Here is a 141,833-nt window from a genome sequence, read left to right as displayed (position 1 = left end):
CCACTCGATGGCTTTGGCCAGGGGAAGGTGAGTGACAGTGACGTGCTGCGGGGAGCAGAAGCTTGTCCTGGGGTGACCAGGACTCTGACCACATAGCTGAGGCAGGCTCCATTGTCAAGCAAAGAGGTACATTTATTTTTTCTTTTTCTTTTTTTGACAGGCAGAGTTAGACAGTGAGAGAGAGACACAGAGAAAGGTCTTCCTTTTTCCGTTGGTTCACCCCCAAAATGGCTGCTACAGCCAGCGCGTTGCGGCCGGTGTGCTGTGCCGATCCGAAGCCAGGAGCCAGGTGCTTCTCCTGGTCTCCCATGGGGTGCAGGGCCCAAGCACTTGGGCCATCCTCCACTGCACTCCTGGGCCACAGCAGAGAGCTGGCCTGGAAGAGGAGCAACCAGGAAAGAATCCGGCGCCCCGACCGGGACTAGAACCCGGGGTGCCGGCGCCGCAGGTGGAGGATTAGTCTAAGTGAGCCGTGGCGCCGGCCACAAAGAGGTGCATTCTGTCTGCAAGCAGAGGGGGCCTTTGATGGGCAGAGTCCTGGAGTGGCCCGGGGCAGCCGCTGGCCACAGGCCGGGACTGCGGACGCCCACGTCTCCTCTGGTCTCTCTCCCCTTGTTCCAGAAAGCCACCAGCTATTGGATCCCTGGGGCTCCCCCCTGGTGGTCTCAGCTAATCCTCACTGGCCCCCATAAACATGGTTGGATTAAGTTTCCTCTTCTTCCTCCTCGTAATGAAGATTCGATTTCAACATGTGAGCCAGAGGGGGAGGGACACGGGACGGACACGCTCCAACCACATGCAAACCGGAGCCCCGGGCCACGGGGACAAGGTGCGGAGGGAAGATCCCACTCCAGGCCGGAAGCCTCTGCGTTTGGAGGGTGGACATGGTGTGGTCACTGCAGCCTGACCCCTCCTAGCTGGGGTGAGCCAGGGGTACCTCACCAGCCCATGCAGGTTTCACCTACCGCTTCCTCTTGCCCTTGACCTGCCAATGGGACCTGGCCATGCCCCGTCTGCTGTGGCAGGACCCCAGCCCCACGCACGGCCAGTTTCCGGGCCTCCAGTGGTGGGTCCTGCCGCCTTGTGCGTGGCCCTCAGCCCGCAGCCCGGCCAGCTTGGGCTCCCGTGCCCCCTCCCTGGCTGTGGGCTCATTAGATGAAAGTGCTATCACCTGTCAGACAAACTACTAGAACTGTGATAAATTAATGATCAAATGGTACAGTCGGCGCAGCTACTGTACTGCCTCGGCTAGTTACAAGCCGGCCGGGTGCTTAAAAAATGCAGCCAGCATTAAAAAAAAATCAGGCGTTAAAGGAAAATGTCACCCGGCTTTTCAAAAAGGATCGGTTTTAAAATGACCACAGACGGCTCGGGCTCTGAGTCTTTATTTGATTCCTGTTCTTTGTGTTTTGTGTTATTGCTCACAAGGAAGGAAGGGGTGGGTGGGGAGAGGGCAGCGGAAGGCTGCGGTTCCTCACTGGTCTCAGCAGTGTGCGTCCGCGCACCACACCTGACCCAGGATTCGGCCCCCTCCGGACAGAGACGGGAAAATTCTACCCAGGGCCTGGTCTGAATGAGCAGCAATCACTATACAAATACAACAGTTTCGGGGTTTTTTGCATTAAGAGCTTTGCTTTCTGATTCCATTTGTGCGCTGTGATGGCTCTGCTAGGTGGGTAGCGGCGTGAGACAGACAGGAAAGCTGCAGCTTAGTGATCGTAGCGAGCCGCCCCCCACTGCACGTCCACCTGCGGGTTCGTAGCACCACTGCAGTGGCTCAGGTGGGAGTGCTCATGCAATGGGGCAAAGGAGGATCAGAGAGGTTAAGCCACTTGCCCGCGGCCACACAGCTACAAAGTGGTAGAGCAAAGGATGGCATGGTTGTCTCTGGATCCCTGGAATCTCATCCCTAAACTTCCTAGGAAGAAAATTTCCAAACAGAATGGGGAGAAAGGCTGCCCTTGATTTAACAGCCCAAGCCGGCTCCTCGTTACACACAGGCGTGCGCTCCCTCCGAGAGCGCGCCAACCCCGCCCGGTCCTCCACCTACGGTTTTATGAGCTTAATTTATTCTTTTTAATATAAAATCTCATTACCTGAACATGGTACCACCACTTCCACTTTATCTTTGATATAAGAACAGAGAGAAACCTAAATCAAACCTTTAAATAAAGGCTATAATCATGCGGCACTCTCACTTCCTCTTCAAATTTCCAAACAAAATTAAGTGAAGTACCTGCAGGAGACAGCGGTGCGGGAGAGGGCGGGGAGGGGGTGCGTGGGGGGAGAGCTGGGGGCGGGGAGGACTCGTGGGCGCCGCCTTCCTGGGCAGGCGCAGGGGGAGCCAGGCGCGCCCGGAGCTGCACGTTTGCTGCCTGCCCGCTGCTGGCTTCCCCGGCCCAGGTTTGGGGAAGTCCGCCCCAAACCAGTGTGTGCCCAGGATTGATCTCAAAAAGCCACTTGCCTTGCCTTGATGTATTTTTTAAGACATTTCCGATCTGGTGTTAATTTTCATAAAAGGGAAATTGATGATCAGTTTAAAGAAACAAAGCCAAGGGTTTTAATCCCCAGGAGTGGGCAAGTTGAGGCCAAGGGAGAGTCTTGGCAAAAGGTGGGTGGCAGGAGATGGAGGAGGGTCCTTCTCAGTTCTCCCTTGGGGAGTGGGGGGGGCAGGGGTCCTGCCCCAGGCAAAGAGGAGCTTGCAGCCCAGCTGGGGGAAGTCATTCTGCATTTCTAGGAGGGGTTGAAGGGAAGAAGCAGGGAGCCCACAGGGTAGCCCAGAGACACTTGGGCAGGCCAGTGCAAGGGGCCTGGGGCTCCCAGCTACTTGGAGTGGGAAGAGCCAGAGGAGGCCATGGGGCAGGACGCGGTTTGGCTCTGGGACCTGCTCAGCCGTCGGCAGGCAGCCGTTGGACTGTCAGATCCTCCGCTCACCTGCAGGCAACCTCAGGCCAGGGGTGGTAGGACTCTGGGCCTCTCTCAGCTTCTCCATCTGTGACTCGGGGATGGATGCTCCCCCACCTCACGTGCACTTCAGCCCTGGCCGTGGCCGGCATCATGGCTCAGCAGACTAAGCCACCACCTGCGACCCTGGCATCCCAGTCGAGTCCTGGCTGCTCCCCTTCTGATCCAGCTCCCGGCTAATGCACCCAGCAAGGCAGCAGAAGATGGCCCAAGGGCTTGGATGCCTCCCACACACGTGGGAGACTCGGATGGGATTCCAAGGCTCCTGGTTTCAGCCCGGCCCAGCCCTGGCTGTTGCCTCCTTCTCTTTCTATAACTGTGGCTTTCAAATAGATGAAATAAATATTTAAATAAAAAAAAACCCTGTGGGGAAGCCCCTGGCCCTTTGTCCACTCCCAGCACGTGATGAGCGCATCGAGTCTGAGCACCAAGAGCTGGGCTCTGGGCCTTCCTTCAGCATGTGACTTCTCTCGGGGCCTAACCAAAGTTTCTCCTCTTCCAGGAAGACCTCCCTGTTGCCTGGGTTTCAAACCTGGCTCTGCTTCCAATTCTAGCCTCCTGTTAACAACTGCCCTTGGAGGCAGCAGGTGATGGCTCAAGTACTTGGGACACTGCCTCCTGCATGGGAAAGCTGGATTGAGTTCCCAGCTTCTGACTTTAGCCTGGCCTGGTGCCAGCTGTTACAAGCATTTGAGGGAGTAAACCAGCAGATGGAAGACCTCTCTCTGTCTGTCTTTTATCTCCCATCCTTTCAAACATATTTTTTAAAAAAAGAAATAAATATTTTAAAGATTAAAAGATAAGTTTATTTTGGTGCAGGAAATTTTTGTACTATTTTTGTACTATGCATTTCCCATGAACTTCTGAAAGCCTTCGCATTAATTGGTCATTTGCTTAAAGACATTGAGTGCCTACTCTGTGCCAGGTGCCACTCTGCACATGTGAGACACGGAAGATAGAACAGATACTCGTCCCTGTCCCCGTGAACCCTGTCATCTAATGCGAAGCCAGGGGCGTCACCGAGAGGGAATCAGGTAAGGTTCTGATTCCGGGGGCAACCCCGGCCAGGGCAGGATCTGCAGCCACCTGCCACGGTTGTCTTCTGTCTCCTGCCCCCCTTGGTCTGCAGCGTGCCAGACCGCAGGGGCTTCACAACTGATTTTCCTGAGCTCTGTTCCCTGGGGTGCGAGCATCAGTCTCCCCCTAAGGGGATGAAGGTGCCGGGAGAGGTGCTCCCAACTGCATCATTGTTTCTAATTTGTCCCAATGAGGACAAAATATTTCAGACACACAAAAGAAAGATGAAGCCTGGCAGCCACTCCCAGCTGATGGGCTGGGATGGAAGCGCCACACTTGCGAGCCGGTGTGGTCCTGCTCTCCCCTGTGTGTAGGGGGAGTGGAGGATGCTGTTCCCATGGCCCCATGCACCTGCCACTTGCCTGAGAATGGACAGTTTGCCTTAAGGGCCCCCTGCCCTCTGCCCAGAGAAAGAGCCCATCAAATGGAAGGAGGCCTTGGAGAAGGTTCTGTGCAGGATGAAAATCCAGCCATCCACCTCCTCCCCAGTCGGGTGGCAGAAAGGTCCATGCGTGACTGGGGAGGGGCAGCGATGACCTTGGGGGAGGAGGCCGTCCCCAGTGGGCTACACACTGACGACAGGAACGCCTCTTCCATCCTCCTGTGGCAGCCCCAGCTCGCCTCAGAGGACAGGAAAAAGGCAGCTGTCTCCCCAAGGGAAGCTGTTGCATGTGGGGAAGGTCGCAGGGTGCAGGGGGACTGCCAGCCGGCCTCCTGCACTCCGCAAACGGCCTTGGAAATGTGGAACGTTCCAGACGGGGAACCTCTCGTAACACCGCAACTTGTCCTTTCCCCTAGGAAATCAGAGGGTAGGGCAGCCATCGCCCCCGAGTAGGTGCTCCCCAGGGCCTGGAGCAGCATGGGGGTACCCCACCTGCCCAAGCTCCCAGCACCACTCAGAATCTATTCCTCCACCTGCAAAATGCAGCCCAGAGTAATTTCTTCTTGGAAGTGGTCACAAATGAGACTGCCCAAGCCGTTGAGAGGCAGGATGGTGAGGTGGGAGAATCAGAGCGCTGGGAATTCCTGGCTCTGCTGCTATGAAGCGTCGCGACTCTGGGTAGAGACCCCCAGTCCTCCTGGGTCTCATTTTGCTCCTCCGTACCAGGGGCATGAGCAAAAGTCCAGGCTAACAGACTGCGGTGAGGATCCTGCGGGTTAAACCCGGGCAGCGTGCTTAGCACTGTGCCGCGTGTGTGTGCTCACCACGTGTGTGTATCACATGTGCTCACCATGTACGGGTGTCTGCTGTGGTTATATGACCTGCTCCTGGTGTGCAACTAACACTCACCCTCCCACACCTGGGCAGAGCTCACGGTATCAATGTCCTTCTCCGCCCCAGGAGGGATAACTCTCTAACCGGAAAATTATGATTCAAGCTAATTTTGGTGTCGATGAACTCAAAGGCAGTAGGTCCATGGTCATTTCCACATGCATGGGGCTCTTCTGTCTACAACTGCCCCCAAAATGCTTCAGGAATCAGAAAACCCACAGTGCACCTGCTCTGACAAATCCCTTTAGCATCTCCCTAGGAAGCCCTTGGGCCATAAGCAGATAGGTAGACTATGGGACTGTAATGTCCAGGATGCAAAAAAAAAAAAAAAAAAAAGGCTTCCGTCGTGCATCTGAGGAAGCCTTAGCAGGTGCGGGACAGTCACTGAGGCTCAGCGCCACTCTCTCGCGTCCAAGCGGTGCCGTGGCAGTGGCGAGGCCCTTCGCTCCGTGCAACAAAACCAGGCTTGCTGTCTTGGCCGGAGGCGCTTAATGGCCCACCTCGGATGGGAATGAAATGGGCAGGATGACAAATGCGGGTCAGGCGGCCTCGGAACTTGCCGAGAACTGAAACCAATCAAATGGTTTCCTCCAGGATGAAAACCCGCTCGCCAATGCTCTCCGCCTCCTCCCTCACCTGCGCGGCGGGCGAGCCCGGCAGGCTGGGCTCTGGGCTCGCCAAGGCTGCTTTTGAAGTCCAGCTGCTGCCCCCCCCCCCAACCTCCCTGTGTACAGTGCTCACCGCAAACCCCGCCAGCCCGAGCAGCGTGAGCCATTAACATTTTTGCCCTGGGAGAGAAAAGCAGAGACGGAGACAGCTCTAGGAGATCCAAACAGGGAGTATTTAAAATACCAAAGACACGGAAGTGGGGGTGGAGGCAACTGGGTAATTTGCCTCGTTTGTGGCTGCAGGAGGAGGAACTGGCCGGGTGCTCTGGGCATGAGGGCCAGAGAGGCAGGGAGCATGCAGGGGGCAGCCGCGCTGCTGGGCTGCAAAGGGCGGTGGAGTGAGGGCCATTGGGAGCCGCTGTGCCCCTGCCCAAGTCAAGATCGCCGGCTCGCACGCCCTGCCGGGCTGCCTGTGCCCTGGGACTCTGGCTAACAGGCAAATGCTGGCTCTGAAGGTCTGGGGTGGGGCCCGTGCTCTGCATTCCCGGCAAGCTTCACGGTGACCCTTGTCTGGGGACCACACTTGGAAGTCAGCAAGGGTGGAGGACGTGGCCCGGTGCTGTGTTCGCTGAGCTGCCGGGGTAGCAGGTGGAGATCGCCGAGGGAAGCCACTCCTCCGGACTTAACTTTGCCATCCGAATCTAGTCCGGGGGCCAGCATCATGGTGCAATGGGTTAAGCTGCTGCCTGCTTTGCTGGCATCCCAGAAGAGTGCTGGAGTGGAGTCCTGGCTGTTCCACTTCCGATCCAGCTCCCTGCTGATATGCCTGGGAAAGCAGCAGAAGGTGGCTCAACTATTTGAGCACCTGCTACCCACATGGGAGACCCAGATGGAGTTCCTGGCTCCTAACTTCAACTTGAACCAACTGGAGTACTTATAGACATTTGGGGGAGTGAACCAGCAGACAAAATATCTCTCTCTTCTCTCTCTCTCTCTCTCTCTCTCTCTCTCTCTCTCAGTAACTGCCTTTCAAATAAATAAATAACTCTTCACAAAACAATCAGGTCTAAACTTCTCCCCAAGACTTGCAGAGCCTGTCATGTGCACGCCCCTCAAACTCCTCCCCAGCTCCCTGTCCCCGGGCCCGGGTTGTGGGCATCTCAACCCTTCAGCCCAGGCTCAGGCCCGAATCCCTGCATGGCTGACCAGCCCCACGCTCCAGCATTTCTGGATCCTTCTAGCAAGTTGTGCCGTGCACCTGGAAGCCCAGCCCCGTCTTGTCGTGTGGTGACCACCTCTGCTCCCACACAAGGCTTCTCCAGGCACCCCTCCCTGACTGTTATAGCTGATCGCTTCAACAGCTCCATCTCTAGTGCACTGTCCCTTCGGGAAGGTAGACTTCACCTCGTGTGGCTGTTGAACACGTGGCAAGGCAAACAGGACTCGAGGTGCACTGTTGCATAAAATACACCTCAGCTTTTTTTTTTTTTGACAGGCAGAGTGGACAGTGAAAGAGAGAGACAGAGAGAAAGGTCTTCCTTTGCCGTTGGTTCACCCTCCAATGGCCGCCGCGGCCGGCGCACCGAGCTGATCCGATGGCAGGAGCCAGGAGCCAGGTGCTTCTCCTGGTCTCCCATGGGGTGCAGGGCCCAAGCACTTGGGCCATCCTCCACTGCACTCCCTGGCCACAGCAGAGGGCTGGCCTGGAAGAGGGGCAACCGGGACAGAATCCGGCGCCCCAACCGGGACTAGAACCCGGTGTGCCGGCGCCGCAAGGCGGAGGATTAGCCTATTGAGCCACGGTGCCGGCCAATACACCTTAGCTTTTAAAGACTCAGTATGAAAAAGAAGGTATTGGCACAGCTGGTTAAGCTGCCACCTACAATGCTGGTGTCCTATATGGGCGAAAGTTCGAGTCCCAGCTACTCCGCTTCTGATGCAGGTCCCTGCTAATGTGCCTACGAAAGCAGCAGAAGATGACTCAAGTACTTGGGCCTCTGCCACGTCCATGGGCTCTGGGCTTCCGTCTGGCCCAGCCCCAGCTATTATGTCCATTTGGGGAGTGAACCAGCAGATGGAGGATCTGTGTGTGTGTGTGTATGTGCGCATCTATCTGCCATTCTTTCACACAAATAAATCTTTAACAAATTATTAAGTTTTGCATATGACTTTTTTAAAGATTTATTTATTTATTTGAAAGTCAGAGTTACACAGAGAAAGAAATAGAGGCAGAGAGAGAGGTTCATTCCCCAATTGGCTGCAATGGCCGGAGCTGCGCCAATCCAAAGCCAGGAGCCAGGAGCTTCTTCCAGGTCTCCTACGTGGGTGCAGGGGCCCAATGATGGCCATGCTTCACTGCTTTCCCCAGGCCACAGCAGAGAGCTGGATCAGAAGTGGAGCAGCTGGGACTCGAACTGGTGCCCATATGAGATGCTTACACTGCAGGTGGTGGCTTTACCCACTACGCCACAGCAAAGACCCCTGTCTATGACTTTTTAAAAATTTGCTTGGGCCGGCGCTGTGGCTCACTTGGTTAATCCTCCACCTGTGGTGCTGGCATCCCATATGGGCACCGGTTCTAGTCCCGGTTGCTCCTCTTCCAGTCCAGCTCTCTGCTGTGGCCCAGGAGGGCAGTGGAGGATGGCCCAAGTGCTTGGGCCCCTGTACTCACACAGGAGACCAGGAAGAAGCACCTGGCTCCCGGCTTCAGATCAGCATAGCGGCCATTTGGGGAGTGAACCCCCGGAAGGAAGGCCTTAGAAAAAATAAATAAAGATTTGTTTTATTTATTTGGAAGCCTGAGTTCTAGAGACAAAGGAGAGTCAGAGAGAGTGAGAGAGAGAGAGAGATCCCATCTCTGGTTCACTCCCCAAATGACCACAATGGCCAGGACTGGGCCAGTCCTAAGCCAGGAGTCTGGAACCATCCAGTCTCCCATATGGATGGGTTGCAGGAGCACATGCACTTGGCGGGGGCCCAGGCTGCTTTCCCAGGTGCATTAGCAGGGAGCTGTATGGGAAATGGAGCGGCTGGGACTCGAACTGGCACTCGTATGGGATGCTGGTGCTGTGGGTGGCGGCCACAACACTGGGCCCTACATTCTTTTTTTCATATTTTTAAAAGATTAATTAATTTATTTATTTGAAAGGCAGATTTAGAGAGAGGGAAAGACACAGAGAGAGAGAGAGAGATCCCTTCCATCCCATATGGCCTCAATGGCTGGGGATGGGTAAGGCTGAAACCAGGAACCCGGAACTCCACCTGGATCTCCCATAGGGCTGGCAGGGGCCCAAGGAGTTGGACCGTCGTCTGCTGCTTTCCCAGGCACATTGGCAGGGGGCTGGAGAGAAAGCAGTGTAGCTGGGACTCAAACCAATGTTCCAGCTTGGGACACCTGTGCCACCGGCAGCAGCTTAGCCCACTGCCCACAGTGCTGGCCCAGTAGTTTAGGATTATCCATGGGAATCGTAAGTCTGAGCTATTGGGCTAAATTAAATGTATTAAAATTAATTTCACCTGTTTCTTTTTTAGTTCTAATTCTTTACTGGACCATAGTAGCATAAGCATGTGAGTTGGGTTTCCATGCCTGTCAGACTGAGCTGCCCTAGAACAGGGTGTAGTTACTGCGGAACCATCCCAGCTCCAGAACTAGAATGTTCTCTACAGGGACTGGGAAGCTGTGGGCGCCGGGCCACATCCAGTCACCTGCCGCTGGGACTGTTGCTTGGAACACAGTCGTGCTCTGTCTGTGGCTGCCTCCATGCCTCAGCAGTGGAATGGAATCATTGTACCCGGGGCCATTTGTCCTGCAGAGCTTAAAACTGTGCCATCTGGCCCTGGCTAGGGCGTAAAGGTTAAGACAGCAGCTCCAGGAGGCAGAGGGGTCCGTGCCAGCATGACTGCTCAATATCTGGCAACTTCAGTTGGCCTCAGTTTCCCCATCTGTCAAGTGGGATCACTGTAATAAGTCCTTCGTGGAGTTGCTCTAAGGGTTAAGTGACTCTGAAGTGCTGGGTACTTAAATATTACTAATACTTAATATTACTTAAATATTACTAAGCCTGTTGCTTTGTTTATTTCTTGTTTGTTTTGCTGAGTTTCAGAGCCAGCCCAGTTCCTGCTTCTTGCTGGCCCCTGCAGAGCTGTCTCTCTGTAAGGCACGTGGTCTGTTCCGTGGTTTGCTCCTAACCCACACCCTGGGCTCTCTAAAGGCCCAAAGAGCGCCATCCTCCGGCTCCTGCCCCTGCAGTGCCCACCAGCGTGCTGGCACAGACCCAGCCTGGACGGAGAGGGGGGGCGGGTTCTCTTGCTTGGCACCCAGCAGAGAGGGGCCTTCTCCAAGGACACGGGGTGAGAAGGTGGGCACCCTGAGAGCTACCTTGCCCCAGAACTCCACTCAGAGGTCTCCCCATCTGCGTCTGGGGCCCTGAGGAGGCGGGCAGGCGGCTTGTCCCTTGCCATGCTTCTCTGCACCTGTTGCCCGGCGTGGCGTCCGCCCCAGCTCTGTGCAGGGCGCTCTGAGTCAGCGAGAGCCCCGGAGCCAGCATCCAGATGTGACGGAAACGTATTTTTATCCCCTCTGATCTCTCTGGGCCAGAAGCCGTCATTTCCCTGGTGTGAAAAGGCAGCTCCCCACGGCAGGAGCCTGTTGGCCTCGCTGGCTGGTGGGTACCCAGCAAATTGCTCCAAGCCACCGGCCGGGCAAACCAGAATAGCTTCCTGAGACGGCCGCTCGGGCCGGCCCTGCTGGGGCTCTGAGCATAGGGCTAACTTTGACTCTTCCTGACATTATCCTTGGCTTTTCTTGTCCCGTCTTTTTTTGAAACTGACACAGAGTTAGTCTCTAATTGATCCGTCTGCAGCACTCGCCTCTGCCTGGCAGCTGGACGGAGGTGAAGGGCCTTGGTCTGCCAGGGTCAGGCTCGCCAAGGAATTATAGGCACCCACTGCTCCCCAGGAGGGACAGGGAGGCTTTGTCCCCAGGCAGGTTAAAGCCCTCCAGCCAAACTGCCCCTCACCTGTCTGAGAGCCTGCTCTGCTGAGTGGGTCCATGAACGACGCACCTGACTCCCAGCACCACCGCGCAGGGCACATGGGACGTGCCCCCACTGTAGACCAGGGTGCAGGGAGCCCAGCTCTAACAGGGCAGTGTGGGTGCAGCCCCAGGGGAGGGAAGGAAGCCCTTTTGTATGGAGTTTGCTGGTTCCCCTGGTGTAAGCATTTCTTCCATGACCGATGTCAAGGCCAAGGTGACCGACTGAATACAGAGTTGGAGAAAGGTGGACAAGATCAGTCGGGACTCACACAAGCTCGCGCGTGCTGCTCTGTGACCTCGAACGGCTTCCTTAACTTTTCTGTGCATGTACGATGGAGATCACAATAGTCTCCATCCCTTGAGATGATTGTAGGACTTAAACACTTGGAGGCTGTTTAGTGCTGTGTTCAGGACACAGTAGGTACCCAGCAAATGTGTGTAACTGTGTCACTATAATTATGGGGGTAACCGTGACTGAGGTGGCACGCGTGTGTACCTGAACACGTTCTCACAAGGCAGTCAGGCAAGGAGAGGTCCGCTTCAGGTGGAGCAGTCCCCGCAGGCTTCCTGGAGGCGGTAGGCTATGGCTCTGCGGAGAGGGGAAGAGAGGGCATTAAAGCAGGGAGAACAGGAAGGTAAGGGCGGGAGGCGGGAATGAAGTTGAACAGAAGCCCAGGTGCTTGGGCTTCCCAGATGCAAGTTTGGGGGGCTCTGGGGGAGGTGACAGAAGAGGCCAAGGAGTGAGCAGAGGATCGGAGGCCAGGACACAGGCAGAGGGACCTGTGTGGCCCCGAGGCAGGAGCAGAGGGGATGAGAGCAGGCCACCGGCCACATGGCCATTGGACATCCATGTGGCTTGCCTGGGGCATGGGGGACGGAGCCAAACCCCCGGGCCCTTCAGGGTTCCTCTGGCCACAGTGGGCCCCACAGCAGGTTCCGTGGGCCGCCTGCCGCCCCTGCATGGCCCAGGCCGGGACTCAGTAATTGCCAGTGATAATTACTGAGTGCGCACAAAGGCCTGGCTTGTGTTCCCGTGTGGGGCGGGGGGCCGGCTGGCTTTGTTTGGGCCGGGAATTGTCTCGGGGGCTCTGTTTAGCCAGTGCTGTCTCCTCTTTGTTAACATTCCTTGCTCCCCGTGGCTCCTCTGGGGCTGGCGAGGAGGGAGCCAGGCGGCACCCAGGCCCTGCGGCCGCTGCGGCTCCCTCCCTCTCCTCCAGGCCCTGGGAACCTTGGCCTGGCTCCCTTGTGCCCAGACCCACTGGGGACAGGAACCAGCGGGGGGAGGCAGGTGCCGGCGGCTGCCGGGCCCTGAAACACCCCAGCTCACCTGGCAGGTGCAAGACCCACCTCTCAGGCAATTGCCCTAAACACGGGGCCTTTCCCGTTACCCATTCTGGGCAGAAAACAGTGATTAGGACATCACTTTCCCTGGCGGCCTTCTCTCTCTCTCGGGCAGCAGCGGGGATAATTACACACCTGAGCCTTCGCTACCTCGCTCAGCGCCCGGGACAAATGCTACCTAGGTGCTCCCGGCACTTGGAGCCCATTCCCACCCAGCACTTACACGGCCGACAAATGAATGTTTTTGCCTGTCCTCGGTTCACATAAATAGCCACAAATTCCTATAATTAACTACAGTAAGCCAGGCTGGGATTAAAACAAAGACCGGCTTGTTTACCGGGATGTTCTGAAACAAGCAATTTTCAACATTACAGTGTCAAGTGCTGTCTTCGTCTTTGTTAAGCAAGGCGGCGGCGGGGGGCGGGGGGGCAGGGGGAGGAGGGTTTGGGGGAGGCGCAGTGAGGAGGCTCTGGCCAACGCCTCTGTATCTGTGGGGTCGCCGGGTCTCTCTGTGACCCCAGGGCCCACACAGCTGCGGGGGGGCAGACAGGGGAGCTGGGCAAACATGCGCCCCAGCCCTCTTTCCAGGAGACAAGTTTAATGCCCAGAAAGACTTCCTCCCACATTCCTGGCTGAATCCCCCTCCCCCCCCAACCCACGCACCCACCAGATCCTGGCATTTCTACCGTGAGGTGGTGGAGTGCGTGCAATGCAGCTTTAGAGACCACCAGGTGCAGGCCCCTTTTCCAGAGAGGTAAGCTGAGCCCCGGAGAAGCTCAAGCGGGAGCTTTGCTCAAGGTCATTCACTCAAGCGGAACTTGAACCCAGGATATACAATGACCATAAGGGGTCAGCCCCTGAGAGCCAGGGGCCGGTCCTGCCCTCTACCTGGGTTGGGTTGTGGGTACTTTTTTTTTATTTTGTTTTTGTTTTTTTTTAAACTATTGTTTGTTTTTCTTTTTTTTTTAACAGAAGGTGAGCTAAAAAAGGGTTTTTACGTCTTTAGTGGCTGGAAAGCATAAAAAGAAGACTATTTCATGGCATGTGAAAATTGCACGAAATTGAAGTGTCCAGAAAAAGTTATTGGAACACTGCCTCTTGTATATTGTCTCATTCAAGGACACTTCAAAGAGTTCGAGGGAACAGAATTAGACGAAGAATTTATTTTGGTGGCGAAAATTTGGAATCCATGTAAGTGAGCAGTCTTCAAAAAGTCCGTGGAAAATATGTATTATGAATAAACCATACGTAGATTTCAAAAAATTCACACCAAAACTAACTGAGTTTTCTTTGGAAGATTTATTTTTATTTTATTTGAAAGGCAGAGTTACAGAGAGAGAGAGAGAGAGAAGGAGAGAGAGAGAGGTCTTCCATCCACTGGTTCATTCCCCAAATGGCTGAAAAGGCTGGGGCTGGACTAGGCCAAAGCCAGGAGCCAGGAGCTTCTTCCAGGTTGCCCATGTGGGTGCAGGGGCCCAAGGACTTGGCCGCCTTCTACTCCTTTTCCAGGTGCGTTAGTCAGGAGCTGGATCGGAAGTGGAGCACTGGGACTTGAACCAGTGCCCATGTGGGATACCGGCAGCACCACAGGCGGCAGCTTTACCCACAATGCTGGCTCCCTGTTTATTTCTTTAGAAAAAAAAATTTCAGGTAAATTTTTTATTCATTTGACTGGACCCTTTCTTCAAACAAAACCTCGGGAGCCCCTCCACGCATAAAGCAAATCCGGTAGCACCTGTTGTGCTGACATCGGTGAGAGTGGGCTCAGAACCCCGGGTGGGGGGGACTTGTGGGCTCCCTGGCAGGAATGGCTGAGTCCCCCAGGGGAAAACAGTGTCTCCTGCTGAGGCCTCCTGCCCGCAGCCAAGTGGCACAGCGTCCACGTATCCTACGACCCTTGGCAGAGGGACCCCTGGGATGGTCCCAGGGCAAACGTGCTAGGAACACAGATGGGTTCATTCAGCTCAGTTCGCAGAGCCCCTTCTCTGCCAGGCATGTGGCGTGAGGGCCTGGGGATGCAGAGGGGACCCACGAGGCCCCTGGCCTCACGAAGCCAGCATTGCAACAGGAAAAGCTGAGCGAAAAGACACTAAGTGGCTAAAGTGAAGTCATTCCGTGTTCCAAGAAGGTAGAGTAAAATAAGGCGTTGGAGAGACACAAGGGTGCTGGACGGCCCAGCGAAAGAGGGCCCGCCATGAATGAGTGAGAGGAGGAATGAACGCGTGGGAGAAGGAAAGGTAGAGAAAAATCCCGACTTTGGACAGGGTCGGGGCCGTCACAACATAAGTAGCCTCTAGGGAGATGCACACTGGTTACTTCGAGGCGACCTTGACAATGTAGAGGTTTGTGCTGGGCAGGGGAGCACAAAGCGGGGTAGTCCCTGTGCAGGCACAGCCTGAAGACCCTGTGTCCCATCCTTTGTGACCAAACTCAGGCCCCTGCGGAAGAACTCAGGAGCACCCACCCTTCTCCCCGTGAGCCAGGCCAGAGAGCCGAGGATCAAAGAAGTCAGCCGAAGGGATTCTAGAAGCCAGGACTCAGGGCTCCCAGAGCTGTGCCGCGGGCCATGAGGGCTGCCGTAATCACAGGACCCGGCGGCATCTGCAGCCTGTGCCCTTGAACGGAACTCTGCGGCATCCAACTCCCGCCACGTTTATTTGTCGGTCTCGACGGTCCCCTTCGTGTGGCCATGAAGGTGGCAGGGTGGCAGAGCTCATCACATGTCCAGAAGGCGTGGAGCTCCACTCGGGGCTGCACAGGGCTCCTGAGCACCTGCCAGCGCTGCCCCGTGGGCTAGGGGCTCCAGGAGCTGCAGAAGCAGGGGGCGGGGCGCCCATCAGAGCTGGGGAGAGGCAGGGAGGAGGAGGAAGGGAGAGCAGGGGAGGATGGTGCATGGGAAGCCAATGAAAGTCGGGAGATTCTGCACAAGTCACCTTGGGCATGCCGCTTCCCCTCTCGGGGCCTCTGCTGCCACCTCTGAGAAATGGGCGTGGCGACGTCGGCGTCTCTATGAAGAGCAAACCAGGCGACGTGCGTGAAGCCCTTTAGTGTCTGTGAGAGGCCCACGCGGGCAGTGCTGCTGAGAGCAGGCCTGGGGCAGGGCGTCGGGAGCCTGGCCTGGCCCGAGGAACCTGCAGGGTCTCCTTAGACAGCGGGCTTCTGAGGCAAGGCTGCCTGGCTTCAACCCCAGCCCTTATCTACAGGAATCGGGGTGTCTGGGCCCCACGGTTGGCTCTTGCTGTGTCCCCGGTGCACCCCTGAAGATGCAGGTGATGGTAGTCTTGGGTCTTGGGGTTTCCCCCAGATTTGCCTGTTTGCCAGTGACGGAAGCAAAGCAGTGAGCAGGTGCCTGGTTCATGGTAGACAAATAGGAGCCTTCTGTACAGCTGCGGGCTGCACCAGGGGGAGGCGGGGTCTAAATTCAGCAGGCAGTGGGGACACTGAGCAGGGAGAGTGGCTCATCCTGGGACTTGGGGGCTATGCTGGCAAGCTTGCCACTTCTAGGGGCCTTGCTTCTTGCTTGCCCATTCTCTCTCTCTCCCCCTGGCTTTTCATCGCATGGGCAACGTCAGACCTGCTGGATGCAGTAGCTTTCATCTTCAAAGTGTTGGCTAATTGAGCTCCAGGCATTCGTCTAGGTGTTGAGGACACGGCAGAACAGCAGCAGACTTGCCCCCGCCCCTGCCCCTCCACCGTGCTGGGGAGATGAGAAACAAACACACAAACAGATGATGTCACCTGGCAGGATTGGTGACCTACCTACACGGTGAAGACAAATGAAGCAGCCAGGGGCTAGTGCCTGGACGCTGCCTTGGCCAGAGCAGCCAGTGACACAGCTGGCCGAGCCCTCGCCTCCCCCAGGACCCCTCAGTGTGGCTCAGCAGGACCCAGGTGACAGGGAGACCCGGCCACTCTGCCCACCTGGCTGCTGCCTGCTGGGGGGGTCCTCTGGGCGCCCAGACCCTGAGGTGTCCCCTGCAGGCCGGGCACCTGGCTCCTCCAAGCCAGTGTAGCAGTAGGCCCCAGGACAGCTATTTTTTTATTCGGGCCAAAGGTGCAATTAACGGCCTCCGCTCGGGCCTCGCCCAGGCCCAGGGCCTCCGGCTCACGCCTGCCTGACCGGCAGGAGGGAGGGAGACCCTCCCAGCACCCCCCTGTCAAGGCTAGGGCTATTTTGGTGACTGTTATTTGGGCAAGGAGTGGGCTAGTGGCTTGTGGGAGGGAGGGAAGGAGGGAACATGCTAAAAATACTGAGGCCAGACTGAGGTAGCCAGGGCCTGGCCTCCCGCTGTGGGTGAGGAGAGCCTGACCCTCCGTCTCTCCTGGGGTCAGGCTGCCGAGGGTTCAAACCCACCCACAAGCTCTTTGCTTTTGGCTACAGGGAGCCATGGCCACCACCTGTCAGGGGGCCCCTGGGGGCTAGGTGACCTGCCGAGGGGTAGCGGTGCTGGACGTGGGGCCCAGGGCAGTCTGGTCAGAGTGACTTCCTGCTGAGAAAATGGCCAGAGGTGGACTTGCGTGATGTTGTCACCTCCCCAGGTCCCCTGCTCTAGAGGTACCCCCACTCCCGACCAGTGACCCTCCACCGCACAGCTGAGTCCCACCAGCCCCAGGCCACCTCCAGGACACCAGAAGGGAGGCCTCCCAACCCTGCTTTCTCGTCTGCTGAGCCGGAATACATGCCAGGGGTGGGCCCGGGGACCAGAGCGGCCAGGCAGCGGGGACGCTAGGAACTGTGGCTGGGCCTCAGCTTGATCTCCGGAGACCTCGATGTGTCATCCCACCTCCTGGGTCTTCGGTCCTGGCCACCTCGTGAACGGCTCTCCCTAGCTGCACAGCTTCCACCAGGCATGACCCCTCCAGCTGGACAGGGTCAGCGACTCCTCCCGCCCCAGGGTCAAGGTCTACCCCAGGAGGAAGACGGTGCACACCAGGGGAGGGGACCGCAGGGGGTGCTGGGTGGGGCTGCTGTCCTTCACGGGCTCACTCGCTCACTTGTACGGCCCTTCATTCATTCCGGAGGTATCCTTGGAGCGAGCTCCATTTTCCAGATGGCATTGTTCCAGGCATTAGGGTGCAACAAGGAGCAAATCAAAGCCCCAAGCACTCGGGGTATATGCTGTGGCTGCGAGAGCCAGACGCTCATCAATGAGTCAGCAGCTCGTGCAGAGGTGGTGGGTGAAGACGCAAAATGCAGGGCTAGGAGAATAGAGTGTGTGTGTGTTTGTGTGTGTGTGTCTGGGTGTGTGTCTCTCTGTGTGTCTGTGTGTCTGTGTGTGTCTCTCGTGTATGTGTCTGAGTGTACATGTCTGTGTCTGTCTCTGTGTATGTACGTCTGTGTATGTGTGGTGTGTCTCTATGTCTATGTGTCTGTGTATATGTCTGAGTGTACATGTCTGTGTCTGTCTCTGTGTATGTACGTCTGTGTATGTGTGGTGTGTCTCTATGTCTATGTGTCTGTGTATATGTCTGAGTGTACATGTCTGTGTATGTGTCTCTGTGTGTCTGTGTGTCTATGTGCGTATGTATGTCTGTATCTGTGTGTATGTATGTCTGTGTCTGTGTGTGTATATGTGTGTATGTCTGTGTGTGTCTCTGTGTGTCTCTCTGTACCTATGTGTCTCTGTGTGTGTCTCTTTGTGTGTGTGTGTCTCTGTATATATGTATGTCTGTGTGTCTATGTGTGTGCCTCTCTCTATGCCTGTGTGTCTGTGTGTGTCTCTTTGTATGTGTGTCTGTGTATATGTATGTCTGTGTATGTGCGTGTGTCTGTGTGTGTCTCTCTCTGTGCCTGTGTGTCTATGTGTGTCTGTGTGTGTGTATATATGTCTGTGTATGTGTGTGTGTCTGTGTGTATGTATGTCGGTGTATGTGCGTGTGTCTGTGTGTGTGTCTCTCTCTGTGCCTGTGTGTCTGTGTGTGTCTCTATGTGTGTGTCTGGTGGGGGGGGGGCTGTCAGCAGTGACCAGGAGATGTCTCCTTGGATCCCTGTCTTAAGGAAAGTGAGAGTGGGAGCTCTGGGAGCCTGGAAGGAGCATTCAGGGAGAGTCCAGAGAGCAAGGTGCGGCGGGGACGCGCACTGAGAGGCGAGGGGATACGCGGCCCCCCATCCTGCCCACCCTCCCCCAATCTGCTCCTGGTCCTGCCCGTCCTGGAGGCAGAGGCGGGCTCTGCACCTCCTCTTGCCCATCCCAACACCTGCGCCAGGTGACGCCCTTGTCTCCAGCATGTCCCCCACCCAGAGCTCACTCCACCTGCGCCTGGCCCTGGCCAAGGGGCTTGCTCAGCCCCCTCCTGCTGGACGGCCATTGCCCCCAGGGCAGTCCTGGTCCCCTCCTGCCGGTGAACCTTCACCCTGCAATTACCATCCTCTGCCCAGGGCTATTTCCTGCAGACTTGTAAATAGAACCTCTTTGGGCCGCACACACATTATGGTTTGTCTAAAACGGTGTCAAAGGAGCCAATTTTCCTGAACGGGGACCATTGACGAGAGGTAAAGTTTACGGAGGATTCCCGCAGGACCTGGGCATGCGGGGGCTGGGAACAAGGACCTAGGGGTGACGCAAGTGCCTGGAAAGGCCAGAGGGACAGGCCTGGGATTTTTCTAGGGGAGAACTTTCTTTGGGACATAAGATGGTTGGGCCATCTTACAAACTGACCGGTGTATCAGGGAGGGGCCCCAGCTCAGGCTCAGGAGGCCCCTCTTGGGAGCAAGAGTGCTCAGGTTGTAGGCTGAGCTCTGCTCTCCTCTCTCTGAGCCTCGTGGTGAGTACATGCTGGGGCGCCTGGCTGTCCCCTGTGAGAGGTGGCATCCGTCTTGCAGAAGTGTGAAAGTTTTGTTGTCAGGGAGAGAAAGGCCACAGGGAAGGTGAGGTGGTTCTGAGACCTCCAGACCAGCCACGAACAACTGCAAACAGCTGCGAGCCCACTTGGCGAGTGTGGACGGAGGAGTGACACTGCTCCAGGGAGAAGCAGCCCACAGGTGCAGAGCGGGGCTGAGTGGAAGGTAGACTGTGCTGCAGTTTCCTGTAGAGTTAGGGCCACTGCCTGTCTTCTACCAAAACAAACAAACAAACAAACACCTGAGGCTCAGAGAGACATAGAGATGTGCTCCAGGTCACTCATTTAATAGCTGACATAGGCAGGATTCGAACTCAGGCCGGCCTGATGCCCCAGGTGGTGAGTCCTGTACCGTTCCCGACGTCTCCCTTTGCTGACCCTGCTTTGGTGAGCCCTGGGCAGGGCTGTGCAACCAGGGAACCTCCTCAGGCTGTGACCGTGACCTTCCCGTGGCCCCAGCCGAGCAGCAGTCGGCCGTGCCAGCTTGGCCGCGTCTGTCCCTTTGTCTGGTCTGGCCTGGACCATGCGAAGCAGCTGTTGTCCACTTTGACCCAGGTTCCCACCTCACTTAGGCTTCTATGAATAAAGGCTCAGAGAGCATTTTAGGAACCAAAACCACCCAGCAATCTTCCCTGCCTTTAAAAAAAAAGCTAGAACAGATGTTCAAGGAACATTCTAGCTGGAAAGTGGCACTCACTTGAGTTATACGAGTGCGTCCTAGACAATGAGAGGTCCAAAGGTCAGGGTTTGAACCCAGAGTTCTCTCCAAGTCATTTAAGTTCACTGAGCTGCAGTTTCATCTTCTTCCAAATGGGGGCGCTGTTGGTAGCTACCTTGTTAATACCCGAGTTGTCTCAAGGAGTGGGAGGATTGGGAAACAGGAAAATGGTTCAGCACACAGGTTTTAGGATCCAACACAGCCAGGCTGGAATTCTCAGCTCCACCGTTTCTGTGTGGTCTCTGGTCGCTGATATTCCCCCTCCCTGTGTCTGTTTCTTTAGCTACAAAATAGAATTAGCAAGCCTTGCCCAGCCTCTCTCTCGGGAAGAGTATGAGGCTCCCAAAAGCAAGAGAATCTAACATATAATAGGTTTTCCTCCCCGCTCTGGGGATTTGAAAAATGTAAATAAAGAGTAAAATAACAACTTAAATACAAACTTGAAAAGAACTTTTGTAAGGGATTTTATTTGACTCATTCATTGATGAGGTAACTACTAAGATGTTACAGGCTTTCAAAGCAGAATTCAAAGAACACAATTATATAGACCATCAAGAAAACTAAAGTGAATTTACAAATGGATGCAAAAAGTGTTGATCCACAGGGCATTCATTACTTGCACCCCAGTCCAACAGTTTATTTGTATTTTTATGAAAAAGAACCATCTGGGTTATTATCCATGACTGTGAGTAATACTCAAAGACTGAGAAATGTGGAGGACACATCAGGTGTTTGTTGTTCACCCATTTCGAAGCCTCTCACAGCTTTTTCGGACACAGTTTTGGTGCCCGCTGCTCCCTCCCCCAAATAGAGCAGGGAAGAAGTGTCTGTTGCTTCAGTCACTCAGAGCAGGTGGCAGAGAACCTCCCCGTTAGCTGCGGATGCTGTCAGGAAGAAGAGGCTACCTACAGCCATCGGGAAGATGCTGAGGCTGGGATAGAGTGAGCCTGGACTTCGCAGGGAGAGGGGCCCACGGCCCTGCCTGAACTCTTCCCCCATGCGACCCCCGAGGCTCTTTCCCTTTCCGACTGGCTGGGCTGGAAAGGACCCACTGGGAATCTGGTCCTGCCTAGGACACAGCCACAAGAGGGAAGGTAGGTGAGTCCCTGGATTGAAAGGCAGAGAGAGAGACAGAAAGAGATCTTCCATTCATTGGTTCAGTCCCCAAACACCCTCATCAGCAGAGACGGGGCCAGGCCGCAGCCAAGAGCTGAGAACTCAGTCCAGGCCTCGCACTTGGGTGGCAGGGACCCAGGTACTCGCGCCATCACCTGCTGCTTCCCAGAGTGACATTAGTAGGTCACTGGACTCAGACACGTTGCTGGGATTTGAATCCAGGTACTCTGCTATGGGGTGCAGGTGCCTCAAGTGGCATCGTAACCACTATGCTAAATGCACATGTTTTTAATTTCGCTTTCCATGAACTTTTTGAAGCTCCTTTGTTTACATGTAATTTTATGTTTTGACATATATCTTATATATACATGCAATTTAAATATTCTACGCCAAAATAAACGTACCTGTTTTCTACTCATTTTTTAATATTCCCTTTTCAATTCCACTGATATTTATTTGGTTTTCTCTATTTTTCTTAATCCATTTCACTACGGGTTTAACAATTTTATTCATCTTTTATTTTCATTTTAAAATTAGTATTTTCTGGCCAGCGCCACAGCTCAACAGGCTAATCCTCCGCCTAGCAGCGCCGGCACACCGGGTTCTAGTCCCGGTCAGGGCACCGGATTCTGTCCCAGTTGCCCCTCTTGCAGTCCAGCTCTCTGCTATGGCCCGGGAAGGCAGTGGAGGATGGCCCAAGTGCTTGGGCCCTGCACCCCATGGGAGACCAGGAGAAGCACCTGGCTCCTGCCTTTGGATCAGCGCAGTGCGCCGGCCGCGGCAGCCATTGGAGGGTGAACCAACGGCAAAGGAAGACCTTTCTCTCTGTCTTTCTCACTGTCCACTCTGCCTGTCAAAAAAATTAGTATTTTCTTCTTTTTTATTTTTATTTTTGACAGGCAGAGTTAGACAGTGAGAGAGACAGACAGACAGAAAGGTCTTCTGTTGGTTCACCCCCAAATGGCCACTACGGCCAGTGTGCTGAGCTGATCCAAAGCCAGGAGCCAGGTGCTTCCTCCTGGTCTCCCATGCGGGTGCAGGGGCCAAGCACTTGGGCCATCCTCCACTGCCTTCCCGGGCCACAGCAGAGAGCTGGACTGGAAGAAGAGCAACTGGGACAGAACCCGGAGCCCACATGGGATGCCAGCGCCACAGGTGGAGGATTAGCCAAGTGAGCCATGGCGCCGGCCCCCTACTCTTTTTAATAGCTATGCACGCGCGCGCGCGCGCGCGCGTGTGTGTGTGTGTGTGTGTGTGTGTAACAGAAGCCAGATACATGCAGATCTGGAGCAGATCTAGGGAGCCCTGGCTGCTGCACCTGATCTCACCCGGATGGCGTCAGTGAAGCCCGAGTTGGATACGCTCAGGAACCCGCAGGAAGCACTTGATTTTCAAAGTGTGGACCCAGAACTCAGCTCTGAGCACCCAGTAAGTGCTGCCTCCTTTGGAGACAATATTGGTTAAAACACAACTTCTGCCTCCTTCCCCCTAAGCTGCACCCGCAGCAGATGCCTTGGGGCATGGCAACGAGCCCTGTGTTTTCCTGAGCGCCCGCTCGCGGACCATAGGATCTGCCTGCACAGGAGACACTTGTCTCTCAAGGCGAGGCCGGTGGAGCCTCAGGGCTGAAAGCAGAGCCTGCCATGGTGAAGTGCCTGGGTTCAAGTCTCAGCTGCATTCCTGATCCCAGCTTCCTACTAACGCCCATCCCGGGAGGCAGCAGGTGAGGGCTCAAGTACTTGGGTTCCTGCCACCCACGGGGGAGACCTGGACGGAGGTCCCAGCTCCTGGCTCGAGTCTAGTCCGGCCCTAGCTGTTGTGGGCATTTAGGGAGTGAACCAGCGGATTTCTCTGTCTCTCTCTCTCTGCCTCTGAAATAAATAAAACTAATACACATTTAAGAAAAACAATAGCATTAACTCTGAAATGTCCCCACCCCTAATGACACACACATTGTCTGGATAAGTCACAAAATTGCATCTAACTTTTTTTTAAAGATAGATTTATTTATTTATTTATTTGAAAAAGTTACACAGAGAGAGAAGGAGAGGAAGAGAGAGAGAGAGAGAGAGGTCTTCCATCTGCTGATTCACTCCCCAGATGGCCACAAAGGCCAGAGCTGTGTGGATCGAAGCCAGGAGCTAGGAGCTGCTCTGGGCCTCCCACGTGGGTGCAGGGGCCCAAGGACTTGGGCCATCTTCTACTGCTTTCCCAGGCCATAGCAGAGAGCTGGATCAGAAGAGGGGCAGCCAGGACTCGAACTGGCGCCCCTATAGGATGCTGGCACTGCTGGCGGGAGCTTTACTCACTACACCACAGCACTAGCCCCGATTGCATCTAACTTTAAGGAAAAAAGGAAATGATTTCTCTGGTGTGAGGGGACAGGGAGCGGGACTGGAAATACAGTGCAACGGGACAAATGGCCACCGTGTCCGAGACTGGGGGAGAAGCTGGGAGAACATCTGTAGCACAGACGCCTTTGGAGATTGTAAAGCGTCTCCGTGCATCGCCGTCCTCAGAGCGCACAGGCCGCTGGGGGACCATCTGAGAACGAGAAGAGAAGGGCCACGCTTCCACGGTCACGCAGCCTCTCCCCCGGTTACCGGCAGACCACTGTCAAGAAGTCCACGTGTGGGGGCGGGCGTTTGGCTCAGCAGTTCAGAAGCCACTGGGACCCCTGCAGCCCGTATGTCTGGGTTGTGTCTGGGTTGTGTCTGGCTGCACTTTTGAGTCCAGCTCCGTGCTAATGCCAGAGCACCTATGTGGCAGTCAGCACCCTGTTCTTATTCAAGTGGTGACTCGGTTTCAGAAAAACAGTATTGTTTATCTTAAATAAATATTATTTAAAATTGAATATCACTACTTTTTAAACTGAATTTCTATTTAATTCATCAACGTGTTTGCATTTTACAGCTTTGTAAGGTTTGATATTTTAAGTTATAGGGAATACTTTCTGATCTTTTGTCACCCAGTGATTGAGCCCCATTTTTTTAATATTTTTAATATTTAATATTTAATATTTTTTAATATTTGTTTATTTATTTGAAAGGCAGAGTTAGAAAGAGGGAGAGACACAGAGAGAGAAAGTCATCTCCCATCTGCTGGTTCACTCCCCAAATGTTCACAATAGCCAGGGCCGAGCCAGGCCAAAGCCAGGAGCCAGGAACAACATCCTGGTTTCCCATGTGGGTAGTAGGGACCCAATCATTTGGGCCATCGTTTACCATTTTCCCAGGTGCATTAGCAGGGAGCTGGATCGGAAGTGGGCAGCCAGGACTTGAACCCGCGTCCACATGGGATGCCAGTGTTGCGGACAGCTGCTTAGCCGGCTGTGCCACTGTGCCGGCCGCTGAACCCCATTTCTATGACTATTGAATCCCCATCTGATTCCTAAGAGGGACACTGAAATGCCTGGAATTTGCTTTCCCAGCCTCCCTTTCAGCCAGAAAATACTCACCATTACCTGGGTCCGCCAAGCAGGTGTACTCGTGAGCGTTGATGGGAAGCTGTGAGAGAGAAAAGCAGACTCTGGGCCCATCTGCAGGGCATTTGGTGGCTACCCCTGGCTAGGCAGCAGTGCCTGGGGTGCAGTGTTGGGGGGGCATCTCTCGCAGCAGCAGCCCCACGCCGGGCTCTGTGGGACCAGCCCTGCCATTTGGCTTGAGGCGCTGGGTCTCCCACATCCCTGTTCTCTGGGTGTTCTGGGGCCCCATAAGCCACTCTGCATTCTGGCATTCCTTTGTCTCCTGCAGGAAGTGGCTGGTGCCACTTGCTATTCGTTGCATCCTACAGATAAATATGAAGTAATGTTAAAACGAAAAGCACCTGTGTCAGACCTTGGCCTCCACCAGAAACGCACGCATACACACACCTGCATAAGAGTGGGACACATGGTCTCAACTTGAGAAATGCTAACCTGGCGGAAGTCTTGTTTTAAAGCAGGAAGACTGGGGATGTGACGGGGACAGGATCCGGCCAGGGACCCTCTGCACGTGGGCAGTGGAGTTCAAAGCAGGACACGGCCTTCTTAACTCCAGGCCTCAAGGGCTTTCCAACAGCCCAGCCAAGCTGGATTCCTCTGGGCTGGCGGCAGCTGGGAAAGACTTGAGGCAAGAATGGGAGCTGATGGTGGCGCCTAATTAGCTCTCTGCACCCCAACAGCCAGGATCGGGCACCAGGAATGAGGGTCTGGCTCGGGCCCAAGAGCAAGCAGGGGTTAAGGAGAGCCGTCCCTGCCCCTGGAGCCACCAGACAATCCCCCTGCAGTCCCCAGTGCTGCTGTAAACAAGCTGTTGTGCCTGAGAGAACATGTTAATAGCAGGCCCTGCCATCCTGCCCTCTCTGTGTCGGGGAAGGTCTGCAATTATTGTCTTAACCGACTCAGATACGACTCGCAAAGGGTATGCATTTCCCGAAGCTGTATACAATTCCTGCAAACTTTCTCTGCCACTCCCTCTCCTAGGGCCAGGGGCTCAAGTTCCCTGCCGGCAGCCCTACCCCTCCAACCGCTCCCAGACCTCGGGGTCCCCAAGGCCCGCGCTCCAGAGGCCACCACTACAGAAGCTTCCTCCCCAACAGCTGACATGGGGGGCGTGAACCTAGCCAGGCCTTGGGGGAGGTGGGCGCAGAAAGAGCCCTTTCAAACGTGGCTTCCTGTCCGGGCTTCCCTGAGCCTGAATTCTTCCAGCTAAGAACCAGTAAAGGCCGGCACCACAGCTCAATAGGCTAATCCTCCGCCTGCGGCGCCAGCACCCCGGGTTCTAGTCCCAATCGGGGCTCCGGATTCTGTCCCGGTTGCTCCTCTTCCAGGCCAGCTCTCTGCTGTGGCCCGGGAGTGCAGTGGAGGATGGCCCAGGTGCTTGGGCCCTGCACCCCATGGGAGACCAGGAGAAGCACCTGGCTCCTGCCATCGGATCAGCGCGGTGCGCCGGCTGCAGCACACCGGCCCCAGTGGCCATTGGAGGGTGAACCAACGGCAAAGGAAGACCTTTCTCTCTCTCTCTCTCTCTCTCACCATCCACTCTGCCTGTCAAAAAATAAAATAAAATAAATTAAAAAAAGAACCAGTAAAACATGGGTCTCCTCCAGAGATGCTGGGCCATGCTCAGCCCCCAGGACGCCGAAGGGGATTCCTTTCCGGAATGGCGGGGGCTCAGATGCCTACAGGGCAGGCTGTTACCAAGCAAGGAGCTGACTGGTCTGAACAGGTCTGACCCGAGTCTCTCGGCCCCCAGTACACACCCAGGCCCTGGCAGGCCCAAGGAGACAGCTGGGCTGTGGCGAGAGGCAATGCCTTTTGTGAGTGTGACCTGGCTCCAGCCACTTAGCCTCTGCGTGTTTCCGCTTCCTCTTCTATAACATGGGGCGGTAACCCCATCAGGACAAGCGGGGTTGTGCTCGAGGGGTTGTGCTCCAATAGCAAACAACCCCCCAGGATCTCAGAGTCCTCCGGCAGCGCAGGCTTGCTTTTCTCTTGTGCACCCCATCCTCTGAGGGTCAGCGAGGGGGCGTCTGCTCACTGTAGTCATAACAGCCACGGACTCCAAGGTGGCCAGGCCGTGAACCACAAGAAAGCAGAGCGACAGAGATCTTGAGCCAACAAGGGACACTCTGGCTTGTAACGAGCACGCACCTGCTCTGTTCACAGCTCGTCAGCTGGAGCTAGTCACCTGGCCAGGCAACCTGGGGGCCAGCATGTGCAGTCCTACTGTGTGTCCTGGAGAGGGAGAGCCAGAGCTATTGGGCCAACGGCATCAATGACCCCCACAATAATCACAGAGCCTGCTTGTAGGGAGACCGAGAGAATTAAATGAGGTCTACTAATTCCTGCTAGGTAGGCTTAGGCTTTCAGCATCATAGCGATGACAGTGACCGTGATGTTCATATTACCAAGAAGAGTAAAATGGGACCCAGGGTAGGCACCTGGCCTAGCAGTTAAGACACCAGGTCCCCGTGTTCAACACCCAGCTGCTGTCCTGACCCTGGGAAGAACAGCGATGGCTCAAGTAAGTGGGTTCCTGCCACTCCCATAAGAGACCTGGACTGGGTTCCTGGCTCCTAGTTGTCAGCTTTTGGGGAATGAACCAGCAGATGGGATTCTCTCTCTCTCTTTTTCTCTCTCTCTCTTTTTCTCCCTCTGACTCTCAAATTAATACAAATAAATAAGACCCAGGTAAACTATCAATGAACAAATGCTCATAGCCCTAAATTGCTGTTAAAGTGACATCAGGAAACCTGGTGTGATCTCGGGAAGGTCAAGTCCTAGCTCTGCCATAGTTTGCTGTGTGATCTTGGGAAAGGCACTCTCTGCCTCTGAGCCTCCAGTTGCTCTTTAGTACAACAGGATCTTGGCCTCAATATCCAAGAATGAGCACGGAGAGGCAGTCGGGCCTGAAGGATGGGACTCCAGGAGCTGGCTTATCCCGGGTGGCAGCTCCTTCTCGGCCCTGAGCTTAGGGAAATGCTTGACATTGGGGCTGTCTGCCTCCGGCTTATGAATCTCAATCCCTAAATTATAGGTGACAGTGACTTCTTAAAGAGGAAATGAATTGTTGCAACACAATCCAGCCATGTTGTATCGATATGATTAGCTAGTTATCCATGGAGTGCAGTAATTTGCTTTGATTTTTAAGTATCCGTTAGCAGCTAAGTCCTAACGAGGCAGCTCTAAATTGATTAGATTCTCCAAGATATAGCACGGTTCACAGATTGTTTCAGAAAACTGTCAAGATCCTGAGACTGGCATTTCATTGGATTTAATGATTGCTGGAGAAGGTGTGCATCCCAGCCAGATACAATCACATTTGTCAGCATGATCCTTTTAAGCACAATTCAATCAAAGTGTTATTCTCTAATTTTATTAGAACTGGAGCCCAGAGCTAATGCAAGCTTCCAATATTGCGTCAGGAGGGGAGTGAGCACAATTTAATTTCCCTAATTGGAGTTTAGTGATCTAACACGCTTTTCATATCTTAATTCTTGGGATAATCTCCGGTTTTTGCACCTGCTACAATTCCTTTAATGGAAATGAGCAATCAGACGCAGCGGTTATGCCTGGCGTGGAATCACTGGGTCACATCTGCCTCATTGAAGAGAATTTGCACATCTGGATCCCTTGCTTCTACCTGATCCTTTCCCACTGATCTTGGCCTTGACTTTGATAAGGAGCCTCTCTCGTCCAGATGTAATCTGATTTTCCAACCAGGCTGGCAGTCTTGGAATAGGGCGTGGTAGAAAGCTCGTGAATGTTTGTCATCTGGGTTTAGACTTCAGCTGCACTGTGCGTCTATGTATCCATCCTCTCAGTGGGTGATTACCGTGTGCCAGGCACTGTGTTGGGCACTGGGGATACCACTATGAGTAAATCAGACGTGGCCTCTGATGTCATGGTGCTTACAGCCTGCTACGAGACAGGCTCATAAAACAGTAACCGCACCAAGAACCAAACAGCCACCTTTGTCATGGGACAAGGAGCTGGACTACCTGAGAGGGACTTCCTCCTGCAGCAGGCTGAGGTTTAGGGAGGCCTCCCTGAGTCGCTGCTACTTTAGCCAAGACCCGGAACACTCAGGATGAGAACAAGGAGAGCACTGGCTACCCTGGACCTGGGCCTCCCTCTGGCTGCAGTGTGCAGCCTCCTGCCCTGGACAAGCTCATCCCGCAGGGCTTGGGCAGAGCCCCAGCGTAGAGAAGTGTGGAGTGCTTGTGAAGCCAGGAGCGGACCTTTTAGTCTGAATGAGGTAGAAGCCGTCGAGGTCTGAGGCTGGAGGAGTGGGGAGGGACCAAAGCACACAGGGCACTACAGACGGGGCCTTGGAGAAGCCAGCTTCCACCTGCACTTACTGCGATGCCCTTTCCAGCCTCCACAGTGTCCCAAGATGTGTGATAAATCCTCCGACCACCCACCCGCAGGCAAGCAGGGAGGGGTCTTTTGTTACTGACCTCCTCTGGAAGTGCAGGTGCATATTGGCGATAAAAATAAACTCCTGGTTGCCTTCAATATTGCTTTTGTATTTTCTGCAGACAATGAGCCTCTTATTGATTGCTCTTCAGGCCGAGCCTTCTCACTTGGTGTTTTGAATTTTCTCCTTGTGAGCAACCGGAAGCCAGAAAAACCTAAGCAGAGTTTGCACGGCTGTATCCCCAGCACAGGGGACGCTGCTGCTCCCACGAGGAGTGATGCTTCTGGGCTTTGATAAAGATCGCTCCGGCTTCTCTGTGGGCAGTGGATGGGAGGAAAGCAGGGGTGCAAGCCAGGAGGCCAGAAAGGAGGTGGTTGCTGTCTTCCAGGGAGAGATGGAGGCGGCTCTGGGTCGGGGGAAGCAGTGGCGATACTGAGAAGAGGATAGAGTTGAGATCCAGACACACATTAGAATGCGCGTGAAATGAGCAATCATTTAAGGCGGAGATCCAGTTTCCTCACCTGTGAAATGCAAGGATCTATTTCAAAGGGTTGTGGGGAAGTCCTTTTGCAGCACACTGGGGACCTAGTATGCCCTGGGAGCCGGGTTGTATGTGGTTGGAGAGGGGCTGGGTGAAGTCACAGAAACTGTTCCAGGCCAAGGGAACCACCATTTGGTCCGGACCTGTTTTCTTCCCAGTTGGGTACCGAAGGCTTCAGGCTCAGACGCCTGGGAGCATAGGAGACCAAAGCCACAGACAGTCCCCTGTTCAACCTTGAGCCTCAAGGACTGAGCGACTTTCACACAGTTCAGGACAAACTCGGTCCCTCTGTAGGGTAGGGTAGAGGGGGCGGGCAGAGGCGAGCTTCAGAATGCCAGGGTGGGGGTCCCCCAGAGTCAAGGCACAGCAGGTGAAGCTGCCATTTGCAACACGGGCATTGCTGCATATTGGGGCACTGGTTTGAGTCCTGGCTACTCCACACTTCCTTCCGATACAGCTCCCTGCTAATGTACCTGGGACAGCCCAGGCAGGCAGATGGAGTTTCTGGCTCCTGGCAGCTTCAGCCTGGGCTGGATTTGGCCATTACAGTCATTTGGGGGAGTGAAACAGCTAATGGAAGACCCTATCTCTGCCTTTTTTAATAAATAAATAAATCGTAAAGAAAAGATCAGTGGGGAAGGACCAAACAGGCCACCATGTGCACTTCACCCTGGGGAGCCAGAGGCCGCCTTACGTTGGGGCAGAGACAGCTATTTCAGACAGTGATGCTGCTTATAATAGAGCGCTCGGCTAAGACAAAGAGGCACCCAGGAGCCCCACCTCCACCTGCTTCCTCAAAGCCACACTCCAGAGAGCCTGCTCTTGACAACACTCACAAGGATAAGAACGATCAACAGAATGTGTTGAGTTCTACGTGTGTAGCTCTTCCACGCATTATCTCATTTAATTGCCTCACTAGCCATAGAGTGGAATATAATGGTAGCCTTTAAAAAATTATCTATTTATTTATTTGAAAGGCAGAGTTAGAGGGAGAGGGAGAGACAGAGACACAGAGATCCTCCAAGCACTAGTTCACTCCCAGATGGCCACAACAGCCAGATCTGGGCCAGACCGAAGTCAGGAGCCCGGACTGATGGGGGCCTTTGCACAGACAGGACAGTTCAAGGCTCCTGGCTTCAATCTGGCCCATCCCTGGCTGTTGTAGCCATTTGGGAAGGGAATTCAGTTGAAATATCTCTCCCTCTCTGTTTCTCCCTTTCTCTCTCTCTCTCTCTCTCTCTCTCTCTCTCTCTCTCTTTCTCTTTCTCTGTGTGTGTGTGTGTGTGTGTGTGTGTCTGTCTGTCTGACACTCTGTATTTCAATAAACAAATACTTAAATAGATTTAAAAAAAGAAAGAAAGATGTACACTACCATGCCCACATAGCCCTCTCCAGCCCTGCACTGGCTGTAGCAGTCTAGCTCCAGTCAGCTAGGACAGGATGCCCAGAGCCCCCCCGATCCAGTCTCACACCTGGGACATGACCGGACTCGGCTGCTTATGGTTCCCGTGGGGACCCGGCACCCCAGGACTGGCCCCAGCTAGGTGACAAGGCAGGGCGCTCCCTACATACTCAGAATCAAACCTTCCCAGGGCGCACGGCACTCTGGGAGATCTGAGCCCTGCGATGTCTCCAGCTCCACCTTCTGTCACTCTCACTCTCCATCCGACTCCATCCGATGGTTCACTCCCCAATTGGCTGCAACAGCCGGAGCTGCATCAATCTGCAGCCAGGAGCCAGGAGCTTCTTCAGGGTCTCCCACGTGGGTACAGGGCCCAAGGACTTGGGCCATCTTCTACTGCTTTCCCAGGCCATAGCAGAGAGCTGGATTGGAAATGGAGCAGCCGAGTCTTAAACCGGCACACATATGGGATGTCGGCGCTTCAGGCCAGGGCATTAACCCATTGAGCCACAGTGCCAGCTCCTAGACCCACTTTCAAAACCAAAGGCAAATGCCTCTCCTACTCAGGCTTCCTCTGACCACCCACAGTAACAACAGGGAGAGAACTGCCTTGGCTTTTCCCTCTTGGGTCCCTCCCACCACCCCCACCACTTCCAGCTGGCACCTGCTATTGGCTGAACTGAGTTGGAAGCCAGTTGGTAAGGGAGCATGGGAAATGTAGTTTGCAGAGCCTGCTCCCAGCAATGCAGAGCCAGGAACCAGCAAGGGGAGGGACCTGGGAGCCAACAGCTGGATGACCAGCCACCCTTTGGTGGGCACGAGTGCTATCCGCTTTGCTGTCACTGGACCCATTATGCTAGCTGCTCTGGCCCACGGACAGGTGAGCTGGTGACCTTGGGTGTGGACAGGAGCCCCAGGAGCAAGCCAAGGCCATCTGCAAGTAGATGCTTCAAGGGATCAAAACTTTGAGAAAGTGGCAGGTGCTGGGGTTGAGGAACAAGAGCCTCCGGGGGGCTGGAGAAGCAGCCCCCAGGTGCTGAGCCCATGTACATGGGGGATTCACACGCTCTCGCCTTGGGCTAGGCCACCTTCGACTCCTGACCGAGCCAGGAGAGGCAGGCTGGCCTTCTTTCTTGGGTCCTGCCAGGTGCCTCCCCTTCCAGAGGTTGTTGGGATGAAGCTGTTTCTTGTCCCCTCGTGAAACCCAAACACAACAGGCAGCGCTGGCTGTTGTGGTTCTTTGCCCACCTCAGGCCCTCTTCCTGTGCATCCTGAGTGTCGTGGCCGAATGGTTCACGCTGAATGTGTACCAGAATGCTGCAACCACAGGTGCAAGTGCTTTATGACCGCCGAGACCCGCGATCCTCATGTGACTTCTGTGCAGCACCTATGATGTACCACCACGCTCCAGATGTGAAAGCCAAGGCCCAGAGGGTCACGTGGTTTGCCCACACTCACACAGCTGCCAAGTGGTGCTGTCCCAGTCCAGAGCTCTATACTTTCTGCCCTGTCTGCCTCCTTTGGGGCATGGAACACGTTGCAAAGGGTATGGGGGAAGGGGCTGGAGGGGTCTGCTCCCCGGCCGCTGCTCCCTGAAGCCACCCAGGCACCCTCAGCTGGGACAGCAGGGACGTTCCCGCAGACAGGGACCATGCAGATACCACCCTGGAGAAGCGGGTGAGTTGTTGCTGATGGAAATTCACAGGCTGTGTTGACACTGGTGATGACCAGAAAGTGAGGACCCTGGCCTGCCCAGGGGTGACCCCACCACCGGAATCTATGAGGGCACAGGTGCACCATTCAGCAGATTGGGGCCCAAGTCAGAGTGTGTGGGCAGAGGAGGTGGCCGTCCATGGAGGCGGAGACACTGACCCGGGAGGGTGAGGAGCTGGAGAAGGAGCCAGGCTGGGGAGAAGGGGAAGAGAAGAGAGAAACACTGAGGGCAGCACTGTGGGACAGTGGGTAAGGCCGCCATCTGCAGTGCTGACATCCCATACGAGTGCCGGTTCGAGTCCCGGCTGTTCCACTTCCGATCCAGCTCCCTGCCAATGTGCCTAGGAAAGTAGCAGAAGATGCATCCACGTGGGAAACGCGGAAGAAGCTCCCAGCTCTTGACTCCAGGCTTCAGATAAATAAAATAGAAAGAGAGAGAGAGAAGCAATCGAAGGAAAGTCAATGCAGACAGAGTGATCTGGAGCAAGGCCTTGGTAACCTCACCGCCCCCCAGCCCTGGTCTCCTCTCCCCACCGTGGTGGGGATTCCGTGATCCTCCAAGGAACAAATCAAAGGAGACTGGCTTGAAAAGTGATTTAGAGAAATAATCCAACAATGTTCTTCTCGAACACTGGCCAAATATAAGGATTTTGACCCCTTTTGTTTCCAAGTCAGGACAGGAATGGTGGGGGAAGGAGTGGGGCCTGTCACAAGCCTACTGGTGGAATCCTCTCTCTCTCTCTCTCTCTCTCTCTCTCTCTCTCTCTCTCTCACACACACACACACACACACACACTGCATGATGTCATCAGGTGCATGTCTGAGACAGTACACAGCAGTGTATGGCTCCAGGCAGGGCACCAGGGAAATACAGCAGGCCTGCAGCCCCACCCCAAGCCCTAGCCCAGCCCAGCCCAGCCCAGCCCCAGCCCCAGCCCCAGCCCAGCCCCAGCCCAGCCCCAGCCCCAGCCCAGCCCAGCCCAGCCCCAGCCCCAGCCCCAGCCCAGCCCCAGCCCAGCCCCAGCCCCAGCCCAGTCCCAGCCCAGCCCAACCCAGCCCAGCCCAGCCCAGCCCAGCCCCAGCCCCAGCCCCAGCCCAGCCCCAGCCCAGCCCAGCCCAGCCCCAGCCCCAGCCCCAGCCCAGCCCCAGCCCAGCCCCAGCCCCAGCCCAGTCCCAGCCCAGCCCCAGCCCCAGCCCAGCCCAGCCCCAGCCCCAGCCCAGCCCCAGCCCCAGCCCAGCCCAGCCCCAGCCCAGCCCAACCCAGCCCAGCCCCAGCCCAACCCCAGCCCCAGCCCAGCCCAGCCCCTGCCCAGCCCCAGCCCAGCCCAGCCCCAGCCCCAGCCCCAGCCCCAGCCCCAGCCCCAGCCCAGCCCAGCCCCAGCCCAGCCCCAGCCCCAGCCCAGTCCCAGCGAGCCCAGGACCCTTCCTCCTCTCAGAACAAACCTACAGCAACACTTCCAGATACGCAGCAGTGTCTGCAGTCCCTCGCCCCTCCCCCCAGCTTGAGGAGGACAGGGCTCCCCATAATGGCAAAGCCTACCCCAGGGGAGCTGGTGGGGGGCGGGAGCCTCACATGACTCCAGCAGCAAGATGGCTGCGTCCCCTCCCGAGAGAGCAAGTCCAGGAAACACGCTCTCCTGGATGACTGCGGGTTCTGTGTTTGGAGCTCTGGGTTAGAATTCCCAGCTAAGGACACAGCTCGCCGTGGGTCCACTTGTTTTGATTTATAGCAACGGTGCTGATGGTAGCTTCACATGTGCTGATGTCTCCTCCCTGCCTCCTTGCCTGCTCTCTTCCCTGTCTCCGCCCCTCTTCCTTCCCATCCTTCTCCCCCCCTCCTTCCACCCTTCCATAGATGTTAACTGAGCACCTACACTGTGCCAAATCCTGTTCTCAAGTTTGGGAATCCAGCAGGGAACTAGACAAAGTCCCTGCCCTGGAAAGAAACCACAGACATAAACAAACAAACCCACAAACAGTAAGACAAATAGTGGGAAGTGCTGTAGGGGGTGGGGGGAGCACCCGGGGTCTTGGGGTGGGTGGGGAGGGGGAGTCCTAGGTTGGGCACCTGGAGGGGGACACCCAAGGGGGCCTGCGAGCAGGCAGAAGAGTGGGAGGTGATGAGTCAGGACCCAGCCCGTGGGATCAGATCCTGCAGGCCCCGCCGGTTTTACCCCCAAGGACTCGGGAGCCCTGGGGCGGCTGCAGCCATGAGCCGGGCCAGCCTGGAAGCGGTGCAGCTGGCCGGGCTGGGGGAGTCCCAGGTGTGGGGGGGGCGGGTGCTTGGATGGTGCAGCTGGCGGGGTTTGCTTAGGAACAGGACAGAGGCGAGTCAACCTTGGTGACCAGGAGGTGAGCCCTGGATGAGGGACGTGCAGTTCTGCACCTGTGAATGGGAGCGGGAAGCCTCCCCTGGAGGAGGGAAGAGCCAGAGGCACCCACCTTGACCTTCTTCTCAGAGCTCTCTGGCAGCCGGCGGGATGACAGGACATCCTCATGGAGCATTTATGGCTGCCACCGGGCCGGGTGTCTCTCTGCAAAGGGTTATTACCCCCTTTTTGCACAGGGAAGAAAAAAAAAAACATGCCTCGATTTCCATTGATCCATCCTGAATCAATGCTTTTAAAAAATCTCACGCACATTTGGCTTAAGAGCCAAAGCATGCATTTTATGTTTTGACACGGTGTCATCGATCGGAGGCCCGCGTGTGCACCCCACCTGCCGGAGCCCCCTGGCGGTTGGCCCGGTCGCCCTGCGTCCTTAATGGCCTTGCCCCTGCCTGCACCTCCGACGCCTCCCCTGGCCCTCAGCACGGGGCCCTTTCTCGGGGTTTCGGAAAGGATCGATAAGGTGCCGAGGCCTCCTGCTGCCGCCTGTCACTCACTCTGCACCATTCCATAAATTATGAATCTGCCTCTCTTTCCTCTTTCCTCTCTCTCTCTCTCTCTCTCTCTCTCTCTCTCTGCCCCTAATTTCTATCACGTTTGTTGATGGCTCTGTGATGGTTGACTTTCCTCAGCCTCAGAGCCAGGGGTGCAGTTGAACTTCAGGGAGGATGTGGGGCAGGGGCAGTGGACTGAGACAGAGGGGCTGCTGGAGGCAGGGAGAGGAGCAGGGGCCACAGCTGCTGGCTGTGAATGGCCAAGAGGGGTGGGCTTGGGCTCTGGACAGCCTGTGGTCCTGGAACCTTCTGGCTGGACAGGGGTGGAGCAGAACTCACGGCTGCAGCCTAGGAACAAGGCACATATTTGGGGGAAGAAGGGAGTGGCTGAAGGTGGCATCCAGGCCATCGGCTTTTGGGTGTCTGCTGACAGGGGACCTCCCGGAGGCTGGGTCAGAGCATGGGTGTGGAGGCCAGTGACAGCGTTGGTGTGCGAGGAGTGGGGTTCCGGAGCACCCACGCTAAGTGGCATGTGGAAATGGCAGTGAGCTGGAAGGCATCCGCTTCGAGGCCGGGACCAGGCTGTCCCACCCCTCCAGTGTGCAGCCAGGACATCCCGGCACGTTGAGCACTCACTGTGTGCCGCATCAGGCCAGCGGCACCACAGCCCGAGCAGGTGCAGGCACACATGCTCCCCATTGACAGATCAGAGAGGGGAAGTCAGCGGTTGCCAGGTCACCCGGCCAGAGTGAGGGCGACTGGAACCCAGGCCTATCTGGACACAGAGGCTGTACTCCTGGTGGCCCCGCCCTGCTGGCTCCTGTGGCCCCCAAATCCCCTGCCTGCACTCTGCCTCCTCCACGCTGTCAGCACCTGTGCCTGTGGCCTTTGCCCTCTTGGACCCCTGCTACCACCAAGTCTTCTCAGGGGGGCTCTTCCCCAGCTACACTCGGCCAAGCGTCTTCTCGCCCTCTCCCTCCATCACTCTTGGTGCACCTGGCCACTGTGCCATCCTCTTCGTGGGTATCCCAGTGGTGACCAACGGATCGGGATCATTTCCCTACCTAAGTCAATTTGTCCAACAAAACATCCAAAAATAGCTGAGCCAGAAGCCCTGTCTTGCAGTGTGACCCGGAGCAAATCCTTTCCTCCGTTTTGACCTCAGTTTCCTCATCTATAAAATGGGTATAAGTTAGTACATCTCATGATGGACAGGGGTCATGCTTCAAGATCAAAGTAGATAATGAATGAAGAAACACTTTGTAGCTCTCATATGTCACAAACATGGAATAGATTGGTGCAAATATTTGTGCTGACATAGAATTCCTACTCAGCCCAGGACTGAGGTCTGGGTGACACGGGAGGATTAGGGGGAGGCAAGGGAACAGCACAGCTGGTAGCTATGACCTCCGTCTGCTGGTCTGTGTGTCCCTCTGAGTTCAGGGACAGCTCTCAGAGACAATCACCGTGTCCCCCTCCCCATCCCGCTGAGGTGCACAGATCCTGTTGAGCCCCAAGCCTGGCACTCAAAGCGCCCAGGTCAACAGGAACTCAGAATTGCTCGTGCCCGTCCATCTCCCAGCGAGGCGAGGTCAGCAGCCCGTGGCCGACAGCCGGGTGGAGGGACCCGCTCACTCAATATTCCTTCTTCTCACAGACATCGTTTTACAAACAGGCTGATGTGGCTCCAGCACGTGGCGTGGCGCCCGGCATGTGGAAGGTGCTAGGGGTGCACACCAGCATCGTCCGGTCACCCACGCCCCGCCCGCTCGCACAGCTGGTGGCACCTCAGCACAGGCACCGCCCCCATGTGCGCAGGGCCCTGTTCCCTCCCTCTCCACGGCCGGACTCCGGGCCGCATGCTTTGGCCTTTGCAAAGAGAAGAATCTGTTCCCCAGGGCCTCATGGCGTGCTAAGAAAGGTGGACACAAGTTCTTCCTACACAGGCAGAAACGGGGAATAGTACCCACCCCCAAAAAAGGAGTAAGAGGGCAAGGTGGGGCAGGAGGAGGGAGGGGATCTCAGATGTCTGCAGGCAGAGGTGGAGAAATCTGGGCAGGCCTGCCCCGCCTGCAGGGGGCAGCAGTCAGCCATCTCCTGACAATAGTCCGGGAATGTGAGGCCAGGATTGCCAGGTCTCCCGATCTGGACATGAAAAAGCGTTTGTATTCTTTTTCTAACTTTTAAAAGCACAGTGCAGGCCAAGCAAAAGGCCCACCAGTTGACAACTCTGGTTTGAACCGGTTTATTAGAAGCAGTTAATCTCTTCCCAGGGAAGGCTCCACGGGGGCTCAGAGCCTGATCGCAAAGGAAGGCCTGGCGAGATGGCCACGTGGAGATGACAAGCGGCACGTTCTAGGCAGAGGGGACTGCGCGGGGCTCCCCGAGGCCGGGCGAAGCAGGAGCGCTCGGGACCTGGGGGAGAATCCAGCTGAGTCAGAGCGTTTCGCGGACGCAGAGGCCGAGGGTCTGCTTGCTGCAGGCTAACGGGGTGTGGGCAGAGAGCAAGAGTCTGGAGCAGTAGGTCACACACGGATTGTTGAGGGCCTTGAATGCCAGGCTTGGGAATTTCAGTCGCCGGCGTTGTGGCACCACGGGCTAAGCTGCCAATGACAACACTGGCGCCCCACACTGGAGCGCTGCTTCCTGCTGCCCATCCAGTTCTCTGTCAATGTGCCTGGGAAAGCAACAGATGATGGCCCAAGTTCTGTGGCCCCTGCCCCCCACGTGGGAGATCTAGTTGAAGTGCCTGGCTCCCAGTTTTGGCCTGGTCCAACCTTGGCAGTTGTGTCCACTTGGAGAGTAAAGCAGTGAATGGAAGATCGATCTCTCTCTCTCTACCTCTGCCTTTCAAATAAATCAATCTTAAAGAAAAAAAATCTCGGGGCCGGCACCGTGGCTCACTTGGTTAATCCTCCACCTGCGGCGCCGGCATCCCATATGGGTGCCGGGTTCTAGTCCCGGTTGTCCTCTTCCAATCCAGCTCTCTGCTGTGGCCCGGGAGGGCAGCAGAGGATGGCCTAGGTGCTTGTGCCCCTGCACCTGCATGGGAGACCAGGAGGAAGCACCTGGCTCCTGGCTTCGGATCTGCGCAGCGCCATTTGGGGAGTGAACCAATGGAAGGAAGACCTTTCTCTGTCTCTCTCACTGTCTAACTCCGCATGTCAAATAAAAAAAAAAAAGAAAGAAAGAAAGAAAAAAAATCTTGGGGCCAGTGCTGTGGCACAATGGTTAGGCTGCCATTTGCAGTGCTGGCATCCCATATGGATACTGGTTCGAGTCCTGGCTGCTCTGCTTCCAATCTAGCTCCCTGCTGGTGGCCTGGAGAAGTAGCAGGAGGATGACCCAAGTCCTTGGGCCCCAGTACCCACATGGGAGACCTGGAAAAAGCTCCTGACTCCTGGCTTTGGATTGGCCAGCTCCGCTGTTGCAGCCACTTGGAGAGTGAATCAGCACATGGAAGATCTCTCTGTAACTCTTCCAAATAAAATAAATAAATCTTTTTTTTAAAAAAAAAAAAAAGGAAAAAAATCTGTGGGCCTATGGGCTGACAATATTTGAGAGGTTTCTATGAGCCAGGTCCTTGGCCACACCTCCTTTAATCTTCACAGTCCATTGGAGACTAGCATGCCCATTTAACAGATGAGAAAACGGAGGCATAGAGTGTTTAAATTCATGCAGAAATCCTCGCACGGAGTAAGAGACAGAGCAAGTCCTCAGAGCTAGTCCTTTCTGATCCAGTAGTGTGATGCCTTGGCTGCTATGTCACACCACAGTGATGGGCTTTGGAGCACTGCTGCCCCTCCCCGCCCCCCCCCCCCACAATGTCTGTGCTTCCTGAGACTTGAAGACTGGGTTTCCACATTTCTGAAGAAGTCTCGCCCTGCCCCTTTTTAAACACAGCTGTCTCTGAGAGTGGGGAGGCGGGGTGTTTAAAACAGGAGTTGTTGAACTAATTGCCAATTATCTCTGAATAGGGTGTGGTTTCCATCAGCTGTGGGGGATTTTGGTCCCTGGCCATTGCCTACCACTGCTGGTACTTGGAGTGCATTGAGATATTCTTGGCCTCCCCCTTCAAAGACACACACCACTGCCTCACCCTCCGCCATTCCTGCACACTTCCAGGCCCACTTCTGCGCCGACTGACTGGCTTAGGAGGGTGCAGATCTTCTGATTATACCCAGTTGGGTCAAGACTCTGGTCTCTCGGCCTCGCTCTCCCTCTGCGTGCCAGTGCACAGTCGCCGTGGGGATAAAATCCTCCCCCAGGCCTCTGCACCGTGCTGCCGTGTGCAGTGCATTCTGACGTCTCCCTTGAACGTGGAAGGTTCTGGCTCCAACACGAGCCCGAATCCAGCAGAAAGCTCAGAAGAAAACCGTCTAATGTGAGATGCCGAGATGCCAAGGAGACCCCGGCGCGGCTGGGCGATGTTAATTGTCCCTTCTGGCTCTGTCTGCCGGATTCCGGGGACGAGGCCGAGGGGCGATGCTTTGTAAATGTTAATCTGCTTCTGCTTAAGATAGCACGCTGTCTTTGATGTTCCCAAACATGTTGACTCCCATCTTGGTGCGAGTGTGTGGCCCAGACAGGCCGATCGCTTGTTTTGTCTGTTGTCTTCCTCCAGGAGAGCTCGTCGCTGATATGCCCACGTCCACCTGAAACACGAGCAAGCCCCTCTGTGAAGCCAGGCCGCGGAGGTGTGGGCAAAGGTGCATTGACATTGGGCCGCTCGGGGCCCCCAAGCCCAGTGCCGGTCACTTTCTCATCCAGGACCCATTGGATTCCTGTCCATCACAAACTCCTCTGCCATTAGAGAAGAGGAAAAGGTAACATGTTTTTAAAAAATCCATTCATATTTTTATTGGTTAAGGTAACGTTCATTGCTGTAACCAACAAAACCAAAACTGCCTGTTGGCGCCAACGTGCTGGAAACATACGTGTTCCTGGATGTCAAGCCCCAGGATGGTGGCTGCTCCTCTGCAGGGTGATTGAAGAGCCCGTCTCCTGGTCCTTCGGTGGTGAACACGTGTTCGCTGTGCATCTGTTGCAAGCAGTGGGAGGCGGGAGACGGGCTGGGGAAGGCACACTCACGTCTTGACTGCTGTTGGCTGGAAATGACACAAAATCGCTGCCTATCCAATTCCGGCGGCACGAGCTGGCCACACAGCTTTATGTGCAAGAGTGGCCGCTTGTAGCTGCTCCCCACCAACGCCCTACAGCATGGCAATGGGGGCGTGAGTTTTCGGGCTAGCAGGAGCGGCTCCGTTGGCAGGTTGACGTATGAGCAGACAGCTGTGCACCGCCAGCGGCAGAGAGCAGTCGGCTGGGGGTGAGAGGCACAGACTCGAGTTTCAGAATCTGGCTCTGTCCATTTGGAGGAACCACTATTTTAGGAAAAATTTGATCTAGTTGATGATTTCTATGGATTTCAAGTGTGTCTGGAAGAAAATTAGGAGAACAGGCGAGAGGGGGCCTGTGTTCCTCTAATTCCACAATTAGCTGAGGTCAGCGTCCAGGAGGCACCATAGGAAGCCCTTGCGGTGGCCAGCACCGCCACCAGGCCCCCCTCGGCAGGTGAGTATGCGGCCCCTGATCTGTGCGCGTGTGGATGTCCGTGACGATGGTTTGTGCCCAAGCTTCAGGAAATGCCAAACGCCTCTACTCCTCCATGTTCCAACATCATTTCCAAACCTCCACCCCAGCCACGGATTCCTGTGCACTGGCTTCATCACCCACGGAATCCGAGTGAAGAATGTTCTATCCAGACGTGGAGCATTATGCTGTGAACAACGGGCCCCAGACTGCGGGATCTCGTGCATTTCCATAAGATAATGAGCAGCAATTTCTGGGGGCAGGCTTTGTTTCCCGAGCGCAGAGCCCTGTGCGCGCAGTAATATGATTAGGAAGTTGGCCTGCTGAGGCCAACGCGGGGAAGGATGGATGACGGACAGCTGTAATTGATTGGCACAGGTGGGGATGCCAGGGGCAGGCTGGGTATCTCCTGCCAATGTCCACTTGGACATCGCTGAGAAGGCAGGAGACCAGCAATCACGGATGCCTTTTAATGGTCTGTTGACAGAAGATAAGGTAAGAAATAGACTTTTAAGACTGCTGGGCAGAACAAGGTGGTAGGGAGCAGTGGGGGAGGATTAAGAAGAAAGAGGAGGTGGGAGAAGAGGCAGAGAGGGGGAGGAGGAAGAGAGGAGGAGGGGGAGATGAAGCGTTCTGCAGGGATCAGTCAGGATAAGCTAAGGACTGATGCTGTAACAAACAACCCGACGTCTCGATGGCTTAACACAACAGAGGTTTATTTCTCGCTCATGGTAACATGTCCATCGAGGGTCAGCAGAGGTCTCTGCTCCACGCTGTCCTCAGTCTGGGACCCAGGCCCCTGGAGCCTCCACCATCTGGAACTTCATGGCGGCAAGGAAAGAGAAAGGGGTGAATCACACACTGGGTTTGCAGTGTCACTTCTAATCAGTTGCTGGCAAGCAAAGTCACGTGCTGTGCCTCATGGAGAAAGAGTGGGCGCATGCAATCCCACCATGTACCAGGCAGCAGAAAAACCAGAATTCTGTGACCAGCCCTGCTGTCTATTTCTCTGGGGATACCAGGATCCTAGAGCTGCAAGGGATCCGTTCAAGTTGAAACACTTTGGACTTCAAATAACATGGATGAGACTCAAGCTACTTAAAGGGACTTTGACTCACAAAACCGCCTGACCGCGGGGTCCACGGACTCCACAGTGTCCAGCTCAGCAGCAGCCTCACGAGCGGGTAACGTGGCAGGGGCCCCAGCCTTTGAGCCCTTGACGGACAGGTGGGTCTTTTTTTTTTTTTTTTTTTTTTTTGACAGACAGAGTTAGACAGTGAGAGAGAGAGACAGAGTGAAAGGTCTTCCTTTTCCATTGGTTCACCCCCCAAATGGCCACTACGGCCAGTGCGCTGCACCGATCCAAAGCCAGGAGCCAGGTGCTTCCTCCTGGTCTCCCATGCGGGTGCAGGGCCCAAGCACTTGGGCCATCCTCCACTGCACTCCTGGGCCACAGCAGAGAGCCGGACTGGAAGAGGAGCAACCAGGACAGAATCTGGCACCCCGACCAGGACTAGAACCCGGGGTGCTAGTGCTGCAGACAGAGGATTAGCCAAGTGAGCCGTGGCGCTGGCCCCAGGTGGATCTTGACAGGTGATTGGGCTGGCGCCTGGGAGAGGGACTTGAGAAGTGACTTTTCAGCCAGTGTGATGACCACAGCTCAGGATGCGCGGGGGCAGGCTGGTGACACCAGAGAGTGGACTCAGAGTGCTGAGGGGCTGTGTGTGACAAAGTCGGAGGGATTGGGTCTTCGATCTCCTGCAAGTACAAGCTCTGACTGGGTCACTCTCTTGCTCTACAACCTTCCACAGCTCCCCTGCCCCCAACCCATAAGGTAAGGACATGCATGCAGCCAGGACGATGAAGGGGGAGGAGTGGCAGATCTTAGGAGGCTGGCGTCACAGGCCAGCAGAGAGAACAAGGGCCTGGAGGGGAGGACGGATGACAGTACGCCTCGGGACAGGGCTTTGTGAGAGGCCACCCCTGGCATCCTCCTGCCCCTCTCGCCAGATAACACGCCAAGCCAAGCAAACAGCCAGTCCCTTGCTCTACTCACATGGGAACTGAACCGCGGACAGCGAGAAACACGGCTCATATGCCAAGCAGCAAAAGCAGCCACCAACTCTCTCCTGGCCCCTTCTAGGCAGGGAAATGAGAGTCAGACATTCCTAGGCTCATCTCTCACTTCGACACCTACTTGGGCAAGTGAACCTCCTGGGGCCTCAGCTTTTTCATCTCTAAAATGGAGTCATAACAGCACCCACGCCATAGGGTTTGATGAGGCTGTAGGAGAGCACGTGTATAAAGCCTTTGGTACAACAACTGGCAGATACTAAGGGCTTAAGGAGGTAGCTATTACTGCTGACAATGAGATAATTGTTGAGGTGACCTGGGAACTCGACAGTGATGCGATTAGCAGCTTTTAGCCGAGAAGCAGGGGTTGGCTTCCTCGAGTATCATTTATTCCACCCTGGAGGCAGAGACTGGGCTCGCACGACTGAGAAATGTCAGATGAAACAAACTCAGTTCAACTCAAGAAGGTACGAATTGTCATTTTCTCTTGCTATGAAGATCGCTAATTATAGATAGAAAGCCAGATACCACATCTTGAAAAGTAAACACATTTGCCTGTAGGAAAGACTGAACACTATTTAAAAAAAAAAAGGGGGGGGGGGAGAAAAACCCGTTCTTTCTCCACAAGTCCCTGCTTGTGTGACAGAAGTCCATGGTGTCACCTCTAGGAGTTTCCATTATTCAGCAGTTTTAGAAATGAGTGATTGATGTAATTAAAGTTATTGGTAAAGAAAGACTCACTTACCGGGGGACAGATGAGTCAGCAGCAAGTTTAAGTAATGAAATAATGTTCCAAGGAGCGATTCTTAAAATAAGGCTTTTATTTTCCACTCTACACTTCTTAAACATTGCCGGTCAGCAAAAAGATGTGAAGAAGTTAAGAACGGGGGGACACATTGTATGATTTCTTCCATTTTTCTTTATTTTAAAATTTTATTTCAAAGGCAAAGAGACAGAGACAGAGATCTTCCATTGACTGGTTCACTCCCCAAGTACCTGCAGCAGCCCAGGCTGAGCCAGGCTGAAGCCAAGAGCCTAGACCCCAATCTCTGCCTCCCACTGGGTGGCAGGGATCCAGCTACCCGCGCCATCGCCTGCTGCCTCCCAAGGAATGCCATAGCAAGAAGCTGCAATCAGAAGCCGGACCAGGTCTAAGACCCAGGCACTCTGACATGGGATGAAGGCACCCAATCACCACGCCAAACATCGCCCCTGCACAGCACAACTGAAAACTTTTATAAACGTATTTGACAGGCAGAGGCGAAGGGACATAAAGATGGAGACAGCGAGCTCCATTCACTGGTTTACTGCCATAGGTTTCAACGACCAGGACAGGGTTGGACCAACGCCAGGAGCCAGCAACTCAATCCATGTTTCCCAAGCGGTAGCAGAAACCCAGCTACTGAAGCCATCACTGTTGCCTTGCCAGGGTGTGTGTGTGAGCAGGAGGCTGGAGCAAGGAGCCGAAGCTGAACATTAACACCTGGTTCTCCTGTAAGAGACATGGGCAGCTTAAATAAGTCCTAAACACTAGGCTAAATGCTAGCCTGCACACAAGTTTTGGAAATTCTCAAATAGGGGCCGTTGCTGGTGTAGTGGGTAAAGCCGTTGCCTGCAGCACCGGCATCCTATATAGACACTGGTTCAAGTCCTGGCTGCTCCACTTCTGATCCAGCTCCCTACTGAGGGCTTGAGAAAGCAGCAGAAGGTGGCCCAAGTGCTTGGGCCCCTGCACCCCTGTGGGAGACCTGGAAGAAGCTCCTGGCTCCTGGCTCCCAGCTTCAGATTGGCCCAGCTCTGGCTGCTGCAGCCATTTGGGGAGTGAACCAGCAGATAAAAGACCTCTCCCTTTCTCTCTCACTCTCTGTAACTCTGCCCTTCAAATAAATAAATACATCTTTTTTAAAAAAGAAACAAAGGAATTCTCAGATGCAGTCATTTTCCAATGATACGACACAGTCCTCACTGAGTAGGGAAGGTTAGAGCTTACATTTATCAAGGGTCAGACTTGTGTCTTGCACACAGCTCTCGCTGTGTGTGATACTATCATTATGCCCATTTCACAGGCAAGGACATGGCCAGTTGCAGAGGGGAAGGGACTTGCTCAGGGCTCCAGAGCCCACAGTGGCCCAGATGGAGATGGCGGCTGTGCAGGTGGTCCACCTTCTCTTCCCCACGGCTCCTGCGCCTCTCGCCTCCCAGCCTCCCAGCCAGTCACCTTTCTTGCTACACTCAGGGTAACAGAGGGGGCTCAGGATTTGAACCTCCATCTTTTGACCCCAGAGCTCATCCTAAAGTTATGGGCAAAGTCTTTGGGAATGCACAAGTGGCTGAGGGTCGTTGATTTCTCTTCATTTTCTCCAGCATCTGCTAACCACCCAGGACACACCAGACTCTGGCCTTCCTGGCACTACACAGAGGATGGGGGCAGGAAGGGAGGGGATTGGAGGAGATCCCTCAGAAGGATCCATGAGACTCAGGGAGGGAGGTATGGGGCAGGGAGGTGTGGAAGTCCCTCTCCTGGGTCCTGGGTGAAGGAGGGCAGGGCCAGCTGACCTGAGGCTGGGGTAAGGAAGGAATACAGGGGGTGGCTGCAGTTTGGGGCACTGTGAGTTTGAGCTGCACATGGTCCTTCCAGCTGCAAGTGCACAGTCAGGTGGTTAGACACGTGGCTTAGAGCACAGGGGAGAGCCAGAGTGGGTGTCTTGTCAGGTGTGCCACAGCACTGCCGAGGGGGCATAGCCGAACTTCCAGGCAGAAAAGAGAGGACAAGGGGCGATATGGGAGGGCCTTGATTTTGAGTGACATTTCAGCTGGGAACCCAACAGCCCCCATTTGTCCACACCACACAGTTGCCCTGAGTCATTGAACCTGGCTTCAGGAAGGAGCAGGCTGGAGCCCCCCACTTGTGAGCAAGGGAGAAAGGGGATGTAAGAGGCTCCTACAGTGGAAGTTCCTCAGAGGCCAATGGATCCCTCTCTGAAGCCCACTGTGGCGTCTCCCTAAACACCAGCTCCCCCACAACCCACTCCCCTTCCCCTGCAGAAAGACAGAAGGGCCACTCGGTTGTTACTCTTGGCCTCTGACCTCAGAGTGATCACAGACGGGCACTGCACAACCAGATAGATGGGCTGTGCAAGTAAGCACCGCCCCCTACTGCCCCCAGGTGCAGGAGATTTATTAAGAGTCCCCCGAGGCCACGGGGTGGGGGGCGGGTAGTGGGGCAGCAGGTGGGAGAGGGGAGGCAGCCATCCTCAGCTCTGCCAGCACTCAGCTGTGCGACCTGGAGCAGGTTGCTTGATCTCTCTGGACCTCAGTTCCATGCCTGTAAAACAAGCAGTTGCTATTTCCCACAGTGTGGTGGGGACATGGCAGCAGGGACGAGATGATCTGAAGGGACACTCATGTGGCCTGCGGGACTCGGGGAGCCTGCAGAGCAGAAAGAAAGGGGTTAGAGGGGCAGGCGCGGTGACACAGAGGTTGAGCCACTGCCTGCAGTGAAATCCCAGATGAGTGCTGGGTGGAGTACCAGGCGCTCCACCTCCGATCCAGCTCTCTGCTGTGGCCTGGGAAAGCCGTGGAAGATGGCCCACGTGTGGGAGACCTGGAAGCAGCTTCTGGCTCCCGGCTTTGGCCTGACCTAGCCCTGGCCATTGTGGCCATTTGGGGGAGTGCATTCAGTAGATGGAGGATCTCTCTCTCTCTCCCCACCCCCCTTCTCTTTCTGTATCTCTATGTTTCAGGTAAATAAATAAATATTAAAAAAAAACAAAAACAAAAAAAACAAAAACAAAAAAAAACAAAGAAGTGGGTTGAGGAAGCCTCTGGGAGAAGCCAGAGACACTGAGATGCGCCAGCTGCCTTCCGAATCCAGGGGCCTGGAACATCAAGGAGTTCATCATCTTAACGATGGTCTCCTGTTTCCGTCCCTGTAGCAGGACAAGTGTTCCTCTCAAATTAAGCCAATGGTGACAACCTTTGAAGAAAAGTATTCTGTAAATAGGAGCTCACCTGGTCAGACTACGACAAGGACCGGGAGGATGGGGCTGGTGTAAGTTTAGAGGAGCACTGAGGGCAACGTCCACACTAGCTCCTCCCACTCTTGGGCTAGCTCCTCCTCTTGAATCAATCCTACGGAACTTTCTGGAACAACCCATCTGTGTGCTCTAGGACTTGTCAGGATTTCACCAGGTGGAAAGGGTTTTAAAAAAAATTGTTAAGTGAGAAAGAAAAGCCAAAATCTGGAGAGAAAAACAACTCCACCAACCAAAATAAACCAGGCCAACGATTTTTCCACCACCCTCTTTGCGGGTGCAAGGAAGTGCCGGTTATTGCAAACAAGCCCTTCTCGCCAAGTTGCCACTAATCAGCTCTTCTGTGCTCGAGGAACACTGGCCCTCAGCTACCAATGAACGCCTCTGCACATATGAGTACTTGGGGGGAGGGAGAAAGAGCCACCCATGACCACAGGGTCTGGATTTAGATCCTGGATACAAATAGAGGGCAAACAAAATGAACAGCAAACAAACAAAAAAAAAAAACCCTTGTGGTCCAGCCCCTAGAACAGTCCCAGGAACAATGTGTGGTGAGCCTGACGTCCAGCCATGTGAGCAGTGAGGACATCCGGAACATGCTGGAACATACTGGAAGGTACTCAGCATCTAGCGGCTTTCAGAAGTGAGTACTTGCTCAAAAGATGTTGAAAAGCTGTTCCTCAGGGCCTTTGGGCTCCCTTGGAGACAAAGCCACTGATAGTTTGCAGGGGAAAAGGATACCCAAGCTGACGCCTAAGATACACAACACAAAAAGTCAGGAAAAGGATGGAGAAAAAAGAAAGGCAAACAAACAGAAGACACAACAGCCAAGGCTGAGATGTGGAAATGAAAAATTCAGAATCAATGCACAGACGATCCAAGACGTGGGGTCTGTTCCTGACTGAGACTTTTATTTGATGGGAGCTGCCCTGTGAAAGGAGCGCCGGTGCTTGCCCACGGGACGCAAGCTAAGTGTAGGTGGGTGGAAGTCACAGGCAGCAGGAGAGACGGCAAGTGTTGGGGTGGGCACCCGCTCCGGCAGGGGATGGCAGGGGACGGCAGGCGGCCCCACGTCCTCCTCCTCCTCCCCGCCGGCTCTTCTCTCATCTGTACTTCACACATGGAGTCCTGAGGAGGCCGCCTTTCCCCCAGCAGTGTTCCAGAAGGGCTAAGATGTTTCCCGGCCCAGCCTAAAAATATCTCCCTTGACAGCCTGTCACAGCGTCTGAGATTCCACCATTATAAATTCATTCCTCTGTGTTGAGGCGTTTTGTTTCCAGGAGTTCTCGATTCAGATACAGGCATCCAGAGAAATTGTAGAGGTGGAGGAGGAAGAGGAGGAGGGGGAGGAAGGGAGGAAGGGGAGGAGGCAGTGGCACAGGCCTTGCAGGGAGGGGGACCCCGGGGTTGGGGAGTGGGCTCCCGGTGAGGGCAGGGGCAAGTCACCTGTGCTGCCTGTACCTCGGCTTCTCCACCAGGAGAGACTGGGAGCAGGAAGACACCCCCCAAGAATGCTTGACGTGTGTGCCTCCCGGGGCCAGGACGGCTCCACTTCCGACCCAGACATCAGCCCTGGCCCCCAAACACCCATCCTGTCCACCGGGAATAGCCCTTTGGGGTAGAAGGGCTGGGGGGCGGGTTATGGGGTACCTGACTTCCCTCCTCTGTCCCTCCTTCAGCGCCCCCCACTTCAGCAAAGGGCCCCCCTCTGTTTCCTTGGGTGCGAGGACTCCCCTCCTGCCCGGCATCCAATCCCGCACCAAAGCCTCCTGATTCTTCCTGCAAAGCCCAGTGCACTTCTCCCCACCTCTCCGGCTCCTACCTGGGCCGAGGGGGCACGTGTGCTCTCTGGATCCTCCAGCAGCCTCCCAGCAAGGCCCGGCTTCTGCTCCCTCTGTCCCTGGATCTTGGCTCCTTGCACCCAGGGAAGTCTTTTTCAAGACATCAATTAAATCCTCTCACTCCCCTCCAGACCCTCCCATGCTTGCCATTTTCTCCCTCTCATCCTAAATCCCAAAGATCAGGATCCACAAAGCCCCCTATAACCTGACCCTGGCTCTGCCTCAGCCCCGAGGTGTCCTTGTTGTTGCTCATGCAGGCTCCTACCTCGGGGTCTCTGCACTGCCTCTTTAGGGCTCCCTTCCCCCACTATTCCTTAACTCTCTTAGGTCTCAGCTCAGACAACACCTCCTCCGAAGGCCTCCCCGATTGTCCTCACTTGAAGGGGCACACTCCTTCACCTGCTTCATTGGTCTCAGAACTGTCATCAGCCGGACATCGTGACGTCATTGTCACACTCCCTGGTTGACTTCCTGTCCTCTCTAAAGTGCAAGGCTTCGGAGGGCAGAGATCTTGTGCATAGCTGTGTCACCAGCGCCAAGAGCAGTGCACCTGCCATTTCGTAGTTGCTCAATTAACAGGAGTCAGAGGAAGGCAAGGGAACAGTTTAAGCAGAGCTGCACTAGCACGAGGCCAGCATAGGCCCTCCCTTGGAGGGTCCAGGCCAAGGCTTCAGCAAGCCAAGGCGGAGTTCACTGCTGGGGATCTCTAAGAGGCAACATCACAGGGTACAAGGCAGGCACCGAAGGAGGGTGCTGCCTGCAGAGAGAAGAATGCAAACTGAACTGGAGATTCTGGGCTGCGGGGTCTTGCCTGAGACCAGTGGAAGAAGCCCAGTGCTGCTTGTGGGTGAAATTCTGAAGAACAGGGACCTGCAGACCAAGAGCTTGGGAAGAGCTGGGGGAGCTCTGGACCACTCTGGGCCTAGGCAGAAATCCCAGTCAGTGGCTCACAGCTCAGCTCTGGGTAGGTCCCTCTTGGTCTGCCCACCTTCCGCATCGGGTTCCCCTCAAGTCCTGGGGAGGGATCTACAACCCAGGGAAGTGGGGAGGGTGCCGGCAGTGCTAAAAATAGACCCACTGTGGAAAGGACTCTCCTCCTGACTCAGAACCCAACGTGGTTGTCTCCCACCCTCTACCTTGACCCCCAGGCCAGGCCAGTGTCCCTAAAGAAATCTTAAGAGAGCATGAGTGTAATAACCATATTCAAGGGTAAGTGTGTGCCATGCACTCTACTCTGATCCTCACAAAACCCCAAGTGGCACAGGCCCATTTCACAAGTGTGAACACTGAGGCTCCATGAGTTACTGGATCTATTCAAGGGTGCACGGTTATTAAGTGGCAGAGACAAGGCAGAGGCACCAAAGCCCAAGCACCCACCCAATCAGCTACAGTTTCTCTGGACAGCAGCCGACCCCCTCAGCTCCAGGGTGGCCTTTGGGGGTGGAAGCTATGGACTGCCCCAGCCTGCCTCCCCTAGGCGTGGGCAGCCGGCACACGGAGAGCGATGGCGATGGCAGGGCGGCTACAGCCTGCAGCCCCCGGATCTGGGTACCGTCAGCAGGCAGCAGCCCGGGTTGGAGGAAGGGAAAGGGCCCAGGGCCGGGCACTTGGGGACGTGGGGCATTCTTGAGGCGCTTGCCTGTAGTTGTGTTGAGCGCCGCCGCCAGGCCACGGGTGCGGACGCGAGCTCTGCGGCCCTTGTTTGATGAGCAGCGGCCAATAAATTCATTAATCATCATTTTATGCCTCATCAAACCCCCTCCAAGCCCCTCCATGGGAGTTACACAAATTAGCCCCTGAAAAGACAGTAATTTCAGTTTAGCGAGGTAAGTGCTTTCTGATGGGCTTGGCGCACGGAGCTCTCCTGACAAGGCCATCCATCAGCGCGTGGGGACAGGCGCGCTGCCTCCCACCCGGCCTGCCCGGCCTCGCCACGCCCAGTCTGGGGGACGGCGGCGCGATCCGGCAGGGGCTCGAAACCAAGGCCCTGCTCTCCCCTCCCCGCTCCTCCGCACCATCCTCCGCCGGTCCCTCTCTCTCCCGCCCACCCCCCAGCCCCACCCCAGAGCAGCTGAGCAGAAGAGAAACTTCATGGGAAAAACGGAGACCCAGGGCAGGGAATCGAACCTGTAGACGGGCAGGTTCTGGACTCCGGCCTGCAGCAGGCAGGAGCTAGACAGCCCTTTCTCCTCCGGGGTGCGTGGCTGTGTGCGACCCCCTGAAATGACCGGAGTGGGGGGTGGGGAGTGCCCACGGCATTTAGTGTAGTGGCGGGGGCGAGTCCATGGCTTGCAGCCCATTAAGGAGGAATCAAGTGCGCCCTCCGGGGACAGGGTAGGGTGTCCTCCCGTGTTGAGGGAGCCCCGCCGGACCCTGGTGGCTGCAGGGACGCCGGCGCCAGATCCTGTTCGTGGCCATTGCTTCCTTCTTTCGGAAACCGCCACCTGGGGTGGAGGGGACATGGGTGTGTGTGTCGGGGGGAGCCGGGAGGAAGACAGGATTTTCTATGGAATTGGACAGTGTGACCCAGGCATAGAAAGGTGGGTAAGAACGGTGACGAGGACAGGCGACAAAAAAAGAGGGCTGCGGCGAGGGACGGGTATATGCCAGCGCGGTGCCCACGCCGCACCTTCTCCCTCTCGCGGCCTGGCAGCCACGGAACAGCCCACGAGGACCCTACCCGGCATGAGGGGCCGGGGCCCAGCAGGTCAACGTCCGGCCGCAGCCCAGGCGGAGCCCGCGGGCCGGCGCGCCGCGGCTGTCGAGAGCCAGAGGAGCGCGAGGGACGCACGGCTCCGTCATTAGCTTTCCCTCCACGCGGCGCTGCATGCCTCGGAAAATAAGTTAGCAAACGGGGAGCCGTTTATCTCTTTTATCTTGGGGCCTGATCCAATTAAATAAGTGCACATTTACATTTGCATCCATCAGGCGGGAGCGCAGAGGGCCCGGGGTTTGCTCGGAGCAAATAAAAGCAGATTTCACTGGGAAAGTGGCGTTCGGGCGCGCTGGGCTCGTCCGGGCGCCGGGAACCAGCGGCTGCCCGGCGGGAGGCCTTGGGGGACACGGGGCTGGGGGCTGCGGCCGACGGGAGCCGCCCCTCGAAAGGCCGGCCAGCGTCAGGAGTGCACCTAGAGCTACAGCCCCGCCCCGAAGACCACAACCTGGGCTCGCCCTAATACCCGGGACCCAAACCGCATTTAATTGGGGGAAAACGAAATGGAGACCGGCCCTGGCCTGGTGACAAGGCGGGACTCGCGGGGTGGGTTTAAGGATAGTCCCGGAGCGCTGGCCGTTTTGGGGGGAGAGTGGGAGCAAGACTCCAGCCGGGCCCGATTTCCCTCCGGCGATCGGTTGGGTGGCGAGGGATGCGGGGAGTCGGAGGAGGGCGGGCCCCGCTTCTCCCCGGTATCCCGCACGCGGGCTGGAGCGGCAGATAGGACCCCTCAGAGCTTCTGGCGGGGTGGTGGGACGCTGGCATGGGCCCCGCACACTTTGACACTCCGACCTCATCCAAGCTGCTTTCGAAACAGGAAGTTTCGAAGCCATGAGAGGGTTAGTGTTTCTATAGATGTCCACCCCACAAGCCACACGGTATTTGGGGGCACGGTGGCGTGGTAGGCTGTCGATGCACCGCACTGTAAATCAAGCCCCACAGCGCGGGGCCCCGGGCCTGGGCGTCCCAAGACCGGCCTCAGGCGAGGTGCGCGCACCTGGGCGCAGCGGGAGCACGCGCGCACTGCCCGAGCTGCGCACCGCCGAGGTCCGCGGGACGCACGTCGCAGAGTTGACAGCGCTTTTCTAAAACTGCCTTCTGCATGCCTAGGTTGCTTGAAACAGCGCCGGAGCCGGGGGAGAAGCCGCGGTTAAAACTGTTTCAGCCATTTGCGCAGCCCCCCTCATCCCCATTGCTAACTGGGTCCTGGGCCCAGGATCGTGGCTAGTTGGGGAGGCGAAGGAGCCCAAGTTCGACCGGCTCTGGATTCAGAGCCAAGGCCCGGCTGCAGGTGGGGGCCCAGCCGCGTTGGCCCTCACTCCCCCTCCCTGCGAGCCGCGTGGCGCCGGGGGACCGGTAGGCGGCGCCCTTCCCAAACTGCGTCCGCGACGGCTCTCTGGGGAGCGCACCCGCATTCCTTTCGCTTTGGGCGCCCTGCACTGCGCTGCTCCGCGCCTCTGCCAGCGTGGGCAGCTACTTGTGCGCGACAGGTGGGCTGGGACGCAGGACTTGGGCCAGAACCGCACTTGCGACCCTCGCTCCCTGCCAACCTTCCGGGCCCCGAGAGACGCGCAGCTCACGCAGAATGAGGGGGTTGCAAAGCAGGAGGCCTCGTGGCAGGCCCAGCACCCGAGCTGTGGGAACCTTTCGGGCTCCGGTACCCGCAGCCCTGGAGCAGGCAAGGGAATGGCTCCTCCCGCAGTTTCTCAAAACCTGCGTCAGCGCCCTGGGGAATGTTCTGGGCTGTTCCCTCCTCCATCCCAAATCTGATGAGGAATTGACTGGGCCCGGGCACAGAAGGGGAAGGGAAGGGTCTGAGTCCAATCCCGGGCGCTACCGCAGGGGATTGCTTGAGTAGACCCCATGAAGGGAACCCACGACCTCTGTTGCTGTGTATCGGCGCCTCCTCTAGCCCTTCGTGGGGTCCGGAACTGGTCGGGCCAGGCGCAGGTGGCAAACGTCCGCGCAGCACCAGGTGTCTTTTGCGCTGTTCCCCGCAACTCCAGCGCCTCAAAGCCAGGCTGAGAGCAAGCCCTGGTCCTGGCACTCGCTGGCGTCCCCTCGCCCTCCAGAAGGGATCTCCTCCCGGACTCAGGGACCACACTGACACGCACCGATTTCTGGGGTCAAACGTTTTCTAAACGCTTGCAACCCCGACTTGCCCCGCAGGCAACCTCCAGACTGGACAGTCGACACCAGGACACACTGTGTGCTCCGAAATCCCAGGGGGCCAAGAAGAAAATTCCAGGTTTCCTCGTCGGGGGCTTGCCCGCCAACGCCCGAAGAGAACAGCGAAGCCCCAGCAGAGGCCAGCGGCGGGATGCGCGCGGGCAGGGGACGCTTCGCGGGCCCGCCCAGTGGCGCGCCGCTCCTCGATGCTGAGAAGTGCCGCGTGCGGCTGGTGCGGGGCTCGCGTTCCCAGGCGGCCCCGCGGGCGTCCGGCTCCCGGCCCCGAGCCTCAGCGGGCCGACACGGGAGACCCGCGCCGCGGTATTTGCATATTCCCAGGACCGCAAGGAGGCCTGCAATTTTCTTTTTAAAATCGCTGGGCAGGGTTTAGGGCGAAGGCTTGCAAAACCCCGCCGAGCTGACGTCTCCCGTGAGAAAGGGCCTGGCCTTTTCTTCTGACTTTTTGAGAAGAGAAGGTGACTCCTGGGGCTGCATTCAACTTGGGGGGTGGGGGGACCGGGAGCAAGGGCAAGTCATCTTCGGAATTCAATTGTTTTTTTTTTTTAAATCATCTATAATTAAAGGGACAAAATAAAATACGATCGTCTCATGCATATTTAATCATTCGCACTTCCAGCTTTGAAACCATTTTCCCTGCGTGAATTTGCTCGCTAACCTAAAACCCCAAAGTCCACGGCTGCTCCTTACAACATTGGACAAGACAACTTTCAAAGTTGTGCAAAATTCAAGACACTGAAAGCAGCCCCGTTGCAGGTTCTTAACAACAACAACAACATCAAAGCCAAGCATCAACTCTGGGGAAACTTTTGGGGTGTGTTAAAAAAAAAAAACAGTGGGGTTTTAATACATCCTGAGCAGAACTACAAATATGTGCGTTTTGATGAAGCCTAATTAAACCGGTGTTGTGTGCAAACACATTCTCTACACTGGGGCTCCAGTGTAACAGGGCAGATTAATTCCTCTCGCCGGGGTCTCTCTGGGCTGTGACAGCTCCCCCTCCCCCACCGTCAGGCCCCCGAAAAATTTCCCACGGAGCGAAGCGGGTCGGCGGCTCCGCATCTCGGGCGCAAGACTGAGACGCCAGCACCGCGGCCAAGCCCGCGTCTGCGGCCGCTCTGCCCCGTGGCGCAGGGCGGTCCCTCTCGGACCTCATCTAGGACAGACACGCGTCGGGACTGGGTCTGGGGACGAAACACGCGGGCTCACAACGCAAATCATCAGGCTGATGCCGACGCTGCGGAAAAGTACTTCGGGTAGCTGCGTGAACTCAGGAGTCCGCGCCGGGCCAAGCGCTCGAGCGACGACACGCCCGATCGTGTCCACAGCGGCCTCGTTTTCCAGGCCAACGGCCTGCGGCTCCCGAAGGCCACGCGTCCGAAACGAGGCCGGAGGTCAGCGCCAGCGGCCCCGGGGTCCCTGCGGGGGCCGCATCGCGTTCCCGCCGCGGCCGCGGCGCCGCCCCCGCCTCCCCGCCCCCTCCCCGCCCCCTCCGCCGGCTCCGGCTCCGCGCGCCGGGCTGGAAACCCAGGACAAGTGTGACACCTACCTGTGAAAGGGGGGAACCGTCCCCTCGCTCGTGCCGCGGCCCCGCGGGCGTCTGTCCACGGACGTGACCGCATGCGGGGAGGAAGGGGTCGGTGCCCCGAGTGCGGGGGAGCAGAGGAGCCGGCGACGCGGGCAAGCCCTCCCCCTGGCACCCCCTGACGCTCCCCGCCCGGCATTAGCCCGCAGCACCTTTGAAATAGTAATAAGGGCTAAATCCGGCATAAAATCGAACTCATTAGCAGAGTTCACCAGCTGATTGCTTTGCATAAAACACGACACTGATTGGGAGTAATTAGGTTAAGCGCCGGCGCTGGGGTGGCGCGCGTCTCTGGCTGGCTCTGCCATCTTGGGTCCCTTCTGGGCGCGCGCTCGGGTCTCTCGGGTTCCTCCGGGGTCCGGTGCGCCCCAGGCCGCCCGCGCCGGTGGTGAGCCCGACGTGCATTGGGGCAGGGCTCACGGCCCGGTGGCGGTTTTTCCCCTGGCTCCCTGATGCTCCGTGGGACCCTTCACTCCCCGCTTCGCAAAAAAAAGTTGCCAAGTTTGCACCTTTTGACCAAGGCAAAGGACAGTTTATTGAGGCTTCTAAAAAGTAATGAGTGGCTCTGAATATGTTAAAATCTCTTTTAATTAAATAGTTTGCGTTTTACAAAGGCGGCTGCAGTTTATTTTACTTTTTTAAATCTAAGAGTATAACCTGTTTCCTTTCTGTAATAATACTTTAGCTCATACCCAGAAAAATTGATAGGTGTAAAAAATTAAATTAAACTTGTATTTTTTTAAACTATGAAACAGTTTTTTTGGGGGGGCGAGGGCAGAAACACAAATGTATATATTTATATTACAAAAAAAACATTAAATGCCTGTACAGGTGTCTTGTTTTCATAATTTACTTCAAAGATATGGAATTATCAATTTAAATACAAAAATGCTACATTAAATATACAGAATAGATTTAATACAAATCCTTTTTTTTTTTTAGTTTTTCGGTTGGGTAAGACGTGTGTGTGTGTGTGTGTGTGTGTGTGGAGATTGCGTTTTTATGCCAGCCATCTCCATAGACTATAAACTTTTGATAGGAGGGGTAGTTTATCTCTCTCTCTCTCTCTCTTTTTCGGTGATGGAAAAATAACTGCCAAGGCCATGTTTTTAATAAATTAGAGGAGTCCAGGCCCAGAGCAGCCCGCGTTAAATGTCCGACATACCTTTCTTCAGTTCATAGGCAGAGTCTTTGCACAGGTCTAGCTGCGACGCGCTCCGCAACACTTTCGGGTCCTTAGCCAAAGCGTCCGCTCGGTTCAACACCGTCTGGTTTAATCCATTGAAATGCGAGCCCGGGCCGGTGGCGGGGCCTGGCCCAGGCCCCGGGTGGCCATGGAGGTGTCCGAAGGAGCCATAGTTCGTGTAGCCGGGATAGAAGGGCGCGGTGTAGTAGAGGGGCCGGGACAGCACCGCGCCGCCCGGGAACGGACACTGCGCCGAGGGCGAGCGCGGCGGCGGCGCCGGGGCCGGCGATGCGCGGCTGCCTCCCAGGCCTTGCCCGGCTACGGGCCCGGGGCACGGCGGGCACGGCGAGCCCTCGCCCCCGCCGCCCCCGTCCTTGACCTTGTCCGAGGATGTGGCGATCTCGGCCAGAGACCACAGTTTGGGCTTGGCGAGCACGGCGGGCGGCGGCGGCGGCGGTGGCGGCGGCGGCGAGTGGATGACCGAGGGCCCGCCGGGACCCGGGGGCAACTCTCCCGCGGCCGGGTGCGGGCCGGGTGCCGGCGCGCCCGCCGGGTAGTGAGGGGCCGGGTCCTCCGCCAGCCGCGCGGCCGCCGGCCCAGCCGGGGAGGGCCCGCCGACGCGGGGGGGCCCGGGCAGGGTGTCGTGGCGGCCCTCGCAGGGCTGCTCCTTAAAATCCGAGTCGCTGAGGCTGCCCTCGGTCTCCTTGCCGGCGGGGGTGGGCGGCCCCTGCAGCCGCTCACAGCCCGAAGCCGCCTTCTGCTCTGCTCCTCCTGCGGGCGAAATCCGGCTGTCAGAGGCGCTGAGGCCGCGCCGCCCGGGGCCCTGGGGTCCTGCCCGAGGACGCAGAGACCGCCCCCGGCCTCCCCCAGTCCCCAGCCCCGGGGCCCCGCGTGCGCCCCCTCCAGGACCCCCTTGTCCTTCTCACACCCGCTCCCCGTCCTCTCTCCCCTGCGCACCAACCTGCTTCGGGGCCCTCGGGGTCGCCCTTGTCCTCGGCTTTCTGGGGCTCGTCCTCGTCGTTCTTCTCCAGGTCGATGTTCTCCTCCTCCTCCTCGTCCTCGCTGCGGTTCCGCGGCGTCCACGTCATCTTGTTCTCCTTCTTGAGGCGCCGGCGTGCGTTGGCGAACCAGGTGGACACCTGGGTGAGGGTCATCTTGGTGATGATGGCCAGCATGATCTTCTCGCCCTTGGTGGGGTAGGGGTTCTTGCGGTGCTCGTTGAGCCAGGCCTTGAGCGTGGCGGTGGCGTCCCGCGTGGCGTTCTTCCGGTACGCGGGATCCCCGTACGGGTATGAGCCCAGGGGCGCGGCGTACGGGTGGTAGCCCAAGGAGCCCGCCATGCCGGGAGTGTGGTCGTAGGGAGAGCCCTGCGGGGTACGGGCAGAGAGGAGGTGAGTGTCCCCGCGCAATGACGGACTCGCACTTGTGCGGCGCCCCAGGGGTCTCGCGGGCAGCGCGAGGCCGGAGCTCTGGCTACCTCCCCCCCACGGGGTCAGGGCTCGCCGGGTCCCACACGGGAGAGACCCCTCCCCCTCGCAGGAAGGTCGCAGGGAACCCCTATTCCGTAGTCCAGCCCTTGCCGGGCCCCTGAAGCTGAGCGGGCCTCGGCGCCCCACCCTGCGGGCCCCCGCGTGCCAGGACACGTCCGTAGCCCGGTGCGCAGAGGTGGCCACCGCGGCCCGGTCCTCCGTGCGGACAGAGGCCTGGCCAGCGGCGGAGAATGCGCGGCGCGCCCGGGGAGGCCGCACGTTGGGCGCAGGAGGGGAAGAACAAGGGCAGTCAAGGCATTTTATTATTAATAATTATTCTTTTTAATCGGTAAAAAAAAACCCTCAAAACCCTCAAACAGAAAACTGAGCTCTATCCCCGCACTCCCACCTCCAAAACGGCTAACCCCACACGCCACAGCCACCGCGCTTTTCCAGAAAGTGCAGCCGGCCGAAAAATCCCGGATGCACCGCAGCTCGGCCGACTTTTCAGAAATTTAATACCTCCAAATCGGATTGCGAAGATAGGATTACGGATTTGCAACATTTTGGAGGATTAATTAAAGGCGAGGCCAACCACATTTACATAGACTCAGCACGCTCCTGCTCGGGTTTCGGGTCCATTTCTTTGGAGTAACTTTTCCCAAATGGCAAAAAAAAAAAAAACACCCAAAATTAATTAATTAATTCCATAAAATTGCAGGGCGGCCTGGAGCTCACGTTAGACCCGAACGCGGCCCTTTAATTGCAAAGACCTCTGCTCCCACCCCACCCCCACCCCCACCCCCAAACACCCGCGATCCGGGCGAGACGCGGCTTCTCTTCCTAGCAAGTCCTGAGCCCGAGGCCCGGGCGAGGCCGAGCGAGACAATCGCCCAAGTTTGCTGGGGCCGCGAGGCTCGGCGGGGCAGTTCGGCGGCGGCGCCCAGGCCCGTGTCCCCCCGCGTCCCCGCCGCCCGGCCGCCCTCGTCCGCCCCTGGCCGTCCTCTGCGCCCCGGCGCGGCTCCCCGCTCACTCACCACGTACGAGGAGAAGGCGGCGGCGGCTGCAGCCGCGGGGTCGGCGCCGTACTGGAGGTGCGAGTTGTAGCCCGGCGAGGGCGCCGTGAAGGCAGTGGAGCCGGCGTAGGGCGAGAACGCGGAGCCCGAAGACGAGCGGCCGAGCTCATCCGTGCGGGGCCCCGAGATGACGCTGGTGCTGTACGCCGGGCACGAGTAGAGCGCCAGCGAGGCGGACGGCTGGTACAAGTAGCCCTGCGGATAGGACATGGCCACACACGGGCATGGGGCGCGCCGCGCCGCGGCCGCCAACCAGCCGGGCGGCGCCCTGCGAGGGCGAGCGGGAGGGCACCTGGCCTCTGGCCGCCCCGGGCCGCCGCTCCTCGGGCCCCGGCTCTTGGGCCCGCGGCGCCTTCCTCGCTGGCTTCCCGCGCGCCTTCGGCTGCCACCGCCGCGCCCGCTCCTCTGCGCGCCTCGCTCGCCCCGGCTGGGCTTTTTCCCCCTCCCCTCCCTTGCTGCTTTCTCTCTTTTTTTTTTTTTCCTCCCCCCCCCCCCTCGCTCTTTGCACCGGGGGGCTCTGCTTTTGGCTTCGCAAAGGTCCTGCCAAGATGCTAAGTTGGAAATTGAGGATTCTGACGCCTTGTGCGCGCCCGAAGCTCCTCCTTCCCGGGGTGTAGTCGGTGGGAGGACTGGCAGGAGCCTCGGGGCGGCCGCAGCCAACCCGGCCGCCAGGCGCGCCTCGCCCTCTCCCTCTTCCTCCCCGGCTCGGTCTCCCGCTCGCTGGCGCGCCCCTCGCCCCTCCCTCGCGCCCGCCTCCCCTCCGCGGCCCCCCTCTCCCCTCCCCCCGGCCTCTCCCCCCCCCCTCCTTTCCCCTCCCCGCTCTCTCCCTCTCTTTTCTCTCAGACTCTCGAGCGCCGGCCCCAGGATGACAATCGCATCCCGGGAGCGCCGAGCCCTTCCAACTTTCCTCCCCTGCTAACTCGGGGCGGAGCGGCGGTCCTGACGCGCGGCCGCGGCTCCCCGAGAACGGCCCGGGCCGCCCCGGAGCACAAAGGCGCCGCCGAGGCCGCTCGGCGCCCTCCTCGCCTCCGCCAGTCGCCGACTTCGCGGACTGCCGGTTCCCGGGGAGGACGGGTTCCCGGGAGGTTCGTCGCCCGCCCCTCCCCGGCTTCTCCCCAAACTGCGGGGCTCGAGGGCGAGCCGGAGACCCGGCAGGCAGGACCCTGGGAGAGACGGATGGATGCCCGCGCCCGGGGCGCAGGGAATCCGCAACGCTTTGCCCTCTGCTCAGCAGCAGCAGCAGGTGGGCGAGAGCCAGGCCTCGGACGTGGGCACGTCCTCGGCGCGGTCTCCCAGCCCCCGACCCCCACCGGCCGGCCAAGGAGGAGACGCTGGAGGCCCGGGACGGCGGGGTCGCCCGTCTCCGGCGCAGCGGTGGTGGGAACAGGGGCGCTACAGCCGAGAGATCTCCGGCCGCCCGCGCCCCGACCCGCGCCCCGCAGCCTTTCTTTCTTTCTCTCGGGGCCTGCCTTCGGCGGCTCGCCCCGCCAGGTCCGTGGTGGTGCAGGGTGCGGGCCCCCCGCCCCTTTTGTTCCACGAAGTCGCCTTCCCCTTCGCACGCACCCGCGCACCCGCCCAAGCGCCACGGCAAACACTCGGCCGAGCAGTGCCCAACCCAGCCACTGTTTGCTCAGCGAGGCGCTGGCGAGGCGGAGGCACACACAGCCGAGGCGCAGGCACGGCCCCTGCCCACCACAGAGCCTGGCCCACAAGTCGCCGACGCGCCGGGGTGGGCAGGGGCGCAGGGGACCCGGCCCCGCGTCGGGCACGCCGCCAGAGCTTCTGGGACCAAGCACTTCGTGGCCTTTTACAGCTGGGGCCGCTCGTAACCCAAGCCAAACTGTACCCGAAGTTCCTCGCAATGACTTCGACGTGCGAGATTCACTTTATTCGCGGAGCTCCAGCCCCCACGCACCCACCCAGCCCACTGCCACCCGCTCGGGGCCGCGCCTCCACGCACGCGCGCTGGCCCCTCCCCTCCGCCCGCTCCCGGCTCCCAGGCTCCGCCCCTCACCTCCCCCCGCCCCCCAGCGGACCGAGCCTGGCCGCCTGCATTCCCCAAGAACCTCTCGGGCCGCCCAGCCCCTTTCCTTACACTGCCTCCACCTGTGATTGGACGCTGGCTCCCCTTGGCTCCGCCCCCCCAGCGGCCGGGCCCGCTTCCCTCCCTGTCCCAGCGCCCAAGGGGCGGGGCTGGGCGGGGCTTCGGTGGCGCTATTGTCATGGAGACGGGAAGCCGGCCTCACCGGCGGCTGGGACCTCGCGGGCCGAGGGGGGCTGCTAGCGGGCCGGGACTGAGGAGAGGCGGAGCGGCCCGGACCGCGGGAACGTGCGGGAACGCGGAGCCGGCTGGTGGCGGCCTCCACGGCGGCACCGTCGCGGGCCCAGTGTGGGCCCCCGCCCTGCTCCTCGCGGCCCCACCGCCCCTCAGTGCCCGCCCTCGGCTCCGCCCGCGGCCGCCGCCAGCGCCGCCGCAGCCCCTCGCGCTAACGGTCGGCAACGGCCCGCGTGCGCCGCCCGCCGGGGGCTCGCGCCTGCCACGAGGGAGCGTCCGCGGCCCGCGCGTCCGCGTCCGCGTCGCGGAGCAGAGGTGAGCCCCCCGACCCGAGCCAGGTGCCCCGGGCGGCGCGGGCGCGGAGCGGGTGGACGCCGCGCGATGGGCCCGCGTGGGTGTTGTTGGCCGGGGCCCTCGCGGGCGGGCGCGCGCGCGTGGGTAGCTCCCCTGCTCCCGTCCCCCTGGGCTCTGGTGCGGGCCGACCGCTTCCGAAAGGCGGTTTGTGCCGCGGGGACGCGGGGTCTGTCCCGCAGACAGCCTCATTCCCTCTTCCGCCACTGTGGGCCGCGGGCGAGCCCCGCCGGGCTCCCCCGGCCCGCCCGCCTTGCCGGCGTCAGGACTGGAGAGACTCCCGCAAGATAGCGAAGCGTTTCCAGTGGACGCTTCTGTCGCCGTGGTTGTCACCTCCGCTCTGCGTCAAATTTAGGGCTCATTTCTTAAGGATGTCTCTATTTTCTGCTTTATTTGCACATTGATGGCCGTGCTGCTCGGCTGGCCGCGGCCGCCCGCAGGCTGCGACGGGACGGGGCCAGGAGGGGCTGGGCGCGGGGACAGCGCCCGCCGGTGCGGTGGGGGCTCCTCTTTTTTTTTTTTTTTTTTTTTTTTTTTTTGGCCCCTGAACACGAGGTCCTAACTTTCTGTATTTTGGCGATGGTGACGTCGCGCCCCCTTTCCCCTGCAGCGTTTCCGTTTGGAAGAGGCGGCCTCGCTGCCCACGCTCGCTCTCCACCAGCAGAGGTGGCATCCCAGGGTGCCCAGGGAGCTTTTCTCCTCTTTCTTATCTTTCTCAGTATTTTCACTTACACCAGGGGATAGGCTTGCTCTGATCGTTGTTGGTGTAAAAAAAAAAAAAAAAACCAAACCACAGGACTATTAAAAATTCATTTGCAAACGACCTAAGGGGTTTATTGGTTTGTTTGCCCAGATCCGGGGATGCCTACCTGTTAAAATGCAAAGCTCTCAAAAGTGAGACCCGCAGCTGTGCTGCCCGCACGCGGCCAGAGAGCTGGCTGTGCCAGGTTCGGCTGCACAGCTGGCATTGTTTCAGTGCGGAAGAGAGGCCGTTCCTGTCGGTTCCGTGTTAAGAGCTGTTTCCAGGCGAAACTTTAAAGACTCATAAAAGTGGCTGTGCTGTATTTTAAAGATCTCATCATTCTTGTGGGAGAGACACAACACCCACCCCGGGAAAGGCAACAGATTGCTCCTGTCATATCGCCGGGGCTGTGTTGGAGTGTACTTAAAGGATTATGATTGATAAGGCTGTCTTGCCAGAGAATGTTGACACAGGTGTGCATCGTTATCTTAATTAAGATCCCGAGAAAACGTTGTCTGTAAATGGTGACATAAGAAGGGCGGCATATTTTTTTTTGTACAGTTTTGTTTTTGGAGATTTTTAATAGCACTTGAAGCCTGTCTTTGAGCTCCCAGGGTCTGTGAGCGCTCTGGCAACAGAAGTTTTCGAGAGGAATGATAGTTTAGCGTTAAGTGTTCTGGCGTGCACCGAGACTACTTGTGGCTTCTTGGCAGTGCCTCGTGCCGGCTTTCTTTGTGCCCTACCTTTGTGGAATCATGGTGTCCAATTACGAAAGAAAAGCATAAAACAGAGCAGTGCATTAGTAAGTAAACATTTTATTAGTGTTCAGAATGAATCTGTAGAGAAAGGCGAGCTTAATGCGCAGAAACAGGGATAGAATAAAAAGGTCAACACAAGGCAAATTTATGTCACTTCATTTTTTTGAAAAAGAGAAACCGTCTCCTGGAATGTCTTAAAGATCTAAAATCACTTGTTTTTCACCTCATCAGGTACTTAGCTACAGTGTTTACAGAATGCCTTGTTTTTATTTCTAAAAATAGAGGGACATTTTTTATTTCTCCCAAAAGCATTGTTGTGTAAATTGCAGTGGATGAGCCAAGTGAAGATGGTACATTTAGCCCCTTGATGACTCAAGGGTCTGAGTCACAACCTGGGTGACCTGGGACTATCACCGTCCTCTACCCCAGCTTTTTGGATGCACAAACAGTGACAAGACAGATGCTGTTGATTATTGTACTCTCGGCTTATCCAGGCCCTGATGCCCTTCAACATAGTCTTATATTAGAATTCCCACCCCCACCTCGCAGCTTACGATTTCCTGGAAGCTGGGTGTCGATCATCAGAGTGTGGGTAAGATGTGTGGTTTTCCCCAATGGTAAAACTCGGCGCAGAGAGAGGAAATGAAAGTGGAGGAGCCGCACAGGCAGCTGATGCCAGAAGCCAGGTGTGGAGTCACAGTTCATTCTTGACTCCAAGGATAATTAGCTGGTTAGAATTACACGGTAAAGGGAAATCAAAGAAAGACTTATTTAGATTTGTTTGCTGACACTAAAACAAGAGCATTAATTTGGAGATCATCGCTGTGCCTCCAGTTCTGTCTCTGGCATCTGTGATCTCCATCCTCAAGCTATTATCCATGTGTATTTTCATTTTTGATATGTTGTGTTAAAAGACATGAACTAAGTACCTATCATTTATTTTAGTGAACAAAAACAAATCATTATTAATATATGAGTACTTACACAATCTAGAAATCTTGGAGCAAATTTAAATGTCCTTTGGTTGAGAACATGGAAAGAAACGAGTGATAGAATCCTGAGTGCGTTAAACACACGGCCGTGCTTCGGAACAGCCATTTAACTCTACAGAGGCACATCCCTTTTCCGTGGTAGTGGCTCAGTCTGCATGTTCGCTTCAATTTCTGCATTGTGTTACCTGCTGTATTTTTTTAAATATCTTTTTTGTTATATTTGTCAGCTGTTTTGTAGAGAACAATTTTCCTTAATAGAATAGCAGCAGGTGCAGCTCTAAGGACATGTAAAATCTGTAATTTTTTTTCCTTATTCAGTACTGACTCTGGGTTGGGTTCACAGCACTGCTCTGAAGTGTGCAAAAGAGGACTTACTTCTGAATAAATATGCATAGCGGCAGTATAACTAAGCACCAATTTGGCTTGGTATATTAACTTAGATGCTCCAAAATTGAAAACCAGTATATTCTAATGCAGTTCAAGTTTAAGTCTTGATTAGTAAGGATGCACTTAACATTTGTTCAGGAGAAGGGAATATAATTTTCCCCTGCAGTTGTCATTTATGTAATCCATTTTTCTAGCCTCTTCTCAGGCTAATGATATCCCTTATCTTGATACAGCTTTGACTTGTTTATTTGCCATAATATGGAATGATACCTTGGAGAAAATTAGATTAGATATTCACATCTGATATCCCAAAAGTATTATTATTCATCTGTGTTTCTTTAAACAGAATCATTTCCATTCTCTGTGCAGGTGATAAATATGATGCGTCCATAATACACATGGAGGTGCTCAGCTAAGTTCACTTCTGAACTGTGGGGTTGCTCCAGATGTTGGTGAAATCTGTCCTTACACATCCCAAGTCCCATCTGCAAGTGAGTGTCTGCCCGCAGTGGGTGTGTCGGCGGGTGGAGTAACCCTGACACAGGCTTCTGGCCAGAGGGCGAAGTGCAGAGTGTAGAGGATGTCACTCAAGGTCTTTGATTATTAAAATGGTAATATTCGCTTTAAAGAAAGCTGCAGTAAATAGGGACACTTGATTTATGGATGACACAGAATAAGTTATTTATTTTTAGTTATCATTTATCCTGGAGTTACATTAAGTGATTTACCTTTTAACAATATCGATGGATAGTAAAATTTATAAACTTTGTGCTTTTCATAAAAATCAAAACTAAGGTTATGCTATTTCATAGAAATAGACTTTTTTAGGGAAATAATTCAATTATACTAAGTCACAGCTTTAAATTCTTTTAATTCCCTTGCTCTTTTGAGAATGAATTCAGGGAGGGAGGGAGATTAGGGTAGGTAGTATCACTATGCTTTTAAAATTATATATATGAAATTTGCTCCCCTTATTTAAATAAAAAAAATTTTAAAAGGAATTTTGAACTTAGTGGGGGTATCAGCTCCAGTCTTGGGTGACAAGCTCTGTTAGTGACAAAGAGTATACAGGCCTATGCAAAACTTGTCATTTCTCATCAGATAGAGGCTGGTGAGTACAGGTGGATAGGAAAGCCACGGGAGAAACTCTTGCAGAATGTTGGCGTTGTCTCGTGGGCAGGTCCTGGCAGACCAAGGACCCAGACTGTGCACAGACATTTTGTTGAGTAAAAATGATGGTTGCGTGGCCAGAAAAGCAGCCGATTTTACAGAAGGCCACTGTGGGCAGCACGGCCTCCGGTAGAAGCGGTGCTCCGTGCGGGTGCCTTGAGCCCCCCAGGGATGGTGCGCAGCGTGACTGGGTGTGCGGGCGTCTGAAGGCCTGGCCCTGCCTTCCTGTGCCCGTGGTCGGAACCGCGGGAAGACAGCCTCAGCTCCCACCGCTCTGCAGCATCCCGAGAGCTGGAAGACACAGGAGAGAGGGCCAGAAACCCGGACATGGACGGGGAGCAGCCTGCTTTCCCTTTGTTTGCCTTTAAGCTTAGTTTGTTGTTTTGTTTTTAAATCATGTGGAGAGTTGTTGAATTTGAAGTGGAAGAAGATCTGGGTTTTTGTTTTATTTTATTTGTTGGCCTGCTTAAGGATAAGTACAAGAAAAAGCTAAACGTCTATGCAGATGGGTTGACGTTTCCATCTGCTGTCAGCCAAATTGATTATTAAGGTTCGTATTTCATACATGTTGAAAATATTCCAATGGATTACAGCACAGGTGCTCCTTTTATGTAAAAGTAGATGTTTGTGGGAGAGGCCCCGCTCTTGAAAATGTGAAGAAAAGATGTCCTTTTAGCAGTAATGGCTTATGGCTGATTAATTGAGAAGGTTGTACTGAATGTTCTCTGGTGGAAATAGCTGGAGTGTGCCATTTTGAGAAATGCATTTGAGAAATCCAGGAATAAAATCAATGGAAGTGTTGATAATTAAATTGGGATTCCATGCAGGAAGGACATGGGGGGAAGCTGAAGCTAACCAGTGTTGTTTTCTCTTTAAGAGCCTGCAGTCGCTAGCAAAGCCGCTGGGCCGGCTGTTGGAGCAGAAGGTTCTGGAGACAGCAGGTAACACTGTCTCTGCCGAGACCGCGCTCCGCTCCTCGTGGGCCTGAGCCTTGTGGCAAACCCCGCTTTGTCCTGCACACAGCGACTTCTTCAACTTGAGATCTGGAAAGGCCCTTATTTTCCTCTGCTAAGTTTTTGAGCCTGTTTGTCCCAGGGCTCGGGCCTGCTTTTGGAGAGCTGAGAGATGTCATGTGGGTGTACTCAGCACCCTTAAAATAGCCTCTCTCTGAGAACGAGGGCCGAGCTGCCGTCCTGCACAGCCCCGGCGGCTGTCGTGCAGTGTGTGGTGGCCGGGCATGCAGTGTGCACGCTGTGGAACTGTCCTCGTTCACCTCGCTTCCTTGTCGCCTTCCGCCACCCCCACCCCCCAGGGGGCATGTGCTCTCTGCCACAGCCACAGCCACCAGCCACAGGGAAGCCTGGGCTGGCAGCGGGTTCCAGAGCTCGGCCAGGCGGTCGCTGGGCCCAGCTTGGGGAATTCTGGTGAGCCGGACCGAGAGTGCTCTTGCTGGTTCAGAGCTTTCAGTCCCTTTGCCTTTTCCACGTGGTCCTTTCCCTACCGGAGGTCGGCTTGCTCCTCGCCCTGCAGCTGTCGCAGGCGTTCACGTGGAGTGGAGGACTGGGTGTTCTTCTGGATGACACATCTATAATGTCCCTGGGAACTCTTTCATTTCCCAAAACCTAGTGCTCATGGTAGTGATGAATCGGTCTGATGTTCTTGAAGAACAAGCTGGGTTCCATTTGTGTCTGTCAGGGAGAATTCTGTCTTCTCATGGTGTAATGGCACATTGAATATGCAGGTAAAATTAACGACAGCCAAAACTCCTTTGTAAAAGAGTAATTACGATGTCTATGAATGCTTGTGCAGACTTAAGTTGTGTGATGAGATTTCTGTGTTCCTCTTTAAAAAAAAAAATGTACTTTTCTAGTCATTAAGAATATCTGCCCCCTGAATTATATCTGGGGAGGAATAGTAATACAAGAATGGAGGGCTGCATGATGTTTAATTACATAATTAGGAAATTGATAAAAATGTGGTAACAAAACTCAGTTTCTCCCATTAAAGGAACCAGCATACATTTGAAAACAAAAACCATCAGGCAGAGCACTCTGTTAGTCCAACAGTGTTTTGGAAATATACTAATTCCAGGGTCTTGTGCTCATGCCTGTATACCTTTGGGGAGGTTATAAGCGGCAGAGGAAGCCACTACAATGTAGAGTAGAAGAAGAGGGTGACAGCAGAGTGGCAGACAGAGTTTACACTTGCAGGAACAATTCAGTGTTGTGACTGTGACCAACTTTCACCTCTGTGTACTTGACTTACCACTCTGGCTTTATAAATATCAGCGTATGTGGTCTTGACCTCTGTGATACCATGTTTTGTCTTTGTTACATAGAACTATGGATTGTCTGTGAGCCAAATGTCTTATTTATTTATTTTTTGTAATTTTTATTCTCTGTAGGGCACTTTTAAAATAAAAGGTTGATGTGACTTAGAGAGTAAAATTTCAATCATGCCTCCGAACATAGACATGCGGCCTTGACTAATTTAGAACTGTGGAAGGGGGCAGGTAAAACCGTTTTCGGCTGAAACGCACTAATACGGCAGCCGTGGAGATTCCGTGTTTGTTAACATAATAGCGACGGCGTTTCTCCTCCTCCTCCTTGTGGTTTTGTCCAGCGCGATGTTCCGGTGGCAGTTGCGCCGACTGTTAAGTGTTTAAATGATGACACCATTATGTGAAGTGGTTTTGAAATGAGAGACTCCAGCCAAGAATTACATCTGCTCCCATCTCCTTCAAATCATACTCTCTGGCAGTACAGATGATGATTGATTTGTTTGTGACAGATTGCAGGAAACAGTCATTGATTTTTCAATATTTTACCTTAAAATTATTTACAGTTGCAACCATGGGGAGGTATTTCCATGGGCTGTCAGCCCTGAAAGACTAGGATAATATTCCCTGCTCTCTGACAAGACAAATTACCTGTAATGAGTGCAGTAGCTGAAGGGTATACTTTTATTTTAAAATATGTCAATAACCCCAGTGACTAAACGAATATTGATTTAGCATAATGAAGCCTGAGTAATGTGAAAATGAGCTTTTTCAAGGGGCACGGTGGAGACTCTCTTTTCAGCTGGTTGTAAGAAGCTTCCCACTCTCCTCCTCTGGAGCCGGCAGGAACGCAGTTTCCTAAGCAAGCCATCAGGAGCCACAGTGGTGTTTGTGATCACCAGAGTCTAAATATTTTGCCCTTGCTGTGAGCGGTTCTTTTCACGGCTTAGGAGGAGCCTCAGAACATTCGTGGGAAATGCATACGGTGAATAAAACCACGCACAGGTTTCAAAAATCTTTTTGCACCAAAATGAGCTTACCTTTTCATTCCATTTTTCCCTGAACTTTTTGAAGTACCTTCCAATTTGGAATCTTAATTTTAACCAGAATAGCTACTACTTTGTCTGGTGTTAGTTTTAACCAACTGAATATTTTTACAATTTCAGTACAGGTGTTTTTCATTGGGACCTCTGGTAATGAATATGAAAATGTTGTTAGCTGTGTGTACAGTTATTTGTGGATGAAGTCATAATCATATTAAGACATTTCACATGGGTTATTGTTGTAGTTAATGTGTCCCATTTTATGGTAGAATAACTCTATTTCTGCACTTCAGATTGCTTTTAGTGGGAATGAAGATTAATTTTCTGACATCCTAATTTTTGAAACAGGGCATGTTTTCAGCTTTGTCAGACACTCTCCCCTCTTTGTATGTATTCATTTTTTGATGAATTAAGATCACAGTATATAAGATCCTTCACAAAAGCATGACGTGTAACAAACAGTATATACCTTTATGTTTATGGTCTATGAGGTGACTGAAGATTTTATGCCTCAGTTAGCATTTCCATACCTAATTTAATAAGGAGCAAATAGGGTAAACAGTACGGACTATATATAGCAGAAAAGTAAGTATTTGAACAAGATGTCAAATTGACATGTCATGGGAACCTAACTCATTTTATGGTAACTAGTAGAAATAAAAACATTAAAATCAATAGGTAAAACCCCTTTAGAAATTAAAAGTGAGTTCTGATATGCAGGAAATTCAGCTGCTCTCTGTGGGTGCTAGTTCTCTTGTAGCACGGCACTGGAGATTTTGAATGAAATGGAAAATCTGAGTACATTTCAAGGGAAAAATAGGGTAGGCTGTAGGATGCAGAATAATCTTTTTGTTTTCCCCCAGGAATTTTCCTAAGGGTGTGACACCGAGGATTTCTTGTCATTTGTCTTAATTGTGTCCTGAAGTAAACTCGGCGCTTTGCAAAATACTGGACCTGTGCTTTGATAGGCCTTAGATTTCATTTCTATATCCACCTCCTCCCCCCAGTTCTTGCCCTTTTTCTATGAAAGGACTTTCGAAATGCAGAACTATAAGGCATATGCCATCACCATAAAGAAACCAGGAGCCCAAAGTCTTCAATCATTAATTCAGATGATAAAATGATTCCAGTATGATCAGTAGTGATCACAAAATATTTTTAAATGTGTAATTAATAATTATATGTATTTGTGGTAGGGTGTAACATGCAGTGTATACACACAGTGTATACTGATCAAAATAGGGTAATCAGCACTTCCCCTTCTATGACTTGACTTTGTGTTTAGAGACTTGGAGCTTCGTTCTTCTGTTTCTTCATAAATATATGCTAGTTGATTGTGTACTATAGGCTCCCCATGTGCAATGTAACATATAGTTGTGTTTTTTTAAGTTGATGTAATATCCTTAGAATATTTATGTTTCAGTCAAAAAAAGATGCGAATTTTTTTCCTCGATAATTTTTTAAAATCATATTTTCTTCAGACAAACCTTGCTTAAGAAAATCCTATGTTGTTGGTTACTTTATTTTGGAGTAAACAAAATATATAGTTAATACCTCATGACTCCATCATTTAGTTTGAACCTATGTGTTCATTTTACGGTATGTGTGGAAAACTATTTATATGGATTAAATTTAAAAAATCCGTAGATAAAGCTTTTTCTGGTGAAGTTCTCTTTTGGATACTACACCTTTCTCCAGTGCTTCTGTTCTCCTTGGGGAGAAACCACGGAAAGTCTTTTTAAATAACGCAAGTCATTGCCTGGGCTGGTTAAAACATTTGTTTCTGAAAAGGCTAAATACTCCCACTTTAAAAATCTTTCTTGTATTTGTGTCTTTTAAGATAAACAGTTCACTTTGATACGGTACTTACCAGTCTACTTAATTTTTTTCCAGAATTCACTTGACTGTATTTTGTCTGACCTTCTATAATAACTTAATGAAAGAACAAATCAGCATATAATTCTATTTTCCCTCTGACCTCAGCTGGCTGTAGAATTGCACCACTACTTTTGGGGTGCAATTTGATAGTTTGTGGGGACTGCAGTTTACAAATGTTCAGTGAGTCGTGGCAAATGGGAGATCAAAAATGTTTTGAAGTAAGCAGTTAGAAGAAACACTTCACCCTTATTACTAAGTTATTAAAATGCCTCCTAAGGTAGCATTTTTAATTAGTGTACATAATTGATTAGTGATTTGTCTTCTCCCAAGCATGAAGCAGCATGGCAATGGTGAGTGTGATCAATGAAGTATAAGATAGCAGGGCTGATGGGGACAGTGGTTGTGAATGCTCATGACAACTGAATGCTGTTTGTTTGTTTTTTCTTTTAGATTCAGCTGTCCATCTCTGAGGTTTCCTGTGATCTGTTTCAATCTAACTGCAAAGGACGTGGAAGGATCAAGTACCCATGTGGTTTAAACATGTTTTGAAGGTTTCTGTCCATAAACTATTCACTTTTTCCAATTAAAATCCTCAGTTGCCCTGCAGAAGAGGGTTAATCTCTTGTTGATCAGCAGTTTCTTGAAAATGCTTAATAGTGTAAAGTTATTACCAAGTATTTCCTGTTTTAATCAAGGTATAAGAAAAATAAAACAATTTATATGTTGACTTTTTCCCTAAAATGTCTTTATTAGATTGAATGTTTATAGCTAACAAAGAGGATTAAAAAAACTATTTTCTCCATCATAGTAATTCTGGCAATCACATATCATTAGAGTAGGTTTAAAACCACTTTCTACTATGGCTTTATTATATTTATGGGAGAAGAAAGACTAGGAGATTATCTGGATGTATATTTTAATTCTCTATATTAATCTTGTTGGAACAGACCATTTCTCCCTTAAACAGATCTGTTAGCTCAGTTCAGTTACAAGGAAAAGTCACCTTAACTTGGAAGAGCATTTGTTACGTGACTGAACATTTGCTGTATGTAAAGAAGGCTGACATGCAGTTCTGTCACCAAGTTCCAACATTTGGGTAGACTGAGTAATGACAGATGGGCTTGCAGTTAGGAATTCCTTCTTGTGGCCTTTGTAGCAGCTGTGGGGAGCCGGAAGGACTCCCTTGTGCAGGCAGGCCGGGGGCGGGGTGGGGGGCTCTGGTGTGAACACCGGGGAGGCATGTGTCTGACCCCCGTAGCCCCTCAGGAGGGAATCGGGGAGCTACCTGCATGCTGAGGACACTTGTAGAAATTGCAAGAACATTTATTAGGCTAGAATATTTCCTTTTCCATTTTGACTTTTGATTAAACTGTGTTTTTGGATAACTGTAGATTCACATCCAGCCGTACACAGTAAGGCAGGTGCTCTCCTGACCCTTTACCCAGTTTCCTCCAGTAATGACATCTTCCCTGGCCACTGACGCTGATGCAGTCAAGGGAGGAAGCATTTGTCCCTTTATAGCCACACCTACTGCCGTCCTCACCCCCACTCCGGGTAACCTCAGCTTCTCTGATCAATGGAATCACAGAGTGCAACCTTCTGGCCTGGCTTTTTCCACTCGGCGTCATTTCCCGGCATCCCTCTGGCGTGTGTCAGTGACCCCTTCTTGTGGGGAGCCTCCATGGCCTGGCCATTCCACAGTTTGTTTACCCATTTGCCACTCGAGATTTAAGGCTTCTTTTAGCTTTTTGTTTTTTAAATTATTATTGTGACCAAAACTCTTAGAAACATTTATGTAGAGGGTTTTGTGTGTGAATTGTGGGTCATGTGCTAATTATATAGAATATTTCTTTGGAAAACAAGAATTGGTGCCGGGGAGGGCGGGGAGTGGGAGGCAAGGGAGGACATCTACATTTTTGTAGTATTTTTGCTTTAGATTTGCTTATGATTTTAAAATATACACTATTTTAAATAATTTGTAGCCAGACATAAGAATATCTTCTTTTAAATAAGGATTTTTCTGTTTGCTTTTTTATTTGTTTTCATTTCATTTGAAAGGCAGAAAGAAACAGAGATACAGAGAGAGAACTTCAGCCTGCTGGTTCACTCCCCAAATACATCAGCAAGCACAAGGCCAGGTGAAGCCCAGGTACCCGGAACTCAATCCAGGTCTCCCACCGGGGTGAAAGGGACCCTAATACTTGAGCTGTCACCTGTTACCTCCCAGTGTGCACATTAACAGGGAGCTGGAGGCCTCCATGTGGGCATCCGAGGCGGCATTATAACTGCTGCGCCAAAAGCCTACCCCTAGATCCTGTTCTTATTTTAGAGAAACAACATCGGAAAAATCAGCTTTTTTTTTTTTTAGCAAAAAATTTCTATGGAAAGGAATAAAGATACATATATGAAGAGGGGCCTTCAATATATGTGATATGGGGAAAGACATCAGATACAAAAAGAGGCAAATTTACAGTTTGTTTTTTTTTGGAATTGGGGTGGAATCTGGTCTGACTAGAATTCTGTGGGGGATCAAAGGGGCATGTCACTGCCCGAAAGTATATTTAACATCTTCCTCATCAGAAATGGGGCATAGAGTTTTAAAAGAGTAATTTTTGAATTTAATATGGTGGTTTGAATGAAAAACAAGTGGGCACGCTTCCTCGTGAAACTCGGAAGAGTCCCATTTATGCATGTGTGTGTATGTGTGTGTGTAAAATGTGTTTTCACCTTTTATATTTGATAAGAAGGAATAAGATATTCTATGCTTTGCTGTTGTCTTGAATGTGAATCTATAATGCTTTTTTAAAAATTTGTTTTTGGTTTAAAGTAACAACAACTTTTGAAAGGACTTCCAGATTAAAATGATACAATCACATATAGATTAAAAAGTTAAATGAGAATACATTTGTAAAGTTACGCAGAGTTAATAGCTTTATTAAGAAGCTATTTTGAGCAAACTAAAAAAAATACAAATATGCCTGTGAGTTCTGTTAAAAGCTCCAAGGTCGTAAGCGAGATCGGAGAGCAACTGTGGGCAGCGAGCATAGGAAGCTCTGACACTGCCGAGGCCCCTTCCACTCGGAGAACAGAGCCGTGAGTTCCTGTCAGGTTCTTTGCGTTAGAGGGGTTATAAAAGACAAAAAAAATACTCATGATTTTGTATGGAATAATATTTTATTGCAATATCCCAGCTATCTGGTGTTGCCAATGACAGGACCAAAATGTGTTTTATAAAAGGGCTGTTTAAGGCCAGGAACTTCAAAGCTGTGCATATACACAATGACAAAGCATTCTGCCATCATCTTGTAATGCTGTTTAGGTAGCAGTTAAAAAATTTAAAAAAAAAAAAGGTATCATTTTAGACACTTTAAAATTTTACAAATACAATCTATCATAGTTGGTCACCTCTAGACTTCCTGACTGTGGTGGTGGCTGTGATGTCTGGGTATTATTTTAAAATACCAGGCACTTTATAATTTTGTCTATAATTGTTGACATATTCTTCACAAAATGGTTTTGGAGCAATTTAGTGCTAAGTTATTTTAACCATGTGCCATCTTTAAATTTGACGTCATAGATGTTCTCAAGTGTGAGTGGTGAGACACACTGCCAGACAGCTTTGTTTTTTTTCCAGGAGCCTCTTTATTCCAGCTTCTTCCGTACTCAGTGCCTAAAACAGCAGAGTGGGAGAAGATGTTCTGCTGCTGGGGAGCCAGTCCCGGGAAGCTGAGCCAGCTTGGTAGTAAGTGAGCGTGAGTGTTTAGGCTTCCCTTCCGACCCCAGAGCAAGTGCCGCCGTCTCAGAGGCGCTGGCCCAACTTGTGGAAGTTCACTTTGCAGGTGCTTGTATCACAGCCCTATTCTTAGTAATATTTTATTCTCTACGTGTCAGAAGCAGATGTCTACTTGCCATTTGCCCGTGTCATGCAAACACTGTGGCACCAAATATGGACACAAGGAGCAAGCCTCGGCGTGTTAGTCTCAGAACTGGATTTTAGCCAAGACAATGTCCCACGTAGTCGTGGTTACTCTCGTGTCCCTGCTATGTTTTGTCATTGTAATAAATCCATAAATAAATTCCCTGATTCAGCAAAGCAGTTTTGGGCTCTAGCCAGGAGGTAACATGGTAAGCAGCATGCTGCCTTTCCCCGTGGGGCGTGGGGCTTAGCATGACCGAGGAGACAGAGCCATGAACAGAGCATGTCACCCCATGTGATGATGACAGGGAGAGGCCCGGTGCTGTGGCAGTCACTCACTGAGCCTGATGGAGGAGAGGTCAGGTCCAGGGACGCTTCTCGGAAGGACGGTCGCGGGGTCGAGGCCTGGCGGGCAGAGGGAGCCCAGAGCAGGAACAGTGTCGCCCTGGGAGCCTGGGAGCGGCCCAGCCTGCGAGGAGCAGCAGCGGGTCCGCAGAGACAGGGAAGAGCTTTTCCTGTGCCTGGTGGGGGCACTTGAGGTCCGCGTGCACCTGAGCGGCTCTGCTTTTGCAGATAGCAGCGCGGCCATGGTCACGGGGTTTGGAGGGGGTGCCCGGGAGAAGCTGGGCTGGAGAGGACTGTCCCTGCTGTGTGTGCGCCGAGCACTTGGTCTTCAGGTGGCTCGTGGGACGACCGCGGGGTTTGGAAGTTGCCGCGTGCTCTTTGACGCTGGCGGACTTTCTCAGGACATGCGTTCTCCTTCATTTCTTCCACGCGGCGTCACGGCCTGTGGAAGGCAAGGCTGGAGCCAGGCCGTTGGCTGTTACTGGGCAGAGTTTGTTCTGAAACAAGTGAAAAGGAAGGCAGGGGAAAGGCGGCTCCTGGCTCTAGCTGTCCCCAGTTGAGGGTAGGACACGTCAGCTGTGCCCAGAGGCGGAAAGATACAAGGGGGAAGCGTCGCCGAGCGCAGGAGATGTTCGTTTTCAGGAGCTCCGTGCACTCAGAGCGCAGCGTGGGCTCAGTGACTCGTTCGTCTTCAGGTTTTCACGTCCGTGGCTTCATCTCGGTCTCACCTCCACACGCGGCCGTTCCAGAAACACTTGGTACTTCCTGGGTGCTGGAGCAGAGCCACGGGCCTTCCCTCACACAGGTTACAGTCTGGCTGGGGGACAGTACAGCCCTGAGGGAGCTTTTGAATTTTGTTCCTGTCTGTGTATGCTTAATATGATTAAGCTGTCCTGAGGACGACTTGTGTCAAGTCTTAGAATAATGAGCGTTTGTCCTCCAGAGGGCACTGCCATGTTCCCAGGTGTGGGAGAAGCAGGAAGCAGGGAGGACTGTGCTGCCGGGGCTTCTGCCTGTCAGAGCTGCTGCAAAGCCAGCTGGGGATGGGGAACAGCGACTGCTGAGCGCAGCCAGACTAAGGCCCCAGGGCTCTGCTCAGCAGGGTGAGGGTGGGAAAGGTACGGACTGCGCAGGCAGGTCTTAGAGTTAGGACGGGGCGGGGGGCAGGTGGGGGACCTGGGACTCTTTTGAAATGTTTACTTCGACTGCCTTGAAATCCACTGAGAAGCTGAACTAAAAGAAGCGTTTAACTGTAAAAACCAAAGGAGACAGTTTGTAAGCACACCACAGAGCGTTGTCCCTGTGTCTGTTGTGTGCCCAGGCGTACCTCTGTCCTGGTTTTTCAGAGAAATGGCGATCCTGTCTCCTGTCCAGCTAAGCACCTTTTCCCCATTTCCTCCTGATTTCTTACCTCTGTTCTATACCTGAGCATTCTCCCCCTTCACGGACTTTCTTCTCCTCGGTGGCTTCCATCCTACAATCTCCCCTCTAGACCCCTTCTCTCCTGTTCTGCCCCACTCAGAACTCTGCCTGCCTCGCTGAGCTTGTGGAAGCTGCGTTTGCAGCGATGCATTTCCACATCAGATCTCACCACTGGTTCTCCTTCGTCCCCAGGCCCCTGGGAGTCCTGGTTATCTGAAGGCCCCATTGCCGACGGGTGATTTGCAGTTGTGTGCGTGGCAGAGTGTCCCAGCTTCTGAGATGCCACTGTGCCTGGGCTCCACCTGGGCCCTTATTGTCGCTTATGCTGGCCACGCCCTTGTGTGCCCCTGGACATGCTCTCCAGGTACCGCCCTCACCTCCCCGAATCCCTGCAGAGCCTCGCTCCTTTCTCTGCCCTCCTCCAACTCTGATCTTGGTTCGTGGCATTGCTTCTGCCTCAGTTTCCCAGTCGGTCAGTTTGGGTCAATTGTACCTCCTAAAGCCTTTCGAAGCTTACTCATACCTTGGTCTGTTTCCACTATCACAGACACTTGGACAGATAGTCGGGGGGACACAGAGCTGTGGACTCAAGGCCTCCACCCTCAGTGGCTCTTCAGTGGGGTCCGTGGACTGACAGCCTGCAGACTTTTCTTCTGAGTGGACTCTGTAAAGCAGCTGTAGTCTGCAGCAAAACCGAGCAGAGGTGCAGAAATTTCCCAGAATACCCCAACTCCCCTGCATGCAAAGCCTCTCCCCTTATCAGCCTCCCCACTGGAGTGGCACATTTGTCACAAGTGATGAACCTGCAGTGACGCGTCACTATCACCCCAAGTCCACGGTGTGCACTGGGGTCACTCCTGTTGTGCACATGCTCTGTGGGGCTAGACAAACGGGCAGTGACGTGAACCTACCATTATAGTGTCATGCAGAGTCATTTCACTGCCCTAAAAATCTTCTCTGGTCTGCCTGTTCTTCCCTCCCACTCCCTCACGCCTGGCAACTACTGATCTTTGCATTCCGTAGTTCCTCTTCCAGAACGTCATCGAGTGGGAATCTCGTGCTGCACGCAGCCTTTTCAGATTGGCTTCTTCACTTAGTGACATGCATTTGTTTGCTCTGTGTCCTTCTATGACTTGATAAACTAACTTCCTCCCAGTGCTGGATAAGGTTCCATCTCTGGATGTACCATAAGTTTTCTGTTCATTCCCCTGCTGAAGGACGTCTTGATTGTTTCCGCATTTTGGCATTGATGATTAAAGCTATAAGAAACATCTGTCTATGGGGCCAGCGCTGTGGCATAATAGGTTTGGCCTCTGCCTGTGGCGCCAGCATCCCATATGGGCACCAGTCCATGTCCAACTGCCCCTCTTCCAATCCAGCTTTCTGCTAATGCACCTGGGAAAGCAGCAGAGAATGGCTCAAGTGCTTGGGCCCCTGCACCTACATGGGAGACCCAGAAGAAGCTACTGGCTCCCAGCTTTGGATCAGCTCAGCTCTGGCTGTTGCGGCCATTTGGGGAGTGAGCCAACAGATGGAAGCCCTCTCTGTCTGTAACTCTTCCTCTCAAATAAATAAATAAATAAATATTTTTAAGAATCTGTCTACAGGTTTCTTTTTTTTTTTTTAAGATTTATTTTTCTTTTTATTTGAAAGGCAGAGTTACAGAGAAAGAGAGAGGGAGAGACAGATAGAAAGGGATCTTCCATCTGCTGGTTTACTCCCCAGATGGCTGCAACAGCCAGGGCTTGGCAAGGCCAAAGACAGGAGCTAGGAGCTTCTTCTGGGTCTCCCACGTCAGTGCAGGGGCCCAAGCACTTGGGCCATTCTCTACTGCTTTCCCAGTTGCATTAGCAGCGAGCTGGGTTGGAAGTGGAGCAGCTGGGACTGGATGAACCGGTACCCATAGGGGATACTTGGCCTGCACTGGCTTCCATATGGGATGCTGGCGTTGCAGGCCACAGCTTAATCCACTGCATCACAACATCGGCCCCTGTCTGCAGATTTCTGTGTGGATGTAACTTTTCAGCCCCTTTGGGTAAATACTAGCGTATGAGTGGAAGTCAGACATTGAATGGATATGTAGTTTTGTTAGGGGCTACTGAACTCTCCATGGCTGCACCATTTTGTGTTTGCAGCAGCAATGAAGGAGAGTTCCTGTTGCTCCACATCCTTTTCAGCATTTGATGTTGTCAAGTGTTCTGGCTTGTGACTGTTTTTAAGAGTGGCATCTCTTGTTTTAATTGGCATTGCCCTAAAGACCTGTAATATCTTTTAATATACTATTTGCCTATTCTCTCCAAAATAAATTATTTTTTTAGCCAGGAAATTTTCTTTATTTTTTAAGATTTATTTATTTATTTGAAAGAATTACAGAGAGAGAGAGACAGAGAGTAATCTTCTATCCACTGCTTCACTCTCCAAATGGCCACAATGACTAGAGCTGGGCTGGTCCGAATCCAGTAGCCAGGAACTTCTTCTGGATCTCCTTTGTGGGTACAGGAGCCCAAGAAATTGGGCCATCTTCTGCTGCTTTCTCAGGCCATTATCAGGGAGCTAGATCGGAAGTGGAACAGCCGTGACCTGAACCCGCACCCATATGGAATGCTAGCACTGCAGGTGGTGGCTTAACCTGTTATACCACAATGCTGCCCCCCCCCCAATTTTATTTTATGATGAGCACTTAACATGAGCTCTGAACTCTTAAATTTTAAAATGCACAACATGGCATTGTTAACAGTAGAGACAATGTTGTATAACAAATCTCTAGAACTTGGTCATCTTGGGTAATTGAGACTTCATGCTCAGTGGTTAGCAATTCCTCATTCTCCCTCCCTCTAGCACTGGCCACCACAATTCTCTCTGAGTCTGTGATTTTGAGTATTTTAGGAACCTCACATAATTGGGATCATACAGTACTTGTCCTTCTGTGACTACCTTACTTCACTTAGCATAATGTCCTCCAGGTTCATGCAGGGTTTAGCATGTGCCAGAATTTCCTATTTAGGTTCAGTGATATGCCACTGTATGTGTATATCCCATTTTAATCCATTCAGCTGTATGTGACACATCTTGACTATTGTGAATTGTGCTGCGTTAAAGTGCTGTTATCCCTTGGAAATCTTGGTTTCAATTCTTTAGGATAAATACCCAGAAGTGGAATTGCTGTGTCAGTTTTTAAGGAATCTCCATACTTTTTTCCATACCATTTTGCATTCCCATCAACAATGTACAAGGTTTCAAACTGTTTTTCTTTTTTAAGATTTTTATTTATTTACTTGAGAGACAGAGTTCCATATAGAGAAAGGGAAATACAGAGAGAAAGGTCTTCCGTCTGCTGGTTCATTCCCCCAAATGGCTGCAAGGGCTGGAACGGCGCCAATCTGAAGCCAGGAACTTCCTCCAGGTCTCCCACATGGGTGTAGAGGCCCAAGCATTTGGGCCATCTTCCACTGCTTTCCCAAGCCATAGCAGAGAACAGGATTGGAAGAGGAGCAGCCAGGACTAGAACCGGCACCCATATAGAATGCCGGCGCTACAGGTGAAGGTTTAGCCCACTACGCCACAGCGTCGGCCCCCCAATTGTTTTATTAAAGATTTGTTTATTTATTTATTTGAAAGAGAGAGGAGAGGTAGAGACAGATCTTTCATCTGCTGGTTCACTCCCCAATGACTGCAATGGGCAGGGCAGGACCAAGCCTAAACCAGGAGCCAGGAGCTTCATCCAGTTTTTCTTTTTCCTTCCTTCCTTCCTTCCTTCCTCCCTTCCTCCCTTCCTCCCTTCCTCCCTTCCTCCCTTCCTCCCTTCCTCCCTTCCTCCCTTCCTTCCTTCCGACAGTGAGAGAGAGAGAGACAGAGAGAAAGGTCTTCCTTTTGCCGTTGGTTCACCCTCCAATGGCCGCCACAGCCTGCGCACCATGCTGATCCGAAGGCAGGTGCCAGGTGCTTCCCCTGGTCTCCCATGCGGGTGCAGGGCCCAAGCACTTGGCCCATCCTCCACTGCCTTCCCGGGCCACAGCAGAGAGCTGACCTGGAAGAGGGGCAACCGGGAAAGAATCCAGCGCCCCGACTGGGACTAGAACCTGGTGTGCCGGCGCCGCTAGGTGGAAGATTAGCCTATTGAGCCGCGGCACCGGCCCATCCAGTTTTTCATGTGAGTACAGAGGCCCAAACACTTAGGCCATCTTCTGATGCTTTTCTAAGTGCATTAGCAGGGAACTGGATTGGAAGTGGAGCATCTGGACTTGAACTATGTCCATAGAGGATGCTGGCACTGCAGGCCGGGGCTTAACCTGCTGTGCCACAGCGTCGGCCCCCGAGGTTTTCAGTTTCTTCTTTTCCTCACCAGCACTTGTCATTTAGGTATTTTTGAAATAGCTTTCCTAACAGATATGAGGTGATATCTCTTTGTGGTTTAGAGTTTTGTTTCTTTGATGGTTACTGGTATTGAACATCGTTTCAAATACATGTTGGCCATTTGTTGTTTTCTTTGGAAAAATGTCTGTTCAATTCTGCAGCCAGTTTCTAAAAGTGGTTATTTTAATTTTTGAGAGACAGACAGCTCCCATCCACTGGCTCACTCCCTGAATGCCCATGATGGCTGAGGATGAACCAAGCCAAAGCTGAGATCCAAGAACCGAATCCAGGTCACCTGCTGCCTCCCCAGTGTGTGCACTAGCAGGAAGCTGCCGTCAGGAGCAGAGCTGGGACTTGACCCTGGCGCTCTGGTTGGGGATTCTGGGTGTCCTGAGCGGTGTCTTAGGTGCCACCACTCCTAGTCTACTTTTTTACCACCTAATTTGTTCTTGTTTTTGTTTCTGTTTGCTATATTGCTGTAGGAGTTCCTTACATATTTCTGAAGTTCACCTCTATGTAACATACGGCATATAAATATCTCCTCCCACTTTCTGTGCTGTTTTTTTCACTCTTGATTATTATAAAGAACGCTTTTCAGTTTAATGTAGTCTCATTGTCTATTTTTGCTATTGCTGCCTTTTGGTGTCTTCTGTGGAACTGTTGCTGAGACCAGTGTCACACAGCTTTCCCCCACGTTTTCTCCTAGGAGCTTTAGAGGTTCAGGTCTTATATTTAAGTCTCTACTCCTTTTGAGTTAATTTTTGTTTATGGTGTCATCTTAAGGCCCATATTTTATCCTTTTTCACGTGGATATCCAACACCATTTGTCGAAGAGACTATCCTTTACTCATTGTGTGTTCCTGGCATCTTGTTAAATATTAGAATATTAGTTGACTCTCTATTGGGATGATTTGTGTCTGTGTATTTTCTTTGATAAAGTGTCTGTTAATATCTTTGACCCTTTTTTTAAATTGGAGTGCTTATTTTTGTTGCATTTCAGGACTTCTTTGTTTATTTTAGTTAATAGTCCTTTATTGTTTGCTCTTCTGGGCCTTTTGGTCTCGTATAAAGACCAAATTTGTCATTATTAACAAAATAACCTACTGGGATTTTCATTGAGATTATGTTGAATCTCTCAGTCAAGTTAGGAACAGCTGACATCTTGATGATATTACATCTTCCTATCCATGGTCATGGAATATCTCTCCATTTCTTTCATCAGGTTTTATATCTTCCCTCATATAGATCTTGTATATAGTTTGTATATCTTTGTATATAGAGATTATACCTAAGTATTTTATTTTGGGGGGAAATTGTGTTTTCAATTCCAAATTTTACTTGTTTATTATTGGTATATAGGAAAGCAATTGCGTTTTTTGTATTAACCTTATATCCCACTACCTACCTTGCTATAATTTGTGTTATTTTTATACTTATTCTTTTTTATGCTTACTTTGGATTTAATTTGCTCTTCTTTTTCTAGTTTCTTAAGGTAGAAATTTGGGTTATTTCTTTTAAATATATATTTTCCAATATATGTATTCAATGCTGTACATTTTTCTCTAAGCACTGCTTTCTTTGCAGTCTACATTTTTTAAAAGATTTATTTATTTATTTGAAAGGCAGAATTACAGACACAGAAAGGGAGAGACAGAGAGAGGTCTTCCTTCCGTTGGTTCACTCCTCAAATGGCTGTGACAGCCTGAGCTGGGCCGACCCAGAACCAGGAGCCAGGAGCTTCTTCTGGGTCTCCCATGGGGTTGCAGGGGCCCAGGGACTTGGGCCATCTTCCACTGCTTTCCCAGGCCATAAGAAGAGAGCTGGATCAGAAGAGGAGCATCCAGGCACAAACTGGCACCCATGTGGGATGCCGCCCCACAGGTGAAAGCTTAGCCTACTACACCACAGCGCTGACCCCTTGCTTTCTACAATTTTTATAAGCTATGTTTTCATTTTCATTTAGTTCAAAATATTTTAAAGTTTTCCTTATATTTCTTCTTTGACCCATGTTTTATCTAGAAATGCATTGTTTAATGTCCAAGTATTTGAGAAGTTTCTAGATATGTTTCTGTTAATGATTTCTAGTTTAAGCCATTGTGTTCTGAGAGCAGATTCTGTATTATTAAGGTGTGTGTTATGGCCCAGAGTGTTTCTGTCCTGATGAATGTTCCATGGCAGCGTGAGAAAGACGTATGTTCTGCTAGTGTTAGGTAGTCTATAGATACCTGTATTCTATTAATGGTGGTGTTGAGTTCAACTTTGTCCTAACTAATTTTATGCCTGCTGGATCCATATATTTGTGAGAGCGAGCTGTTGAAGTCTGTAAGAGACTTCATATCAGCTGTGAGAGTAGATTCCTCTATTTCTCCTTGCAGTCTGTCAGTTTTCACCTCACATTTTTTTAAAAGATTTATTTATTTATTTATTTGAAAGGCAGAGTAACAAAGAAGCAAAGGCAGAGAGAGAGAGAGAGAGAGAGGTCTTCCACCCACGGATTCATTCCCCAAATGGCTGCAACAGCCAGAGCTAGGCTGATCTGGAGCCAGGAGCCAGGAGCGTCTTCCAGGTCTCCCAGGCGGGTGCAGGGGCCTAAGGACTTGAGCCATCTACTGCTTTCCAAGGCCATGGCAGAGAACTGGCTTGGAAGTGGAGCAGCTGGGACTTAAACCAGTGCCTATATGGGATGCCAGCGCTACAGGCAGTAGCTTTACCTGCTACGCCACAGCACCAGCCCCCAGCTCACATAGTTTTGATACTGTTTGTTAAACACATACATGTTAAAGTTTATTATGTCTTCTTGGAGAACTGACTCCTTTGTGTAATGTTTCTCTCTATAACTTTCTCTAAAATCTACATCTGAAACTAATGCAGCTACATCTGCTTTCTTTTGATTAGTGTTAGCATGGTATATTTTTATCTATCCATTTATTTTATTGAAGAGACAGAACTTCTATCCACTGATTCACCCCCAAATACCCACAGTGGCTACCAGCTGGGCCAAAGCCATTAGCTAGCCAGCCTGGAAACTGAAGTCCACAGACAGTGTCTGGCAGCCCATGACAAACTGAATGTGGAAAACACGAGATGCTTTTAGAGACTTGGAGAGCAATTTCACATTCTCGTTACCCACGTGTATCTTCTGTATTTCCTAAGACAACACACCACACCAGCAACACATGGCCGGTCTTCCACTGCAGATAGGAGAAGCATGGAATTACTGGTCAACAAAATGAGGATTTGGGGTGGAGACTATACCAAGCTGGGTGGGGGAAACAGGGAAAAGGCTACTGATGGCGGAGGGGTACAGGGGAGTAGCTTTCCAAGGGTTCCTAACCCCACGGAGAGAACATCTACAGCAAGGGTCAGCCAACTTTTTCTGCCAAGAACCAGAGAGTATTTGGGCTTTGTGAGCCAGAGATCTCTGTCACAGCTGCTTTGTCATCGCAGTACAAAATCAGTCATAGACAAATGGGCACAACTGCATTCCTGTGAATCTTTCAAGGAAGTGTTCCAGTAGCTGTCAGGAAACAGGCTTAGGCTGCCTTCACGTCACTGACACACACTCGCAAGGAGAGAGAATGTCCTTCCCTTCGTTCTCTAATCAGGCTCTTGGGGGCCTTGCTAGGTTTACCTGTAGACTTTCTAAACCCAAATTCTCTTCTCCCCCAGAAGTATAAAGTGAATAATTTGCCTGCTGATCAGTTGGTGCAACTTGAAATAGCCTTCCCCAGTGGAGTGCAAGGTGTGTAGCCCATCCCAAGCACACTTTAAATGTTCATCAAATCTTCAACCCTGACCTATATGAAACAGCGCGGAAGTTTCTTGCTAGTAAACTCTGTCGTAATGTTACTTTGTAATGTCAGTGTGGCCCTACATGTGTTTTGATGGGCCGAGGGTGTCTAGAGCCTGGAGAGGAGAGGTTGGCTGGTCCCAAACTGGCAGAAGTCCTGAGGCTTACAAGATGTGCGTGTCCATGCTGTCCAAGCTCCACGATTCAGAGACCATCGGGGGACATGCAGACTTTGATACCTAACCGAACAGCACATCAGCTAAGCCGGTAGGCACTGAGGCAGACATACATGCCTGTTTCTGTGGTGATATCATCTATTAGAATGGCCATGTACATTTATCAACGTAAAACAGTGGTGTCACTAAAACCCTGCCATAGCCAGTATCAGGTGAAGAAAGTCTGCTAACAATATGTATAGCCCTTTGTCATCGCTCTCTGTCCCCAGGGGGCTCATCCTCCACTTTTTCCCCAAGGCCACAAATCAGGATAGCCTTTGTTGGCCTGGCTGATTGTGGTCACCTAGTAGAAAAGCTGTGACTCTGACGTGCTGGTGCTGCTCTGAGTGTCTTCCCAGTAGCCAATCTTGTGTTCTGAAAGGCAACCTGAACAGGACAACGTCCACCCAGCAGCCCGTGCTCAGGGGCAGGGGCAGAGCGCGCGTTACAGCATTCGGCAGGTTGCTTTCCTTAAAATTCCCAATTCTTCTCTTTGACTTTGTTATATTTTGTCTCTAATTACCCCCAAGAAAAGTTGATGTGATTCTTGAAATCTCTCATTTCTCATTTGTCTGACAGCCAAACAACTTGTAAATTGTGTTTCAGTTCAACCCGCTATGTCTTTATGATGCACAGTTGAAAACTGGAGGTGTGGAATATTGCTGGCTCCCGCAGTTGTGTGCCTCAGGTTTGTTCCCCTGCACTCAGTTCTCATGAGTGCAGTGTGTGTAAGTTAGCACTTTTATGTCTCTTTTCTCAGCCCTTATCTTTGGACATTGAGTTTTTCATTTTGAAAGTCCATTTTGAATAAATTTATTTTCAATTTTGAAGAGCATGAGTTTATCTTAGTTCAATCGAATGTTATGTACTTTTTTGCTGAATTGTTTACTACGGGTTTGGTTATTGGCCTATTTTATTTGTCATTTTATGGAATACATATTTTCAGTGGAGACGCTTAGGCTAAGCTATATTTATTTATACCACAGTACATTAACCATAAAACTATCTAACTACAGTAAAACCACAATAATCTGGAACCCTTAGGGAGTGGGTTATTGAGGATAGCCAAGTTTTAAGAAGTAACATTAACTCTTTGTGATGGCAGTTTTTCCAACATGTGTCGTATCTTTCCTTTTTATCCCGCATACAATATGCTGAGTCTCATTCAGTTGTGATAGGAAGAAGTACTCATCAGTACGTTTAACTCAGTTCTCGTCGAAGGACTCAGGCTTTTTGTTTTGCTTTGCCTTGTTTTAGTTTAGGTTTGGCTTTCGTGTGCTTTGTGTTCAGTTCTAGTTCACGGTGGCATTTCCTAACATTTCTGTTTCTTCCGTTGTTGTCAGCTGTATTTCTCACTGGCCCTACCTGTAGGGCTCCCTCTACCCTTCAAATTGCTGCCTTTACGTGTCTGTGGACTTGGAGACCAGGTACAGGAGTTTGTTAGAGGACAGCCAGCGTGAGAAAGGGCTTCCAGAGCCTTCTGGGGGCCAGATGTGCAGCTGTGCACCAACTTGCCAGCCGTTCTTGTCTCTGAGAAACCTTCCTCACCAGCATGTCAGTTCTCTGTGGGCGTTAGCCAGCTGGGTGCTGAGATGGGGAGATCTGCTCTGCCTCTTCCCCTCTTCCCCTTAACATTCCTCTCCACTGCTTGGCACTTCAGAGGGCTAATTGTAGCCATGCTGGGGTAGCCGAGGGCCTTGAAGGTGAGGCCTAAGGGAGCTAGTTGCACACACCTTAGAATAGAGAATCGGGTAGAAAGCAGGCCTCATTTTAAGTTAACTGTTACAGAATGCCCATATTATGATAACATCTTGCTAATGCCCCTTCTCTTCTTTATCCTACTAATTCTTTTTCCTTTTTAAATTAATAAGCCCTAAACACATGTTCATTTGGCTTATAATTTACTAGAATTAAAACTAACGCTTAATTTGAAAAGGGCATCTCTAGTCAAAACCCAGCACCCTCAGTGATTCATTTTTTTGTTGTGCATGTAATTAGGGCTGCATTGCATACTTTCTTTACCCAAGGTGCTTTGCACACTACTGATGACAGGTGCTTGGGTAAAGGTGCTGGCAGCGGACCGTTGGGCTGCAAGCTCTGGGAGGCTGATGTTTGCGAGCTGCTTCAGCTTCTCCAGCGTTTCCATGGTCGTTTTGCCTTGGATCTCCAGAGCAACCTGGGCATTACGGGGCCCCTCATGTCACAGCCAGGACCCCAGAGGTGCAGAGTTGTGGAGTGACTCACCCAAGTCCCACTGCTGTCAGCAAGCTCGAGTTTGGGCCCAGATCCTCTGCTTCCAAGGCCAGTGGAGTTTCCCACTCGTCCTCAGAACTCGTGCTGGTGGGGTAGTGAGTGAATCCTAGCGCTGGCTGTCCAGATTGGGGCTGCCAGCCCCTAGAGGACATGGTGAGCCAGGCCACCCAGAAAGAAGAGGAGCTCGATGACAGGGCATGTGACCCCAAGGGGACGACGCCTCATCATCCCCAACAACTTGGCATCCTGCTGCTGCCGCCGCCATCACAGGTAGAGGGTGGACACTGCCACAGGGATCTGACGACCAGCTCCACCTGGGCAACAAGGTGCACCGATTGGGGGCTCTGGGGCTGCATGCAATGCTCTGTCACTATGGGGAGTGCTCGGTGTCCAGGGAGCTCGGTGTGCTTTCGTTTACTGTGTTTGAGAAGCACATTAGTCGCCAATGAAGTTACTGTTTTTCAAAACTGTACAGAAATGGGAATAACTTCTGATCATTTCTTAATACAAACAATATCTGTTTAGATTTTAAAATATAACACTTTTTGTTTTGGCCTGGATGAAGTCATTGGCAAAACGAGTCTAACTGGATTTAATTTGTGATTTATAAATTCTGAGTTACTGTTTTAAGAATTGTTGATTATAGTGGGTTGTATAAAGCCAGTGTTTTTGAAGAGCCATTAAGCCCTTACATGCCATATAGATTAATAAATACATTTTAAGCAAATTCATGTTTTCCTTTTCATTTCTGTGTGTGTCTGTATATTTGGTAGTGGACTAGAGATTGCTTCCTGAGAAGTCAGCCCAACCCAGAGTTCTAAAATACCCTCATTATCCAGTTTAGTTTAAAAAATCAGAATTTTAGGCTGATCTATTTATATTAACTGACTACTGCTATCAAGTTAATCCTCTAATAATATTCATTTCTCAAAGATGTTACTAAAATCTCAGAAAACATTAAAGATTTAAACCCTAAAGATTGGTAGGAGATGATTAAATTTTCCCTATTATTTTCCCCCTGTCTCCCAGAGTGATTAGTTTCACTTTCTGTGTCTCACTCCATGGCCGCAATGGTGCTGCTGAGATGGCCTAATTCACTGAAACCTGTTTCGGGGATCATCTCTGTGAGACAGACAGCTGCCGCGAAGGCATTCTCTCTCCGAGCATGGATTTTAGATTATGGCCAATCAAGACGCGGCGCTGGAAGAACACCTGTCAGAGGCGTTTTTCTACAGGAGATGGTCTCTTTAATCGGATTTCATTGTGCTTCAGAAAAAGGTTCCTTGTAAAATGTGGCATCTGCTTTTATGATTCATCCTTTTCAGCTGAAACTCCAATTTGGAGCTTATTTATGACATTGTTCTATGGTGAAACGAGAAACCGCAACAAAGTGTTTAGAAAGGAAGGACTTTCCCAGACTTGGAGTTCCTAACTTTCCCTTGTGAAAAGAAAATCCAAAACTTACTTTTGAACTTTTCTACGTGACCATAATTAACAATAAGAATGATCCTGAACAAGGATTTAAGAAGGAGCAAACTTTCAAACTGTTTAAGCTTAATTGCGAAAACACAGAAGGCAACCCCGGGGAACTTCGCTGTGTTGGAATTTGTTGCATTTATCTGTGAACAGTGCCAAGTATTATTGGTGCTGACTGGTGTTTAGAGAAACTGCACTTGACTTTGAACTCGGCTCTAATTAGAGGCACTGTTAAGTACATAAAACGCAGGTACCTTCTCACATCTGCAGACTATATTGAGTGTAACTATTAGAAGACAAACTTCATTTTGCAAACTGTAATTTAATGGTATAACAGTGTGCAGACCAGAATATCAGTTAATTTTCAAAACATTTTATTCTACACCAATTAGCTCAGGTCCTGGAGGGCAGAATGACAAGAGGTTACTCGTTCACTATGTATTTAATTAATTGAAAAATGCTCAAATTGCTTTTACAGTTGTTATTAAAAAGTAGAATCAGTGTTGCCAGTGCTCAACCATAATTGGAACCCCAGGGAATTAAATATTTAGCATTAGTAATGTAACAGCACTTAGGACACAAATTTCTATTTTCGTAATGAAAGCTATACACTGTGAGTGCAAGCGGCTGAAACGACAGCTGTGACAAGTGAAACGGCCTGGGATATTTCAATAAGACACCTCATTGGACAGCAAGTCTTACCACATTACTCGTTTGTAAAGGATCTGCAAGTTGAATTCCCAGTAGAAACCCGTTACCCAAGTATTTAGATTTCTAATTGCATGCAGGATGAACAGTTGGGCAAATGTCTTGCCATAAGTGGCTGAAACATATAGCGCTTTCTAAATAATCCTATATAAGTTCAGGCCTTTGTCAGTTTAAAAATAGAGGGGCTGTCAGGGAATAAAGATCTTGTTTGTTTTAAGTTTAATTACATTTTAAGCATAAATGCTTCCAGTGCCACAATGAGAAAAGTTGGAGATGGGGCTCATTAGCGCTGCAGTGGTAGACGGCCAGAGGCCTCAGGGATTCACTCTGTAAATTAACTGGATAAAAGTACTTGGTTAGGATATGGTTGATGGCTGAGCTGTTCTTAAAACCCAGTTATAGAGCTGTCTCTCACTCCTGTTTTCATTCTAAACAGGCCCTGTAGAGACTTTAACAGCGCCTGTTACAACTGTTCAACTTGTCAAAATGTATTATATTACTCCACTAATAAATAGTATTAAAGGGTATTTGACTTCATTTCTCGTTTTCAGAGGGGATCAGGTTGGTAAACACGACTGGCTTAGGTTGGCCTTATTTTAATTTGTTTATGTCATCTAAGGAATATGGAAGGTCTGTGGTTGGAATCTACAAACACTGCCTTCCTGGAGATGTAAAAACGTAAACATTGTATACAATGGAAACAGCTGATGGAGATGGTTGTAGAATTTTTGTCCTTGAAACAGGTATGACTTTGGCATTTTTATCCCACGTTCAAAGTGTTTGAAAACCCCAAAGCTAAACATGTTCTTTGAAGCATGACTAGACTAATTCCTTTGCCAGTCATTCCATCTTTCCCTGAACAACAACAACAAAAGGTATAGGATAAACTGATTTCATAACATCTCTTGTTCACCTTTGTGCCTATGTCAATTTCTGGTGGAATTCTGATTGTGAATTATTTTTTGTAGTTTTTAAGAATACACACATGCTCCCTTTAAAAGAAAAGAGAGAAAAGAAAAACGTAGTTTCTTTGGTAAACACTCCCTTTGGTCCTCTCCTCCCATCATTTCCCTGCCATCGTGGTCACCTTTGCTGACACTCTGAAGAAATCCTGTCGTAACATTTTCTGAGCATACTGTATATGTGCACATAGGACTGTATTTACACACATGTCTCACACTTGGCATATCTGAAGCACATGACTCAGATCATTACCTAGAAGTCTGTGTTGCTTTTTTTTCTCACTTTGTTATTTTCCTATTTTGGTGCCTCAGATCATTCTCACCCTTTTAAACAGCTGTTGTTATCCCACATCATGAAAGTACAAAATTCATTTGTCTGCTGCCTATTGATGTCACTAAAGTCACATCCAGCTTTTGCTATGGCACATGTTATAGTGAACTTCTGAATGTGTGCTGAGTGTGTGAATTTGTAGTGTGTGAGTGGGTGCACCTTTGTGTGTCTTAGTAAGGTGTTGACCTACCTTTTGTTGAGTGATTGCTCCATGTCATACACTATTCAGAACACTATACGAATATTAACTCATTACTCACCAATAATAAAGAGTTAGGATGTATTATTATCTTTACTTTCCATATAGATAAGAAGCAGGCACAGAGAGGTTAACGTGCCCAAGGCCACACAGTGAGTAGTCGGCAGAGCCAGGCTTCAATCACAGCAGAGTTTGAGTTCTTGGCCAGGAGAGTGTGTCTACGGAAAGCCCTTTGTTTTTTATTTGCCTTTCCTTACTAGTGCCTTTGGGGGTGGGTTTACATGTTTATTACATTTCTTCCTTTGAGGATGGATCTGTTCCTGTTTTTTGCTCATTTTCCTGTAGGGCTGCCTTGTCAAGTTACCAAAGGTCTCAATTACTATGGTCATTGATTCTTCGTTATACTGTATCGGATACTTTTCCTCAGCCTGATTCTCATTTTGTTTGACTTTAATATTACCATGTTTTGCTTTGTGGATTAGATTTTAGGCAGCCTTTCACCACCCCTAGATTGCAGGTATGTTTTCCTACATCTTTTGTTCTACCACTTTTAATTTTTTTTTAAAGTTTTGTTCTTTAACACACATGGGACTTATTTGGTTATGTGACAGGACATAAATATCTCAAAAACATCCACAGCTTTCTCTTGTAAACAATCCATTCTTTTTCCTCCATGGCTTGAAACATGACTTTTGTCTAGCACTATATCCCACCTATCTGTGTCTTCAGAGTGCCAGTTGTTTTAGAATATTGTATTTATGGGCTATTTAGGTCTAATCCTGCAACCTCACATGACAACATTAAAGAAGTTTAAATCTTAACTTTTTAAAAACGTTCTTTATCAGGGATTCTTAAATTGCAAAAGTAATACATGTTTATAAATTAACAAATACAAATAAATGAAAATAACAAATAGTTTAGAAAGCTAGAAGGTTGTAGCAGCCAGAGTATGTAGTTTTGTCCCTTTACAATCCCTACTACTTCTACTTTATTCCTCTAATAGAATTTTTGGGTCATGAGGATTAAGGATAATTTGGTTCACAGTATTAAGATTATTATTAGGGGCCAGTGATGTGACATAGTGGGTAAAGCTGCCTGTGCTGACGACATCTCATATGGGCACCAGTTCGAGACCTGGCTACTCCACTTTTGATCCAGCTCTCTGCTATGACTTGGGAATGTAGTAGAAGATGGCCCAAGTCCTTGAGCCCCTGCACCCACATGAGAGACCCAGAAGAAGCTCCTGGCTTCTGGCTTCGGATCAGCCCAGCTCCGGCCATTGTGGCCATTTGGGGAGTGAACCAACGGAAGGAAGATCCTTCTGCCTCTTCTTCTCTGTAGCTCTGACTTTCAAATAAGTAAATAATTCTTTTAAAAAAAGATTATTATTATACCTGTTAATGTATTGCTAGGAAAAAATAGTAGGTAAACTTGTACTTCATTAATGCTTTAAAAAATTTAAAGCTAACAGAAGCCCAGTTTTCATATTTGGTTATTCTGTATGCTCCACCAGATCCATTTCAGACTCAATGTTTTCTAAACAATTATATTGGGGCTCCTCAAAAAGTTAGTAGGAAATGTGCATCATGAAAAACATACATGTATTTCAAAAATTTTCTGCATCAAAATTTCTTTTAATTCTTTCTTCCATGAACTCTGAAGTATCTTTGTATATATCAGATAATAATAATTCTCCTTTGGTTATTTGGTTTTTCTTTTCCAAAAAACTCTCTCCAGGAAACTTTTCCTCTTCTCTAGTTTGGATTTACTGATTTCTTGCTTTATCACCAGGCCATCATCCTGAAACTTACCTTTGTGTTTTCCTATGTTGGACTCCCTCTCTTCTTAGTTTTACCTCTTTTTTTCTTTCTTTTCATGGAGCACATCCTCTCATAGCTTTTTCTGAAGAATTAGACGTGAAGTACTGTTGGTACCACACTTCAAGAGCTGTCTCTTGCACTCTGATTGTTCCTGATCTGCAATAGCCTGTTCTTATAGATATGGCATCTCCTTTTACTTCTCTGAGGTTATTAATAATCTGACTTTACACACTATTTTCTTTCTCAGTTTCATCCAGCTCCCCATTTTCCCTCTTTAGGTCTTACTCTTTCATATTGGAAGATGTTCTCAAATGTCTTACGGTCATTATAGTAAGTTAAAGTAGTTAGGGGAAGAGAGTACCAAAAAGCCAAGTGGAAGCTCTGTGTCCCTGTGGAGTTGCTGGCAGATGAGTTCCACTGCAGGATGACCAGGTGGCAAGGCAATCTGGCCACAGGGGACTCTCAGTTTTTAGGGTGTGGAAGTCTGTCTAGGGTTTGCTCTCAAGAGAGGAACTATACAATCTCCTATTTAAGAGGCATCACTTAGTTGCCCTGTTCTGGAAGCAAGGAAGAAGAGAATCAGTGACCTCACCCTCTGGTGTGCCTTCTAATTGCTGTCTTGCTCCAGCCCTTTTCTATGCCTTCTCTCTCTCTCTCTCTCTCTCTCTCTCTCTCTCTCTCTCTCTCTATCTCTCTCTCTCTCTCCTTGGTTTCTTTATTTGAAAGAGTTACAGAGAGAGATGGAGAGACAGAGATCTTCCATCCACTGGTTCACTCGTTCACTCCCCAGATGGCCAGGAGCCGGGAGCTTCTTCCAGGTCTCCCATGTGGGTGCAGGGGCCCAAGCACTTGGACCATCTTCCGCTGATTTCCCTCGCGCACCAGCAGGGAGTTAGACCAGAAGTGGAGCAGCCATATGGGATGCGGGTGCTGCAGATGGGGGCTTAACTTGCTCTGCACCACAGTGCCGGCCCCAGCGCCTGGTATCTCTGAATCTGGATCCTCTCGTTTTCTCTCTCCTGTCCAGATAGTTGCCTGGATGTGTGAGAGGGGCTATCTGGGAGTCTGATAGCCGCATAGGCTGACCTTCATCTGATGTGTGTTGGCCCTCAGTCCCTGCTCGGCACCGGGCTGACGCCTCCAGTCCCTGCACCTTCTTCAGGTACCATGGTTCACTGTCACTGCTGCCCTCTGCTGAAATTCGATTTACTCTTTAAAGCTATTTTATTGTTTCTCTACCCACTTTGGCCTGCTAGGGTGGTTTTGATTTCCTTTTTTAAAATATATTTTTAAATAAGATTTATTTATTTATTTGAAAGGGCGTCACAGAGAGGCAGAGAGAGAGGGAGGTCTTCCATCTACAGGTCCACTCCCCAGATGTCCACAACGGCCAGAGCTGGGCAGATCCGAAGCCAGGAGCCTGGAGCTTCCTCCGGGTTTCCCATGTGGGTGCAAGGGCCAAAGGAATTGAGCCATCTTCCACTGCTTTCCCAGGCCACAGCACAGAGCTGGATTGGAAGTAGAGCAGTCAGGAATTGAACCAGCACCCATATGGGATGCCGGCACTGCAGGCAGCGGCTTTACATGCTATATCACAGCATCAGCCCCTTAATTTCCTTTAAAAGTACTTTGATGGCCCGGCACTATGGTGTCATGGGTAAAGCCGCCACCTGCAGCGCTGACATCCCATATGGGCCCTGGTTCTAGTCCCATCTGCTCCACTTTCCATCTAGCTCTCTGCTATGGCCTGGGAAAGCAGTGGAAGATGGCCCAAGTCCTTGGGCCCCTGCACCCATGTGGGAGACCCGGAAGAAGCTCCTGGCTCCTGGCTTCGGATCGGTGCAGTTCCAGCCATTGTGGCCAACTGGGGAATGAACCAGTGGATGGAAAATTTCTCTCTCTCTCTTCCTCTCTCTCTCCCTCCCTTCCTCCCTCTTTCTCCCTCCTTCTCTCTCTCTGCCTTTCCATCTCTGTGTAACTTTCAAATAAATAAATAAATCTAAAAAAAAAGTACTTTGATATATAGGCAATCTCTTCACCCATCTCTTTTTCTTTGTGCGCTCGTAGCCTTCATATTTCTGCATGCCATAGTTTGGACTTGGCTCCCAAAGTTAAGTAGAACTTTAAGCCCCAAGTCGTAAGTTAGTGGTCCTAACAGGGCGTGAACTTAATCTGTGCGGAGGTGGGGGTTGGTGGGAGTGCTCAGGTCTTTGGGGTCATGCCTTGGGCGGTAGGTGGTCCTCGTAAGAGGGCTGGTTATAAAAATCAAACTGGACCATTATTCAGCCTGCTCCCTGCCTCACCCTGAGATTCTTCCTCTGCGTGCACTTCACTCATCAGGTGCCAGATCAACAGGGCCATCTGAGCTTGGACCTGAACTTCCAAAACTTAGCGAAATGAACCTTTTCTCTTTATACAGTTGTCTCAGATATTTCATGGTGGTAACCCAAAGCTGATGAATATGCTGCATGATAACTGTAGGGGGATTTAGGAAAGAGGAGGTTCAGTGTATACAGTGCATTCTCCGTGGGTAATTTTCAATTAGACACCCTCCATCTGCTCTCCACCTTCCAGAATGCCCTCAGTGTCTGATTTATCGAGGCTTCCTTCCTTCCTTCCTTCCTTCCTTCCTTCCTTCCTTCCTTCCTTCCTTCCTTCCTTCCTTCCTTCCTTCCTTTCTTTCTTTCTTTCTTTCTTTTTGACAGGCAGAGTGGACAATGAGAGAAAGACAGAGAGAAAGGTCTTCCTTTTCTGTTGGTTCACCCGCAATGGCCGCCATGGCTGGCGCGCTGCAGCCGGCGCACCGCGCTGATCCGATGGCAGGAGCCAGGTGCTTCTCCTGGTCTCCCATGTGGTGCAGGGCCCAAGCACTTGGGCCATCCTCCACTGTACTCCCTGGCCACAGCAGAGAGCTGGCCTGGAAGAGGGGCAACCGGGACAGAATCCAGCGCCCCTACCGGGACTAGAACCCGGGGTGCCAGCGCCGCAGGCGGAGGATTAGCCTATTGAGCTGCGGTGCCAGCCAAGGCTTCCTTTCTTGCACTGCAGTGCCGCCATGAAAGTGTGTGTTTATTTCATCCTTCGGTTTGTTTGTTTCATTCACCATCTGGAATGAAAGTCTGCCACGCTTTCTCACGCCTCTCAGAATAGTGTGTTGACTCAAACAGTAGAGAAACATTTCAAAAAACCTTTTGTTTTTAAAATTTTTTATTTATGGAAAATTTGCTAGGATAGCTGAGTTCTTTTGTAGTTTTCACTTTAACTACATATTTTGTTATATCTGGTTTCTCCCACTCTGTCTCATAGATCTCGTGACCTTCCACCCCTGAAAACATTAAAAGTACAACTATCAAATTCAGGAAACGTGAGATTGATGCACCACTGTTGTCCATTCAACTGCTAATGCAGATTTCACTGTTTGTGCAACACTTTGTTTTGGTATTATTTATTCCAGTGCCTGAGCCAGTGAGGCTCACTCTTTTTACTTGCTGGAGCAGTCCTGTTATTGTTGCTGTTGTTAATTTTCCATGACACCTACATTTATGATGGATCCAGGCCAGCTGTATTTTTTTAAGATTTATTTATTTATTTGGAAATCAGAGTTACACACAGAGAGAAGGAGAGGCAGAGAAAGAGAGAGAGGTCTTTCATCAGCTGGTTCACTTCCTAGTTGGCCACAATGGCCAGAGCTGCGCTGATCCGAAGCCAGGAGCCAGGAGCTTTTTCCGGGTCTTCCACATGGGTGCAGGGGCCCAAGGACTTGGGCCATCCTCCACTGCTTTCTCAGGCCATAGCAGAGAGCTGGATTGGAAGTGGAGCAGCTGGGACTTGAACCAGTGTCCACATAGGATGCCGGTACTGCAGGCAGCGGCTTTACCCACCATGCCACAGCACTGGCCCCTGGGCTAGCTGTTTTGTGGAACCTCCTTCCATATGTGTTTATCTGATGCTTCCTCAGGATTAGATGCAGGAAAACCCCAGAAGTGACTCTTGAGTTTTTCTCTCAAAAGCAGATAATGCGCCTGTGTTTCAATATTGATGAGTTTAGTGTCCACCCCTTCCTTAAGGTGGCTCCTATTAGGTTTCTGTACTGCAAAGTTTTCTCTTTGTAACGAGTGATAAATCTGTGGATGCATACTTTGAGTCTATGAATATCCATCGTAAAACAAGTCAGCTTTAGAGACACAGCATATTTAATGAGCACGGAGTCTCAGATTATGTTGGCAGTAGTTAACATGATTGTAGGGGTAGGAGTTCGGCTCAGTGGTTAAAGTGCTACTTGGGACACCCACATCCCCTATCAGAGTGTGTGGGTTCAAGTCCCAGCTCCGCTTCTGGTCCAGCTCCCCACCAACGTGCACCCTGGAAGGGAGCAGATAATGGTTTCATTCATTGGTCCCTGCCATGCACATTACAGTTTGGTTCTGCTGGAGAAATGATGACTCAAACAGGTGCTTTATAGCCAACTGTGTACTACTACCTACATGGTTCCATGCCTTGAGGATGGGCCTTCCCGTTACCTGGAGTAAGGAGCCCCTTTCTCGGGCAACAGCACAACGTAGGGTTCTTCAGTGTGTTTTATTTACTGTGGACAGGGTAGACTATAAGCTCGTCTCTGTTTTTCAGCAAGTGGAAACAACGCATCTTGAGAAAATAGTCTTTCTAATTTCCACAAAGTACCCATTGACTTTAGCTGTAGGAAGTGGATTATAATCATTTCTTTCTCTCAATAAAGTGAATGACAATGTTAAGGCAACAGCTGAGAAAAGTCAGTAATGTTAGAGCTACGTGACTAAGACCATTAAACAGAAGGGATTTCTCATAGGAATGTGCTGACGGAGGAGGTAAGAAATTAAAAGATTCTCAGTCCAGGATTTAACTAGCGTCATCTAGGACCAGTTAGAGAAGAGAAAGAGCGGACATGTGTGTCGGCAAAGCAATCTCCTTTAGAAATATTTGGAAAATCATGAAGTTGTCTGATGGTTATGGGTGTAATAAGTTTACAGGGAACAAAATTAAGCAGGGAAAAAAGAACAGATTAGTACCAGAGTCAGTGAAATTCCTATGGCTAAAGCATCACAGGAAGTGGCACTGGGGTGCATGAGAAGTGCAGGATAATGAATGGGTCCAGGAGAAAGGATATGGGGACTGTCTGTAGACACAGCAAGTCGATTTGTGATTTTAATAACAGCTCACGGTTATTGCACGTTTGCTGTTGGCTAGACACCATGCAGTATCATGTACTTCCCATCAAGGGGTAGGTTAGTGTTACAGGTGAGAAAGCCGAGGCTTAGAGAAGATGAGTTGTCAATGGCGTTCATGGAATTTGTGAATGGGGCACCAAGGGCTTGGACCCACCTCTCTCTGATGCCAACGCTCCCGCCAGAACAGCCATTCAGAACTGGTTTACTGTTTTCTTCCTGTACATTTCAGCCTCACAAAATCATCGTCAGGGCTGGTTGTGGCATGTCAGAGAGAGACGGGCTCCTAAAGCCCCCTGGTTCAAGCTGTGCCGACACAGAGCAGAACGTGTAAGCCCAGCGCTTCCAGACACCCGTCACTTGTGCTGTGAGTTGTCGTCTTGCCGGGAACCCTGACAGGAAACAGTAGGACTAGAATCTGCAGCTTACAAAGGCAAAGCAAGCACAAAAGCTGACCCCAAATCACTTTTGGCAAATGCGCACAGCCCTCTGTCCCCAGGGTAAAGGAAGCTGTGTGTTGGAATAACTTAAACACGTCCAGTGCTCAGCCTGAGAACGAGACCTAGGGAGGCCTCCTGACATGCGCTTCCTTCTGAGTTACAATTAACTCAAGTCAGCTCCTATTCCAGCGGTCAGCTTCCCAAATCCCCTGTGCTCTGCGTTAAATACAACACTCTGGTTGCCCAAGGTTGCCGACTCGCAGAACCACACGGAGTAAAAACAGCAGAACGTGGCTCCAAGACATTTCCAACTAATGTCACGAGGCACTTCTTCCCACACCTTCTCTCCCAGTTCATCTGCTGCCTCCCACAGTTCCTTGGGTTTGACAAGATCTGAGGATGGGGGTGGGGATGGGTATCCCTGACTTCACATCCTGGTGATGTTTTTGTAGCTGCCCCATGTGGCTCCGGGTTAAGTAGCTGAACATTCCTGCTTGCTGGCAGCCCAAGCCAGCCCTCCCTCCTACAGGGCACCTTCGGACTTCAAAGAGCCTTCCTCGGGGCTGCAGGGAGAGGACACGGCACATGGGACAGGGCTGCCACAAAGGCTGCTCAATTCGTTTGCTGTGTTTGTGCTTTCTGGTCGTTGGAACCACGCGGGAGACTGCGAGGCAGAGCAATCTGAGAGCTTCCTCCAGAAAAGTTGCTACAAACCCCAAGATTCAAGTGAGAGATTGCGTTCTTCTCAAAGCCACGTTTTTCAAAGCATAACTTGACACCATTTCAGATGGGAGTGGCCCTGGATCAGACGCGCTAGGTGTGCTGAATTGGTGGAAGGAAGTCCTACATAGAAAAGCTTGTCTCTTTGCAGCCTTTTCCATGGTCTGGCAGCTCTAGTGGCGGTGGGCAAGGCCAGCCAGAGGAGGCGCAGAAATGTGCCGTTTACAAACCCTCACCGTGCACAGCTGGAGATCATGAGCGAGGCTGCGCTGGCTGTGAGTGGCTGAACGGGGGCAGCCTGGCGACTTCAGAATTTTTTCCCGAGTTTCCAGAACCGGAAAGAGCCTTTCAGGACTTCTAGATAGATTCCTATATTGAAAACGAGAGCCACAGAATCCTATTTTGTTTTGTGCAACTTGGATGAAAACAAAGTAATATTATGATTGACTTTTGTTCAACTTGCAAACTTTCACCAGAATTTTTAGCTCAGAACAATAGTTTACCGCATGAGCCAGCTTACTAGGGTTGTTAGCAAAGTTTGTTAGGCTGAATGAACAGTAATGGCCTGATTTGTGCTTTAAAATGCAGTCAGTCATGTGGGGATCTGAGCTCGAGACCCTGGGCATCACGTGTTGGGGCATGGAGGACCCTCCTCCTCCAAGTTCCGTCTGCAGTGGTACATGCTGTGTCTCCCTCTTTTTCGTAAATATTTATGTATTTACTTATTTGAAAGGCAGAGTTACAGAGAGAGAGGGAGAGACAGAGCTCTTCCATCTGCAGGTTCACTCCCCAAATGGCTGCAACGACCAGGAGCCAGGAGCTTCTTCTGGGTCTCCCATGTGGGTGCAGGGGCCCAAGCACTTGAGCCATTTCCGCTGCTTTCCCAGGCGCTGTGGCAAGGAGCTGGATCAGAAGTGGAGCACCCAGAGCTCCGCCTGGCACCCACGCGGGGTGCTGGCGGCTTCACGCACTGTCCCCATACCGAGTCTTGGCTGTGACTCACTGTGGCCGTCTCGAGGAGGAACGGGTTAGGGCCTCTCAAGCAGCTGCTGCCCTTCGAGTGTTTCTGGAGGGCCTGCTGAGCGGGCTGTGAGTCTGTCTCAGTCACTGTCCCTGTCTCTCTCCCACTTCTAACCGTGGGCTGGACTGCAGCCCAAGCTGAAAGCCGGAGGTTTCTCTGGGTGATGTTGTTCGGTCCACTTAGGGCCAAAGCCAGATTCTCAGACTTCTCCACACCCTTCCTTAGACAACTGCGCAGGACACATTGGAAGCAAATGCACCCCAGTGGTCATCTGCAAGGGCCTTCTCCAGGGGGTCCCCCGGGGGTGGGAGCCAGCTGCTGCCGCAGTGTCGGCACAGAGGAGAACTGAATCGGGGCATTACAGGGCCAGCGTGTTCCCCCGATGTTCCTGGATACCACGCGGTGGGCCGCACACCCATGGCCTACTCCGCTCTGCCGTAATGTGGGTTTTTGAGGGCTGAGTGGTCCCTGCCGGTTACAAAACCACTGGTGCAGCAGAGGTGCGGGCCACAGATCTGTTGTATGGTGGCGAGCGAGAGGCGGCCCCAGCGGCTTTTTGGGGAAAGGCGGGTTTGCCTCTGAGAACCTTTGAGAGCAATCTGGCAAGTGATTCGGCGGATGGCTTCTGTTACCTCAAAACACGGGGTCTCCTGTGTCCTTAAGTAACACAGCTTAAAGCACAAGAACTACACGTATGAGGAGAAGCATTTACTTCCAGGGGATGCACAGCTGTTAGCAGAGAACTGGAATACACCAGCAGGCGCAGCTGTCTGACTCTCGGACAGGCTTTGAGATTAGCCGAGGGTCGGCGGGGCCCGTAGCCCTTATGCAGATCCAGAATGGTAAGGATGCAGCCTGCTGCTGTCCTCCTCCTGTGTCCAAACAGCCGTGCCCTGCAGACAGGGCCTTGGACCTTCTCCACACCTGATTCCAAGTGACTGAAATTGGCCCTGGAGATGAAGCTCACCCGCCAGCTCTGATGTGGGGAGCTCCGTTCAAGAACATTTCAGTGCAGTACTGACTTTCCTGTCTACCCCGATTTTGTTGGTAGACTCCCATGCTCTCTCATCACGACCTCGTGTGCTGCTGTCGAATCCGTGTCAATCCGCAGCCCACACTCACTACGTACACTCTGATAGCTACAAGGAAGGAAAGCAGTTTCCAAAAGACACACGTGGCTCCGGCTTCTCGGTATGACGCACTGCTATAGTTGACTTCTAGCCAGCGATAACTACACTTGGTTAGTTATAACGCTGACCCCCAGTCAGGCTTTTAAGTCCAGGTTCGTAAAAGGCCTAGTGGGTAGAAAGGAAGCACTTGCTTTCCATCGTGTTTCAACACTTTCGGACGTGTTTCCTTTAAACCCAGAGAGCGTGAGTCTGCATCCACAGCTGAACTGGTGGTTACGTCCACTCTCTGGGCCCTCAGTACTTCCCGGCAGCACGATGGTCACAGCAAGTGTGTGCGTGCTGTCTGTCCACCGCGAGGCGGGTGGCGGCTGTGTGTTCCCTCACAGTCTTGCAGGCCAGAACCCACGCCTGTGGGGGTCAGGTGGTCCGGTTTCCTGTGAGGCCTCTTGCCATGGCTTGCAGATGACCACACTCTTGCTGTGTCCTCTGGGCACACGTGTCCCTGGGTCCCTCCCTAGACTTAAGGTGTCTTCTTCCTAGGGCACAGCCATCCTATCGGTTTAGAGCCCACCCAAAGGGCCCGGTCTTAGTTTCCTTGTCTCAGTAAAGGCCCTAGAGGTTAGAATTTCAGCATACGGAAGCGGGTAATGGTGTGAGGGGGCTGGTGGGGGGCCGTGATTCAGGCCACAACAGTGCTGACACCTCACAACAATTTTTGTAATAAAGAGATCATCACCACTTAAAATGTATTTTTAATATTTTATATTTAAAATATATTTAATATTTATATTTTATATACATAATTTTAATATTAAATTTTGTGATATTGTTTATTTTTATTTGAAAAGCAGAGTGACATAGAAATCGAAAAGAGAGAAAGAGAAAGAGAGAGATACCTTCCATCCCCTGGCTCACTCCCCAAGTGCCCACAGCAGCCAGAATGGGGCCAGGCTGCACAACTGGGTCTCCCAGCTGGGTGGCAGGCACCCAAGTGCTCCAGCTGTTATTTGAAGCCTTGCAGTAGGAAGCTGGCTGGGAAGCGGAGGTGAGACTGACAGAGTTTGCAGGATCCCAGGCGGCAGCTTCACCCGCCCATCAGCAGTTTAGAGACAGAGCAACAGGTTCCGAGGGGCCAAGAGACGTTCCGAAGGGCCAAGAGACGTTCCGAGGGGCCAAGAGACGTGCCCACTGGCCGCTATTAAGCAAGGCTCGCCTGCCTTTCCCACGCTGTGTGTCTCAGACTCGGCTCTGAATGTCAGCTAACGCTGAGGGCAGGGACTGAGTTTTTGTAAAAGTTCTCAATTTCCTCCAAGGGCGGCGTGCGTGGTAAAGGTGGCGGTGGAGCCCCTGTCCTTTAACCCTCTGTGTTACCCGCCTCCCCCCCCCCCCCCCGCCACCCCCGGCCAGGATCCGGCAGCTCTCTGGCCCCTGGTTTTCTCATTTATAAAATTTCACAACGGAACAGAGTCTTTGTTACTGCTCCATTTTAGCCTTCGCAAGTATAATTAAATGCTGTATTTCAATCTATATATTGTCACAGTTTTAAATAATCATTTTTGTTGCATTGGCAGGAGACCAGAGGCCCGTGTCGTGTGTCAGAAGGGATTTAATTCATCTGCTGTGTGTCATGAATGTCACATGGCACCGAGAGTCAGCCCCGCAGAACTCGATTTTATCACGTTGGGCACGCCAGGTTTTTTTCTTGAAGTTGGGTAACCTGCTAGCCAAATAATTTTCTGGCAAGTCCTAAGGGACCATAAGAGATGGGAATTATTCCCTAAAAACCAGTTTTCAGATGTTCCTACCACTTAAGGGCTCTGCAAACACTTTGCTCTGCGGAGGCCTAAAGTGGACGCATGGCGTCCTGCCAGCTGCTGCCCACCGAGCCGGGCTGCGTGGCAGGAGACAGCTGGCCAGCCCAGACAAGCCCTCTGCTGCACCTGGGCTTCTGTTGCTAAAAACAAGTAGAAGTGAAGTCAAATTCATCCCATCCAGGAACATGAGAAATGCTTTATGTGTCCAAAGGGTTGGGCAGACAACTACAGAATCTTTGTATTCTGTTATTAATTCTGTAAATGTTGCCTTTTTATTTGCAGAAAATTGTGAGTTAACTTGAGTAAATTATTTTGATAAAGACATGAAGCAAATTCTCTTTCTCCTTATCACCAATGATTCCTATTAGATCACAATTACCATTAGAGAACTCTTCAGAAGGTGCATTTTGCTCATTAATGAGACTCTTAAGGAAGACTTAAAATTAACCTCCAGGAGTTTGGATTTCATGCCGCTGCTGTGCAGTCTCTGTGACGTGTGTGGCGGGCAGTGAGAGTTGCTGAGTTTTCGGAGCGTCAGATTCTGGAAGGCGGCATGTGACTGCCTCTGCGGGGCTCAAGGGGGCAAATGCAACTGACTGTCAGGGAAGGGAGCACCCCGTCCCCGGGGTCTGTGCGTAAAATGACGCTGAGAGAGCAGCCAGGAAAGCAGGAGCAAATGAGTGGCATGTGTATCTTTCCTCCTTCCAGGTTGCCACAGAATAGTCCTACTTCCTCGTCTTGTCTTCCTTCCCTCCAGGAGTTACAGGCTAAGTACATCATGCTTAAACAATATCATCCCACTCTCACATTACACATGGTTGAACAGATGTAACCGAATTAAGGGTGACTTTATCACAGGATTGTCATTAAAATGATAGCAAGATCCATTAGAGGGCTATCCTATTTTTAAAAATACATACTTAAATTGTCAGCAAAAAAACTTCTGTTCAGTTTATTGCTCATATGGCGTGCTGGCGGAAGTCTCTAGTTTTCCTTGGCTGCTGGGGTAAGTGTAGGGAAGTGGAAGAGGCCTCTGTCCAGGCAGCTCCCTGGGATGGGGCTGCTTGGGAATGAAGGTTAGGCTCTTGGAGGTTGGTTCCCACAGCCCAGGGACACCCTAGGGCTCTCCTGAGTGTTCAGAGCGGAGGGTGTGCCCCCTGATAAACAGACACCCTGATTTGCACACTAGCTAGCTCCCTGCAAATGCGGCGCCCCTGTAGTTTAGTAAGCCTTGCTAATGGCTCAACAAGTGAAAAGTTGTTGGCTTCGGTTAAAATCGCCGAACAGCTTGTTGAGTGTCTACCGGGCATTGTACGCTCATGGGTGTATTCTTATTTAATCCTCGCAGCAATACCGCAAAGTAGGCGTTATCCTTATTTTATAGACGAGGACGTGGTGAGTGGCAAAGACACTTGTATGTGCTGGGCCAGCCCCATTCTGTTTTCTCCTTTGGCAGCAACAAGACTGCACTACCCAGTGTCCTTACCTTACGGGTAAATAAGATGTAAGCACGCCTTCCAGGCTGAGCACGGCCCAGCGGGCCATGTGCATGCTCCACACTCCCCCCGCCCCAACCCTGCTGTGTGATGGGCTGCCAGGGTCCCCAGTTCCAGGCGTCCTGGGTGGCCAAGGCATTACAGCCGCCCTGGTGAGTGACCCAATCCATAGGGGCCTCCAGGTGAGCAGATCAAGCCTTTTATATATATCACCACCAATATTTCGAGGTTTCTTTGTTACTGAAGCGTAACCAAGCCTATCTTGACTAATACATTGAATCCCAGAGAGAATGAGACGCGTCCCGATTTCGTGGATACTGGCCTGGAACTGTCACTCAAACCTGTGCTTGCAAATCCTTCATTGTCCTTTCTTCTGTTACCTCTTTAGTCAGGACACGGAGCAGAGCTGAAGTACGCCATGCACGTGTTCATGTCCCTAGAGAAAGCCGACGTGGGCCATGACAGCGCGGTTTCCTGGGGTTTCTTCCTCCTCACCAGTCTGCAAGTGAAGAGAGAGGGAGCTCATGGAGGGATGGGGGAACGAATGTCCGAATGATGTTTATTCCCCTACCCCCCCTTTTTTTTTAAAAAAAAGAACGACTTAATTGTGAGTGACTTGGGAAACCAAAGTGCTGCCCTGTTTAGACCCAGATGGTCCACACTTCGTTTCCAAGGGGCACGTGGCTTGCTTGGAGGCACACAGCCACACCACCTGGCTGGATGCATTTTATGACCAGGGAATTCACAGATAGCAAAGGAAGGGCAGAACTCTAAGGTCCCTGCGGGCCTGTGCTTCTAAAAGTATAATTCCCTGGAGTTTCAACCCAAGTCCAAAGGCATCGCAATGCTTACCCGAAAGCTGGTGCCACCCGGACTGAGTCTCCCCAGACTTGCATGTGGTTATTCAAAGTTCTGGTGATTTATTGGTCGTATTTAATGTTTCCGGGTGTTGAAAAAAGGAAGATCTGTGAAAGAAGTGGCCCTACCCTGCAGGAGCTAACCAGCTAACAGTGAGTCAGACGAGTGCACTATCGCAATGCAGCACAACACAGTCTACATGTTCCAGATACAAGCACAGGAGGCGATTAGAAGGAAGAAGCAGGCCCCCTTACTAAGTTGGGGTACATGTGGGAGAGTAGGGTTCCCACAGGAGTAGCCCCTAGGCAGGGTCTTGGAGCCCCACTAGGTCCTGCTGCATATGAAATTGTAAAGTTGGGGGACTGGTGCTGTGGTGTAGTTGATAAAGCCATCCACCACCTGCAGGGCCTACATCCCATATGGGCACCAGTTCGAGTCCCTGCTGCTCCACTTCTGATCCAGCTCTCTGCTATGGCCTTTCTCTCTCTCTCTCTCTCTCTCTCTCTCTCTCTCTCTATCTCTGCCTTTGCCTCTCTGTAACTCTGACTTTCATATAAATAAATAAATCTTTAAAAAAAAGAAATTATGAAGTTGGCGTCATTTGGGATTTTCTAGGGCAAACATCCTTACCCGCGAGGCCTTGTACCCACGCAGTCCATGGATGTATCACAAATTCGGCAAAACTCCCCAGACCGGACTCAGAATGTTGTGTGTAGCTAAGTTGCTGCGGTCATACTTGCACTCGATTTTCCAAGGCTCCCGTGACCTCCAAGAATGTTCCCAGCCTTGCTCCAGAGGACACAGGGGTTCTTGAAGGAGTCCAGCCACATTGTGGGTTGAGAAGTCTGCCTGCAGTGACACAGTGGTGAGATGAACTCACACAGCACAATTTCACTCCCAAGAGCTTTCCCGGGACTTAATAAGACAAAATTGCTAACAGTCTCAATGCCAAGGCATTGCTTGCCCACATCATATCTACCTCCTCTCATAATCACTTTTCCAGAAAATTCAAAAGATAGACACACAATGAAAAGGCTTTTTTCCACCCCTCACCCTTACCACTCTGTCTTTGTCTCTCTAAAGGTAACCACTATTAACTGGTTCTTGCATTTCCAGGGGAAAATATCAGTCACATAATAATATGTACATGTTTATTTAATCCGAAGGGACAAGTTGTATACAGCAGTCCGTCCCTTTCTTTCCTTCTTGGTGTTTCTGAATGACTGGCACATCTGAGATCACTGGGTATCAGTACATGCTGACCTAGTTGATTCTCCATATGCCAACAAGGTGGTCTTCCCTTTTTGGGTTGCGCTGCCATGGGGTGCCCCGGCCCCTGGGCCCCTGGCGTGATGTGTGCTGATGCTGCTTCAAGGATGTCTATTTACAAACAATGCTGCATTGCATATGCCTAGCCATCTAGGTGTTTCCTAGAGGAAATCCCAACAAGGGACTTGCTGGGTAATTGGTAAGCACATTCACAATTTTGATAGATGCTACCAAACTGCCCTTCAAAAGAGCTGAACTAGTTATCACCCATGGAAGATGAGAATGCCTATTTCCACACGTATTTACCATTATTCAGTATGTTAATGTATGCCAACATGATAGGTAAGAATTATTCCATCATAGTCACTTGGAGCATCATTCCATACACCTATTCAGCGTGTTTCTGACATCTGTGTGTGGATATCCTGTGCCCATTTTCCCACAGAATGTGTCCTTTTCCAACTGAATTCTATATATGCCCTTTGTCAATCAAAGGAATGAGTCCTTCTAAGACATGTGTGTTGCCACTAATTCGCTTGGTTGAATCTTTGTCTCTTGTCTTGGGTTGCGGCATTTGGTGCCATGTTCAAATCTTCAGTTTGTATGTGTTTAAATTGATCAGCACCAGGTGGTTTGCTGGGAGATGCACAGGCTCTCAGGTTTACAGAGGACTCTGTGAAGACTGACAGCCCCAGAGCCCAGGCACGGCACTTTGCTGTCTCTGGTGGCTGTGTGGCGCCCACCTCTGGGTCTGGGTCTTTCCCTGAAATCCCGCTGTATATTGTAGCAGTTAGATATCTGATGCTCTGATCCATCTTTGTTACTGTTACAGGCGTTCCTACACAGTTGGCCACGGTGACGGAATCTTTTAAATCCAGGCTCTAGCACTCAGCGATATGCAGCAAGAATCCAGGAAAGTCTGGGGTCTAAGAAGGGGGTTGAGGTGAACCCCCTTAAAGATGGGGGGAGCTCAAGGTCACCCTTATTAAAGTTTCTCCAGAGGAAGACAAGAAATTTGAACAGAGACTGATCAAATTACTTTGAGGTAACTTGAAATAATATATGATATAGGTTAAAACTTTGTAAAACCCGGATCACCATAACCTGTCCATTTCTACAGCTATAAACCTGAGACTATGAAGGAGCAGTGGTCATCTAAACGACAGAGCTGCCCAGCACCTGGATATGCATGTGAATCACCCGGGGATCTTGTTAAAATGCAAATTCTGATTTGGTTGGGGTTTGGGGAGGGCTGAACTTTGCATTCCAACAAGCTGCTGGACCCCAGGAGCCCGGCTCCAAAATACACAGCCCCTGACTGTTTCCCGCCTGCCTCCCCTCTCCCTTCCCTTCCTTCTCTTTCCCTGGGCACTGCACTGGATTGTGTTTATGTGTGCGTGTAACACATGCTTTCTATATGCCTTTACAGTTCTGCTTTCTAACACATTAATTAAGAAATAGGCCATTGTTACAGAGACCACAAGGTACTTCAGGAAAAACCATTGGGTACAAAGGCAAAACACTGACAAATTGATACTTTCTTGCTTCGTCACGCCTGATTTAAGGAAATGAACCCAAAATAAACTATGTGAATTGGAAATTGACTTCAACTACATTTAAATTGTTCTCCTTTAAAATATTAGCAGTTGAGTGTGTAAACCAATATTTATTTTCTAATCAAAGGTTTGCAGCAAATGGTTTTATAAATGAAAGAAATGAAGGAAGAATGCTTTGAAATGTTTCTAGTAATGGAAATGGAAATCGGTTATTTGATTTCTTTAAATGGCAAGCGCAGGCCTCCACTAACAGCCAGGCTGCTAGGGAAGAGGAAATTGTATGGAAAGCTGACCACGGTCTAAGGCCAAGGCCAGCACCTCTCTGCCAGACAGCATCATAAATATTTTTTTCCTATGGGAAGACGTTGAAGATCCAGCTACATTAAGGGAGAATCTATTAACAGAATAATTGTATGGAGAGGACCTCTTAAGAAAGGCTTCCAAAATTCCATTATCTTAACTGTCACTCGCCACTCGGAGTTGTCTTGGTGCTGTGTGTTTTCATGAATTACCCGAGCTGTTTGTTTTCCCTTTATCAGTCATCACCCTGTCAGCTGGGCCATTCATAACAACTTTTGGCAGCTCATCAGGGGAGTGCAGAGCTGGAATAGGACCCTATCAACTCTCACACCTCATTGTGTGAAACTGTTTACCAGCATTGCTTTTTCTCTGTAAATACTGCGCGGGAGCCCTGAAAGGAGAGATGTGTGAAAACAAAATGGCCTAAGCTTGTCACAGTTGGCAGGGATGGCAGAACTGGGTTGACAGAGAATTTACAAGTGCCCCGTGTTTCATTCCTTCAGCTGAATAATACCTACCGGCTGGTCTTGAAGGTTTGTGTATGCTAGTTAATTAGACAATATTTAATTTGCCTTCACACTTGTGTCAGTTGGGGGAAGTGAGACTTTGTAATTAGGGAGTACAGATCGAGTTTCTGTCACCATTCTACTCCCTCACTCTAATTTAATGCACACTTTTCCTGCGTTTTCCTCCTCTGTCTTTTATGCTTGGCTGCTAACAAGGTGGCCCACATTACACAACTCTAGCGAGCCAGCGGACTCCGTCCCCCGGCCCGAGTCTCCGCCAGACTCACCCATCAGAAATAATTTTCTGTTTGAAATGGGTGTCAACAATCTCCTCTCGAAGCGGGTATCCACAGCCTGCCAATGGTATGATTCTCTTTCCGTCTTTATTTTCCTTGAAGTTACATACGCACAGATTTTTAAGTGCAAAATTGTTCTTTTTTTTTTTTTTTTCAGAAAAACAGTGATCTCCCCAGTTTCCCCTCCCTAGAGGCAACCACTTTCAGCTCTTGTGGCAGAAAATAATTCCAAGGTGAGAAGTGTGTTGATCCACTTTGCCTATTTTTGAGTGGTGTATTAATGGAAGCGTGCCATTGGGACTTGCCTCTTTCACTTACTGCTAAGATTTTTTTTTTGCTTTTTGTAAAATCAAACTATAATTTACATTCAGTGAAATGCATAGTACTTTATTTTTTACGATTTAGTTATTTATCTGACAGGCAGCGTGAGAGAGAGAGAGAAGGAGAGACGGAGAGATTTTCCATCTGCTGGCTCTCGGGTGCAGCCCCCAAAAGACCACAAAACCCAGGGCTGAGCCAGGCCAAGGCCAGGAGCCTGGAACTCTGTCTGGGTCGCCTATATGGGTGGCAGAGACCTAAATACTTAGACAATAATATACTGCTCCCCAGGCACAGAAGCAGGAAGCTGGATCAGAGGCAGAGCAGCGGGGACTCAGTCCCCAGCATCTGGGTATGAAATGCCAGCATTGCCAGTGGCGTTTACCCGGCTACAGCACAAAGCTGGCTCAAAATGCATGCATTTTCAAGTTGCAGTTCAGTGAATTTTATTATAATAGTGCCGTCTCATTTGCTCTGCAAATTTCAGTACCTGTGGTCGGTCACAGTCTGAAAATATTCAATACTGATGAAATAGAACAATATCTTGAATAAAATACACATTATTTAAAACTTCCTAATTGTTTATTCCTGGAATTTTCCATTTTTGTTACTCTCTGACTCAATCCACAAATTAAACTTCATTAGAAATATATATAGGAGAACATATAGCACAGACTCCTGTATGGTGCAGTGCTGTGCACAGTCCCAGGCATCCAGGGGGGATCTCGCGCCATGCCACCCCGGGGCCACAGGGCTGTGCTGTGGGAACACATCCATTCCACTGCTCCTCGGCCACCCTGGAAGGCGCCTCCCAGTCTTCACCCAGACCCCTCCACAGGCCATCGCTTTTCTTTCTTTCTTTTTTTTTTTTTTAAGATTTATTTTATGTATTTGAAAGTCAGAGTTACCCAGAGAGAGAGAGAGAGAGAGAGAGAGAGAGAGAGAGAGGGAGAGAGGTCTTCCATCCACTGGTTCACTCCCCAGTTGGCCACAATGTCCAGAGCTGTGCCGATCCAAAGCCAGGAGCCAGGAGCTTCAGACTTGGGCCATCTTCCACTGCTCTCCCAGGCCACAGCAGAGAGCTGGATCAGAGGTGGAGCAGCCGTGACTCAAGCTGGCACTCCTGTGAGATGCCGCACTGCAGGCAGCGGCTTTACCAGCTACACCACAGCACCGACTCCATCCCATCGCTTTTCTTATTCTATCATCCTAGGTTTGATTTACCACCTGTGGAATATCCTGTATGAGGAATCCTACAGGATTTTTGTGTCCAGCTTCTTTCGCCCCAAATGGTATCTTTGAGAATCACGCAGAAGTGTGTCCTTTTGATTTCCAAGCAACGCTGCATCAGATAAGCACACTGTCCACTCACTGAGCGTCCATTCACTAGCTGATCACATAGTTTCCAGTTTTCAGCCTCTGGGTCATCTTTTTATTACTGATTTGCTGGAGTTCTGGTATATTCTAGATAACAAATCCTTTCTTAGGAACAGATTCGGAAATGTCTCTCCCAGTCTATGACTTGTCTTTTTGTTTTCTTCGTGGTATTGTTTGGTGAAGAGAAATTTCAAATTCTGCTTCTGCCCCATTTATGATTTTTTATGACTAGTAGTTTTGTGTCCTGTTAGAGAAACTTCGGTGAGCCACAGATCATGCACACCTTCCATGTTCCGCTCTTTTTCTTTTTAGAAAACATTGAAGCACCAGAGTTTCAGACCCCTTAGCTCATCTAACTTTTGTGTAAGAGATGAGGTAGACATTGAGCTACTTTACCATGTTTCTGCTTTTGCGGTGGCTCTCAGGTTGTTCTAGGATCACTTGCCCTTTCACCATCGAGTGTGTGTGTGTGTGTAAGTGCATGTGTGTGCATGTGCACGCGCCTGTGTGCCTGTGTGCATGTGTGTGGGTGCATGTGTGTGCACGCGCACACCTGTCCATGTGCTGCAGGTGGACTACACAAGTGTGGGTCTATTTCAGGACCCTGTTCTGTGTCATTGAGCTGTTTGTCTATATTTGTGCAAATAACAATACCTTAATTATTGTTATAGTACATCTTGATGTCTTCCCAATGTGTTCTTTTTAAGGTTCTTTTGATTACTCTTTTTACCTTTTGGATTTTCATATACATTTTACAATCAGCGCTTAGTAATTTCTACTAAAAATCTTCCTGGAATTTTGAATTTATAGATCAATTTGGGGAGAATTGACTCTTTAGCAATATAAATTCTTCCAATGTATAGGCATGTTACATGATTTAATTTTTTATTTAATATCTGCAATATGTAGCAGTTTTAAGAATAGCAGCCTTACATATCTTTTGTTAAATATACTTTTAGAGTTTACATTTTTGTTACTATTGTAAATGGAATTACTTTTCAATTTCATTTTCTAATGTTTTCATGGTTAAAGAAATGAAATGTAATTAATTTTCTTCCTTGATTCCTGTGACTTTGCTAAATTTACTTTGTTTTAGTAGTTGATTTTTCCCCTAGATTTTTTAGAATTTTTTTATATAAAATCATGTCATCTATTTAAAAAAGTTCTGCTGCTTTCTTTTTAATTTATAGGCCTTATTTTTTTTCTTGTGTTGCATTCTCTAGTACTTCCGGCATAACGCTGAATAGAGAGGGAGTAGACATGTTATTTCTGAACTCAGAAAGCATTCAATGTTTCATTAAGCACAACATTCACTGTTAAAACTTTAAACAAGAAAAGACCCAGTTGTCAATAATATTTATTAGAAGGACAGAGCGACAGTGACAAGGCAGAGACCCTTCACCTGCTGACTCACTCCACAACCAGGCTGACGCCAGGAGCCCAGACATCCATCTTAGTCTCCCTCACGGTGGCAGGTGCCCAAGTGCTTCCGTCATCAACCCCTGCCTTCTTAGGCTCATTAGCAGGGAGCTGGATTGAAAGTGGAGTAGGGGAGACTCGAACTGGTACTCAGACCTGGGATGCTGGCCTGGCAAGGGTGGTGGCTGAACCTGCCGTGCCTCGACACTGCCGCCCCCAGTGTTTTTGTGTGCCTGTTAGCAGATTCTGTTAGTGTATTGCATTACAACTGCTGGCTTTCTAACATGGAACCAAAGTTGTAACCCTGGCCTAAGTTCTACTTACTAATAGCATTTATCCTTACATAACGCTGAATTTGGTTTTCTAATATTTCATTGAGGAGTTTGCGTCTTTACTCAGGATTTGTGATTGTCTTTTTTTCTTGTGCCAGTCTCCTGAAGCAACCCGAACAGTGTGTCCTCTTTTCCTGAAGAGTATATGAGACTGGGGTTACATTTTTCCAGAAGCCTTTGATATAACTTATATGTGAAGCTAGGACTTTTCCTCACTGAGAGGTTTTAAATTAGGAATTCAATTTTGAAAAAGGATCTAAGGCTATTTGAATTTTTGTATCGTCCTTGTTAATTTTGGTAAGATTTACTTTTAATTTTTTTATAAACTGTTGAATTTATAGGCACAAAATCATTAATTGTCATATCATCTTGGAGAACTGAATCCTTTGTCATTATGGGATGGCTGTCTTTATCAGTGGTAATGTTTCTCATCTGAAGCCTCCTTTGATAAAGCTCTTTTAGCTTTCCTTAGATTCCTGTCTGCACAGTGTGTTGTTTTCCACCCTTTTTCTCTTTATCTATGTCTCTAGATTAAACTGGCAATTTTGCAGGTAAGGCATTGTTGGGTCTTGCTTTTCATCTGACCTGACAAATGTCTATCTTTCTATTAGTGTTATTTGCATTTAATATGGTTATTGATGTGATCGAGTTAAAATTTACCATTTAACCAGTTGTTTTCTATTTGTTCCATCTGTTCTCTTTCTTTTTGCCCTTTTTCTGTTTAATTGGGTGTTTTTGATGTTTCACTGTTGTTTCCATTGTTGAGTTATCATTTACGACTCTTGATAACATTTAGCAGTTGGCTTAGTCTGTATTGTGCATGTCTACTTTGAGATAACAGCACCCTGTTTCACGTCTTGCATGAGGACGTGATATCCCCGATGCCTGCCTCCCAGTCTCCTTCTGCCATTGCCACGGATTCATCCTCACATACGCTTCTAATATCCGACGCTACCATCTGTGCCTCACATAGCTGTCTTCCTACTTGTTCCATTCCCAGTGCTCTCAATTTCCTGGTGTGGATTCAAGTTTCTGTCTGCCACTGTGTTCCTTCTTCCTGAAGAACTCTCTTGAACACTCCTGAGAACCTGAGTCCACAGGCAATGAGTTCCCTCAGATTTCGTGTTGCTGCTTTCGATTTCTGAAGGTCTTTTTCTTTCCTTTGTGGAAGACATCTTTTCTGGGTATAAAATGCTGACTCGACGAGTTTAGATGTTGTCCCGCAGCAGCATTTGCTTATCTTTTGGCTTGCACAGTTTCTGGGGAGAACTGTACTGGAGCTCTCAGCTTCAGGTTTCAGTTTCCCTGTGTGGACTGTGTCTCTTTTTCGCCGTCTACCTTAATAATGTCCCTTTGTTCCCTGATTTTCAGTGCTGTGGATTTTTCATGGCTGTGGTGTGGGCGTTCTTGGGGGAGAGGGGCATTTTGTCTCCTTGGTGTTCTCTTGTGTGTCTTGAAGCTGTAGTCTTGACGTTTGTCACACACTGTTTTTCCTGGAATGCCAGTTACACCTGGATTAGATCTCTTACCCTTGCCCCAAAGCTCTTGGATGTGTTTATGTCTTTTTCTGCCAGCACTCCATCCTTGTGACTGTTCTGCCATCAGTGCTGGAACTGCCATGAGTCCACGACAGTCTCCCTAAGGAAATGTCGCTGCTGTCTCCTTATCCCCAAACCCTTGTGGACTTATCTCTTTCAAACACTGTTCTATGCCCTCTTAGAAGCATCTGATGACTGGCAGCTACTGAAAGTAGATGCTTGGGTGGTAACTGTCATCTTTACCTGTAGGTCAAATTTGAATTTCACTAGTAAAAGTAAACTTAATGGTAATAAGGACTAAATTTTCCATATCTATGAAACCAGTCAACTTACTTTCCCTTATTTTCTCATTTTAAATGATTTTAGCATTTTCATAAATAGAAAAACCAAAATAGTTTAATGTTTATTACAGACTTAGTGTGTGCTAGTGTTATAAATCTGTTTTTGAATCAACTAATTGAATTAATTAATTTAATTTTCACCAAAATATGTTAATGTGGCCACTGTTATTTTCTTCATTTTTTACAGATAAAGATAAACTGTGACACAAAGGGATTAATTTGTCCAAAGTTGCAGAAAGAGAAAATGAAAGAATCAGGCTTCTGACCCCCTCTGCTGTAGCTGCCTTCAACACACAGAAACGTGAGGTTTCTCCCGTAATATCCTTGCTTTTGGTCTCTGCAAGCCTTCATGTACTCTGGTCCCTCTTAGTCTATTAGTCAGCAAGTTCACATTCAGCATTCACACGTGCGCAGAATTGCTGTGTTCACTGTGGAGGCCTGAAGATTCCTTCCAGGAGTGTAGACTCTACAAACAGAAGGCTCTGCCAATCTGGAAATGAGCATTTCGGTACAGAATGCTGTCTTCATTAGAACAGGAAAAGCACAGTGAGATCTGGGCGCTCAGAAGTCACGGACAGCACATCTGAGCAGTGATGGCTATCCAGGGGTGTGCTTAGTCTCTGTGTCCCCCAGGTGGATCTGTCACTTCTCTCCCACCTCTCTCTTTTTTTTTTTTGCACCCTGATTTTTAGCTGCTGTGCTGTTTTTAAACTCTTCTCCCCCCACCCCAAGATAAACAAGGGCATTGTTTTAGGCTCCAAAGGTCTTTGTGAAAGTTTAAAGAGAGAACAAATTCTCGCCCCTGGTGTGCATGTTTGCCCTCATGCACAAACATGGGCACGTGTTCCTGAGCAGCAGGGCACCATCTGAGAGAGGCACCAGTAGGCGGGCCACTGTGCTGATGTGTGCACATCACAGAGTGTACTTACACAGACCCCAATGATGCCTGCTACACACCTGCCTGCACATTCATCGCAGGGGACCACATCTGGTATGTCGCCTGTTGTTAACCAAAAGCCAATATGTGGCTCGTGGCCTACAACTTATATTCCTCTTATCCCAGTTATTTCCTTTCCCCACCAAAATAGATAACTGAAAATGAACATGGATTAACATGAGTTGTTCCCTAGTATTCCTCAAATAGCTGTGATAAATAAAGAGGTTATAAATGCAGTCTTTTTTTTTTTTTTTTTTTTTTTTGACAGGCAGAGTGGACAGTGAGAGAGAGAGACAGAGAGAAACGTCTTCCTTTGCCGTTGGTTCACCCTCCAATGGCCGCCACGGCTGGCACGCTGCGGCCGGCACACTGCGCTGATCTGAAGCCAGGAGCCAGGTACTTATCCTGGTCTCCCATGGGGTGCAGGGCCCAAGCACTTGGGCCATCCTCCACTGCATTCCCTGGCCACAGCAGAGAGCTGGCCTGGAAGAGGGGCAACCGGGACAGAATCCGGTGCCCCGACCGGGACTAGAACCCCGTGTGCCGGCGCCGCAAGGCGGAGGATTAGCCTATTGAGCCACGGCGCCAGCTATAAATGCAGTCTTATCATCAGTATCTGACTCCTCTAGACACCTAACAAATAATTAACATATCACTGATTGAATTAAAGGAACCCTACAGTGAATCATTTTGGAATCAATGAGAAAATCCTCATTCATTTGTATTTTAATTTGAAGAGCAGATTTCCTAATGCAGTGCATATCAATGTATCCTAGAGAGAAGTTGTAGCTGATCCCTTATTCCTGCCTGGAAGCCCTAAAGGAGGAAGGCACTAGATTCCTTCATAACTGATGGCCACCCCCTCCCTACTGCAATAGGTAGTAGCTGGTAGGTACATAATAAATAGCTCCTGTTGGAAATGATGAACCCCAGCAACATCAAGATTGACGCAGAAAAACTTCTAGATGCTACTGTAACAGACTTTCTCAAAGAGAGAGTCTAGCCAAAACTAACAGTAAGCATAGAGCCATCTTTTAGGAAAAGCTTGGTAATGTGGTTGCCAGGCCACATGTTGGAGTCATGGAGACCTGGGATCCAGTCCCATCCCTGTCACTTACTGGCATTGTAACCGCAGAGCTGTGGGACCGAAGTCTCAGTTCCCCAGTCTTCAAATCTGGAGCAGTGATATAATTTCCTATCTTTGTTGTGTGGATTAAATAAAGTACCCCAAGTCAAGAGCTTAGCTTGGGGCTGGCTTTGTGGCGTTAACAGGTAAAGCCACCTCCTGCGACCCCAGCACCCCATGTAGGCGCCAGTTTAAGTCCTGGCTGCTCCATTTCTGATCCTGTTCCCTGGTAATGGGCTCGCAAAACAGCAGATATCCCAAGCATTTGGGAGACCCGGATGAATCTCCTGGTTCCTGGCTTCAGCCTGGCCCAGCACCAGCAAATGTGGACATCTGGGGAGTGAACCAGTGGATGGAAGATCTCTCTCTCTGTGTCTCTGTCTCTTTAACTCTGACTTCCATATAAATAAATTTTTAAAAAAATCTTTTTTTTTCTTTTTTTTTCTTTTTTTTTTAAAAGAGCTTGGGGCCGGTGCTGTGGCACAGCAGGTTAATGCCCTGGCCTGAAGTGCCGGCATCCTATATGGGCACCGGTTCAAGACACGGCTGCTCCGCTTCCCATCCAACTCTCTGCTGTGGATTGGAACAGCAGTAGAAGATGGCGCAAGTCCTTGGGCCCCTGCACTCACGTGGGAGACTCAAAAGAAGCTTCTGGCTCCTGGCTTCGGATCAGCGCAGCTCCAGCCATTGTGGCCAATTGGGGAATAAACCATCGGATAGAAGACCTCTCTCTCTCTCTCCCTCTCTCTGCCTCTCCTCTCTCTGCCTCTCCTCTCTCTGTGTAACTCTGACTTTCAAGTAAAATAAATAAATCTTAAAAAAAAGAGAAAGAGGCCGGTGCCGCGGCTCACTAGGCTAATCCTCCGCCTAGCGGCGCCGGCACACCGGGTTCTAGTCCCGGTTGGGGCGCCGGATTCTGTCCCGGCTGCCCCTCTTCCAGGCCAGCTCTCTGCTGTGGCCAGGGAGTGCAGTGGAGGATGGCCCAGGAGCTTGGGCCCTGCACCCCATGGGAGACCAGGAGAAGCACCTGGCTCCTGGCTCCTGCCATCGGATCAGCGCGGTGCGCCGGCCACAGCACGCTGGCCGCGGCGGCCATTGGAGGGTGAACCAACGGCAAAGGAAGACCTTTCTCTCTGTCTCTCTCTCTCACTGTCCACTCTGCCTGTCAAAAAAAAAAAAAAAAAGAAAGAAAGAAAGAAAAAAGAGAAGAGCTTATCTCATGACCAACTACAGAAAGTGCTTAACAAGTAATAAAATGCTGTTGTTAAACAGAGATTTCAGGGGGCCAGTTCTGTGGTATAGTAGGTTAAACATCCGCCTGCAGCACGAGCATCCCATATGGGCTCTGGTTCGAGTCCCGGCTGCTCCACTTCCAATCCAGCTCTCTGCTGTGGCCTGGGAAAGCAGTGGAAAATGGCCCAAGTGCTTGGGCCCCTGCACCCATGTGGGAGACCTGGAACAAGCTCCTGCCTCCAGGTTTTGGATCTGTGCAGCTCCGGCAGTTGCAGCCAGTTGGGGAGTGAATCAGTGGATAGAAGTCCTCTCTCTCTGTTTCTCTCTCTGTGTAACTCTGACTTTCAAATAAATAGATAAATCTTTTTAAAATGATTTATTTACTTGAGAGGCAGAGTTACAAAGAGAGGGAGAGACAGAGAAAGAGATTTCCATCCACTGGTTCACTCCCCAGATGTCCACAATGGTTGGAGCTGGGCTGATCCAGAGTCAGGAGCCAGGAGCCAGGAGCTTCTTCCAGGTCTTCCACGTGGGTGCAGGGGCCCAAGGACTTGGGCCATCTTCTACTGCCTTCCCAGGCCACAGCAGAGAGCTGGATTAGGAGTGGAGCAGCCAGGTCTAGAAAATGGCACTCACATGGGATGCCGGCACTGCAGGCGGTGGCTTTACCTGCTCCATCACAGGGCAGGCCCCAGAAATAAATCTTAAAAAAAAAAATGAAACAAACAAAAAAACCAGAGATTTCAGGAATTGAGGCGGTGACCATCTGGGTGTGTAAGGAATGTTGACAAAAGTGGGCAAACCTGGAACAGAGGTGTCTATGGGCTTCCTGTATTTCGCTCTTCTTGCTTTGGGAATGTTGAGTGACACCTGGCTGTCCATGTGGGCAGGCAGAAAGAGCCAGGATGGGAAGAGAGTGGGAAATGCCCGCCGTGGTTAGAGGAATGCCCTCGGGCCCACCTATCAGCTGAGGATGAGCGCAGCCGGAGGCAGTGCGCAAGGGCACAGTGATGAGCTCTCATTTGTCACGTGTTAGCTCGCGGAGGGGGCCTCAGGATCTGGTGTCTAACAAGTCCTAGAAACCAGGAAGAACAATCCGGCTCCCCCAACAGCGCCTCTTGCCCTTTTGCACGGGGACTCTGTTTCAATTTTCCCCGCGGAGCTGTGACAAGCCAACAGTCAGCATCATCGATCCCATTTTATCCATGAGGAGGCCCGATTTGAGAAATGAAATGACCAGGCCCAAGGTCACTGAGCTGCTCAGTAACCGACCTGGGGCTTGAGTTCAACTCTTCCCTTTGGGTTCTGTACGTTATCCCCAGTGAACTAAGCAGGCCGTATGTTCTGCAGAACCCATTTATTTCTGTTCTCCAGTGTGTGTGCATGCGTGCTAGACGCTTAAACATTTGTGTTTATGAGATAATTTCATATTCAGCTGCAGAAGCTAAAAGTGGCAGCCTTATGTCTCTTTCTGGCCCGCTGGGGCGCCAGGTTTGTCAGGCTGATATGCTAGATCTTGGGTGGTGTCAGGGGAAGACACCCACAGCCTTTGGTTAAAAGACTCTGAGACTTCAAGGACTGCGGCTGTCTGCGAGAGGCTGCCGTGCTCCGTGGGATGTGAGGCTGTAGACATTTCAATCAGGCGCTCCACGGAGGGTCCAGGGCTGCAGAACACAGTGTATCTCGGGACAGACGACGCAAGGACCCAAGTAGATGGACCCTCACCAGCACGTGAGCTCCTGGTGGATGACTCCTGGGTAAGGGTGCCTTTTCATCTCTCGTAATTTACATTCTGAGCTCTTACCTAGAATAAATCGTACTCTATCTAATTAGCCTGATAATCCACTTTGTTTAGAATGGAGAGGGGGAAATATGTTGATCTCCCTGTTAGCAGGATATGAAATGTGCCCAAAGCAGAATATTTTTTCTATCGTGCATAACATTAATCGCTACCGTTCTTAAAAATGAATAACTATTATTCTGTGGCTTAGTGTTACCCTTTATGGGTTTTCAGGTGACAATTTATTTCAGGAAGAATTCTCACCAGAAAATATTCTTTTTTTTAAGATTTATTTATTTGAGAGGCAGAGTTACAGAGAGAGGGAGAGAGGGGGAGGGTGGGGAAAGGGAAGGGAGATGGGAGAGAAAGAGAGAGAGAGAGAGAGAGAGAGAGAGAGAGGTCTTCCATCCGCTGGTTCACTCCCCAAATGGCCGCAATAGCCGTAGTTGAGCTGATCCAAAGCCAGGAGCCAGGAGCTTCTTCCAGGTCTCCCACATGGGTGCAGGGGCCCAAGGACTTGGGCCATCTTCCACTGCTTTCCCAGGCCATAACAGAGAAGTGGATTGGAAGTAGAGCGGCTGGGACTTGAACTGGCACCCATATGGGATGCTGGCCCCGCAGGTGGTGGCTTTACCCACTAAGCCACAGAGCTGGCCCCCAGAAAAAAAAAAAGATTTTTAATTATTTATTTGGAAGTCGGAGTTACAGAGACAGAGACACAGAGAGATCTTCCATCCACTGGTTCACTCCTGGAAGCTGGGGTGTTGTGGTGGAGCAAGTAAAGCCACCACCTGACGGCCTCCCATATGGAGCACAAGTTCCAATCGTGGCTGCTCCTCTTCTGATCCATTTCCCTGCTAACATGCCTGGGAGGCAGTGGAAGATGGCCCAAGTGCCTGGGCCCCTACCACCCACATGGGAGACCCAGATGGAGCTTCTGACTCATAGCTTCAGCCTGGCCCAGCCCCCGCCATAGTGGCCATCTGGGGAGTGAACCAGTGAACAGAAGATCTCTCTCTCTCTCTCTCTCTCTCTTCCTCCCTCTGTTGCTCTGCTTTTCAAAACAAACAAGGAAGAGAACAGAAAAAAAGAATTGGAAGTCCAATCTGCTCTGCTCAATGCTAAGAAACCTCCCCGGGACAGACTGATCTCCAGCTGCTGAATTCATGACTGCTCTCAAGGTTGAGTGATGCTTCCAGTGGGTTGTTGTCCACGCCAAGTCTTCGCTGCCATGCCATAGTCTTATTCTCCCCTTGACTGGCTTGGGCATCTCCATGTGGACAAGTGCACAAGCCGACAGCCACCTGTGCCCTCTGTCCAGGGAGACTGCGGCCTCCTTGAGATAACTTGGGAGGCTAGGAAACATGAGCCTGACAGAGCTCTTACATAGGAAATGATTATTCTTTGCCTACTGAGATTCTTACTTTAAAAAACCCAGAGGAAATTGTATTTTTAAATTTATTTAACATTGATGTGCAATATTTACAATTACAAAATGATTCACAGTATAACAGAATGGAAAGAAATTTTTACTTGGGTATATAATTGTCTTTTCTTTCATATTAATTTATTCCTTTGATTAATATAATGTGTTCTCCACTTGGTCTTCTGAGATCATGTACAATAGTAACACATTTAGAATAATATTAATAAAAGATTATTTTGTATCACTCATAGGGAAAATCAAGCAGCATTTCTGTTCTTTATAAATGTTATGCAAGAGAGCATAATATAGTCCCCAGAATACTGTCTGTAATACCAGCTGTGTGTGTTCCTGGGGCTTGCAAAATATTCTTAGTGCCTGGTCCTTATTTGTGTGTGTATGTGTGTGTGTGCATGTGTGTGTTGGGTCACTCTCCTCTTGTCCTGTATGTGCATGTGTGTGTGTGTTGGGTCACTCTCCGCTTGTCCTTGTGTGTGTGTGTGTGCGTGTGTGTGTTGGGTCACTCTCCTCTTGTCCTGTGTGTGCATGTGTGTGTATGTTGGGTCACTCTCCGCTCATCCTTGTGTGTGTGTGTGTGTGTGTGTGTTGGGTCACTCTCCACTTGTCCTTGTGTGTGTGTGTGTGTGTGTGTGTGTGTATGCGTGCGTGTGTGTGTTGGGTCACTCTCCTCTTGTCCTGTATGTGCATGTGTGTGTGTGTTGGGTCACTCTCCGCTTGTCCTTGTGTGTGTGTGTGTGCGTGCGTGCGCACACGTGTGTTGGGTCACTCTCCTCTTGTCCTGTGTGTGCGTGTGTGTGTGTGTTGTGTCACTCTCCTCTCATCCTTGTGTGTGTGTGTGTGCATGCGTGTGTGTGTTGGGTCACTCTCCTCTTGTCCTGTGTGTGCATGTGTGTGTATGTTGGGTCACTCTCCGCTCATCCTTGTGTGTGTGTGTGTGTGTGTGTGTGTGTTGGGTCACTCTCCACTCATCCTTGTGTGTGTGTGTGTGTGTGTGTGTGCACGCGCGCGCGTGTGTTGTGTCCTTCTCCTCTCTTTGGGAGGTTGGGGCCATCATCTGGGAGAATGCATTGGTTGGTGTGACCACCCCACAACGTAACCACGAAAGGCATCCAGCATGAATCTTTCACAGGAGTTCACACCGATGGCTCCCTCTCCTGGAAAACTTTTTTTTAAGAAATTAATTTATTTGAAAGTCAAAGAAAGACAGAGATTTTCCATCTGTGGGTTTGGTCCCCAGATGCTCATACTACCTGCCCAAATCCAGGACCCAGGAATTCCATCCCAATCTCCCACGGGTGCAAGGGCTCAAGTCCATGAGCCGCCAGCCCCTGCCTGCTGTGGTGTGCACCAGAAGGAAGCTGGGATTGACAGAGGAGGTGGGACGGAAACCCAGGCACTCCGGTGCGGGATGTGGGTGTCCAAAGGGACGCCTTGCCTGCAGTGCCAGGGCCTGGCCCTCGCCTCCTCAACCTCCTCCAGACGTCCACACAGCGGGCTCCTCCTCTTCATGCAGGCTGAAACCAATGCGCACCTTCCCTGGGAGGCTTCCCCTAACCCCAGCTACAAGAGCACCCCTGTCGTGATGTATGGCAGCCTTCTCTTGTTATTTTCCACAGCTTGTAATATTCTGTGTAAGAACCCTGGAGCTCCCGGATTCGGTGAGACGAGGTTTAAAAATAACACCGATAAACGAGTATTTCTAAGTTGCTGTGATAGACACTAAAGTGTATCATTTAAGGAATGTTTTTAGTGTAAAGTTCTCCCAAGGTTTATAATGCTCTGCCTTTCTTAAAGAATCCCATTGTGAATGACGGAGGGCATGCAAAATATGGCTAGGAGCAATGGCCTGTGTCTGTCACCTTGCAGAGGTGGGGAACCCTTTTCCTGCCAAGGGCCATGGGGTCATACAGAATTGTCTGCCTAAAAGTCAACCTGCTGTAGATTCCCTGACTCTCCAGTCCTGCCTGGGCTGCCTGGCAGGGCCGGGCCCAGTGACTCCGTGGGCGTGACACAGCCCCTGGGCCAGCTGCGCCCCACTCCTACAAGGGAGCTAAACAGCAGGGGACATAACCGGTTACTAAGGTCATTGTGCTTTTTACTTGTGAACTCTTTATTTAGTGGAACATGGTGCCTTTGACTATAATGTAAATTAAAAAGATATTATCTCAGAAATTAAGAAGAAAGAGAGAAAGGAAGGAAGGAGGGAAGGAGGGAAGAAGGGAGGGAAGGAGGGAGGAAGGGGAAAGGAAAAAAGAAATGTCATTATATTCCTAGAATTGCATCTATGAACTACATTGAATCTATTCTCTTTGTACTAAGAGAATTGCTCTTTGTACATGAGAATTGCTAAGAAGTATGTTGTAGTAATTATCATGCATCTGCTGTGACCCTGAGAATCTAATGTGTTAATAAATTCCGTTTAAAAAAATTATTCTCAAAAAAACTATCATCCTCATTTTTTACTTTAAAAATTGCAGGTAGGATGCTTAACTAAACTATGGTTTAGAAAGATAAGTGTGGGGGGCCAGCATTGTGGGGGAGCAGGTTAAGCTGTTGCCTGCAGTGCTGGCATGTCATAGGATGCTGGTTTGAGTTCCAGCTCCCTGTTAATGGCCTGGGAAAGCAGCAGAAGATGGTCCAAGTCCTTGGGCCCCTGCACCCACGTGGGAGACCTGGAGGAAGCTCCTGGCTCCTGGCTTTGGCCTGGCCCAGTCCTAGTCGATGTGGCCATTTGGGAAGTGAACCAGCAGATGGAAGACTGCTCTCTCTCTCTCTCTTAACTCTGCCTTTTGAATAAATAAATCTCTTTTTTAAAGGAAACCTGTGTGTGTGTGTGTGTGTGTGTGTGTGTGTGTGTGTGTTTAAAGCAAGATAACAGTGTGCGGGGCAGGTGTTTGGCAGGGCATTTAAATCATCTGCATCCCCCATTGGGGTACCTGGGTTTGAGTCCTGGCTCCACTTCTGATCCATCATTCCTACACACCCTGGGAGACAGCAAGTAATGGCTCAAGTACTTGAGTCCCTGCCACCTGTACGGGAGACCTAGATGGAATTCTGGATAGAATTCAAACTCCTGGTTTCCGCCTGGCCCAGTCCCAGTTGTTGCAGGAATTTGGGGAGTGAACCCGTGGGTAGAGGATCTCTTGCTATTTGTCTCTAAATCTCTTCCTTTCAAATGAAATGAAAGTAAATAACAACTTTGAAAAAGAAAGACCAGCAGGGAGGCCTGTGCCTGGAGGAAGGCTGGGGTGCAGGCAGACACCTTATGAATAATAAAGGGACCATGGGGGCGGGCGCAGTGGGTTAATCCTCCGCCTGCGGCGCCAGCATCCCATATGGGTGCCGGTTCTAGTCCCGGTCGCTCCTCTTCCAGTGCAGCTCTCTGCTGTGGCCTGGGAAGGCAGTGGAGGATGGCCCAAGTCCTTGGGCCCCTGCACCCGCATGGGAGACCAGGAGAAGCACCTGGCTCCTGGCTTCGGATTGGCGCAGCTCAAGCCGTTGCAGCCATTTGGGGAGTGAACCAACAGAAAGAAGACCTTTCTCTCTGTCTCTCCCTCTCACTGTCTGTAACTCTACCCCTCAAATAAATAAATAAAATCTTTAAAAAATAATAATAAATGGGCCTAGCAAATTGGGGGTGGGGCCCACGCACTAGTGTGTCCAGATGTGTAGCCAGCAATCAAAACCCCTGGCCCACCAACGCTCCAGGCTGCCCACTCCTGAGAACTGTGAGTGACCAGGGTGGCAGTCGGCAGCCCCTGCTGTCCCCAGGCTGCCAGGCGGGCGGCACCAGAGTCTCCCTCAGCTCAGACCCGATGGGGGAGAGCTCAGGATCCTCCACCCTACGGTGGTTTCTGGAACTAGTCTAGCCAACGTCACCACAGTGTCCAATGAGCCCGAGGGTGCCACAGGGTACCTTCAGAACTCCCAGGCTTGCTGGGCTCCTGTCTCATTTCCGGGTGGTTCTTCAGCCGCCCCCTGGATCCGGGATCCTGGATCCAGACCCTAGGCCCCTCTTGTTTAGCTCCTGCTCTCTCTTCTTCATACACTCAAGGCCTTGCTCCCCACATCCCAGGCCACCAACTGGGTGCTGCTCCAAACTGGCTGAGCCACTCAGAAGCACCGCAGAGGCTCCCTCTGCTGGGTCCCCCACAGGTCGCTCTCTCCCAACGCGGGTCCCTCCAGGACGTGTTTGGCTGTTTCTTTGATTCATGGTGAAATAAACTCTACCTCTTTGGCAAGAGGCCATGCAAACTCATTTGGCAAGGGGCCTGAATGCAGCGGGGTTGGGGGAGGAGGTGAAGAAGGGAGCCGTTCACGCACTCCATCAGCCCAGATGGGAAGCGAGTAAAGGAAATACTGATGAAGCATTTCTGGGAAAGAAGCAGGAACTGGGGGAACCTGGGCTTTGGAGGGGGTAGAACTTGCTGCGCAGTGAACTGAAGGCAGGTCTGTAGCAGGCTGCCGGGGAGCGTCCGGAAGTTCAGCGATTCAGACGCAACTTGATGAAGGCGTGTGCGTTCCTGAGCAAGGTTAGTAACCGAAACCCCAGAGTTGCGCTCCCGCGCCTGGATCAGGGCCGAGAGTGGGCTCAGCGAAGATGACGGCCAAGCTTGGCGATGCCCCCTTGCAGAGTTGCATTCTCCCAGGAAGCGAGGCAGAGGGCCTGCGGCTGGAGGACCTGAGGCCAGCTGTCCTGGAGTCTCTCTGGGCTTGGGTGCACTGGGGACCTGCTAGTCACCGTGGAGCCTGTGGCACGGGAGCCTCGAGCCCCAGATTCTCCTCTTCTCTGGGGTGCAAGTGGATTGGGACCCCTGCCCTTGGACACATCACTAAGAGGCTCCCGCAGCACCTGCTCTATCCGCATGATCAGCTTCCCTCCCACAGTGAGCCGTGAGCCTCCTGGTGAGACGGCAGCATCAAAGGATGGTGTGGAAGGGCTGGCGCTGTGGTGTAGCAGGTAAAGCCGCTGCCTGCAGTGCCAGCATCCCATATGTGCATCGGTTCAAGTCCCAGCTGCTCCTCTTCTGATCCAACTCTCTGCTGTGGACTGGGAAAGCAGTAGAAGATGGCCCAAGTCCTTGGACCCCTGCACTCGCGTGGGAGACCTGGAGGAAGCTCCTGGCTCCTGGCTTTGGATCAGCCCAGCCCCGACCATTGCAGTTATTTGAGGAGTGAACCAGTGGATGGAAGATACCTCTCTCTGTCTCTCTCTACCTTCCAAACATAAATAAATAAATTTTAAAAATTAAAAAATTTAAAAAAGGGGAATGATGTGGAGTCTTGAGATCTTAGTAACTCAATGGACCACAGCCCCTGGCTGACCCGCACGGGACACGCAACCTCAATGAGACATTAACCGCTCAGCACTAGGACTGGTTTCTGTATTAGAGCAGAACCTGGCCCATGGTAACTTCTCCAAGGACTTTCCCCATGAATGCACCCCTGTGAATTCTCAAGAGACTATTTTTTCATCACTGAGAGAGGGAGAGCGTTTCTGGCCTGACCTCCCTCTGCTCACGGAAGGGACTGGGCAGACTCCAGGGGCCAGAGAAGAGGGCCCCGGGTCTCGGCCTCCTGCTCGGGAGCAGGCGCTGTGTGGGACGCCATACCCGCCATCCATCTTCAGCACCGTGCGGCCCATGTCACTTCGTGTTCATACGGCAGATGAGGAAGAAGAGTTTAAAAAGCTTAAATCACCTGCCCGAGTATCACACCACTGGTGAACGTCACAGCGAGGCCCAGAAGTCTCCGTGGCTTCAAAACCTACGCTGTTTCCCTGTAGCATAAACAGACAAGGAAGGAGCTCTTAACTCCTTGTCACTTGTTAGTACTTTCCTCCTGCCCATAATCCCTTAGGATAATTTTGAGTGAGATCAGTCTACTACGCAAGGCTATTATTCCTAGAATTATTTTACTCTTTCATTTCACCCACATTTGTTGCTGCTGACCTTTTGACACCGAGGTGCTACAAATCCGAGTGTTTGTTTAAACTCCAACCAAACACGCTTAACGTTTATTTTAAGTCACCGTATCCTCACCAGGGTCTCTGGACATCCACACCTCCACAATGGCGGCAGGTTTTTAGAAGTGCGGCAGAGACGGAGAACGAGATGCAGAGGTAACGGGTTTGTCTGTGCAGAAGGGGGCCGTGAAAGCTGGCGTGGGTGCACAGAGGCAACCTGGGATGCAGGCTGTCCCCAGCGGCCGTCTCCACGACCCTTCGCCAGGGACCACGCGTCTACGGCACGGAGAGCCCAGTGGGTACCCCCCCAAGCCTCCACCCTGGCCTCACGAAGTCACTGTGCAAATCAACGACTCCTCCTCTGCGGGCAGACAGGCCGGTGCCCCCGGCTGTGCGGGCCAGGCCGGCCACTCCACTGCCCGCCTTTTCCGACTCGGGACGTGACTTCCCGATGGAGAGCCAGGGTTTTTCTCAAGTGTAACAATATTAATTATCAAGTCACTTTAAAACACGTGTGATGTATGTGTGCATTTATTTCACAGGAATGGTATAAAGATTAAATACTTAATGAATCCATTTTTCATATCAAGGATATATTTGCTCTACGCCTAAATATATCTCTCCCTTCTGTTTCTCGTGAGAAATATAGCTATCTTTATTATGTAATCAGTAATATATCATTCCTTCTAAGCAGGATCTAATTTTAGCCACATGATGAATGGCCCAGGAATGTATTCCACTGCCCTCTGCAGAAAGGAATATATATCAGACCTGCTCAGGTGTGTGTCATTGCTTTCTACCGGGAGCTTTCGGCTCCCCAAGTGGCAGCCTGGCTTCAACGGGCGGAGAGCCCCGAGCGCCGGCTCTGCTTTGGCTTGTACAGACACGGGGAGGAAATGGACATGTGTGAACAATCACCGGGTCCACTCGCGCGGCCAATGGGCTCCGGGGCTCCTCGGCACCTGACTTTGCTGCACCAGCTCGTAAAGGACCGATTGGGTTTTTGCTTCCATTCATTTATGTGCAGGCTCTCTTTGTATAGGATCACACTCAAGCCCCCCCCCCCCCCCCGGCCCTGCTGCCTGCTCCTATTTTCCCCCCATTTTGTCTTTAAACAAAGATATCTCCTTAAAATGCAGGCATCATTTCAGTTTGACTAGCACCACCAGGAGTGAGCAACTCTGTCTCCTAAGCTTGCAAGGAGAAAGCATGCCTTTTTTCTCATGCTGAGAGTGTTGGAGCTACCTCCCCGCCTTCACAGCACCTTACATCTCGATAACCTTTTAATGTTAAAACTATCTGGAATTTGTTCGGAATGATCTGCCGGAGAGTCAAAGCTACGCTTTGTTCCTGTCTTGCAGAGGTGAAAATTGAGACTCAGAGAGACGAAATGACCACGCAAGTTCTAGAATGTGGCCTGGTGAGGGTCAGAACTGAAGTCTCAGTATCGGATTACTGCCCATGGTTAATTTATCATGACATCTTTATGAAATGGAAGATAAAAATGAGAGGTGTTTGTTTCTGCAACAATTTTGTATGTGAAACTGGAGCAGCTCCCAACAAATGAGCCAGTCTCTTGCCCTCCACCTTGACCATGGTTGGCTTTGTCTGTATTTATTACTGTAGAGGATGCTGTTGTGCCTGTCTCCTTCCCCATCACCCTCACCTCTTTAGCCTGCCTGACTTCAAATGCCCCTGTGTGTCTTTGCCCGAGGGCGGCTGTCTCTGGCTGCCAAGGCCTGATTTGCCGGCTGTGATAGCTTTAAAATATGTTCACAAATTCCCCGACACTCCCCTTCCCCTCCTCTCCAATGTGGGCCAGGCTTCATGACTTGACTTGCTTCTAGCAAATGGAATGTGCTGGAAATGACAGCGTGACTAGCCAGAGTAGGCCATAAAGGGCCCTTTGGACTCTCTCTCTCTCTCTCTCTCCCTCTCCCCCCCCCCCCCCCCTTGGATCACTCACTATGGTGCGGGCCATACGCCTTGTTCTAAGGATGCTCAAGCAGTCAAGTGGAGAGGGTGATCAGGTGAAGAGTTGAGGCCTCCAACCAATAGGAGCCCTGACTGTCCACCTGCACGAGCAGATCTTCTTAGAAGCAAATCCTCCAACCCCCATCAAGTCCTCAGACAGCTGAAACCACACTGATCTCTCCGTGGTAAGCCTGCAAGGAAGCCCAAGCCAGAACCAACCAGCTCTCTCTCCTGACTCTCACAAACTGCATGAGAAAATATTTATTGTTGAATTAATCACTAAATGTTGAGACAAGAGGTTGCACGGGAAGATATGAAGTCATCCACGTGACAGGGCTACCAGCGCTGATAGATTATCTCAGGGGAGCACCCCTCAACCAAAAGCATAGAGAAGTTTGCAGAAATACAGCAGCTCCCTCAGTCAGGGGGGAGAGCTGGACTCCCAGGGCCTCCCTGAATGGTTTGGGTTCCAGTTTCCCAGAACAGTCACTGGATTGATAACACCCTTTGCTGGCCACCTTCCAACCCCTAACTTCTTCACATCCTTACTGGGGTTTTCTTCACCTCCCATACTAGCTACTTGCTCTCAAGTCCTTGTCTCAAAATTTCCTTTTTTACAGGAGACAAAATTCAAGCTAAATGAATTCCAGGTGATCATTGGCAGCTACCAAGCAGTTCAACACCATTAACCTGAGCTTATGCAGAAACAAATAAGCAACAAACTCCACACATACACAAATTTTAGTACAAATACCTGGCTTTCTCATTCTAATACAACTTCAAATTACAAGTTCAAAACCAAGAAAGGAGAATCCAGCCGATGAAAGAAGACCCTCAAGGCGACAGTGCTAAGTGTGAGGTGAACTGAAAATGTCCACATGAGAGTGCGAATGGGAGAGAGGCCTGGACAGCAGAAGGTTCCAGGGGCCTGGGAGATGCCCTCTTCCTAAATGTGAGCCAGACTTCACTGCGGGACGCTTCCACCGCACGGTGTGGTGGGAGGACTGCGGCGCTTGCATGTGTGCGTGATGCTGCAGAGTGCGTGAGACCCATGGACTATTCTGTGACTGTTACTCATCAGGATAAGAAGGAAGGAAGGAAGGAGGGAGGAGGGAGGGAGAAAGGGAGGAATGGAGGGAGGAAGAAGATAGGGAGGGAGGGAGCAGAGAGGGACGCAGACCATAATGATACGGAGCCAACAGACGGAACAGAAGGGAGGATTTACATCTTAAGAACAGAAGGACAATGATCTAAAAAAGACTATAAAAGAAGCATGTTTAAAACATTTATCAACCTGAAGAACTGAATAGAAATCACATAAAATTATTTGAAAAATAGCAGGCAGATTTGGGGAAAGATGTGAAAAATGAAAAAAATGAGTTGATATAAAATCTTCAATAGAACCATTGGATGGTAGAATAGATTTGACAGATGAGAGAATAGATGAAGTGGAAGTCAGATCTAAGGAAATCACCCTGAATACAACACAAAAGAGAAAGAGTTAAAATATTAAAATTGATCAAATGAGAAAGTCCTACAAATATCCATCTATTAAGAATTAGAAAACAGAAAAAATACCGCCGGCGCCGTGGCTCAATAGGCTAATCCTCCACCTTGCGGCGCCGGCACACCGGGTTCTAGTCCCGGTTGGGGCGCCGGATTCTGTCCCGGTTGCCCCTCTTCCAGGCCAGCTCTCTGCTATGGCCAGGGAGTGCAGTGGAGGATGGCCCAGGTGCTTGGGCCCTGCACCCCATGGGAGACCAGGAAAAGCACCTGGCTCCTGGCTCCTGCCAGGATCAGCGCGGTGCGCCGGCTGCAGCGGCGGCCATTGGAGGGTGAACCAACGGCAAAAGGAAGACCTTTCTCTCTCTGTCTCTCTCACTGTCCACTCTGCCTCTCTCACTGTCCACTCTGCCTGTCAAAAAAAAAAAAAAAAAAAAAGAAAACAGAAAAAATAGAGTCAGAGGGAGATAATAGTTAAGTGTTTCCACTAAGACGTGGATCCTCAAGTTAAATAAACATATGAGGTTCCATTATACATAATGAAAAACAAACACACTTTTAAACACAGTAGTTCCACTAAGAATATCAACTTTTAAAACCACTGGAGTGGAAGAGAAAGCAAAGCTTTTGAGAGTGAGAATAAAATACAGTCAATTTCAGACATCAAAAGGTTACTTTGGCAAGTATTACAACAAGATGTGCTTTTGCAAAAAGGAAAATTATCATCAAGAGAAGCAGGATGCAGCAAAGATTTTAAAGTAGATTAAGGTGGTAGTAAAATAAACCTCAAAAGTACAGTTAAAAATAACTCATTTATGAGTATTTAAAAATAGGGTAAAGATAGGCAACAGATTACAGTTGAACCTCAAATTATGTAGAAGGAGATGATACTGATTAATTCTAGAATTTACATGTGAACATCAATCTAAAGGCAGCCATGAAAGAATCTAAGTAGAATGCATAATTTACAGATAGGGAAAAATTTTTAAAAAGTGAACTGTAACGTTACCCACCAAATCATGGCTGTAAGTATTCTCTAGGGAGAGAAGAGGTGATTGTGACCAGGAAGGGGTCAAGGCAAAGGAAACTTCAACTTCATCTGAAATCGTGTACATTTCCTAAAAAAAGTAGGAAAAGAAGCCAATAGCATATAGCTTGCATGCTCTTATCCTCTGCCTATGGGATATGGCACAGGCTTCCCACTGCTATCCAAGATCACTCTTAACCTGGTTCTCCACCTCTCAGCCCACTTTGTCCCTCCTCCTCCCCAAACCTAATTTCTATTCTTGTCAGGCAGTCTGCTTTAGAATTCATGTGTTTGTTGTCCAAATCCTGCCCATTGTCAAAGTCCCTTCTTCCCGTCTCCCAGCACTGACAATAGCAAATATAGCTATTTGTAGCACATGGCACATTTTTTAAAAAAGATTTTTATTTATTTATTTGACAGGTAGAATTAAAGACAGTGAGAGACAGAAAGAAAGGTCTTCTATCCATTGGTTCACTCCCCAAATGGCTGCAATGGACAGAGCTGCGCCGATCGGAAGCCAGGAGCCAAGTGCTTCTTCCAGGTCTCCCATGTAGGTGCAGGGGTCCAAGGACTTGGGCCAACTTCTACTGCTTTCCCAGGCCACAGCAGAGGGCTAGACTGGAAGGGGAGCAAAACGGGGACTAGAAATGGTGCTCACATGGGATGCTGGAGGATTAACCTACTGCACCACAGTGCTGGCCCTGGCATGTTTTATAATGTCTTACATTTTAGATTTACTTTTTAAAATTTTATTTATTTATTTGAGAGGTAGAGTTACAGACAGAGGGAGAGACAAAGGCCTTCTATCCGCTGGCTCACTCTCCAAATGGCCACAATGGCTGGAGCTGGGTCAGGCTGAAGCCAGGAGCCAGGAGCCAGGAGCCAGGGGTTTCTTCCGGGTCTCCCACATGGGTACAGGGGCCCAAGGACTTGGGCCATCTTCCACTGCTTTCCCAGGCCATAGAAGAGAGCTGGATCAGAAGTGGAGCATCTGGGGGACAAACCAGCACCCATATGGGATGGTGGCAACTGCATACGGAGGCTTAGCCCACTATGCCACAGCACCAGCCCAGTATACTTTATATTTTATTTCCAATTACCTTATTTTAGTCAACATATTTTCTTCAAAAGATTCTAGAATGCCAGTGTTTATTAGAATCTGCCCTGGCATCTTTCAGAGCATGTTCCACAACTAAGTACATAGTAAACACTACTAAATGCTCCGAATATATTTGTTTAATTGAAAGCAGTCCCACAGGTAGGCAAGTCAAGGAGAAGACACTGGACAGACAGAATGTTGACCATTTTTTGATGGATAAATTGAATAGATGATATTACACATCACAAGATTATTCATTGATCTCATGAGTGGAGGATGGATCCGAGTTTCAGAAAATGTTCGTTGGCGACACAGACTTTGGTGTAAGACAGACGTGATTTGAGTGTCAGGTTAGCCACATTCCCACTCGCCATGTGATTGTGAACAATCAAACTTACTGTGTTTGAGTTTCATGGAAAACATATACCTGTGCCCTTGAAACACCTGGCACAGTACATGGGTCAGAGGAAAAGCACCAGTGGAGGCAAGCTGGGGTTGTTCTTAGCTGAAACAGGCCAATGCCAAGCCCTGCAGAGATAAGCCAGGTCTTTGGCAATCCGTGATGGAATTACGTTTGTCTGCCCTCCAGAAGTTACGAGCAGGTGTGTCAGCTGTGCCAGCCGTTGACGCGCTGGCATGAAGACGCACATAATCTCCTGCAGGAGCTGTAAGAGCCACTGCGCCCTGCCGTACAGACTGCGGAAGCACACGTGGAGATGGGTCCTGGGCGACCATGCTGAGGTGGGCCTCCCACAACCCCAAGTGGCTGCATGAAATAAATGAGAAACACACTTTTATTCTCTTGAGCACCTGGAAATTTTGAGGCTTTTTCCTGCAGCAAAACCTAGCTCATCCTGACTAGTTTAACACCTTTTTTTTTTTTTTCCAAATTATCCAGAACCATGTCTTAAGAACTCACTTGATCTTAAAAAAAATATATTCTGGTGCACCTTGCCGTCTCAGGCCTTGTTAGGTGCAAAATACTAGAGATACCCCAGTGATGTGGGGGATTTGCTGGACTGGATAGGGCAAAGTTAGGAAAGCTGTGGGAAATACAATTGTGATCTGGTTCCATTTAGGGCAGGTAGAATTGACCATGGCCACTAAGAAGCCTTTGAAGGCATCGCCACAGCCATGCAGTGCTTGCCCAGTTGGTTGTAGTTTTATTACACTTTCTATTTGCTTCTTAATTTTATTACAATTATATTTTACTACACTTTTTCTTTTAATGCCTGCCATCTTCCATGCATCAAGCTGAACCTGCTTAATTTGGAGCAGGTCCCTTCACTCTCACACATCTCTCAGGTGGGAGCCTCTATGTCATCTTCATATACGGAAACTTGGCAATGGCCGGAGATGTGTAACCACCCAAGATCTCAGGGCCAGCACGGCAGCTTCAAAGTTCTGTGTGAATGCAACCTGCCTGGTTTCAGAGGCTTCTCCCAGCCTTCTCCCCTCGTTTCAGTAGAATGCCATGGAGCCCTGACCCCCAGAAAGGCTACATCATGTTTCCGGAAAGTCTGCTTTTAAAAGGCCGGGTAACATGTGTGACATTTTGGAAATTTTTCTATCAAAAAAAAAAAAAAAAGATTACATTTTAACAAGTACTGGTGCTTCAAAGCGTATGCGGCTTGGGTTATCAGAAGAACCACATGTGGGAAGCAGCTCTCAAATTGCCAGATAAATGGGAAGGCCTTGAATTGCAGTGACCTTAGAAATGCAACAGAAGTGATAAATAGAAAATCTAGCAAGCTCTTTGATGTAAAACAAGGGATCTGTATTCTTTAACTGGGTAACCTCTTTTTTTCTTTTTATTGTGTTTGCCCAACAGAAAAAGTCGCTTGCCACTGGGTTCTTTAAGTGGCCAGAAAGTTTGAAGGATGCAGGAGGGCGAAGGCGGGAAGGAAGATGACGCTCATTCTGCCGCCGTCCAAATGGTTGCAGAGGGCCCCAGGCTCCCTAGTTGTTTCCTTATGAGAAGGATGGCTGCCGACACGCGGGGGTCTTTCCCTGGATGGAAGAGCAGAGAGCAGCGAAGCTGGGAGCTGCGGGGGTCGCCCGCACTGGGAGACGCGTGCGGGAGGACATCGCTTAGAGGATGCCCGCATCTTGCTCTTGTCCGCCAGAGCGAGGTCTCCGGGGCTCCAGGAGCCTCCGTTTACCCTGGGTCCCGCGCACAAAGTGTCATTGGCCCTGGAAGCTTGCTGCTTGCTTGCATTTCTGCACGGCCACGCAACAGGTCGGTGAACACGTGTGTCGCAGAGCCGCAGCGCTGTTGTTTCAAGGCGGCGGGAGATCCAGTCCTCCAGGAGGCTTGCTAAGGAGATAGGCTTCCCCCATCAGCCCCGGCGCCGTGCATCCACAGCCCGTCGCAGGCCTTCGGCTATGCCAGAAGGGGGTGACTGCGAATGCTGACCGTGAGGCTACTTCTGACAATTCCTAATGTAATCCATATACTCCCCGTACATTCTGGCTACACGATTTATGAGGTATAACAAGGGGAGAGAAGTGAAGCTGGGATATAATTGTGACTGATGTGAAACAGACATGTAGAATGAATGGCCTTACAACATTTTCTTTGAAGTTTGCTAAAAGCAGTAAAGTGATATTCACTCTAAGTGAAACCTGCTGCTACAGATACCCACTGGCTTGGGAGCATTTTCTTTTGACTTCATTTCTTGAATTTTAATTTGCCACTTGAAGTTTTTGAAAATTTTTCTTTAGACGTGGGGTGGAAGAGAAAGGGAATCAAGATTGTAGCGCACTTACTATGTGCTTGTCCCATGCTGGGCACTTGCAGTCAGGGATGACTTAGAAGACACAGTAGGCACAGAGCCTAGAGCTCACGAAAATGCTAGCATTTCAGCTTCTTTTAAACTCAGGTAAAAAACTAAAGTAATAAAAATAGTCGTAATCAATACCATAAACTGTAAAATATAATAAATGATGATAAAATGAATATAACACGGAATCCCACTTGCATTGGTTTTGATTTTTAATACTGATATGTAGGGGAAGGGACCCACAAAACAAAACACCAAAGACCCACAGAAGTCACAGTGCGGCCCTGCTTCCTATACGTTATCTCATTTAATTCTCCAGAGTAATTTCAAAAGCCCGGAAGACAAGGGGAAAGCAAGCCTTCAAAGACTTAAGAACTTCTCCTAGGAGCCTATAACTAGGAATTGATAGAGTTGGGGCTCACGGCTGCTGGCTAGCTCTTTCCACTGAAGAAGAGCTTAATGGACATGCAATTCTACATTGGAACACCTGGTGCTAAGAATGAAAGAACACCACTTGTACATTTGATACCCAAGAAATGAACGGAAAATCAATTCTGAGGTTGGCATATATTTTTACATCAAATATAAGAATGTGTCTAGAAATATATGTAAGCCAGATGTCCCCAAGTTTATCAACTTCAAGGTCAGGATTCCCTTTAAAACTCAGATAGCACACTAAGCCCCCTCCTTCAGCAGCACAGGAAGTCCGGGCTCCATCCAATGCCTGTGGCCTTCCTTATCTTTCTCTTGGGGCCTCTGCAGACCACTTGCATGTCCCCATATCTAGTCCTGCCTAGCATTCTTAGACTCAGCGGGCTGCCTTGCACCAGATGTTGAAAGTTAATGTTCAGCCGGCTCTAGCCTGCCGCAGCGTTCCCCACACACGGATGCAGGGCGCACCATTCATTCCCCAAAGCGCAGCTGAGATGGGGTGAAGACTCCCAGCCAGGTTTTACCAAAGTTTTGGGGGCATCAGCACTATACTGCATTGGGACCCTCAGTCCCATTTTGTCCCGAACAAGGGGATTTCCCAGAAACTCAGTTTTGAAGCTAGGACAGTCCTAGACAGACTGGGAGAAGTTATTCGCCCTTGAACCCATAGCCCCGAGGTGACTTCGCCTTGGGCTTGGTCTTGACTATCAGCCTGCTTCGGTTTGGCTGACTGGTTCGCCCTGATCCCCACAACCTCCAAGCATGCTCCTTCCTCTGATTTCAGACCCCAGTTGGCCTGAGAGAGAATGAAAGGAAGAAATCCCCCCCACCCCGTGGTAATCAGCAGCAGAAACCCCTCTCCGCTTGCTAGGGAAGCCCTGTGTTTCTCCGTCATCTCGTCGTTCAACCTGATGGCTTGGACAAGACAATCCCGGAAGGCCCCGCTCAGAGCTGTTCAGTATAAAACACCATGCATGGGACCCTACAAACGCAAAACAAGTATGTTCGGGACTAAACCCAAGGCGATCACCTCTCCAGGCTCTTGGTCTGCTAGGTGACAGGGAGATTGGGTCATCTTCTTCATCACTCGCTATCTCTTGGGAGTGATGTTTAGGTTACAACACAATGCAACTCCTAGAATTGGAAAGTATTTTTTCAAGTAAAGAGTGTGTCTGACTTCATTTTCCATCACTATAATAGAGCACCAGAGACTGGGCCATTTATGCTGAGAACAGGTTGATTTGGGCTCACTTCTGGAGGCTGGATAGTCCTACACCAGGAGGCCGGCTTCTGCTCCACTTGGATCGAGGACCTCATAGTGGAAGGACAAGTGGCACATGTGGAACAGGAGATGGGGCTGAGCTCCTGCGATAGTGAACTCATTCCCATGAGGAAAACATTAAATCCAAGAACGCGGGCTCTACCCAAACACCTCCCACTCAGTCCCATCTCTCAACACGGCTGCCTTCAAGAATTAGCCTCAACATGAGTATTGATGAGGCCAAACCATAGCCAAACCACAGCACAATGTAAACCCAGATTTCCAGGGAAAAGCAGTTTATAGCTCTCCAGGGGCACTGTTCTGCCTAAAGAGGTGACATCTGCGGCCGACCAGAGTGCTGAGCTCCTCAATGTGAAGAATCCACTTTGGCTACTGTGCTGAGCCAGGAACTCCGCCACAAGCAATGGGCAGGTGTATGTCCCAGGCAGGCTGGTGACTAAAACAGCCTTCCGGTTGGTCCTTCCACGAGAAAAAGGAATGGTGCTTTCCAAATGCCAATTCTAACGTTTACCCAAGAAGTCAGCAATGTTTGCGACTTCAAAATGATGGATTCTTAATTCTGAAAATGTAGAAATTAGGCCCATTCTGTGTGAAATCAGATATCTGGAGCTTATACAATTCGTAACAATAGAACTAAGTGCCATGTAAGTTGACTATACCTTTTAAACTTTCCTTATTTTTAATTTTTTGCAAGACAGCAAGAGACAGATAGATCTTCCACCTTCTGGTTCACTCTGCAAATTCTGCAAGACCCAGGGCTGGGCCAGGTTGAAGCCAGGAGGCAGGAATTCAATTTGGGTCTCCCACGTGGCTGATAGAGAACCAAGGGCTTGAGCCATCACCTGCTGCCTCTCATGGTGCACATTAGCAGGAAGCTCGAATTGGAAACAGAGTGGGACTCCACCCCAGGCACTCTGATGTGGGATGCGGATATCCTAAGCAACAACTTAATGCTACACCACGTGCTTGCCCTGTGTTGACAATGTTTATTACAAAACTAAGAGGTCATCTTCTGTGAAGTGATCAGAAATTTAAATTTCTGAGAAGGAAAGAGAAAGCAGTAAAACAAGACAAGATCAGGACAAGAAGACTGATTCCAGGGAGGTTTACACTGGGAAGGGAAGATGGTAGGGCATCAGGGTCACGGGATGCCTACCTCCAGAGTGCATGGCATTGATTGTACTGTTTACATTTAAATAATCATCATCATACCTTCCTTATAGCCTAGCATCACTAGTGTCACCCGTTTCAGCATTTTACCCCAAGGTTATATACAGGGAGATGTTGAAGTTGAAATTAACAGGCAAACAGGCAAAAAGTGATAATTTTCTTATCACTCTACCTAGTAAATGTCACTTTTCCCTTGTTTTCTTTATGAGTAATCTCAAGAAATAGAAGATAACATAGATATTCAACCAAAATGTCAAGTGGATCTAAGAACGTTGTTGTGCTGGGACCTGGATAGAGCCTAGCAACACATGAATCTAAGGCTCAAGGGAGCGTGGGGTCAGAAATCAAGACAGTACAGCTAGTTTTTGCTTTAAAAAGTCAGAACTCTGGGTCGGGCAGTTAAGATGCTGCCTGGGACACCTATATCCAAGGTGGAAGTGTGTGGGTTTGAGTCCTGACTCTGCTTCCATTCCAGCTTCCTATGTGGGAGTCCTGCATGGGGTTCCTGGCTCCTGGCTTCACCCTTGCAGGCATTTGAGGAGTGAACCAGTGGATGGGAGACAGCTCTCTGGCTTCTGTCTTTCAAATATAAATAAACCAATTTTAAAAAGATAGAAGTCTTAAAGCTACAAAAGTCAGGTATCAGAGCAAATGAAAGGGCCCGAGAGTCCCGCTTTGTGGTGTTTAAGGCCAGGGCGAAGGTGTGCATCCCTGACTTGGCTGATGAGTGCTGAGACTGAGCAGGCTGGGGCCCTGGAGATGGGGCAGAGGAGGACGGCTGATTGGAGACTGAGTCAGGACAATGACGTGTGCTGTTCTATGCAGGTGTACCTGTAATTATATTCTCAGAGTTGAAGTTTGAGGGCTAAGCATTAAATGAATATTAACTAGCAGACAAATGGGATGTGATTAGTCCCCCAAAGTGTCCAAAAGGCCTTTGATGGACTTCAACCGCTGTCCTCGTCGGCTGTTCCTGAAATACCTGAGAAGAGTCTCTTAGGAGCAATGTTTGTTTCAACTGACCTCCAGAGGTCCACAGTCCCAGATCCAGAGGTGTCCTTGGTTCAGGCATCTGGTGGGGCGAGAGGGTTGCAGAGGAGAGCAGAAGGGAGTCAAGAAGCGGAGAGACACAGAGAGCACCCTCACCCTCTAGGCTTTATGTGATCTCTCCGTAGACACTTGATCTTAGCCAAAGCCCAAGAAGTGACGTGTTCTCTCCCTAGAATACCAAGCTGACTTGATCCTAGGGCTCTACCATCACAACATAACCCGACCCAATCACTTCCCAAAGGCCCCACCCTCAGACACCATGATTGGATCCTGCCCTAATCCATCAACCATTACATTCATCCATTAACTATGAGCAGGAGACTTTGGTCTTTAAATATCTGCCTAAGTTGGGGGAGCCAAATCATGTTCCATCTGTGACAGCACCCATTTGTGATTTTAAAAAGACAAGCAAGATTTCTTTTTCTTTCTTCTTCTTTTAAAAGATTTATTTATTTATTTATTTGAAAGGCAGAGTTAGAAAGAGGCAGGGGCAGAGAGAGAGAGAGAGAGAGGTCTTCCATCTGCTGGTTCACTCCCCAGATGGCCACAATGGCTGGAGCTGAGCCGATCTGAAGCCAGGAGCTTCTTCCACATGGGTGTAGGGGCCCAAGCACTTGAGTCATCTTCCGCTGCTTTCCCAGGCACATGAGCAGAGAGCTGGATCGGAAGCAGAGAAGCCAGGACTCGAACCAGTGTCTGTTTGGGATGCCGGCATTGTAGGCAGTAGCCCCAAGATCTGGCCCCACAGGGCCAGCCCCAAGATCTCTGTTTCCATCCACATCAGAGTAACCGGCATTGGACTGTAAACAGCTACAAGCCTGGATGTGTTTTCACAAATTAGTAAAAGGAAGAATAGGGTTGTGAGCATGGGAGAAAGGAAACACAGGAAGTGAACCCCACATCCTTGCTGACTTTCTGCCTGGAGGTATTTTCTGAATCATGCTGCCCAGAGGCTTGGATAGCGCCCATGCAGAGCCCAAAGATCTGATGGTAGGAGCAGGCAGAAATTAGAGTTTAGGACTGGTATAGCAGTTGGAATTTTAGGGATAAACAACTGGAGGAGTATGCACATAGAAGGAATTCTAGACATCTGTACAGGAGATCCTTATGTCTTCGGGAGACTCAAGAGAGAGACAAGAGCAACTGGGTATGTGTATGAACCAGAGATCTCCAAGGTTGCCCAGTATCGAGACACCTAGGTGTTCCGACCACAGAGAGCAGAGAAATCTTGATGCACATCCTTGGTAAGAAATTAAAACTCCAGAGAAGTCATGCCATGGGAGCAGGGCTACTAGAGACCAGCTCTAACCAAAGCAGAGGATAGTAAATATTTTAGGCTTTGCAGGCCATATGTTCCCTGTAACAGCTATTCAGTTTTGCTATTGTGGTATAAATGCAGCTGCAGATGAGACATAAGCAAACAATGGCAGCCATGTGTCAACTGAACTTTTTAATAAAAATAAGTGGTGGGCTAGATTTGACCAATGAGTGCTAATTTGACATTCTCTGATCCAGAAGATCAAGCAGCCAGTAAATTAGCCAACTTTAATAACTAATTTCAAAACCATTAAAAGGAATGCAGACAAATCTAGATTCTCAGCAATGTAACATTCACAGTATCCAGCATCTAAAAAACTATCAGGAATGCAAAGGAACAGAGAACATGGCTAGTAGTCAGGACAAAAATAGAGGTGACAGACATTGTGATCAGCAGACAAGGGCTTTGAACCAACTATTAAAACTGTGGCTAAGCATTTAAAGAAAAAGAAGGACATTACAAATGACCAAAGGGAGAGCCTCAGTAGGGAAATAAACATATTTAGATGCAAAAATCCTCAATAAAATTCTCGCCAATAGAATGCAACAACACATCAGAAAGATCATCCACCCAGACCAAGTGGGATTTATCCCTGGTATGCAGGGATGGTTTAATGTGCACAAGACAATCAATGTGATTCACCACATTAACAGACTGCAGAAGAAAAACCATATGATTATCTCAATAGATGCCGAGAAAGCATTTGATAAAATACAACACCCGTTCATGATGAAAACTCTAAGCAAACTGGGTCTGGAAGGAACATTCCTCAATACAATTAAAGCAATCTATGAAAAACCCACAGCCAACATCCTATTGAATGGGGAAAAGTTGGAAGCATTTCCACTGAGATCTGGTACCAGACAGGGATGTCCACTCTCACCACTGCTATTCAATATAGTTCTGGAGGTTCTAGCCAGAGCTATTAGGCAAGAAAAAGAAATTAAA

General features: G+C 50.7%; 1 protein-coding gene and 2 long non-coding RNA genes across 20 annotated transcripts; 2 read left to right on the top strand and 1 right to left on the bottom strand.

Annotated features, from left to right (window-relative positions):
- Positions 1–55,945: 55,945 nt before the first annotated feature.
- IRX5 (iroquois homeobox 5) lies at positions 55,946–59,892 on the bottom strand. Its single transcript, XM_008257303.5, has 3 exons — positions 59,128–59,892; positions 57,583–57,988; positions 55,946–57,392 (listed from the first exon to the last, which is right to left on the bottom strand). The coding sequence occupies exons 1-3, from the start codon at positions 59,374–59,376 to the stop codon at positions 56,584–56,586; spliced, it is 1,464 nt and encodes a 487-aa protein (XP_008255525.3). The 5' UTR covers positions 59,377–59,892; the 3' UTR covers positions 55,946–56,583.
- A 1,476-nt stretch (positions 59,893–61,368) lies between these two features.
- LOC103348460 (uncharacterized) lies at positions 61,369–117,649 on the top strand. 18 transcript variants are annotated; one of them, XR_016224812.1, is made up of 12 exons: positions 61,369–61,756; positions 65,041–65,162; positions 66,719–66,782; positions 67,468–67,582; positions 71,491–71,591; positions 73,099–73,189; positions 74,675–74,782; positions 84,746–84,818; positions 84,940–85,133; positions 85,688–85,769; positions 86,425–86,508; positions 87,252–88,061. It is a non-coding gene; the product is annotated as an uncharacterized LOC103348460 (long non-coding RNA). The 18 variants fall into 18 exon arrangements; XR_016224805.1 differs by lacking the exon at positions 67,468–67,582; XR_016224816.1 differs by lacking the exon at positions 67,468–67,582 and having other exon boundaries at positions 61,622–61,756; positions 73,103–73,189.
- Positions 117,650–118,453: 804 nt separating this feature from the next.
- Positions 118,454–121,525, top strand: LOC138846799 (uncharacterized). Its single transcript, XR_011384331.2, has 2 exons — positions 118,454–119,815; positions 120,911–121,525. It is a non-coding gene; the product is annotated as an uncharacterized LOC138846799 (long non-coding RNA).
- The last annotated feature ends 20,308 nt before the right edge of the window (positions 121,526–141,833 follow it).

Source organism: Oryctolagus cuniculus, chromosome 18 (assembly GCF_051225735.1).
Source record: "Oryctolagus cuniculus isolate XC-2025 breed Fujian yellow rabbit chromosome 18, ASM5122573v1, whole genome shotgun sequence".
NCBI lineage: Eukaryota > Metazoa > Chordata > Mammalia > Lagomorpha > Leporidae > Oryctolagus > Oryctolagus cuniculus.
This window is presented reverse-complemented; position numbering and strand designations above follow the sequence as displayed.

Coding starts and splice junctions, on each gene's coding strand:
- IRX5 (XM_008257303.5), bottom strand. CDS start 59,376: ATGTCCTATCCGCAGGGCTACTTGTACCAGCCGTCCGCCTCGCTGGCG. Junction 57,989..59,127: donor CCGCCTTCTCCTCGTACGTG/GTGAGTGAGCGG, acceptor CGTACCCCGCAG/GGCTCTCCCTACGACCACAC. Junction 57,393..57,582: donor CCCCGAGGGCCCCGAAGCAG/GTTGGTGCGCAG, acceptor TTTCGCCCGCAG/GAGGAGCAGAGCAGAAGGCG.